Genomic DNA, 144,179 nt, shown 5'->3' on the forward strand with positions numbered 1-144,179 from the left:
ACACACGACGCAGCCCCAATCCTTCTGCTTGATTCCACGGCTCTAGCCTCGAGTGAGCCTCTCTAACACCTCTGATAAGTCCAGCTTAGTGCATGCTAATGTTGTTATCGTTGTTACATCCAATTAGCACTACCTTGGAAATCTACAGAAACATGCTGCCATATGCGCCAACATGACACAGCTTCTTTTGAAAAGGATGTTAGGATGTGTTATGGGATTTTGGAGATGGTAACTAGACATTGAGAGGATAGGACAACACATGCAGAACCGTTTTTAAAAACAGCTTTACCTGTGGTGACGGCAGCAGGAAGGGGTGTTAATTGGAATAATTAGACCAGGGCTTATCAACTAATTTCTTTCAAGGAATAGATTATCTAGGGAATTTCCTACATTGTACACTTTTCAGAACTACACCAAACTAAAAAAAGGAATGCTATTATGTTTTTAGACAGTATTGAAAGAGAAAGTCATGTGGACATACAGCCAAGTATGGTGACCCATACTCAGAATTCATGCTCTGCATATAACCCCATCCAAAGTGCACACACACAACACCACGTGAACACACACTCAGAGCAGTGGGCAGCCATTATGCTGCGGCACCTGGGGAGCAGTTGGGGGTTCGGTGCCTTGCTCAAAGGGCACATCAGTCGTGGTATTGCCGCCCAAGACTCGAACCCACAACCTTAGGGTTTAGGAGTCAAACTCTCTAACCATTAGGCCACAACTTCCCTGAACGAAACTGAACGAACTGACTGAACTGAACTGAACTGAACTGAGGCAGGATGATGAAATCACTGAATTAACAACTGAACTGAAAACCGACTTATAACAAAAAATTGACTGTTAACTATTGTGTTGATTTTTTGTTTTTGGCATTATTGACACTATTTTCCTGTTTAACACTGTAAAGCTGCTTTGAAACAATCTGTATTGCAATATAAATAATGTGACTGACTTTTCAAAACATACCCAAACAAAAACAATCAATCAGTAATAGTCCTTTACTGATTGATTATTAATGATTGATTGTTTTTGTTTGGGTGTGTTTGATTATCGCATTTGCACTGTTCAGTTATGTGTAAAGCTATACATAAAGTCAAGTCACATTTAGGTTATTAGAGCAATATAGATTGTGTTAAAAGCAGTTTTACAGTGTTAAACAGGAAAATAGTGTCAATAATGAAAAAAAAAAAAAAAAAAAAATTTGGCCATGATGGCCATTTGAACTGTGATGCTTTTTTTATGTAACCTTCCTATTTCTGAATACTTGCATAAAAAACTAGTGGGTGACCAATAATGATTTTTTTGCCGACCAAAGCCAATATGATACAGAACAGGGTGGCCAATGGCCAATATGAAGTTGCTATAAATGATATTACACTATTTAATTATAGATAGTAAATAACACATGCAAAACCATTGCTGAAATTAAATGTATTTATTTTACATATTTACTGAATTAGAAATAAATCAATATGAGAAAATAAAAAATAAAATAGAAACAGATAAAAACATCAATAAAACTGAAGTAAACACGTAATCCAACAGTGCACGCAATAAGCTGGCAAGTCAGAAATCATATTTTCAAAAAAAATAAATAGGACGCAGGTAACGCCAAAAATAATTCAATAACTTACTGTATGTAAAAAATAAATTAATTAATTAGTAATACAAAAGCCAAATATCGTGGTCAACCACTAAAATAAATAACATTTAATTTTATAAGATGCATTTAAATATTGTATAACCGAAGAGCAGCAATTCAATAAAAATCAAAGTTTGTAAAACAATACATAAAAAATTGACAGGCTGGATCTGGCCTGTAGACTTCTAGTTGTTGCCCCTAAACTAGACACCACACTATATCTTTCTTACCTTTGGACCAATGATGATGAGGACCACTAGGGGGTTCTGACTGTGCCATTCTGTAAGAGAAAGATCAAATTTAATTGTTTATATATGTTTACATAATTATATTAACATTAAAAAACCAGTCACAATTTCATGCTGCACAATGAATGAGGTTGAACCATGAACTATGATCTATGAAACTATGAAAAAAGTAATACCTGCAAAAGCTTCTAGAAGATACAAAGGATCCTTAACTCGTCTGAGTCCACATACCAGCAGGAAACACACATAGATTTTCCACTTTCTTGGTACACACACACCTAAAACACAAGTCAAAAGTGTCACATTAAGACAGCCTTGGCAAATCTGATTTATTTTTGCTATAAATGCCTTTTAAGTGCAGATTTTACAGTTTTTACCCCATGTTTTACACAGACTTTCTATCTATAAAAATCTATCATAAAAATATAATTTTTAAAACTATGAAAGTCTAAACAGAGTAAACTAACAAAGAATATTAAAAAATTGGATTGCTTATGATTTATATTAAAAAAAATACAATTCCAATCAAGCTATATTGGTATAAAAAAATTGACAGCAAAAATGCTATTTAATTGGGTATATTTAAGATACAAGAAATGACAGTTATGAAATTAACCCTTAGCTGGACAAAGGAGTCCATCAAATTATCCCAAAACTGTCTAAATGTCATTTCCACCACTGAATGCTTGTCAACAGGGTCAAAAGTGCCAATAGGTGAAGAAACACCCGACTGACTTACATGTGCAGAGAGGAGAAACTGCTGATCCTGAATCAGATGTTTAAGTGTTTCTGAGCATTGAAAAGTAATGTGACATAAATCAATGCATACATGCTGTACCTCCAGTCCGTAATGAGGCTAATCCATCAAACAAGGTCATAGAGATGTCAGAGATGCAGTGCGTGCAAAACTGATTGCATGCTCAAAGTAGTACTTTATCAATATGGCATATATAAATAGTAAGTATGCCATAGCATGTAAATACATTATGTATCCATCAGAATACACCTAAGAAAGAACCATTTTTATAAGCCACCATGCATATTTTATTAGTTATAGTTTAATGCAGAACATCTGGATTATAGAATGAACCAATTGGAGACAAGAAAATCACTGAGGATAAGTAGGAAAAACTAAACTGTAATTTTAGCATATTAACTTATTACAATTATTTATTATATTAAAAAAAGAACCCCTGACCTGTATGTAAATGCGATTCCCTACCATTGGGCAATACGATCATAGCACAAGTACTGCTAACATGAAACATTCCCGAATTTGATGGCTTATAGATTGAGACCGAAGAATGATCTGATTAATTAGTCAATTAGTGTGTCACGCAACATTTAAAAATGTTTTCATTTATTAACAGCCCTAAAATAACCCACATAGTGATGATGTTAATCAAAAAAGTCCATGTGACACCGTCCTCTCTGTTTAGACAGTAGCTGGTATCTGTGGGAATGTTCCGTCCAAATCTGTGCTTTACCCCCAGATCATCCCTCAGCTTAAATCCCACCTATTCCAGATTATCCATAAAATATAAAAAAAAAAAAAAAAAAAAAAAAAAAAAAAAAAAAAAAAAAAAAAAAAAAAAAAAAAAAAAAAAACGCTAGTGTATGTATGTTTAACACATGCATGGTCAACTGCATGTCCAATGCAAGTCAGTTCAAGCTTGAACATTGTTAACAAAAAATAGTATCAAATTTTATCATAAAACTGGTCTGCTTCACTTGCCAAAAAGTGTTGCGACTATCAATGCAGCAAGATACTTCAAATTGTGGCAGTGAAAATCCGGTCACACTTAATTTTAAGGTACAGTTCTCACTATTAACTAACCATTAATTATGACTTTTGCCTCAATAAACTCCTAATTACTGATTACTAATCATTAGTAAGGTAGTTGTTAAATTTAGATCTTGGGTAGGATTAAGGACTGTAGGGTAACACTTCAGAATATGGAACACTTATTTACTATTAACTACGACTACAAAGTTTAGGTATTGGGTAGGATTAGGGATGTAGAATCAGGTAGAATTAGGCATTAATATGTGGCTTAATTAGTACTAATAAATGGCTAATATTCTAGTAATATGCATGCTAATAGGTTTGACTTTTCAGGAGGGAGCAAGCACCATCAACACAGATGTAGAATATGGTCATGCAGAATATCGTGCTTTATAAGCACTAATAAACAGCTAATATGCTAGCAATATGCAACATGCAATAAGAAACATTTTTAATTTTTGAAATTTTTTCCCTACACAGTATTAATTGTGTTTTGTACACATGAAATATACATGAAAGTATAGCCCGCTTTTATGCAGCAGCTCCTTGGCATTGAACAGTTTGAAAACCCCTGGTTTATAGCATAACTTTTGGAAACCATATCTTCATAGTCAAAGTGCTTTTATTTTTGTCTGTTTTAGCAGGTAGAAGCCAGATAGCAGTGCCCTACGCCTGAGGACAAGAGTGATAAATGAAATGATCTGTGAACCCTGCACATAAGGGCTACTAGTTTTGCTACAAAACAATCCACACACAAGCTGCTTAAAAGCTGAGCATTGTTGCTTTTAGCAGTAATTGCTCCCTCATCTGGAATCAGTTTTACTTTAGGTTTTATCAATGATGTTAGTTCCAGCAAGGCTAAGGCTTGGTCATATAGGTCAGTATGAGGACAGCCTCCACTCTTAAACATAGAGGGAAAAGGACAGAGAGGTACGTGACGTGAGCGTAAAGCTCCTGGATTAGAGGACTGATCTAAGGGTACATGCTTACAATGGTTTAACTCTCAGACAAGAGCTTTGAGTGAATTTTAACTTGGAATGTGAAAGACAGGGATGGTCTCACCTCATCTACTGCATAGCCTGGATAAGCCACAGACTCACATTAGCCCTGCTGTATATAAAGCTGTTTTTCAAAAAGGGTAGTCAACTTTCACATCCATAGTTTCTCTAGTTTCTCATTTTAATATGAAAAAAAAAAAGTTAAACTTTTTAGATATTTTACCTTCTTCTGTTAATCAGCAAACAGATTGGTTTCAGATTGGTGAACATGATATTGCTAAAGGTTGAGGTTTTGCTGTCTAAAATACATAAACAAAATAAAATACAAAAAAGGGTAAATATTTAATTAAATTATAGCACGATAGTGTTGTCAGGGGATGTGTTGTCGGGTTTTTATTGTTGTCCTGTTAGATTTCTGTTTTTGAATTTAAACTTGAATTGAGGAGGAAAGGGGGAAGCTGAATTGCGATTTGGTTTTGGAACCAGATTTTATTTATTCATTTAATTTTTTTTTATTATTATTTTATCTGAATGGTATAAAAACGTGGTAGAGAGGTTTTTGGTACTTGTGAGAAAAAAAAAAAAAAAAAAAAAAAAAAAAAAAATAGATCAAAACATGATTCAAAAACACGATTACATGATTACACTTGTACAGTTGACGGTTTAAAATGACGGGATTGGAAATGAATGGGAAGCAAATCTTGTCAGGGAAACACACAGATTCAATTTGCAGGTTCAACTCAAATGTATTTAATTCTCAAACACCACTCGGCTGTGGCCGCAATTAGAGGAAGGATGAGGGGAACACACGTCAACACCCCACCTCCAGTAGGCAGAGTAGAAGATGAAGACCGGCACACTTTCCCAGCGTCAGAGCCAAGGCCACGTCAAGGTAGAGAGAGAAGCCCACAGAGTCCAAGCGTCGGTAAACGGTGACACAAACGTCAGAGCAGAGACGATCCCTTGTAGAGGGCGCGCCATGTATTCTGGTAATATCAGGGCAGGCGAACTAGGGAACAGGAGTCTGATGAAACAAGAGGCTGAGCACAGGCAGAAGAGAGACAAACTGAAACCACAAGACTGCACCAGGAGCCTGAGAAAACACGGCAGGACAAGACTAGATGATGGTCACAGAGTGTAGTACTTAAACACCACACACGGATCGGGACACAAGACTACACACGAGGGGAACTTAAAAAGTGGGAGAATTAAGGAATTAACAAAGTCACAGGTGTGGATGGCAGCTGAAGTAGTAATTAAGATAACAATGGGGAGGGAACCACGAAGACAACAAGCACATGGTGAACTGTCAAAACACAACAACAACCTGCTGATCAGACCGAAGTCATGACAAATCTTGTGGAAACATACTTCACCTAAATAAACCTTACAGAAACCTCTTTTTATAACTTCATGAGATTCATGGCTTTGATTTCCAATTAGATTTAGTGTACTACACATTTTGGACAAATATATATTTCATTTAAAAGGTAAAAACAGAATTTTTATGCAGTTTTTTATTTTGCAGTCTATGCTATAATCTCATGTCATCTGAGAGTTCGGATGCACATTTATGTAAGTAACTATGGGATGTGCATGGCACAACCTCACTACTACTGTTATGTTAGAGGAGAGAGGGACATGAGGGACAGATGAGTGAGAAGGATAAACTGGAACCCCTTTTTTGTTTTCACACATCAAGGCCTTATTATGGATCTAAAAGAGCAAGCCATGTCCAGCCTGAACCAGAGCATGTCACTGCACCAGTATTTCAGTGTGAACAGATGATCAAACAGATACAGCTCATACAGGCTCTGCAGCACTGGGGTGTAGTCTAAATGTTTACCTAAAAAAAGTAACTTATAACCACGCTAAAAATAGTTGAGCAGAGAGATTTAGCTTCACTGCCAGAGACTGGTAAGGGATACTTGGTTTGTGTACGGGGGGGGGGTAAGCACCCACCCATGTGGCTGCAGGGAAAATAGGCTTTACTACATCCCAGAAACCCGCTGAACACACAAGAAAATGGAAATATTTATGGGATTACATTTATATAGAAGGCATATTTAATTAGAACTTGTAACAAGACAGATTAAAACCCGCAAAATAAAAAGCTGTCAGACTTACTTAAAATTATATATATAAAACTTAGTTGGCAATCAACAATGTCCATTGGAGGTCGTTAAAATATAATCTTAAATAATAATAATAAATACTGTCTGAATCTTAAATCATAATAATAATAATACTAATAATAATAATATAATAATAAATAATAAGTAATAATACTAATAATAATTAACAATATAGAACAATAATATATACAAATAAATAATATTTACATTGCATTAAAGATTTTAACTTTTAAACTAAGGTTTTAACTTGTTTTGTATTGCCCTCACTAGTTTGTTTGAAATAGCCTATGGTGTAATAAAAATCAATGAATAAATAAATATAAATTATGTTTCATTTTAGTCCCTTAATTAATATGTGGTTAATAAAAAGTCATTTTAACATGGCAAAAATATTCAATGTTTCCCGTTATAATTAATATGTGGCCAATGAAAGCATTATTAAACTTTTATAATTATATTATTTATTTGCACTGTAGAAACATATCTGGTTTCTTACAAGCATTTGGCAGGTGGGGGTCCTTGCATGCTGAGAATTGTGCCCAACTCCTTTCCCACGGTAACTTTACAACTCATTTGAACGTAAGTCCATGGATGCCTTTGGTCGTGGTACTCTAATCTAGTGTTAGAGGATTTGTGCACGAGAGTGGTTTCGGGTCACCGGATTACAGCCATCCTGCAAACGAGAAAGGAGCAGAGGAGAACCATGTCCTCCACTTCACTGTAAACAGCCACCCATCCATATCACTCCTGTCTGATGTTTTTAGACTCGTGAGGGATAGACGGACCAACGGACTGTATATATGGAAGCTCTGTCTATCTCATCTTCTTTTATCACACTTCTGCCGTTCAAGCAGTGGTCTGAACTGTAGACATAGCTTAACAATTTCTAGTCTCTTTGTAGGATCAGTTAAGACTGCTCTGTCAACTTCTCTGATGCACTTGAGAGGGAAATATCACATTACTGCAGGATGAATTACACCTCAAAGGTTTTAAAAAACAAATAACTAGACAATAGTAGTGGGTTTGGCCCTTATTGTTTGATTGCAACAGTAGACAAGTATCTTTTCTATAGTGTTAGATCTAAGAGTTCACATGGAAGAAAAAGAGGAGGATATAAACAAAACAGGCCTGTCAAATGAAGGGTGGGGGAAAACCTAAAGGCAATAAAGGCAAGAGCTGTACATCTCTCCAGAGGGAGGAGAATATTCATCTTCATGTGCCACGGAAACTGATATGGACAAACCGTAAGATGTGTGCACCATGTCTTCCCTATTACTTGTCTTCCTCATCCCTTTACCCAAGAATTCCCCCCCCCCCCCCACACCCATGATTTCTTCTTCTTCTCTTTATTTCCTCTTTTTTTGTTTTGTGCCTGCCCGTTTGATCATAAAGAGCAACTTGAAACATGAATGTAGTGGGTGACTTATATCCCTTAAGGAACACATGAATGTACACTTTAAACATAATATCATTATTTTATTAAGTCTACACTACATCAAAACATCTGTTTTTCAAACTGGAAATATTCACATTTCACAGCCTTTCACATTTAAAATAGTGTAGAATCTGTTAATATGTACATTTGTGAATCCTTGTCTTGCAGGTTTAAATGTTTCCACTCCTGACATGGAGTCAAAAGCACAGTGTGAACATCTCAGTCACGGTACAAAGCAAATGTATTTTAATGAGGTACGAATCAAGGCAGCTATCCGGTTTGTTCGTCTATTGCTAAACAATCCACCATAACATTGTTAGCACTAGCATTGTGGTCAGAGCTTAAACAAGACTTAGAGAAACAAATGAATCATTTCCGATAAAGCTGCTCTTGAACAAATGTGCACTAGCACTATATAAATAAATCTTGAAATAACCTTTGGCCTCACAATTTGGGGTTTCATTCCTGAAAAGAAATGCAGGAACAGGAGAGTCTTCATAATCAAGTAAAAAAGCAAGTACTATCACTGCATTTCAAAAACATAATGTGTGCACACACTGGCTCTAAATGGGGTCATTCCTAAGTTTTGTGTTATGTGTGGTGTTGTTAACAGACCACTGAATTGGGGAAACAGGAACCTGGGAGAACATACAGTAAGGACCATTTTTTATATGACTTAAGACATAAGACATAAGACTCTGTTTGGTTATTATGTGCCATAGATATCTGGGGAAACCCCATTATAGGACCCATGTATGCTTCCTTCTAAACTGGTTTGAAAATGTAATCAGAAACATTTTTTCAAAGCAGAATTGGAGTGCTCAGGTGGAATAAGCTGCAATGTGAACAAGGGCTGTGCATGATCAAATTGGCGTTTTTCTGCAAAATTTTGTTAATTGCGATTACAGGTTTGTAATGTTTAGGCAAACATTTTTTTATGATTATAGATCAATATGACTACAGAAGTATAAAACCATTTATTATGATTTTTCTATTATATTTTAATTAAATAACAAATACTAAACCAAAATAAGAAACATCATTGTAATATTAGCAAAAAGAAAATAAATAAAATGAGTATTTGAAATAATAATATAGTAATAGTTATTATTTACAACTGTAAAATTACATTAACATTCATGGCCATCTTATTCTTCATTTTCATTTTCGTTAAAGAGTCAAACGTTTTATTCTGAACACCAGGAGCCCTTTAGTTTCTCTTTGTTCACAGCCAGCTGGTTTATAAGGCTCTTCTCAGAATTGTACAAAAGTACGAGAAGGCCAAGTATGAATGTTTTAAGAAAAATTCAGATCAGATGCTAAAGATGGACGTTTGTGACAATGAAGGAGAACCCATTTACTGTGAAACGCAAGCTGAGCGCCAAAACACTAGATGATAAACTGCATGCTTGTAATTGGACTACACAGTGCCATGCTTCACTCCAAACAATGCAGCACATATATTTAATTAAATTGCAATTTGAAAATCGTACCGAATCATATCGCAATTTTATTTTTATTTTGATTAATCATAGCCCTAATTAAACTAGTTTATATATATATACACAAGTCAAAAGATGGCCTCAATAAACAAATCAGATTACAACCATTAACCTATGTATAGATTAAATCACTGCTGCAAAAATGTGCTTTTCTGCATAGCATAGAAAAGACAGATGAGTTCAATGACCTGTCAAAGTTACCGCCCATCACAAGGTTTCTCTGAATTTCGTTTTTTTTCACTAACATCACCCTTGGAGCTACACTTACACCTCCAGACAGCTTAAGCAGCCCCCCCCCGAAAAGAATGAAAGAAATAAAACTCTGGCACTCTACACCTCCGAGCAAACTAAATCGTCTCCTGCATCAGAACCTCATTTTCCATGAGCCCCTGCAGGCGTGACCTTCATCCTCATCTCATCTTACCCAGTGCTATGAGGGGGTCTATACAGAACAATCCCAGAGGACCACCCAGATCCTCTCTGTCATGTGAAAACCTGCTCCACCAAAAAACTTTGACATAACTATAGACCTCCAACCTGAGTGTGATACAGAGATGTCATTCTCAGCCATCCCATCATCTACCTCAGTATCCACTCAACGTAGGTAGGGGGTCAGAACACCTGCTTGTTAGATTAAGCGAGCTGCAGAGGCTTGTGTAGAACTGATCTCAGAGCAGTGGGCAGACCAGCCCCGGGGGTCTCCACAAACAAGCATGGGCTTACATACATAGAGATCAATCTTCAATGCAGGCAGCAGCAGGCGCACTGGAGCAGATTACTCCTGTCAAGCCAGCGCATGAGCTCAGGAAAATGGATTAGATATTCTGGACCTTGAATCAGTACTCTGTACATTAGCTTTTTATAGAGTAAGGCATCATGCATGTTCCTAGGAAGGATAGGGGTCGTTTTCATGGTAGTTATGGAACTGATACACAGCCAGCCCCAAAAGTCTTTAGGACAATTTTGGACACGCCACAACACATCATACTTATAAATCGTGACGGGAGTGTCACTGCATTAGATACAAAATAATAAATCATTAGCTACAAAAATAATAAATCAAGTGTCAAGGTGAAAAAGGCGTGAAAAATAAATAAATAAATAAATAAAAAACACAAATAAAGACTTTTTCTTGTTTGACAACCATTTTCTTTTTCTGATATAGTTTGCTTGAAAAGCATGTTTGTTTGGTTGTGCTGTCTTATAAATAAATAAAATGCTATTTGGTTTGATATTTTATTATATAATGTTATACTTCTGTTCAAAGTTTGTGGCAGAAAGGTTTTTTTTTTTTTTTTGTCATTCTATTTGTCATTGATTATTTATTTTGATCAAAATGAAAATGATTAAATAAATAATGAATTCAATAAACAACAGTTAAAATGTACCAATTTATTCCTGAAATAATTATATAAGTGTTAAATAACGAACTAATTAATGAAATGTATTAACAATAATAAAGGAATCAATAATTAAATGTATCCATTTATTTAGTAAAATTCCACGAAAATCTGTTTCAAAAATATTTCACAATATCCTTTCACACACTACTTCTGTGTTTAAAGAATACTCCTTTTTCATAATAAAAATGTGTTTTTCCAAAAAAGCCGTTTTTTTCATAATATGCTGAATTTATGTATGGACGTCTGTTTGATGAATCATGTATTTCCAAACCACAATTGGTTTAAAGTTGGAAGAGCAGGCAGATATGACGAATCGATCTTTGTGTGGTTGGTGACATTACTGATGGAACTCCAAGTTCATAGTTCTCACCATGTACTTATGCACCTGCAAGCATGGCGAACAAGACAATATCTCTCTCATTAAGTCAAAATAATCTTAAATAAAATGTAAGCATATGTGAAGTTATAAACATGCTATGTAAATAAATATGGCCTTTAAAAATGTCTCCTTGGCCCGTTCCCTGTACGGGGCTCTGGAGTTATAGCTGGTCAAAGATAGATCTTTTGGGGGTGGGGGGTTTAAAATCATCCACTGCAAGCTGTCCCAGTGCAGTGCATGGGAACATTTATCTGTATTGATTTATTCTATGGCCTCAGGGGGGTCTCTCCCTCCATTCCTCCGCTCCGGGCTGAGATTGTTGTTTCAAGGGATTTTTTTTAAGTTGCGAAACTTAGTTTCTGCAGTTTCTGAATTTGTTCATTCAACTTAACATTTTAGGTTTTCACTCTCAATTGTTTTGTAAATTGACTGAACTAGAGTATTAGCCCCTCAACTTAAAATGTCTTGAATTCACTGATCTATATTATGACTGCATTGCTCATTGCGTTCTAAACTGCCGTCAGGGAGTGGCCATCTTACTATTCCCTACCAGCTCAGAGCATCATTAACTGACAGCCAAAACACTGACCTAAAATCGCCCCTGATTTATCAGACACACAGGATTAGTTTTTAGGATATGTTGTGTACAGTATGGCAAATAATTGTTACTTCAGATGTTATCTGCAATGTTTATGGTCTTTTCGGACAGGATAAGCAATACTGATGTATTAAACATGGACATATGATCTATAATAGAGAACTGGATTGCTCAATGACATTATAAAAGTGAAGGCTACCATGCTGCCTTATTGGTATTCCCATTCATTCTAATACTTAATTAAACATACAAACATCTATACTCTATATAAACTGAAAATGCTATGTAAAAGCGCCATAGAATTTTGCACGATCTGTAAGAGTCTGAAATAGATTGTTGATCCATCAGGACATAAAAAAATACACGCATATAATAACTTATTCAGAGAAATAACACTGAATACATACCGTAGTCTTAAAGACATACAGCTTTATTTCCTAGATGATGCCTGGTAAGCTTTGAATTTCACAATACAGCATAGAGCAATATTACAACAGAGGCTTGTATATTGTAATATTAATTGCACATCCGAATCAACTTCTGATAGTAATACCAGCCTCTATGTCCATGTCTAATATTTCCTGCAATAATTATTTACATAAAGAAATATATTTTTTTGCCGGCTCAGTTACCTGTGTTGGCAAGTGTCGCGGAGCAGACACACCCACCTAAACGATTTCAATATACGCTTATCCAGTCCGAAAAGACGATGCATATCTGTGAGAATAATTTACAAAATATAATAATCTACAAAACTGTGATTTGACTGTGAAGACAAATTTCTATAAAACCAACAAAGCTTTCTATCTGCTATATGAAACACAAGAAAGTGAATGTGAAACACACACACAACACACACACAGCACACACCCACACACAACACACCCACACACACACACACAAAAAAAAAACTCCAAGTAGAGGAAATTATGGATTAAATTTTTTTAAATCACCAAAAACAGGCTTTAGGTGATATATCATAAGTGCATCAAAACATCTTTGTTATTTTTATTTCTTTCTTTTAAGTTACTCTGTTGCCCCCATCTCAAAATAAAATATGGCATGTTATACATGTAGAGACGCACATTGCACACCCTCTTCACCCCTGAAGGTGCGGAACAGGTTGTCTCTAATCAAGGTTGAGAGCTCCTGGAGCCTGTTTCAAGTGTGTTGAGGGCTAAAGATCACATGTATATTTAATGGGGCGACGTCTGGCTGCTTATCAGAATCAGCAAAGTGTTTTGAGGAGTATGATGATGAATGCATATGTCAAGATATTAATAAAACGTGGTAATCTAATGTTCTTCTACCTGCGTGTCTATCGTATATGTAATGATGTATGACATTAAGTGGAGAGCAGTACTGGTGAAGAGCCTGCGCCGCAACCTGGTGCTGTGTAAAAAGTCACTCGCCAACTGAAATGTGATGCCACTCACATCCCTGGAAAGATATGTAGACGTTTCAACAATTACATAACATATTAGCTTTTCAAAAATTTAAAAGAAGGACCTATCATACAAATGCACGTGGGCCCACAAGACTTGCAGTGTCTAATAAACTCTACCTTGAGGGCTGTATATGCAATAGATCTTCTTGCTCTCATCGATACCTGTCGGAAAAAAATGGTTCAACGAAATAAATGTTAAGGGCCCCTACTGGACATTTGTGACCCTGGACCACAAAACCAGTTCGTTAAGTGTAAAATTTTCGAAATTGAGAATAATACATCATCTGAAAGCTGAATAAATACAGCTTTCCATTTATGTATGGTTTTGTTAGGGTAGGACCATATTTGGCCGATATACAACGTATTTGAAAATTCTGGAAGTGGATCTGAGCGGTGGGCAAAATCTCTAAATATTGAGAAAATCGCCTTTAAAGTTGTCCGCTAAATGAAGTTCTTTAAGCAATGCATATTTACTATTAAAAATGGAAGTTTTGATATATTTTACGGTCAGGAATTTACAAAAACGTATCTTCACAGAACATGATTCCGTTTCACTTAATATCCTAAGGAATTTTTGGCATAAAATAAAATCGATAATTTGACCCATACAATGTACTACACAATATACCCCAGCTACTTAAGTTTTTGTGGTGTCCAGGGTCACATTTGCAGTAACGTGCTAAGATGTGCGTATCCCAAACCTACGGACCAATTAATTTCAATGACTTCTCCACTGGTTTCATGTTTTCATTCATAGAAAAAACTGTTCAGATAATAATAATTCTTATTAGTATTTTTACTAATTTAGATATTAATATATTACTTTAGTGGATGACCCCCTGGAAGCCCTGCAGATGAAAACAGACCTAAATGTCAATCGTTAGAATTTCTCTTTTTATGATAATAGTTATCCATGTTCAAAGTTTATGCCCAAAACATGTCCTTGTCTAATGTAATAATAGAAAAAAATCTGCTGAAAAATTCTCTGGGCAGCACAGCGAATCACATGATTTGCCTAACTCTTAACATCATGCTACCAGCTGAGGGAGAAAAAAGAAAAAAAAAAAACAACGCGTACAGCAGACAGGAAGTGTAATAAAGAATAAAATGTAAATGGCTGGTTGAAAATAAAATGGATAATTTCACACAGACAGAAGGTGAAATTGGGCGCTGGATGTTATCAATCATGGGAGAGAAGGAGACCCCTGTGTGTGTGTGTGTGTGTGTGTGTGTGGGTTTTCATTTGAGGATAAAACATGGAAATAGTTATTTTAATGCTGTGCTATTACAGGACTGAAGGCAGGATATTGCATATGTAGCTGTTAAATTCTTTTTTATTATTTATAGCATCAGCTAGTGCAGTAGTTTGTCTGTTTCTTCGTCTTTCTTTCCTCTTCTCTAACCCTTTAGGAATAAACACTGGCATTTTCTATTATCTCATTTACTCAATAACCTTCACAATTTGCCTATACTGTTAAGTGTATTTAGGTACATTTTCTACTATAATACACTACAGTTCAAAGTTCAATTGTTTTTTTTTTTTTGACTTTCTCTTGCACTCACCAAAGCTGCATTTGAATATATATATTGAATAAATTTTCACAGCATTCTATCTTGTGCAACAAAAAGTCAATACTATCTATTATGATTTCACATAAACTTTTTTACTCCTCTTTACTGCAACTCTGAACAGCAAGTTTCATATATAGTACATGAATGAAAAGGTGCTGACAGCTGCTGAAAGTTTGCTCTGGCATGTCAGCAACAGAAATGTTGTAAGAACCCAGAGCTGTAAACCCTACAGTTTCTTACCAAGAGCACCTCGGCACGTTCTTTCAGTTTATCAGTGAATGCCACAGCAAACCTGAGTGTGAGAAGAGAGAGAGATGAAGAAAGTGAAAGTGACATGTTTGACATATAAAGAAACATGAAAAGTCAGATTTCTGCACTGGTTTGTAAATAGTGAGGTTCACAATCCAGTGACTGCATTCAAACGTTTTCATTTCACCACAATTCCACACTTTCCGAGACATCAAAGCTGCCAGTGGCCATCAAAAATCTGTAATCATAAACAAGTCAAAACGCCAACGCAAATAAAAGCACCGCAATGCAATCACTGAGTAACACTTAAGTCAGTCTGATGAAGAGGAGTGAAGACGAAAAGCTGTAGTGGAAGTTATTTTAAACATTATTTTCAAAACATTTTCATTACAAAGTATATTGTTAACATAAACATTGGTTAAAAGTTACATTTGAAATATACATGTCAGAAAATGCTTTTATTTTAAACGTGACCTTGATGTTTCTAACGTTTCTCAAAACCTTACAGTTTACATCCCAGATTTTCACTGTGGCTCTGGCCTTTTGAAGCTCCATGTATTTGTATTTTGTCGAGAAAAAAGTCATAAAACGTTTTGGACTATGCCTCTGTCCTTGCTGTCAAGCCTCATCCTAAAGCTTCCCTTTATTCAAACTCAAATAAACGCACATACTGTACACACACGCATAAGACATAAGGTCCTCTTTGATTTTCTTTTCTTGGGAGGGTTGTGCTAACAATGAATTTTGAAAATAAAGAAAAAGCCCACACAGTGTTGTTATTTTTCCAATTATTGCAGCTAAACCCCAAGGGTTTCCCTTACGTCCCTCTTCATCATCCCCAGTCCCTCGGTCTCTTTCAGGATTAATTGAAGGTTAGTCATAACGGCAGCAGCAGGGGGTCTTCTCATGGAGATGCGTTTGAAGTGGAAGGGCTCTTATCCACTCTTATGCTCCCTAGCGTGACAATTATTCCCTTAAGACTGTCAAAAGTGTGTGAGTCTGCCTGTACTAATCAAACAGATCACATGAATCTATAACACCTGGCTAATGAATTGAAACCAAAGCTGGCAGGCTTTGGGTACAGATTCAGTCTTTTACAGATGAAAAAGAAGAGAAATGCCACATAATAACCTGATCCTATCAACATTTTTTAGGACAAAAGGCCCATTGGATGGTCCAAAAGAGGAGAGAGAGAAAAAGAGACAATACACTACTACTGATTTCAAAATAAGTTTGGGGTCAGTATATATATTTTTTTTTAAACATAGTACTGTCATAGTTAATAGTTTAATTTATATTTTTTATATTTTTTTAATTAAGGTCTCTTAATCAAAAATACCAGTAAAAATGTAATATTGTGAAATATTATTACAATTTAAAATAACTATTTTCTATTTGAAAAATATTTTAAAACATAATTTATTCCTGTGAAGCAAAGCTGAATTTTCAGCATCATTACTTCAGTCTTCAGTGTCACATGATTCTTCAGAAATCATTCTAATATGCTTATCCAGACCACCTAAAGAATAATTTTAGAAGAAGATCAGATCAACAATATACGTAAGTTTTCAATAAGTCCCTCTTTCCATTTTCATGTTCCATCGTACAATTAAAAATCCTTTTCCTCACCCCTCACACCAAACCTATTACAACTTTCGTGATTTTGTGGAGCACAAACGTTTTTGTGTGAAGAATGTTCTGGAGATTTCAAGCTTACAAAAAGATGCAAAGGCACCATCAAAGCATCATGTAGTCCATATGACTAGTCTTCTGAAGCCATATGAATTTATTATGTGAGAAACAGACAGATTTCATGTTTAATTGCATGGAAAAGAACAAACCAGTACATTCTTTAAAATCTCTTTTATTTTGTGTTCCACATAATAAAGGAAGTCAATACAGGTTTTGATGGGTCATATAATGACAGAATTTTCATTTCTGGTCAAACTATCCATTAATTATGTCTGACTAGAGCAGGGGAGCGGATAAGATGTCCTAGATTTCATCAAAGTAAATTTGACCCTGGCCTTCCGCAGACTTCCTCCATCACAGCTCGCTTGTGCTCATCTTTTACGTCCCTCGTTGACATCCTCCCTCCAAACACCACCCCCAAATGGCCGCTAAGCATCTGCAGAGAAAATGAAAATCCCACAAATACTTAAATCCCTTATTTCACTTATTCACACTCCTCTGAAGTTCAACTTGTAAATCCTTAGAAGTGAGCAAAGTCTTTGATGCATGACAGCGGTGTTTTCGAATCTTGCCACAGGGGAAAGTAGTCATCCACAGAGTGGAACATTTCGGGCAATGACGCAACAAAAAGCCATAACTAGTATCCTGAGGAAGGTTGAGAGAGAATTAGCCTTCAATCTTCAAGACCATTCTGTGTTTAAGAACAATTTATCAGTCAACAGCCAGTTTTTCTAAATTAAAGCCATAAACTGATAGAGGGAGATGACAATATATCATTGAATAAAATATCATATAAAAAATACTGTAAATGTTGGGGGTACCGTGGTACAGTGATGGATTCACATGGAATTCCCTGGTATATACTGTCACTATGGTAATAAAAAAGATTCCCTATTCAAATACAATACAATACTATTCAAATAATACCAGTGGTGCATGGTACAAAGAACACAGTAATACCATGGTACTTTTTTGTAAGTGTGGAATTTCAGTCATGACAAAAATCCTTATTAGCTAAACAGATGCATGTAAATATAATGTATTGTCAATGAGAATTAAACAAATAAACATTTTTAGGGGTGCATTCGAATGTTAAAATGGCTGAAATTGATAAGATCACGAATTATTATTTTATATGTACAGTATATCGTGTGGTTGTTGTGTGTGCGCATATATATATATATATTTATATATATATATTAATATATATATCATATATATATATATATATATATATATATCAAGAAAAGAGTACACTTTGGTGTTTGAAGTATGGCGCATGTGTGTGTGTGTGTTGTTTGTGTGTGTTTGTGGTGTGTGGTGGTGTGTGTGTGGTGTGCACTATATAATCGAAAACGTTAAAGTATGCAGAACTGAACATGAACAATCAAATATCCAATATTAGTCGATACCAAAATATCAAATAAAACACTAATAACTGATATGGTACTCAATATAATGTGCTCCCAAACAAAATACTACTATATAACATTGGTGTAGTGTGCAAGTATCTACTTCTACTTTAATCACCAGTGACAATCCTAAATTGCATAATAGAGATCTGGTGGACAGTACACTAATAAGAGAGATGTGTGTGTACAGTATTTGTGTGTGTGTGTGCAGGCTGGGCTCTGTGGTGCTCCAGCTCAGAATAAAATCAATTGAGATGCTCTCACTAATATGGTGAAACCAACACATACATGTATTTTTGGAGAGGCCGTCCGTGGGACATTTCACCTAAAAGAAGCGTGCCTCCTTTAAAAAGATGATGGCCAGCGCAGCCTCAAACTTTGGCGTCCTCAGAGACGTACATCAGAGCCAGAGCAGAACTCTCGTACACACAGTACACAAGTATGTCCCCCTGCAGCCATGATATGATTCCTGCAACCCAAACCCACACACACGCAGTCTCTAATAAATTGGCTCTGAGCGTTGTTCTTGTAATACACAGGCAGTACAAAAATTCCTGTGTCTGTTATCATGGGACTGTGGATGCAATACCCATGGTACTTTGAATAGACATCATGATATTTTCCCAAGATACCATGCTATAACCCCGGTACAATGTCCCACAAACGTTCAAGTACAGCTCAAATATATTTAAGACGTTTTGTAATGTATAAGTCAATATACTTAAATGTCATTTTTAATTATCTTTCTGAGGAGTAACATAAGCCCATTTCTGAGAGGACATAAAAAGTGAAACAAAAAGCATACTTTCCTAGTTTTTTAGTTAAAAGAATATACTAATCACACTTGAATCAACTTCCTTTTTCGTAAGGGTTCACATCAAATAATGTATTAATAAATTGTGATAATATAATATGTGAGATGTTACAGTCCTTGTTAGGTATTTTATGATTTACTCTGTTAAAAAATAGCCTATTGAAGAGGCCCAAGAGCTACTCCCACAACTATGCCTACAGTGGCCAAGTACTATTTACAACAAAGGGGAAAATGAGTCATATAGAAATAAACCTGTTTTTAACAGACAACAAAGGCAACTGAATAACGGCTCCATGTTGTAATTTATTTTGTACGTTTTAAAAGCCAGCTAGCTAGCTAGTTAGTCTAATTAGCATACGCTGTAAACCTTTCATTTCATTTTTGTGCATACATAATGTGGAAAAATTACTACATCCTTAAACTTATTATTTTCATTTTATGAAGCCTAGATTATAGTTCTAGTCATGGTCTTTTTCAAAAGACATTTAGACCACTTTGTGGTGAATTAAAATCAAGCAGTAGGCTATGTAACTGATATTAAAACAACATTACCAAGCTTAATTTCTTTGAAAGCAAGTAAATTAAATAAGTTGACTCAAGCAAAACATTCAACGGTGTAATTGTTGCCATTTAGATGTTCTAAAAAAAGTATACTACATAAGCCATCACGCTACTAACAGCCGATTCTTTGATCGTATCTCTTATATTGTTTTTTCTGCTCCTCTTAAATAAGTAGTCGCTTAACTGTGATAAGATAGATTGGAGATGTTACACATTTTTTCTGGAGAGCGATCCCCTGGCGGCAAGCATCAGCAATTGTGTGGAAATGGCTATTAGACAGTCTCCTAAAGCTAGCCTCGCTGAAACACTATACTACAGATTGATTGACAAGTCCTACATCCCTCTAACAGGAAATCTCGCTATGCTACTCTTGTTAAAATAAAATAGGCACCAGACACACTGCCATCGACGAGAGTTAACTTGTGGTTTGTTTCTTTGTACTGTTATATGACTCAGCCTTTAGTCTAATCTAGCTATACCTGTAAGATTGTTCTGCTAGGTCACTTTGTGCATACATAAGTGGAAAGAGTTTATGATACTTAAACTTAATTATTACTGGGAGCACATGAAGCCTAGATTATAGGCAGGTGAACTCATGTCTGATCTGAGGTTTTATCACATTTTGGCTGAATTAAGCAGGCTAGCACCTGATATTAAAACCATTACAGAAGCTTAATTTATTTGAAAGAAAATGTAAAATAAATCAGCAGTTAGCACAAACTATCCAATCGGTTCTTGGTTGTAAGATGTTCTAAAAATGCTATTTCCGCAATACTAAACATCACGGCTACACAGATACCTGTGATTTTTTCTCTCTATATTTATTTTCTGCTCCTCTTCTTGAGTCAAGACCTGCTGAACAGAGGTTAGCATGTTCTGTTGGATAGGCCTACGCCCTGGCCGGCAAGCATGAGAATTGTCATGAAATGGCTTAAGAACGGTCCCTATTCAGCGCTGAACACCTACTGAGAGGTTCATTACCCTCCCTAATCTCTAAACCAAATCTCGCTATGCTACTTTGTTAAGTGCAATGCAACCCACACTGCCATCAGACGAGAGTGTAAAGGATGGTTTCTTTCAGCTTATTGGATGACAACCCTTCACCGTATCCCTAGAATGATAAGATTTTTCTTCTAGGTGATTTTAATGCTAGGGTGGGAAGAAATAAATGATTTATGGAGTGGAGTACTGGGTAGACATGGCGTTGGGCAGGTGAACGCAAATGGTCCTGAGGTTGCTAACACTCTGTGCTGAGCATAACCTCACAATTACCAACACACTGTTTCAGCAGAAAGCCAACTATAAAACATCTCGGATGCACCTGCGATCTAAACATTTGCACCTGATTGATTATATTATAACAAGACGTGCTGACATTAGCAGTGTTCTGTTGACCCGGGCCATGAGAGGTGCAGAATGCTGAACAGATCACCGTTTGATTATTACCAAGCTCCATATCAAAGTGTGCCCTCCACATCGTCGCAGGTTAAAAATGTCGATCCAAAAAAGGAAATATGCTCCATCGTTCCTGTAGGTATGCAGACTATTTTGTGTTCTGATAATATTTTTGATCTGGAATGGACCTCCATAGGTTCAATGCTACATAAAGCAGCTGTTGACACTATAGGCTATAAAACCAGAAAACATCAAGATTGTTTTGATGAGAACTCCGATACTATTGTGTCTATGCTGGAAACAATGCACAGAGCACAACACATACCACCAACTGCCCTGCATTCACATCCTTCGGCAGAAATGGCAAGCTGTATGCAGCGAGAGGTTCAAAAATACTTTACGTGGATACAGTGAATCGAGAGCTGCTTTGGGACATTCTAACAAATTTGGTGGTGTGTCCCAAAAAAATTCGGTAACATTTGGTCACAGCTCCACAGTGACAAAAGTAGCACGTGTGACCATAGGTGGTCCAGAAGTCAGAGCCTTTTAGTATACGCACTGAGTAACGGCAAGGATGTTGTGTTTGGCACCCACTGTACTTTTTAACATCTACCTCCTATGTTGTCACAAACGCTCCTGCATGATTAACTTGAAGGCAGCAGTGGGATCACTGTTGACTTTCAGGCTGATGGAAACCTTTTTAATATCCAAAGGCTCCAGGACTCTAGCAAGGTCTCCGCAATGCAGATTCTTGATTTCTAGTATGCCGATGACTGCATGCTTTTGGCACATACACCAGAAGACCTGCAAACTATCCTTGTTGCTGCTGTGAAGACATACAGCAGATTAGGTTTGTCAGTCAATACTGCTAAAACCGAAGTGATATGTCAATGGAAGCTCAGCTCTCCACCCACTATGCCTGTTTTTACAATAGAAAAACAACCACTTACAATAGTACCATCTTTTAAGTATCTGGGCAACATTGTATCAGTGGACTGCAATCTCAATGACGAAATTGAAAATAGGATAAAGCAAGCCTCTGTAGCCTTTGGTAGACTTCAACGCAAGGTCTTTCAAAATAAACACCTTCAATTGTTTACTAAAGTTACCATCTATAAAGCTGTTTGCATTACTACTCTCCTTTACAGCTGTGAAACCCGAGTGGGTTATATATAGTTGGCCACCTAAGGTGTGCGTGGAGCGGTTCCTATAAGGTGTTTGGAGCGAATTTTGGGGATTACATGCTACGACCACGTACCCCATTTTGACGTGCTTGCCCAGGACAAACTGTAAGAGCATGGAAGCCGCAATCACTGGAGCATCAATTACGTTTTGCTTGGGCACGTTTATTGCGGCTACCTCAAGATCGTTTTTAACCACGTCTAATCCTTTATAGTCAGCTCCATCAGGGTTCTGAAAAAGCGATATAAAGACTACTTCTTAAGACACGGCATTAACAGGACTGTGCCCTCCCTATTAATCCCTCATGTTCTGGAAGACTTAGCAGCAAATCACACCACCTGGAGGCAGCTCTGTAATGCATGGTAATAATGCAGCTGGAATTAGAGAGAAATAAAAGGAAACAACAAAAAAAGTAGTTGTAAATAATATCAAACAAAAGTCTTGTAGTTAGTTTCTCGTGAGAGAAAGGAGCTGTGAATGAGGGATGTGCTGACTGATTATCTGAATTGGGATCATGACACAAGCAATTGCCACTGGCACTATGCATCCTTATCGCTACAGATTGTTTGGACAGTTTACTCGAGTTCATGAATTTCATACATGGATTAATGGCTCTGAATGAGGAAAAAAGGCTAAGTGTGTAGAAAGTTTTACGATTCACCTCTTGAGCCTTAAAAATCTGATGCAGCTATATTAAGCCGATTCAGCTCTAGAAGATCCCGTGTGATCTTGTCAGTTTACATAACTCGACCCTCAAACACTTTTTTTACTTTTAATCTTGGATTTTTGAGTTAAAAAGTTCACTACTCATGAGAATAAATTAATGTTGATGACAAACTGTTATTTTGGAATACAACTATATATTTATGTAATGTATATATTTATACATTTTTATTTTATTTTATTTTTTCAGAATACATAATGTTTTCAGAACCAGAAAAAATAATATAGAGATGTCAACACATTCTTTTCTAAGAGGTGTTTATACTGTGTGTGTGTATATATATATTATAATAGTATATATATATATCTATATATATATATTAGATATATATATATAGATATATATAGATAATATATACTGTATATAGTGTTTTAAACAAAAATCACAAATGTGTGAATACAAACAAAATATTTATTATAGATGGTTAATACATACTTCATTATGAATCTTAATTTAAAGTAGTTCACCCAAAAATGAAAATTTGATGTTACTAATCCTCAGGCCATCCAAGATATCAAACATTATTATCTGTAATCCATCATAATCTATAGCCTCAGGCAACAGGGGAATGTCTAATATTGTTTCTGCATAAACCATATTGTGAAAACAGCCTAGTTTTTTAGTTCAGTACAGTAACATGAAAAATAAATTAAATGTTTATTGCAAATTAAATGTTGTAACTGACTGGAAATGTATATCCATTCAACAATACTTTTTTAGTCACACAAACAAATAATTTGTGTTTTTACAGCATTGCATTCTGTCATATTTAAAAAGGAATACATTATCTTACATGGCATAAATTTACCAAGTTACTTAATGTATATTTGTCTATGTTTCTAAACACAAATAAAAAATTATGTGTCCCAATGTAATGAAATTTCATGCAAGCATTTATATATTAATGTAATAAATGTCCGTATTATACAACACACCACACACACACACACACACACACACACACACACACATATATATATATATATATATATATATAGTCAAATAATTAGGCTGTATAAATTTTGTTAATTATTTATTGTTAATTAGTTTAGATTATCAAATCCTATGGTTCATTCTACAGTGAAAATGTTGTGTCATGGCATGAATTATGGATAGTAGAAAATATGAATACCTGAATAAATGAGTTCTTAACATAATAGAAAAAAACCTTAATACTAAGAAGTTGCAACATATGCTTTTAAGCATATGTTTCTAAGAGGTGTATGCCAATATATACTGTAATGTATATAGTATAAACCTTTAACCAAAGCCTGCAAATCACAGAAAGAGTGAATCTATCCATAACAAAACATTGTAATAAATTGTTAATAACAAATAAATGTATTATCAATCTATTTAAATTATATTCACAATGATTCATAATAAATGTTGACAATGCCCAACTGTGACCTAAGAATAGGCCTGTATTTTGTATGTAATGTACAAATATGTGTAAAACATCCAGGGATAAGACACAGATTGAGAAGCCTGATGCATAATAAATGAGTTCTTAATATAATAGAAAAAATACCAGATAATCATCTTTTTCCTCAGTGGTATAATGCCACAAATTAATTAAAACACATCGTAAAAAGGGTGTGAATAACCACTGATCTATATATTCTCTATTATAGGTCAGTGGAATAACTAATAACCTAGGTGTAGTGAATAACAATGTACATGACAGGCAAAGCATCACCCAGGAAGTTTCTGTGCAGAATTGATTGCTTTCAAGACTAGCCAATAGAATAAAAACCCTTCCTTTCACCTCTTTTATTCCAATCAGTAGGGCCTTTGGCTCGCTTGCCATTTTAAACTCTACGCTTTTGTATACAAACCGATTAAACCTGACGCCCCTCACTGGCACTGTGATAAGCCCGCATTCCATATGAGATTCAGATTCTGCTGGAGTGCGCTGTGGGCGCGTCACGTTGACGCTTGTGAGTGAACCGGGTGGCACGCGGCCAGTATGGGACTGGCTGTTTACCCTCGGAGCCCACAGCTAAAGCTGTCATACCGTTAAGACCTTTAGGAACTCTAAGCTAAGTGTTGTTAATACAATGGTATCACGCGGACAGTGGTACACACGTCGCGGGTCTGAAACAGCTAAAATGTGGAGCAGTGCTAAGTGTTTCAAGAACGGTATTGCGTTTATGCATAAACGTTGGTTAGCCTGTTTACTGGTAAAATATAGAAGTGGCGACAGCATTCCGCGGCCTTTCTTATTGTTTTTGACTGATCAGATATACAAATAAGTCGGTTTAATTAAGAATATATGAGGCATTATGCTATTGGCATCGTTGTGGTTTTTTGGTATCACATGCTTTAAATAATGCCAGTGGTTTTGTTGTTGTTTAGGTTGGGAGTTTGGTCAGCGACCACCTCTTCGAGAACGCATATCAGGCCATGGCTGGCAGGGATGTAAACGAGAGCACTCCTCTTTGGACAACTCTGTGGCTTCGACCAGGATCAGCGCAGTGTTTAATGGCAGGAGACTGGCAGTTCTGCTATACTGCTGGCAGGAGTCTATAGAGCGGATGGCCTTCTATGGCATCACCTCGAACCTGTGCTCATCCTCAACAGCAGCCCCTTTATTGGGAGGCAATTCGGCCAGGCCGGCCGTTGACTTCATGGGAGTCACTTATTTGATATCGCCTTTTTGGTGGCTGGCTGATGGATGCGTTTCTTGGCCAAGTTCGCAACCATAAGCTTGAGTTTTTAGTTCTGTACCTGATTGGGATGCTGCTTTTCCCTTGTGTGGCCAACGACAGCACCAGGAAATCCCTGTGTGGAGAAGAGATGGCTATTCCCAATACAGCCGCGCGTGATTGTTTTTCTGAAAAACGGGGACTGTGCTCACTGCCAAATGTGGACTCCTGTAATGAAATCGGCCGCTCCCACTGTAGGCCTGGCGAATCTACAGTGGTCTGCGCTGGTGGGCCATTGGGGTGGGAGCTGTGAAATCAAAACATCACTCCATTCGGGGCAGATCAGGTACTGCAGGAGTTTCAAAATGGGGTCTGGGGCGAAGTGTGGATAGGGAAAGGAGAGTGTTGGAAAAAGTTTAGATAAAAGCAGTGTAAAAATTAAAAATAATAAAAAAAATAAATAAAATGTAAAAAATTAAACTAATTAACTTTTTATGTATAATTTTGAATAAAAATAAATAAATTAAAATCAACTTTAAAAATGTATTGAAATACGACATCTAACAGTACCGTATCACTTTGGTGAGTCAAAAAAAACAAAAAATGGAAAACATACTGTAACTTGGGGAAAAAAATATTGTTTAAATAATATTGTTCTCATATATTTTTTCACAGTCTGGCTACTGGCCGTCTTTATAAATTAAAAAACATATAGCAGCTTCTTTTTAAATTTCTGGGATATTTGTGTGGTCCGTGGCAGCTAAAAAGATTGAAACCCCCTGATGTACTGTAACAGAATTCACTCCAGCTGGAGAGTTGTCTAAACTTTGAGTAGGTTCAAATTTCAGAGAGGACAACCTTGGATTGATTCTCAGAGCAATATTTTATGCTATGTCTCGCTTTTCATGAAACTCTAAATGATATTAAGACCTTTGACATGCTTGCTGGTGTTTGTTCTTTGGAATGATTTAGGTAAACCCCTGGCTGGTCTGTCTGTAGATTCAATGAGGTCACTGCTTTTGTAGTTTAAAGAGTTTATTGTGACTTGATTTTCTTTGGTTTTTTAGGTATGTTTTCCACAGTTTTTTTGTTTTGTTTTAGGAACACAAAAATGGATAGTTTTGAGTAATGTGCTGCTTGCTCTGTCCATTTACATTGGGGCTGGTGTTTTTAAACTTCAAAAAGCATGCAAAAGTACTGTATCATAAAAAGTCATCATACACCATATTCCAAGTCTTTCTGCTGTGCATATTATAGATTTGTGTAGCAAATCTTATTTATAATCTCAATGACGATCTTCCTTGCAAGTGGGGGCTATAAACTGCTGTGACATATTGTCAGGGAGTTGAAATGGAGAATGGATCTATTCGATTTGAAAAATGATCGAAGGAGTGATGTAAAGATAAAAAAATTGATCACAAATACAGGAACATTGCTGTGTCTATCATGAATGCAACCAATGAGAGATATGGTTTATAAGACTCTACAAGTCATATGGACAACTTTTATTCACTTTACAGTCCTATTCCTCATTCACTTTCAAAATAAAATAAAAATAAATTTTCAAGTTTCATTTTACTAACTGGTGTCCTGTATATGTATATATTATATGGGTAATTCGGGGTAATTCAGTTCCCTTGGCAATGGTCATTACTTGTTAGGCTTCCCTAAATCTAGACACTTCTGGGCACTTTCACTTCACTTATTCAATGACAAGGAACATACCACACAATTTCTGAGGTTAACTTTGAGTCTGATTTAGGCCTTGTGGGCTAAGCAAAAGGACTTGTGTCACAAGATCAAAAATCATAAGTTACCAAGGTCTGTTTTTCATTTTGTTTAGAACTAGATTGATATCTGCCAACTTAATATGTTGTATTGTTTAGGAGAATTAAATGCTGAAGAAATTCAGTGATGTAATGTAGATTGATTCACAACAAGCACAACCAAACATTTCTTACAAGGTGCAAAACCAACATAAACGTGAATCCTTTTCATTTCTGGTCATGATTTAGCACTCATTTACCACTTTCACCATGATCTCTCGTGACATGAAAAACTGTACAGCAGCCTCAGCACAGTGGGGGGAATATCCTTGGTATAAGTGAACTGTAAAGGGAAGCATTTTCTAAATGAATAATTAGGAAAACTCCATACTAAGATGAGCAAGCCTCTTCTAAACAGTCGATCCTTTTTAACACGCAAAATGGAAACCGACAACTTAGGAAGTAAAAACTGACATACTGTTCTTTGTTAAGTTTATCTATGATGCTGACAGGCTTTGTTTTCTCCAGTTTCCTTGGGTATTGGGACTGTTTGACTAGTTTTTAAAGAAAATAAACCTGTTGCCCATTTTGCATAACAGTGCCTTTAAATGTGGATGACTCTGGATTAGGCCAATGTTGAGGCCCTGGTTGATTTGCTGCTCTGTCACATGACCGTCCATGTGTTATTTAGATTCAATAAAGAAATAAACTGCAGGATATACCCATCTGGGTATCATTATGCGGCAAAGATATCATTTCAAACATTGAGGAAGTGGGGCACAATGAACCTGATTATTGGCTGACAAGCGCATATATTATGCTTTTCCCAAAATTGGTGGGATCTATCTATCTGATTGGATGACTACAGCTGCATGTTTTTTGAGCTTTTTGAGAGCAGACATCTCTTTAGAAATGTCAGGGTTCTGTCACTTCTGTCTGGTGTCATTCATGGTTTTGTGACGGAGCCCTGACGCTCACGTCATGTCATTGTTTTGGTGTGAGTGCGCGGCTTCGAGACTGCTCGAGCCGTGTGCTCTCGTCTGCGTGTCTTGTTTCATGTTGGAGCGTGGTGTTCGGATCCCGGCACTCATGTCTTGCTGAGTTTCGGTTTCGTGTCGGGGACCGGACACTCGCGTTCCATGTTCTGTCTTGTTGTGGGAGCGTGCGGGCACCAGTGTTTTGTATTGTTGCACGCAGCTTGGTTTCACTGGCTGCGTGTTGCCTAGGTGAACACGCGGCTGATGAGTTTGCTCATTAGCTGCGTGTTTGTGGTCTAGTTCAAGCACATGGCTTGTGATTGGTTTGTTGGCCATGTGCTTGTTTCTTTTGTTTTAGGTAAGCACATGGTTTCTTGTCTTGGTTTCTATGGGGCCAATGGGTCCTGGGCCAATTGTCTCTCTTGTCCCCACCCATCTTGTTAACCTGATTATTGAGGTGTATTTTCCCCACATGTGTCCCACCCCTCGCTACACCAACCCCTCCTTAGTAGCTCCCTATTTATAAGTTCTTCTTTGTGTTTTGCAGTCTGCTTGTTAGCTCGCCGCCAACATTTGTCTGTGTTTCTCATGCCTTGCCTTGCCAGTCTAGTTTTGTCTGTTTCCCCTACGGGGTAGTTTTTGTTTGTCTTATTTTTTATTATTAAAGAGCCCTTCTCTCTGCATCATTGAGTCCTTGCCTCATCCCTCTACCTGAACCCTGACAAGAAAAGCATGGATTTGATTATTAATATTAGGAGAATTTTCAGTCAGTTGTTCCTATGCACTTAAAACTGATAAAATAAGTAAATAAAAATGAATGAATGATCATAAAGTTCACACATATGTGTTTGTGATGTATGTCTTTACAGGTGAAGGATCGAGGAGTCCGAGGAGCCTTGTGGCGGTTCTTTGCTGGTTCTACTGGTGCATTAATCTAGGTGCGATCTTCTTCGCTGGGTGGAGTAGCTTATATTCAGCAGAGCGTTAAGCTTTTTGTAGGCTACATCATCCCTGCCGTCTGCCTCTTCGGGTGTCCCTCATCATCTTTGCCCCTGGGCAGAGCGGTGGCCTCTAACTGTAAACCTGCAGGCGGCAGTGCCTTTAAAGTGACATGTTCGGATCACAGCCCCGCCCCTCTGTGGGCCAGCGACCCAAAAGAACCAAGTCTGCTGAGGTGAGGGCTACATTTACTTTACTGAGTAAGAAAGTCCACATGAAATTGACCACGACCCTGTTTGAACTAAGATGGATTTTTCAGGTGTTGAATTATTCAGAATGTATAAAAAAATTAATCTTATGTCTTACATCTAAATGTGCCTATTAGTCTTTACACAGTCTCTACTGTGTAAAATGGTTTTAGTGTGTGAGATTGTAAATTTATGCAGTTCTTCCGTGGGAACCTCCACTCCAGATTCAGATGACTCTATTAGTCTGTAAAGTTATCTCTCTTTGATCCACCTCTCTAGTCTGTCTCAGATGTGGTGGTGCTGGTCTGACCGCGGTCTCTGTGGTATAAGTTACTGTCAAGTGTCGCACCTCTCTCTAAATCAAAGAACAGGGGCTCTAGCGAAAAATATGTGACGCCATTATTTTTTAAATTCGCCAAACCAGTTCTTTCTCTTTCTTTATCTTTTTTACTTTATTTCTCAAACACAGATGTGCTCAGATAATTCAGTGATGTTTTAATGAATGCTTGTTAAAAATCTTGTTTCCCCCATAAGGCCAAAGCCATCTCTACTGGATGGTGCTAAGGTGACATACGGTGGGCGATTTTCAGAGGAGAAGGTGGAGGAAGTGAAAGCGTTGGTTAAAATACTTCCTGTTTTCCTGTCCCTCATTCAGACTGGACTGTCTATTCAGGTAAGGTTTTGAGTGGGTGTCTCAAGAGCCACGCCTTTCAGATCTGTTGTGTCAGTTATGGTCCTTTAAAAAATAGGGAAATGTACAGGCAATGTATTTTTTAACCTTAATTTGCTGTAGTTGTGACAGAGGATGAATAGAAATTGCATAGGTATTTTTATTAGCTTGAAATCTCAAGGTGTCTCATACAGAAGGAGAGGCATGGTGCTGATGAATGTGTCAAAGTATATGTCAAATACAAGTGATGGATGTTTATAAGCAGAGATTTTTGTCTCTGACATATTAAGGGTTTGTGCCATTTGGAGCCTTTATTGGGATGGGGTTTAAAGCCTTTGAGCAGACAGGTGCATCCTGAAGAACTTTATATGTGCCTTGCTCAAGGTAATGAAAGGACAAGCAATAAAGACTGGGATATCTCTACTACTGAAGCTAGCTATTCCTTCCAACAGCCGGCGTGGGGGCCTGTAACAGCTGAATTTAATGGTCCCTTACACAACAGAAAAACAGAGTGTTATGCGTGTCGAAACCACTCATAAAGCCGCTTTGTCAGATCTTTAAATAACAGTTTGTCAACACTTTCCATGTTTAAATATTTATCAAGGTCTGCCTTCCTCTCATTTCTGCATTTTACAACTGGCTAGCTTTTGAACATGTTCCAGCCATTTTTTCTAACCTTTACTTCCCCCACAGAATGCATTTAGATTATCGGAAGATGCTTTGTCTGATCTAATGGGCATTAAAGCATTTAAATAAGTGTTTTAATTCATAACAGTTTATCAAGATAATAAAGAAACAGCTTTGTATGAAAGTGGATGTAATGGATCTAATGTTTGGGCACATAACAGGAATCAAACCTGACCTTCAACAAATGTATTGAAATGTAATGCCAAGAAAAGGTTAGCAGGAATCTCCCTGCTGATAAGTTTTAAAGTTGGCAGTGGAAATGGTTTGTCAGAAGTTGGGTACAGTAGGTTTGTTTTTATGAGCTGTTATTTTAAATTACTTGCTGAAAGCAAGTCATTTCCATGTTCCGCCATTTGCACAATTATACATATGCAAATGTTTTCAGTCTATTGCTGTATATTCTAAAGAGAAAATGACAGATGTTTTTTTTATGCTTACTGTTGTTTAATGGGTCAAGAATTCATCGCGCTGGTTCTCATTATAGAAAGAGCAAAAATCACAGTTTAATTAAAATGTTTATTTATAGCAATTAAAGTAGCTAAGATTGATTATCAGGGACAAATGTTGCAACTCATACTGTAACACGTGGGTTGCAGGACATTGCTCATAAAACACACTTTCCCATTTTTATCAGCATGTCTGTGACCCATTTTCGTTTTATCCAGCTGTGATTTTCCGAGTTTCTTTCTAAAAAAACTAAAACACTGGTAAATTCTCCCCTAAGGATGCATTGATAATTTCCCTGTGGTGAATGCAGCTTTTATAGTATAATGGGAAATTGCTGTGTGGGTCTGGTTGGGATAAGCATCATTGTGTCGTAGTCCATCGCACGTGAACAAAAAAAAAAGATCTCTTCACTCCACTTAAGGCAAAAAGGTCCAGTCTTTTTGACGTGCCTCTGTCATCCCATATGTTTTTGTCTGCTGAGATAACTTGCCAACTGTTAGAAAGGTTATCTGGCATGTTGTTATTTTATATTTCCTCGGGGACTTAAATTAAGGTTTGCGTTAAACGGACAAACGTCTCTAAACTTAAAAATTAAATGCCTTATGGCTTTCTGCATGGACATAGACATTGTAGAATGTTCCAAGAAGCACCGAACTGCTTTTACTGGCTGAAATATTGCCCACTTTGCTATTTTCTTCACCTCTCCTATTTCAAGTTTTATTCAATAGCAATATTCTTTAAGCAGTGTCTATACAAGTGGAAAAGGATCATAGTAGGCTGGTCAGTGACCGCTGAATGAGATTGTGAGTGCTGCCTCACTATGTTTATGTGTGGCTGTGTCGTCACTTGCAGATGCAGACCACATGATTATCTCCAGAAGTCTCCATCTGAAAATTCCTGGAGCCGTTCCCAAAATCCACAGAACTCCCAACTGGTAAGAGGACAATTATTTCAGAGCCATAATGTCAGATCACTTCCAGATTGGCCTGAAGAAACAATAGAATTGCTTTGTTAATGAAGAGTTCAATTATTAAAGCAGTTGGTACTCCGGTTTTTTGACGTGTGCTCTGGTCACTCTCCTCATCAGTTTTCCTCATAGTCCCATTCTGCCATGCTATTAGAAAGCAAGTTTCACAATGTCACAGATGTTTCCATTAATGATACATGTTCCTATAAATGAACATGTCTTTGTAAAATTGGAATTTTCATTAACTTTTTTTTTCTTAAACCATAAACAGTCCTGATTAAACTGTAAGGTTAACAAGAGACTTTAATTTGAATATTGTTTGTATCAAGAAACCTTCAGGAATATAAATATAAGCTGAACCCTAAAATGCAACAGTGTAAAAAACGATTTAAAATGACTTATATTCTCAGGTTTAATTTGAGAGCAAACAGGATGCCTGTGTGATGCCGAGGTGCGTTGTTGATGTTGTTTTCTGGCTGTAGAGTAGGGCTGTTTAGGTTACTGTCTCTGGAGACTCTGGCACGCATGAGCTAGAGAAATCCTTTGAAAACCCAGAGTATTAACAGTCAAAACCATGACCCTCACTAATCGCAGATTAGCACCTAACGCCTGCTTCTTCATCTGAACTGCTGTTTATTGTGTTTTGTGCAAGTGTGCATGTGTGTGTACATGTATACCGCTTTACTAGGTAAGTGTGTCCAGAACCTTCGCCTTGAATTAAACCCCCTCAAAAAACGGTTTCACAGTGACTAATCCAAAATCACGACTCCCGGGCTGTCTGATCAGCAATGACAATGCTGACATGTTGTTCTATGACCATGGAAATGCATAGACACTAATGTAACTGGACCCATGAGCAACTGTGCGTTTGTGTGTGTACATGCCATTTCATGGCTGTCTGAAAAAGAGTTTTTCAGAAGATTAGATTCAAAGTCCGGGTGGTAAGAACAGAGGAAGTGCGAAACGACAATGGGGAAGTGAAAAAAGACATTATTGGCTGTGTTAATAACCACATTGCTCCAGAGTGTGACTGCAGGGTCATATTGAAGAGACAGTTGTAAAGCTCACTCATGCTCTTTAAATATAAATTTTCCAGAGTACTTTCATAGTGGTTGTGCCATTTTCTGATAACATTTAACAGAGTGAATAAGCTTGTGACCGGTCAGATTTTCAGAATGTGTAGGCCATAACTTTTTCTGTGAAGGAAGAATAACAGTCCAGCATCTTCAAGCTTTTGTGCTTGCCACTAAATTATCAATCAAGGACAAGCATTCCTCTTTCATTCTGGTTTAGAAGGAAGAAAAGTGTGAGTGGATGAAGAAGAGAAGTAAAAGACGTCAGCTTGTGAGAAGGGTCTGGCTGCAGACTTGCACCTGCATTCTCCAGGACTTGCATCTCAGACTTGCACTCTCAGACACTTGTGCTTCCGCTAGCGAACGTCACTTGCAGTCTTTATTTTTTATTTATTTTAGTTCTATTTATTGATAACTTTTTGTTGAATCTCTCAACACCTTTACAACAGTAGCCAGGTGGTGAAGACAAGAAAATAATAAACGAAATTACAGTGTCACTTGCAATCGCTACTTGCACTCTCCGCTACCTGTGGACGTCACTTGCAATCAACACCACATCGTTGCATGTTGCCAATGGAGACAAGATGCTGTGGTGGTGATTAATGATTACAACTAAATAAGTACTATAACGTACAGGGTCCTGCAAGAAAAAGACAAGACGCGGTAAATCCGTGGGCACAGAACAGCAGAATATGAACGCAATGGAAAAAAGTCTTTCGTTAAAATTTATCATCAAGTATAAAAAAAAAAAAAATAATATGGCATAATGTATTAAGATAAATAAAGTACAACAAAAAAACCAAATTCCAAACATAACAAAAATCTAAAGCACAACAAGGCAAAAAAACAGCTATGAACACAATGCGCAAACTTTGTCCTCCAATACAGCAAAACGCTTAATGTGGCCTAATAACAGACTAAGATGATAAAGACCAATTCAGTAGGGCCTAGCTTATATGTCTTGTTGTTGACTCAACGTATATACAGACCAGCAAATATGAACGCGCATTATGAAATGCATTAAGCGATTTTAAAAGGATCAACTCCGTACAGGCAAGCAGACCAGTACAGAACGCAGTGCTGTTAAATTGTACATAAACCATTTTCCTCCTATAGAAAATCATTATAAATAAAACACATAATGTAGCTTAATGGACAAAGACAGTGATATAAACGAGTTGTAGACAGTTTTTTTCCATATGGAAAAATGCTTAACGCGAAACTGTGCGTGTTGCTGTATTCTGGGCTTTGCTTGCCTTTATTCATATTAGTCCATGCATTTTAATATGTAGACATTTTGCGGGTTTCTCGTGATCTAAAGTACTTTATGCACATTTTGCGGTATTTGGAGGATACTATGTACATATTGTCATTATATTAATGAAACTGTAGATTAATTTGATATTTTAATAGCATCTTAATACAGATTAAGCCTATGTTAAGTGTTTATGTTTTTCTACAGGAGGGAGAAAACACTTAACGAAAGAACTTTTGTGCATTGCGTTCATATTCTGACTGTTCTGTGCCCACGGTGATTGCCCGGTCTTGTCTTTTTCTCTGCAGGACCCTGTATGTTATAGTACTGAATTTAGTTTTAATCGTTTAATCACCACCCCACACAGCAGATCTTGTCTCCATTGGCAACGTGCACGATTTGGGTGTCGATTTGCAAGTGACGTCACAGGGTAACGGAGATGTGCAAGTAGCGATTGTAAGTGACTTTGTAATTTATTTTTTATTTTTCTTGTCTTCGCCACCTGGCTACTGTTATAAAATGTTGGGAGATTCAAACAAAAAGTTAAAAAAAATCACACAAAATAAAAAAATAAAGACTGCAATGTGATGTCACTAGCGGAAGCGCAAGTGTCTGAGAGTGCAAGTCTGAGAGTGCAAGTGCAAGTCTGCTCAGCCAGACCCTCTTGCAAACTTGTTGGACAAAGTTTTTCTGTAACTATACAACAACACTTGTTTTTGAAGAAAAGCCGATGAGTGCTGCTTGTCTGTGGTCAAAACCTTGCTCTCACACCACACACACAAATACACATACACATACACATACACATGACATCATACACATAATATTTATTTATTTGAAAGAATAGTTTTATGTTTTACCAAGGCTGCATTTATGTGATCAATAATGCCCACAAACAGAGTCATTATTGTGAAAAATTAATACAATTTGAAATAATTGTTTTATAATTCACTGTTTTGAAATCACTTTTTACATTTGTACTTTTTTTTGTCCCTGTGATGGCAAAGCTCAATTTACCTTTTTTTTTTACACCATTAATGCAGTGGAATTTTTTTCTGGTTTTCTGTGATGAATAGAAACAGCATTTATATAAATAGGAATCTTTTGTAACATATTTATTTCTTTACTGTCACTTTTGATCAATTTAATGCATCAATGCTGAGTAAAAGTATAAAAAAAAAAAACATGGTGACCCTAAACTTTAAAACCATAGTGTAAATACTGTATGTCATCGCTTTAGAATGGTTTTTAGTATGTGGGTTGATTGTTAAAAAAAAACGGTTAGTTCGTTCAAAAACAGTTGCATTCAATCCTTCGCTGGCTGTGCTGATTTAAATCTAACAGTTATTTTGTGTTGTGTCGCAAGTTCAGTGGCGCAGGTAGTGACAATTCTCTATGGCCAATCCGTGATCAGCAGAGCTTACACGTCACGTTGGTGGGTAATGGTACGGCCACTTGGAATCTCAACTGAGGTCATACTAAAAAAAGTACCAGGTACTGTACCCAGTGGAAAACCCCCAAAAGTAAACTGTACCAGCCCGTTACCGTGCCCTACCATGCAGTGTGAAAAAGTGACCAATTGTGTTCTGTGGTGGTTGCTAAGGTGTTGCTAGGTGATTGTTTTGCTGGGACGTGACCCTTAGTTCTGGTCCCGTCTTTGCTGTAATGCCTGTTTCACACACACTTCGTCTGCAGTGTGTATGCAGTCCGTGTGCGTTATGTATGCAGTGCAGAAGCAGCATGGAATCATTGTGCTTTCACACAGGACGCGTTTCCAGTCCATTACTGATCTGTGGCTGTTTAGGCCACAAACACAACATTTATCCATTATTTTGATTTCAAATCATGTAAAAAAAAAAAAAAAAAACTTTTTTTCAACATTGTGTGATCCTCTTTTATCACAGTACAGTTACAATCTTTCATAGACATTAGTTTAAACTCCATAAATATAAACAACATATTATTCATGCATTTGACTTCTTGGTTTGTATAAGTTGTTCAAGCAAGTGGCAACCACATTAAACACAGCATACAGCCTACTTTTATTAGTCTATGTTAAAGCTATAACAAATATTTTAAATTAAAACTCACCACTGATAGAGACAGTCAACTCTCGTGCCTTTTCTTTTGCATTTAAATCTTTATTACAAGCAACCCCACGGGTCTTAAAGAACTTTTGTTTTTCTACCACCACAAGTGCATCTATTATGTTGTCTTATTTATGTAAAAGTGCACTTTTCCTTGTTTTAAATCTAGCCAAAAAGCCACGTTTAATGTGAAACACAGTAGACTTTAATTATATCAATTTATTGTGACATTACTACATTTCGGTGTCAATCCATGTTCATTTTTACAGCGAACAATGCACTGTCACTTTAATTCAGCGTGTGCAGTACAGCAAAAATAGACTTGATGCATAAACGATCGCTGCACTGCTGCAGACGCACCCTGACGGACCACAACTGCATGCAGTGTGAACGCTCTAATCCGTTAAAATGGGTGCGTAAAAAAAATGCAACGCAAACCACTGCAGACGGAGTACGTGTGAAACAGACGTTAGTCTTATAGTGTTTTTCCCTTGCTATTTTAATCATCCACTAGGTGAAATGGAAAACTACATTTTGCTTAGAAACATACTGAGCCCTGAACATGACATGCGGAAAAAAATAGATATTGTGGCCTCTAATTTGTTAAGAATAAGAATTTGTTCCCACAATATTTTATTTAAATCAAGGCCAGGTTTAACTTAAAAGAGGGAACAAATTAATAACTTGTGCAAACAAATTCTTAATTTGTGGCAAACGCAATTACAATTATAAACGCAATTACGCATCTTTTTTCAGCATATGCGTGTACGTGTATTTTCATGCACTCAATTTTACAATGATTATGCTTTATAATATGACACCAGGTAATGAACATGATTTAAACTGTTTCTTCCTGTCAGTTAAAGGTTACAAACGGTTTAAGAGAGAGAGAGAGAGAGAAAAAAAAAAACACACATATAGGTGCAATAGATTTTTGTTCTGAAATATTCTGGGAAAATGGACCAAAAATATTGATGACCATATGAATATATATATTCTCAAATGAAAATAGCAACATTGTTTTATGAAGTATGCGTTCATATGTGCTTCATTTTCGCTGGAGGATGAGGGGTGAACGCAGTGGAATAGATGTGGAACCGATTGCTCCCCCTATGATATTTTTTAAACTGTATTTATCACAAAGAACTACACATATGATATTATAACAGTCTATCGATAAACACACACCTTGCCCTCTGTTTCTCGCTCTGCGCTGCTGCGGTCTGGATTGAAGAACGTGCTGAAAGACAGGGAGGTGCCGATCGAAGTCTGCCGCCGTTTTTTATATGAAATTTAAAGGGGACTGAGGTGATCACGAATTTGTGTACAGTTTGTTATCACAAATTTTAAGGGGGTGGGGGCTGAGTGGTCATTCTAAAATTGGCCTAGCGACGCCCATGTTGATGACTCAAAAAGGTCCTTCCCCAGCTTCCTGATTCAATAGAAATCAAGTCATTTGACATTCTGGGTATAATGGTGTTTCTCTGGAGTGCATGCTCAAGTGTGCAAATCCCCATCTGTCACTTGTTCTCACACTCACAAGGGGTTTCCCCTTCTAAATGAACATGTGCTGCTGTAGATTTGTCTTGGTGGACCGCACAGCCTAAAGGGAATCCAGTGCGAAGTCTTAACACGACCAAACTGTGAGCTCTTAATTAGGAGATATCCATAGAGAAACAGACACTAGAGGTAATGTGGGTGAAAATGACATGATGATAGAATGATGCAAACTGGCAATTTCAAATGGAAAAAAAGTATTTAAAAGTGCACGATGATGAAGGGGAGACAGAGCTCTCTGAGGGGCATGTATAAATTACCAGTGCTTAGCCAAAGAAATGTAAATGTAATGAGGGAGTAAGCTGGAGAATTAAAAGTGTTAAAAGCACCAGTAGATTTGGGACTAACTAAAGCTGTAAAATTAAATTCAAACATGCTGACTGAGACACGCTCTCCACTTAACCGACTAATACTCTGCTGGAGGTGTAAATATGTGTGTGATGCGCCCATGCACACCTGCAGGCATGGATGCATAATAAACCTCTCTTTGAGCTCCGGGCGTCTAGTCCTCTGGTGTTGCATTTTACAGGCGTTATTTGATTAACATCAATTAAAACGTAAAGATTGTGAAATATTGTACAGGGTGCTTGAATTAATTACAACCAATCAGATCAAGACAAGAATGGATTGGGCTGTTTTTTAAACTTTTGCTACATGCATACAGCTGCATCTACCCAAATCTTCTCATTCACATCATCAAACCCTTTCTGTGCAGGAAATGGTGACAGATGGTTTCCTGTAGCAGCCAAAGTGAACTACTGATAATCAGAGTTAAAATTGGTCATTCTTCACTGGTGGATTTGACCACACATATGTGTTGCATCTGCTACGTGCTGTATATACGTACAGCTTTGTAAGTGATCAGACCTAATGTACAAGAAAGAAAAATACCTTTTTTAAGAGTAACTCATTTCTAAAGACCAGAATATCATAGAAACTTGGGTGTGGGCTTTTTTTGACTTGGGCCAGTGAGCAAGAACACTCAGAAATTTTAACAACTTCATAGCAACCCCCTGGCATCACCCAGAACACCACAGCAACAGTGTAAGCTTAAGCTACGTTCCGATCGATAGGGTCCATACACAGTGTTCACTGCTCTATACACCCCTGGGATATCTGTTGAAGTTCACTTAATTTGACAAAATGTTTCATTTGGAACACCCTACAATGTCATCAAACATAGATGACACTTAAGTTGTGTAGATTAGAGGAGTTTGAGCTATGATGGCATAATATACTTCTGTAAATAATGTAAATATGTTCATTTAATATGCATGTGTACAATGCATATAGGTGCATTTAAATGAATATGAATGATTTATATTAATTTAATTATATAAATGTCTTATTTTAAAGCTAAACTTAGTGATAAATCGTCTGATGTTTAATATGGAAATAAACATAATCTAGTTATGTTAGATGTGTAATTTATCTTGTTTGACCATAATCATGATGCATGTTGCATTGTAACTGTTCCGCCTCACACACTTTATACCCACAAATAACCACATACATCTGGGACTAATTCATCTCTGTTTCACTGCCTTTATTTTAATCAAACTTCTTTAAATACTCGGTTGATGTGTAATGACTGCTGGGTAGTTTCCCTCTCCACTTCCTGTGAAGTTATGTATTGATGTTCCCTTATTCCCTGCACTGTTCACAGTGCCCTTCAAACTGAACATGTTCACTCCCTTTGAATTAAAATTTCACATACAATGGCACAATACCCTTTGACACCTTTAGCAACCACATAGCAATGTGCCTAAAACGATTCTGAACACCACTCAGCAACCTCTTGGCAACCACATGAATGACAGCAAGTTTTGCATAGGCAAACCCTACTCATTTTCTTTTTCTTCAGAAAAAAAAAAGAGTGCCTCATTAATGCAAATGCTTTTTTCTTTGTCAAAACAATCCCAGATTCCCAAATCAACAATTATTTCCAAATAGTCCTTTTAGGTTGTGTACTTTTTTTCCATCACACATCAGCAGCGTCTGAGTGGAACAATCTGCCATTGATTATGAATGAACGCCAGGTGTTCTGACTCATGATATTCAATCCCCATGTGATATTAAAGTACTTAACAAGTGATTTAATGATTTTATGGGCTATTCAGAGACCTGTCCCTCTCTCTTACTGGATGAGTTTTTCCAGCCATTGACCAGCACTGGCCACATGAGGGCGCTAAGGTTGCTGGAATGATTCTGTTTCCTGCTATCTCTCTTTCTCAAATGCTCTCCCAGATTTTACATTTAGACTTGTACTTACTTTCTCAACGGAGGATAAATGGAGAAGAATGAAGCACCTGAGTGTTATGAGTGACCTGCACATACCCTTCTTCCTGTTTGTTCATCCTTTAGTGTTTTGTAAACATGAATCATTATGTTCCTCTGTTGTTCCCAGAATACCTTCCGCTTCCCGGCAGCTTGGCTGACCATGTTTGATGCTGTGCTGATCCTCATGTTGATCCCCCTCAAGGATAAAGTGGTGGACCCCATCCTCAAACGCAAAGGCCTGCTGCCCTCCCCTCTGAAGAGAACGCTGTGGGCATGTTCTTTGTCATGTGCTCGGCGTGGCAGCTGGTGAGTCAACAAAGCATACACTAAATGACACATTTTTAGTGTATTATCATATACACACACCAACAAAGATTTCTGTGAACCTATGCTTTTTGTTCTTCAGCTTGAACTCTTGCCATACAAACTGTGTGTGTGTGCGCTGGTTTGTGAGGTGGATGTATCAAGCTTCTTTATACATATTCACAAACTTAGACTCATGTAAGAAAATGTGGGAGTGTTTTTGAGTGTGATAGCAGACATTTGCATACTCATTTTAAATATATGTGTTCATTTTTGTGTCAGAAGGCCCGTCACGGTAGTGAACTTTCATTTCAGATTTCATAAGGTTCTGTTATATGTGACATCCTGTAACACACACATGATACAAAACACTGAGACCTAAATTACACATCATATATATTTTTAACTCTAGGGCTGGGTATAGCCAACCACTTCATGATATGATACACTTCACGATTCAGTACATCGCAGCATCATAAATATGATAATCATGAATGAAACAGACACAAACGTGTAAGGGAGACTCACTTTTCTGAATAAAAGTATTAAAAACAGAAAGAAAAAGGAAACCTTAGTGACTCTAAGGTGAAATTGAAATGGTAGTGTTGGCCGCACAGACAATAAACAGTCCTGCAAAAACATCTGCTTGATTTTGAGTCTGAGCACATTTGTAATATTTCACGGGATCAGATTTTGTTGTGGTTTGTGGTAGTATTTAGGTGGTCTGGTTGGTGCATCTTTTTTTAGTGTTCAATTTCAGTGGTGTGGGAAAAAGTAATTGTCCTTAAGAAGCACCTGGATGATCCTCCAGGACATTTTATGGACAGACAAATCAAAAGTGGAACTTTTTGCTAGACATGTGGCCAGTTACAGTTTATTTGATGTGAACCAAACACTGCATTTTTGATCACAGCATTGTACATGCTCTGGCAAAACATGACAGTAAGGCATCAGTCAGCATAGTCCAGATTGGTGTATGGATCCATTATCATGTGTCAAATCCAAACAGAATCAATGTGGGAAATAAGTTGTCCAAACAAGTAGTCCCTGGTGTAACACATCAAGACTACTCAAGTCACAGATCGAGCTGATAAACACCGTGACATCAAAATGCTGAGCCAATTTTATGAGTTTTGTGAGATATCAATATATACATCCACACACAATTGTGTCAGATTGTGTTTTCTTAGTACTGTTCACCTTATTCTGAGAAATGAGTTCATCTCAGAGAGGTTACGACTTTTCCATTCGTCAGATAAGGTACAGTGACTCCAATATGGCAGAGATTCGATGTAGAATGACTCACCGACACAAACACACACACGCTCATGACACATTCACACAGACCAATGATCTCTCCTCTGAATTCTGTCACTCCTGTCCAACCTTGAGCCGGCTCTATTGAACCCCTGCAGAAGGTGGATCGATATTCCTGCTTGTTCTGACAGTTAATATTCATACAGCCCACTGTCCTGGAAAATACTAACCTGAATCACGCGCTTTTGTAATTTTCATTATTCTCACCCTCCCTTTTAACGCAGAGGATAGAGGAACTTTGACTGTCTTCTCACTTGTTGTTTCTTCGAAGTCCCCCCAAAATTAAAAAACCTAGTGATCTATTGATAGCATTTTTTGGCCATTTACGATAGATATGCTTAGGATTTTGGCCAAAATTAGGCATCTTCATTGCTCAACAATAAGTTTGGCTCAGAGCAAATGTGAAAATGTCAGGCCTGTTGAAATAATTGTCTTTTTTTTCTTGACCATTTTCATGTGTTTTTATGCCTTAGGAACTTATGCACAAGTTGTTTCTCTGATGGATTGTTGTTGCAACTTTATCTGGTTTAAATGGATTAAGAATTTGAATTTTAAGAATGATTTGTTATAATAAGTTAAAGTGTGATAAGTTAACAAAAAATCACGCTACAGCATTGTTTTTTCAGTGTATGATTTTTGTAGAATGGAAAAAAGAAAAAAAGGTTTATGAAAAAAGTGAAATTAAGTGTTTCAAAGGTCATGGGAATGCCATAGAAAATTCTCCATTTAGTATATTTTTCCCCCTATTTATTCTCAGTTCTGAAGTTTTTCTTTGACTAAAAACTATTCTTTAAATAATTTAAAAAAATATATTTTTATAAAATAATGGAAATGTATTAGTCAGATAGTGCAGGGTCTCTTAATTTGCTTGTTTTTTTCCTTTTCTTAAAAAAATAATCTAATGTTTAATAGAAAGTATTTCATTCTGCTACACACCAAATAACATTTTGTTTTTGTAGTGCCTTGAAAATATTGGCTGCACAAAGCTGCATTATCGTCCCGACTGAGCCAACAGAAAAAAAGAAAAAAAAAAATCCTTAAGGATGAGCCCTGATTTAAGATGGTAGCATAATCTTGCTAACTACAATTTTGAGATGGCCTTCACATCAGAAGTGCAAATAAAGCTCTTTGAGTGGGTGGCTCACTATATTTTTAGGCACAGCAATCTCTCCAAAACTTCAGCACTTTCCTTCCAAGTGTTTTTGGCTCACTTGTATATCTGTCTGAAGTTCTGTACACAGTTTATGCCTCTCTACTAAGACAACACTTTAAGATTGTGTCCACACATACACGAAAGTTCGAGTCACACATTGAGAGAGTCGTGGAGTGCCTGTTCAGAGGTTGTAGAAGAAGACACCGTTGACAGGTCGGCAGTAACTCATTGTTCAGTTTGACTGTGCCCAGCACTCCAGTCAGTCCCCAGTCCAATTCCAGCTCTGCCCCAGTGGATTTAAACCGAGCTTAGTCAGCCTGACAGTGTGCGCTGCGTCCAGACGTTGACATATTTCAGACTAAATCGCTTTTTGAGTGAGATGAGTTTTGGGAGATGCGCTCTGGAGTGTGGGGAAAGTATGAATATTTTTCTCTCCCACCCTCTGCTGTCTTTGACTCTCTCTGACTCTTTTAAACCGCTGTCAAACTCTGCACGGTGAGGGAGAGAGCAGTTTAGACATTTTTAAATTCCTCATCTGTCTCAGCTGCCATCAAACTGAATAAATGTGGGTTCGTAGTCATCATGAGGGATTCTTTAAACTGTAAACACAAAGTTCAGAAAAACTCAAAACAGTCAAAATAATGAGAGATTGACGTCAAGTGCTTTGCTGCATGATTGCAGTTTTCAGGTGTTTACTTCACTTGATTTGCTCCCACTTTAATATACTGGTACCTGTTAACCAAAATGACTGATGTCTGATATGTTCTAGTTTTGTGTAGCCACTCTTTTGAGTGGTGTAGTGCACATTGTAGATATAAATAAAGAGACTACGTGATCTGTAAAACTATTTTTTTTTTTCATTTTATTAAACTTACACAGTCAGTTGTGTACAACATGATCAGTGTGAGGTTGTGCATGTAAACGTGTTCAAAATTTCAATGTGACAAACTTTCCCCAAATCTACCTTCTAGGACTTTCTCAGAAGCACTCATTCTAACGGCCTGAGATCTTGTAAACACAACATTTCCTGTTTTACTGATAAAAACCTGTGCAGCCTGAAGCACTTCTGGAAATGAGTAAAGCCAATCAATCAGATTGTAGGCTGCAGTTTTGAGAAAAGCTCTTGCCGATTTTGTGTGCACTAGACAGCATACCAACATACGGTTCAAGGACTGTCTGGTTCAAACTAATAGCAACCAAACAACTGTACCGATACCTGAAGAGGTGGTCTCTGTCCACTTCCAAATGAACTCTGGTATGGCTGAATGGATAAACCAATGAATGGTTGACCTTAAGTACACATGTGGTTTGTTTACAGTTTCTGGTTCACTTACAAAAAGGGCAGTGTGAAAGCGAACCACACACACACACAAAAAAAAAAAATCCTTTGTATTTAATCCAGACCAAAGCAAGTGAACTAGCATCAGGCTTCATTAAAAATCTTCATTTGTGTTTTGAAGATGAACGAAAAGAATTTTCATTTTTGAGTGAACTAACCACTTAAGTTAATATAAAATGTCAATGAGAGCATAAAACCATTGACATTCAAGCAGAATGTAATAATAAGCTAATTTCAGAATGTGATTTTAAGGACAATTTTGGGTCACCACTCCATGTCCAATTTCAAAACTGGGTCCCGATGCAAAAACAGCTGAGAACCACTGTTTTAAAAATGACTGAACATGCAGGAAGTCTAGTATTCAGTGCACAATACAGATGTTATCTAATAATAACCGTTGCTTTGATGTAGCCAAGAGCGAGGGGAAACTTGTTGGCACACTCTTGCGGAATCAGTATGTGCAAACCACGTTCATATCACACTCTTTGTGTGCATTGTGTGTGTGTATGTGTATTGTAGAGATCAAACTAATGAGAACCTTTGGGACTCATGCTCTCCTTCTTGAGAGAGAAAGTGCATCTCATCCTTTGTACTCCCACTCAATGACACAGACTGACTCATTAATAAACTGCTACATGAAATAAGCACGGTTTAAGGATGCTTGCTATGTGTGAATGGATTCTGCAAAAGTGTGTATGTGTGTTAGGGAGAACTATTAGACATGGTGTGTGTATATTCAGATGCATGTAGGGGTGATTGTGCGTGTGTGTGACATAATGGGTCCCACTAATGGGACTTATTATATAGATGAGAAATCTTGGGAAATAAGTCTTTTAGTGCCCCTCATTAATACCCAACATATAGTGATCACACAGTTCTTTCTTTTCTGTGCCCCTTCGCTCTTTCTTTCTTTTTCTTTCTTTCTAAGCCTTGCTCGGTTTCACTTTTCAGAGTACATCAAGATACTCACACACACAAATGTCACCTGCGGGCACACACAACATAAAGGTAAATTGCAGGCATTTATGCAAAGAGTCAAGGATGTGTATGAAATGAATTATCAACAAATAATGATAAATAATTGCATATTTTCTTGAATCTCTTGAAGACTTTGTGACTCATCGCTCTGAATGAAACCTCAGGAGCAGGAATGACAAAGAGAAAGTATCTCTTCAAAGATATTTATTTTGTTTGTAATGTAACATACAATTATGCTCATAGATTGAGAGAGCATATATTTTTTTTGCAAAAAATAATTTGAAATGTGGACTCCAGCACACCTTTCACTTTTTAGCCTTTCCCTTTATTATTATTATTTTAATTATATATATTTTTTCTTATTCTCTGGATACTTTTCAATCTGGTGTGAATCTTTTTGTAATAATGTGGACTGTAGATGGTGAAATCTACACTCCATGACTTTGCAGAAAGATGTAATATTGTTTTAAATTATATGTTTTTGAGGAACTTTTTGCAGATTCGATCACCCATTTTCAAGTATATTGCACTACTATGTATAAATAGCATCTACAGTAACACTGTTTACACATAGTGCAAAGAAAATACTGCTCTTTCCACTTTCTCAGTGTAAATGGCATCTATCTATCCAATGCTATTGCACAGATTGTGCTTTATATTAGTGTTGTCAAAGTACTGGTATTGATACCAAGTCAATACTTATTTAAAGGAATAGTTCACCCAAAAATTAAAATTCAATCATTATTTACTCACACTTGTGAGTTCACAAGACTCTATTAGCGCTGCAGTTCCGACAGGAAAAGCACATTTTATGATACCACTTATTGTGTGTGTGTTTTGTATTTTTATTAATATTATAAAAGTGCTGCAAGGGGCATGTAAAGTTATGAGCAGATATGTATGTTCAATTCAATTCAATTATGTATGTAATAGGATATTCGGGTGTAATCTAATAGGATATTCAATAAGATAAAATAAAATAGGGTTTTTTAATTTTTTAGGAATAGATTGGATTGTCAAAATTGATTATTATTGTCTTTTCTGTTATTTTCTTTTAATGGTTTTGCACAGATGTGTGTGTGTATGTTGTGTATGTGCTTACACACAAGGCTTCTGCCTTTTAACTCGAGTGTATTGAATCACTTTAAATCCGAGTCTACCCAGTAGCTGAACCCAGCAGGGCTTAGGTAGGTTTTAAAATACCACTGCCAGAACCTCCTCACAACATTACACAACATTTTCCAAACAGATGGGTGCTTGGCAGTGGCATAGCTCTGAAGCCAACCCTACCCGCAGGCACAGATGATGCCCACACACCTGGACACACTTGTTGTCCTGCACTCAGGAAGCAGCCATTTCCACGGCAAGCTGCTCCGACACCAAAGCTGCAAACACACACACCAGCCACACACCAGACGATGGCTTGGGGCAGTTCCACTTCTGTTCAATTTTCCCCAGATATAAAGTCAAGTTTTTTTTGTTTTTTTTTTATTCTGGGCTTGGAAGTGCAGAAGTGAGGTCTGTAATCTGCAGCGGGTCACACTTTTAGCCAAAGAGTGTTTTATTTCAGGCTTCATTTGTATTCCAATCTAAATCTGACACACCACAGCCACAGACCAGAGCAGATCGCTTCTGGTGTTTGGGCGAGTGGTGGTGGGGGGGGGAATGAAAGATGAGGGGAAAAAAAAAAGTTACCGTTTTGTTAACTGAAGCACTTCTGTAGATGCTCTGCATCACACACTGCTGTTTTAAGCATATAAAATACAAGGTCATACCCCTTCAAAATGAGAATATGTGCATGTCAGTGTGATGGAGGGATCCCACGAGGAGTTATCTGAATGGCACCTGCAACATGGTTATTATTGGATCAAGCTTTTAGATAGCCTAGGCTGACAATCTCTGCTCCACTCTGATTACCTGCTAAACCCAGCCTGGTATAATTTTGTGTGTGTGAGCATGTTTTATGTGTGGGGCATAAGCTGTTTGACCTCACACTTAATCCATTAATGGACTCTTCATACTTTTTTCATTCACTGTTACATGCACTTTCTCTCCAAACATCCACACATGTATTTGATATCTAACACTCTGACACACTGGGCCAGAAACACACACACACACACACACACACACACACACACATGCTCAAAACCTTGTTTTTCACTGCCCGCTGCCAATATTTAGAAAGCACATGCTCATAAGTTGATTTTTTAAAATTTTTTTATGTATTTATTTATTTTATATACTGTATTTAACATTACTGTTCAATAGTTTAGGGTTGGGAAGTTTTTACACTCACCAACGCTGTATTTATTTTATCAGAAATACAGTAAAAATTGTGAAATATTATTACTTGTTGTGTTATAAAATATTATTTATTCCTGTGATTGCAAAGCTAAATTTTCAGCAGCCTTTACTCCAGTCAATGTTGTGCTTCTTTATATTTTTGTGGAAATCGTGATAATTTGTGATAAGAATAGAATAAGATGAATAGAAAGTTCAGAAGAACAGCATTTATTTGTGATAGAAATCTTCATTAGTTTGTAACATTATAAATGTCTTTAATGTTACTTCTGATCAGTTTTAATGCATCATTTCTGAATATAAATAAATAAATAAATTCTTAGTGACCACAAATTTAGTAGTAGTCGCTTGTATGTGTATATACTACCTATACATTATCCTGACCTGTTCTAGGTTACCTTTCTTTGTTCTTTAATGCACCATTAAATGTGCACCAGCTTACAAGTGATGTTACAATCTGTACATTTGTAAAGTGGAATTTTATTTTTAAAATGATCAATGTAATATAATACAATTTATTGATAGCACATGATGTGCACAAAATTGGTTTTTTTCAAAACTATTTGAAAATATGCATCATCCATTGATGTATCAGTAGATTTTAGAATAAAGCAAGGAAAAAAACTAACACTTCTGTTAATTTACCAAGAAGACAAAAATACTTAAATATGGAGCAATTAATCTCCCCGTAATCTTTTATATATGTAGGCTAAAATCCATTGAAAAAATAAAATACACAGAGGTCCTGAAATTCTTCACTGCTGTCTTTGAAGATGCCACAAAGTTCTTGTTACATTTCTCTTTTTCTAAAAAGTTATCAGTGCGATTATGAACAGTTATGATTGATGTATTTATTAATAATTTTATTCTGTTACTCTCTTTCTTGCGGCTCACAGGTATTTTGGAGACGAAGAGGCTGGACATTGTCCGCACACAAGGTCCCATCCCGCAGTCACTCAGTGGAGTTATATACTATGCAGCCGATCTACCTATATGGTGGCAAGTGCCTCAGTACGTCCTCATCGGTGTCAGCGAAATCTTTGCTAGTATTGCAGGTAGGTGGTGCTTTGCAAAACACTGCTGAACACACATGCAAAGCTCTCAACTTCACAAACAGAGCATATGAAGCGACTATGTTCTGAATTTTTGTAGCATTTTTTTGTAATTAATAGTTTTTTTTTTATAATAATAGTTTCTTGCACCAAAAGTATTGCACTGAATTTATTGAATAACATGTTTGCTTCTGTACCTTTAAGATGCTTTATGTAAATGACCATGTTATGACCAACCAACCTATTCACATTTGATCCAGAAATCTGAATATGATTAGTTGTTTATATGTACAATAGACATGGACCGTCAAACCCTTAATGTGTTCATGGTTGTGGTGTCAGTATGATTTCTGAATGCCTCATTTTTTGCAGCAACATGTCAGCATAATTCACTGGTGTATTAAAATCAAGTTTTTCTATGAAATGGCCTTTTAACATTTAGTAGTTCATGAGGTGATACTGAGCCTGGAAAGCCATATGAGAGGCAATGATCATGATGAGAAACACCTACAGCAATTTTGTGCTAATATTTTGATGGTAGAATTTAGCTTCTCATCAGCTAAGATCGATGTAATGTATAACTCATCTAGATGAGGAAACGTACAGCATTGTTTTAACATGAGTGTTTTTTGTGTCCTTCCAGCTCTCGGTCTCGTCTGTGTACTGTAGAGTTTTTTTTCCGTAGGATCATTCATCTGTTCTAATGACCATGCTAATCAATGCGTGTCCTTTTAAAAACTGCAGTAAACTCCTCTCTGCCTTGCCTTTGTGTAGTAGCTCTTGTCTGAGCCGTTGCTGAAATAGCTTGCTAAGGAATCCATGGCTGTATCAATCAGGACCGATCGATCTGGGCTTGGTGATACATTATTGCAGTTGCGCAGTTAAGACGACCAGGGAAAACATTTCGCTCCTGCTGGAATACACTAAGAAAATATCAAGAAAGTCTCAAGCAAGTGGGCATGAGATTAATGAGAAAATAGATGAAAGGAAACTAAATCCCTACCCTTACACAGCATTTGTAAGAAAAAACTGTGGTGGACCTCCTATTACCACCTACACTGCTGAGATCTACATTAATTACACCAATTTCTGGCATGATCTTAAATGAATCTGATTTCACTTAATAAATCTTGTTTCTTAATGATTCCATCAAGAATTAGGTTTTGTACTTTTGGGGAAGGACCACATAATTATATGAATTCTTATATGTAGTTCATTAGTCTTGTTCCAAAAACTCATGCCATTTGCAGTAGCATTTACACTGATTTTACACTGATCTCAAACCTTTGAAATGTAGTTATGCAAGGTTTTTTTTTTTTTTTTTTATTTAGTTAGTTGTTTATGACTTTGTGGTTCAGTGAGTGTGTCAGATGTTCATTCTGTAATATTCAGTGAGTGGCTGAGTGATCCATTTAAGGCTGATGAGTTTAAGATTCATTTGTGAGTCATTTTGAGTGATTTTGTTTCAAAAGAAAACAGTTCAGAAGAGTCATCAATTAGTGAATCAAGCTACACTGGCCGCACTGTATTTTGCTGTTGTTGTTAAAGTTATGGATAGAGGTTGTCGAATTCCAGCTCAGTTCCCTTATTCTGGTTGTTTTCTAGAGGTTTACAGGTTACAGTTATGGATGGCAGTTGTCTTTATTTGTGTTTTGCTGTATCAGTCAGGTTATGTGCACAACTGTCTGTCCTTCATACACATTTTCACACAGGTTAGCATGTTCGTTACTCCTCAAACACACAGCTCTGTTCATTTCGACCCTTCAGCTTCTCTTCCAAGGTCATGTTCAAATATGCTTGTTTTCCTCTTAGACGCACACCACACTGGTAATTTCACACCCGTTTCACGCACAGGAGTAAACTCAAAGGCCTGCACGTCCCCCCTTTTAGCCTTTATGAACCAACAAGACTAATAAGTAGCATTTGGCAAAGGCAGGGAAAAAAAACTCTCCCTTCTTGTTGAACTGTAGAGAGCACAGTACTGATTAGTGGATTTCTTCTCTACCCCCTTAGAAGAGGGGTTGTTCAAATCAGATCTTCGCCCATGGCTTATGCTCTTCAAATAACGGCATGTTTTAGTCAGGACAACCCTGCAAGTACTTTCAAGGTCTTTGATAGAAGACTATGAGAGAGGAGGTTGTCTGTATGGCTGCATTCACAGCGGTCTTTTTCAGTCCTGTTTTTTATGATCTATTAATTTGTTAATTAGTCTTTTAAAATATCAAAAAATAAATTAAAGGGGTCATGAACTGAGAAATGACATATAAAAGATCATTGTAAAAACAAAATACCTGATAACTACATGCTATGAAAAGTTCAACAAGTTAAAAGAGAAATTTGACAATTACAAAATAATCAAGTAAAAGCTACTCAAAAAATAAGCTTTTTAAAGATTAAAAAAACATTAAGGGATTCTGCTTTGGCCTAATCTCAGCACAAAAAAGAATTCCAAAGGTTGTGTGCAATTGAAGAAAACGCCCTATCACCCATTTTTAAACAAGCGGAACAATTAAAAGGCCAGCTTTTGAGAATCGGAGATCATACACTGGTGTGTAGAGAGCTAAAAGCTCAGAGAGATAATGGGGAGACAAACCATGCAAAGCCTTGTAAGTAAGCATGGGAATTTTAAAATCGACACGAAATCTGACAGGTAGCCAATGTATGGACTCCAAGACAGGAGTGATGTGATCCCTTGTCCTGTTTCCAGACAGGATTCGAGCGGCTGAATTTTTAACCACCTGTAATTTTTTTAGGGTAGCTTTTGAAACCCCGGCCACCAAAGCATTGCAATAATCAATGCAAGAAAATACAAAGATGTTGATTAACATTTCAGCCATGACAATGATGGCAAAGGACGCAATTTGGCAATATTTCTAAGATGAAAAATTATGTCTTGACAATGTTCTAAACATGGGGAACATTTTTTTTACATTTTGTTTTTGAAATTCCAGTTATAGAGCCATCTACACTTAAAGTAGCTAAAGTACCAGCCTTACAGTACGTAGCTGGTGGGGGTGAACCACTGAGCATTACCTCCATCTTATCACTGTTTATACACAGAAAATTTCTAGACATCCACTTTTTAATCTCAGAAAACACATTGAGAAAGAAAAGACACAGCCACATTAATATCAGGTTTTGAATGTATATAAACCTGAGTGTTATCTGTTGTGAAAGTGAAAGTTTAGACCAAGTGATCTTAAAAGTTGACCAAATGTATAAATTTATATGCTGAAAAGTAAAGGGCCCAAAATTGATCCTTGAGAAACACGAGATTGCACCACATCGATATCAGACCTGCAACCACCCATAGCAACAAACTGCTTTCGATCTGAAAGATAAGACACAAACCAGTTTAGTGCAGTCCCAGAAATATCAAAGACAAACTCTAAATGAGTAAGAAAGATTGAATGATCAACAGTGTCGAAAAGCGGCACTAAGATCAAGAAGAATCAAAATAAAATTAAAAAAACGCGCAGAATCAGTTAACAAATCATTAGTGACCTTAACTAATGTTGTTTCAGTACTGTGGAGTTTACGGAAACCCGATTTGAAGGGACTCAAAAAGATTGTTTGCGATAAGATTTGGAAGGCAATTGAGTAGCAACAATTCACTCTAAAATTTGACAAGAAAGGGGAGATTGGAAATGGGACAAATTATTAGGATTGTCAAAGTTCATTTATTTATTTATTTTTTTTATTAATTAATTAATTTATTTATTTTTGGTACAGAGGTCACAGCTGCAATTGTAAAATGCTGCTGGCACAGCACCAGTACACAGAGAATCATTTATGATTCAGGACATAAATTAGCAAAGCATGATTGAAAACAGCCCAGTTGGTACAGGATCAACTATGGAAGCTTTCATTTTTGAAACCTCATTGCAAAGAGGATGAAAATCCAGTGTGGAAAAGTTTGAGAGAGGAGTAACAGAAATTCAGAAATGGTTTTAAAGGAAAAAACAGAAGAAGGAAAAGTAGAGATACATTTACAGTACAAGTGTGATTAATCTTGGAACTGAAGAAATCAAGAAACTTATTACAGAGGCGAATTGAATCAAAAACATTTAATAAAACTATTACATTTGAGTAGTTTGCTGATAGAATGCAACAGTTGTCTAGGGTTATTCTGATTGTTGTCAATGGTTTGTGCAAAATAAGCAGCCCTAGCCAATACAATTTGAGTCTTATATTCAAGTAAGTGGTCTTTCCAGGCCTGGTGATGGACAGTCAAGCCAGATGTCCATCACCTACACTCCATTGTACAACACAATGCCTTCATTGCATGCAGATAATCATTATACCAGGGAGAAGAACGTCTGAAAGAAACAGATCATGATTTTAAAGGAGCAAATAAGGCCAGGCCAGATGAGAGAACAGAATTTAACATGAGATCTTTGTCCTCCAGTGCATCAAATGGAGAAAAAAACAACTTAAAGAAGACCAATAAATTCAGAGAAATCAGAGGGTTCGATCAATAGATCTCCATTTGTGATAGTTAATAATTCGAGAAGAAGTAGTTGTAACACAGTTCATATGTCAGGAAGAAGGAGGCGGGAACCGGCAAACGTTTAAACACAATTAAATAATAAAATAAACACACAAAACTGAAAATACAAACACAAACAGAACCACAACAAAATAAGGCCTGGTTCTCTCGCATCCAACACTGTTGTGACTCCTTTTTATCCTTCCGGAGCACTTCCGTGGGACTCAAGACTGGTGAGTGGCTCAGGTGTCGTGCATTAGCATTTACTCCACCAGCCTCGCTCCATTCCCACGACTCTCGGCCCCGCCCCTCTCGTCACAGAAGTGTTTATGTCAAACAGTTCCATATTAAAAAAGAAAGCCAGATGATCAGACAGCCCTAAGTCAGAGGTCGAAAACTAAGACACAAATGAGCCATTTAGGATCACTAAGTCAAGAGTGTGACCTTTATTATGTGTAGTACAGTCCCACAAGTTGGTTCAATTCAAAGCACTCAAATAAAGATAAAAATTTTAGAATTTTTTATGTCCATATGAATGTTAAAGTCCCCCAAAAAGTTATCTCAAATTTGAGGCACAACAAGTACAATATATCTGCAAATTAAGATAAAAAGTCTTAATTTATCTTAGGAGGCCTGTAGACTGTAGCTATGTCAGTGGAAAAGGAGGCAGACACAAATGTTTAGGTGGTCATCATACACCACAATAATACCCCACCTCTACCAGAGGATCGCGGGAGATCAAATAAACCACATACAGCAGGAGTAAGTTCATTAAAGAGTAGACCATCAGACTCTTTGTGCCAGGTTTCCGTTAAACACACAAGGTCCAATTTTCCTTCTATGATAATGTCAGATTATATCACAACCTTGTTGTTGACATTTCAGTAGATTTCAATAGACGAGAAGGAGCAGATGAAACAGAAGCAACCTCCTCATGCTCCTCATGTTACGTTTTTAAAATTAACCCTCATAGGCCTACACAGCAGCCCTCGAGATCTGCACAGAAATGTAGGATAAACAACAGTTTTAGATGACAAATACAAAAAAAACTGCGCCTTCATGAGCAATGTATATTAAAGCGCTTAGATCTCAATATTCCAACATGACTGCAGCGAGCATATGTGTCATTCGCCAGATGAAAGTTTCCCTTAAAGGGCAGGGTAGGTGATTTGGTTATGCTGGTTGAAAGTCTCTTCACATTCTGATAGCAATCACTAAGCTAAGTGGTCTAAATTTATTTATAATTATTTATATCATCTGTGGAAGGCATAGGACCATAAAATGTTTGTCCAACCAAAATGTTTGGTCCAAACATTACGATAGGCTGTCATGCCTGCCTGTCAAAATATGTATTTGCATACCTCTGTGCACCCTGTTCGCGCAGACAGGATACATCATCAATGCATTCCAGTGAGAATGAAAGGCGCTATTACTATAATATTATGTGCTTTGTACTGTGATGTTTTCTCACCGGTGAATGAGCCAATGAGGTAATCTGACTGCGTTGTATCAGTGCTCCACCAACGGCGTTTCTCATTGTGTTTTGCTGGTCTGCCTGAGCGCGTTCATGTGTTTTGGAGGAGGCGTGGCTTTGCATAGTGATTAGCGGGGTGGTGGTGGGGGGGGGTGGGGTATGGGTGATCTTGCTTTCAAAGCTAGCTTGCTATCACTAGCCTTTCCGAAATTGCACAACAGGTCCTTAGTGGATTTGCGAAATAAAAAACAGACAATACAATATGGTCTAAAATTTCACATAATATTAACTTCTTGTTTATTAAACTATTGTATAAAATCAATATCACATTTGAATTCGTGCAGATATATTATAAACAGCACTCTTACTCGTGTGATATGCTAAACTATATAATATATAGTTTGTCATATATAAACCCATACACATTATTTTCTTACAGATTAAAATGTTTATTTGAAGCGTCAGTTTTTGCAGTATGATTAGTCAAAATTACTTTTATTAGGTGTTGGATCTAAACAAACCTTAACACACAAACAAAATGTTTATTTGAAGCGTCAGATTTTGCATTATGATTAGTCAAACACAAACACACAAAAAAATCCAGTAAGAGTGAGAAAAGCCATAAATGCATGTGTTACCAAAAAATTTGATGAAAAGATTGATAAACGTTGTGCTAGGTTTAAGTCTAGATTTTTCATTTATGTTTTTAACAGGACACACCGCAGCAGAGTGAGTTAATGTTACTAACCTTTGTGGATGCGTTCTAAGACTTGACTGTCATTCTGGTCTGTAGACAGCAGTTTATGGTGTGTGGAGTATGTTCAACGAGAGTGATGAAAGGCTGTAAAGGACTGGTTGTGTGGAAAGCCCTTATATGGAGATGGTTTGGGAGTGTTTTTATGCAAATGACTAACTCACACGGCCACTCATTTCGAATACTCCCAAATTCATTAACGTTAGGACGAGATTAAGAACAAAGTCATGTGTGTGTTTGTGAATTAGACAGTAGGTTTTCTTGAGAAGTTCAAATGAGTGAATATATACAAATAATTAATGCAATTATAAGTGAATGCGATTCATTGTCTAATTAATGTTTTCAAAAATCCCTGAAAATGTCAATATATTTTTTCGATACTGCACACCCTTTGCTTATAGTTTTATTTTTTAGATTTTTTAATACATGCCTGTTTTGTACTTATACTCCCATAGGACACCTGTCCCTTTGAGACTCTTGTTCTTAGAAACATACATCTCATGTTCATGTATATGATTCTTAATCAAAAAACAATCCTGGCACACAAAGTTAAATGGCAGCATTCTACTGTCTTTTTTGTTAACACGACAGCCCCATTCCAGGAGAAAACAAGAAATACGAAACAACTTTTGTTTTCCCTTTCTCTTTCTTCTACTTTCTTATGGGGATAGTGACTGTCCCTAACAGTTAACATCTTCATTTTCATTTTTATCTGCGGACGCAGAAAAAATTGAAAGAAAAGAGGCACAGCGCTGGTGGAATAATATGTGTCCACATTGGACGTACCAGCCTCTGATTGAATTTCTAGCAGAATGGGGAGATGGGGAAGGCTAAGTGTAATCTTCCGCTCCTCCATCACGTCTCCAGGGGTTCAAGTATTGTGGAAAGCTATAAGACGCTATCTGCACAGGCGCTTTTAAACCTGAAGAGAGCCATCAAGCTATGAGAATCAAATACGAGAGGCAGCACGGCACTTCCTGATCACAGACAGCTGTGAAAATGATAGAGAAATTGGGAGAGGTGCGAAGACTGCATCAAAAATATTAAGATTAAATCCGCTGAATAGCATGTCACTGCTGAAATGAAGATTAATTTTTGCCTTTCTCATTTTCTTGAATAATCCTTTTACATCTGAACATGATTGGGAAGATGGCCATGGCCAGATATTGTTTGACGCAGTGCAAATCATTCTACGAACATCCATCACGTAGTACAGTTTACTTGTGCATATGATTTTTCATGTCAATTTTGGGAATGTTTTCTTGAAAGAAAAATTTCATCTTCTCTGAGATGGACGCTAGCATGCTAATTCACATGTTTGTCCAGAAGATCAGCTGCAGGACATTTATTCGCCAGTTACAAAACAAAATATCTTGGCACTAGATTTTTTGGGGAGAAAAAACTCCTCAACTCCTTCTGGCAACCAGACTGAGATTCAATGTGACTGCAACAGCAGCTAAACACACAGGTTTGTCTCTGATAAACTTCATGTCTGTGCGGCGATGTGCTGACACACTTTCGTAGTCAGCTCTCTCCATCTCACCCCAGGTCTCCAGTGTCCCAGCCCTCCCATGAAATGCAAATGCCTCCTGATAGCACGGAGGACCCTTAAAATAAAGCCTCACCACTCCATCCCTACCCCTGGGGAACCTCCAGGAAATTGGATGACAAGAAATGTGACAAATGTCTCTGGAAAGTTCCCTCCTCTGGCCCTATTCTGTTTGAATAAATCCTTTTTAATGGACTCTGCTGCCAGCTCACTTTGTCGTGGGTTGTTGGATGACAGCGGAAGCGGAGTTGATTTTGAATTTTCACACTTTTGTAGACACACACTTGCACACACACGCTACCTGCGAGAGATGTGTGTGGAATCTAGCTGAGGGGACAGACCTAAAACCTGATTCTTTTTTTTTCTCCACTGGGAATTTTAATTATATATCGTTCTCTCAGAAACATGTTAAAGGCTAATGTTTTTTCAGAGAAAGAAAAATCGCCCACTGCCTGACTCTGCGAAGGGGAAAAATTAAAGTAGAACATTTAAAGGAATTTTTTTTTCTTTTTCTTTTTTTTTTTTTTTTTTATAATTAAGCTCTGAAGTTAGAAAAGGTCAAGTTTTATATTTTATTTTTCTTCATGCTTGATATAGTGGGAATGTTTGTGTCATTAGACTCTTGTTGTCATGCTCACGACATTGAGACACCTTTCCTTTTTTCCTCTCTTTAACCCTTATGTTGTCTCTACAAGCCAAGTCTTTTTGCATTAGGGTTCATTGACAGTTTGCTCCAGTGGTGTTTGTTACTAATAGAGGGTCAATGCATTAGTCATTAGAGTCATGTAAAAAGTACCTTTTAGATTCAGATTTCTATATTTATGTACAACATGTAACCAAATAATGTAAATCCAGTGGTTTTTAGAAAAAAGAGCTCATGACATTTTCTCAGTCTTCACTGATTTTGAACAGTTGCTGTTGTTTTAATAGTGTTTCTTGAGCCTAGGGCTTCTCAAGCATCTGATCGTTGTCGTCTAAGGATGCAGACACAGTCTCTATGACACAAACAGCACTTAGAAAAGGTCAGCCATGCCTGCAGACAGCTATAAACACTGTAATAGAGCAGTCGCTTTCCTTCAGCTCTCTATTTCACTGCTCTTTTTCTGTCCTCCCCTCCTGCCTCCACATCTCCTAATGTGCGTTTGTTTCAGAGGAGTGTGAGCGTGGGATTGTGGGACGGGATTAGATGATCTCTTTTACTCTGTTTGGTGGAGTCCCCTCCTCTTTCTTTTTAGCTGTTTACTCTTTCCACTGTGCTATCTCTCTCTCTCTCTCCTATCTCTCTCTCTCTATCCATCCATCTTATCAGAGAAAGATTCATGGCCTAACCAGGCTCAGTAAACGAATCTGACAGTTGTGCCCACAAGCCATAATTTTAAAAAATGACAAGTTTGAGGCGCCATGAAATTATCAGTGTCAGCCAGCAGGCAGCCACCACTCAGGGTTAAAAAGAGATTTGATCTTTTCTTTCTCTTCTTCTGCGTCCTTTCTACATCCACTATTTTTTTCTGAACTACTTTCAACTTTTCTTCCCTCCACTCAGCATCCTCCTTATAGTGCTTTTTATTCCTCTTTCTCTCTCCCTGTCTCTTTCAGTAAATATTTAGAGATGTGTGATGATTTTGGCAGATGAGTAGGTGTTTCTGAGTCACTCTGCTGCCAGACCTTTAGCGTACTACGGATGTATGGACACATACGCGCACATTCACCTCCAGACATGTTTATAGCAATTTAATTCCTGTTTTTGTCTAATGTCTTCTGAAGAGGTTTTCTTGTTTGCTTTATAGGGATGTTAACAATGTATGGAGAACTAGGAATGCCACTTAAAAATGATCATAGATCAGTTTATTCATTCAAATGTATGTAAATAAGTCACAAACTGACAAATACATATACATGTGAATTTAAATTTAATTTAAATTTTAATGTTAAATTAAAATTGTAATGTTAAATGTAGAAATATTTTAATGTTAAATGTAGAAATATAATACATTAACTCATTTTGAAAAATTAACCTTTTTATTTTTATTTTAAAAATGCTTTAAAAAAATAACCTTGTTTACAGATTACTTTTCTTTTTATGTTTAAATGTTGCATTTAAAGTGATTCATCAAGTTTCTTCATTTTAACTACATTTTTAAATAAATTCATTTATTTGTCAGTGTAGTTTTTTTTTTTTTAATTAGTGCATTTATAATTAATTTCTCATTTTTATTTTAAAGTGGTGATCCCGGTCCACCAAAACACAGGCTGAATTTGCTAAACATGCACATATGTTGCATATCAGGCTCTGTATGCTTACATTTATCGCTGCAACATGTTTATTTAAGTCATTGACTTTTTTTGCAAACACTTCTCCTTTCTATGCAAAAGAGGCTCATTATAGATCATGTTTTATTCATAAAAGTCAGAGCTTTTCCAATTCATTCGTAGTATCTCCCTGTGTCTTTGTCTGCGAGCACATGCTGTTACAAATAAAACTGCTCATGCATTTTTTTAACCATAATCTTTTCCACAAGACTGTATTTTTGTGTATGTGTAGCATAGAATCCCTTGGATGCTTTTGAGGTTCTGATCATGCATTCGATGCAAACTTCAGACTTTCATCACTGATTTCTGCATCATCTTGTGTTTGTAGGTCTGGAGTTTGCCTACTCCGCAGCTCCTCGCTCCATGCAGAGCGCTATAATGGGCCTGTTTTTCTTCTTCTCCGGCATCGGCTCCTTTGTGGGGATCGGGACTACTTGCTATCGTCCTCTCTCAAAAGCCATCGGGCTGGATGTCCTCACATAAAGACTTCGGTAAGACTTGTGTGTGAGAGAGGGGTTAGGAGGTAGAACAAGATACGTGAATAGCACTGCACAGCATGTCTGAGATGAAAACAGATGTAGCTCACCTTTTTTTAAGCAGTGTGTCTGTTTGAATGAGTGTGTGCATGAATATAAATGCAAGTGTGTGTGGGTCAGGATTTGACTGCATTTAGGGGGACCAAATGTCCCCATAATGAACGTAAAACCTAAAATTAAATGCACTGTGGGGACTTGTGAGAAAAAGGGCTTGATAAGCATACTTGATTATGACTTAATGAAAATGTAACGTGCAAAAAGGTTTGTGTAAGGGTCAGAAAGGATAAAAAAATATATATTTAGCTCAGTATAAACAATAAAAGTCATATTCGCCAACAGCTTTGGGTCTCTAAGATACACAACTTTGATTTCATCGTCATTTATAAAACCAATGGTGTTAAAAAATATCCTGAAAATCAATGAATTGTATGTCCCATCTTGATGAATGAAATCGATGATGAAAGATGGTCCCTGATCAGCATTCTGTTTAAATGTGATGTATTGTAATTATGCCAAAGGAGAGGTCGTACCTTTCCGTTTCTCTGGTCGTGTCAGAGATGAAGTGACGAGGTGAGCACATGTGCTTGATGGATGATGTGTTTTATGTGTGCGTGTGCACGTACGGCGGCTTTAGTGTATTCATCTCTAACTAAAACCCAGGGAGTAGATTGCCCATTCGGCCACTGTTTATGTCTGAGTGTGTATCCTGCCCAATAAACTGTCATATTTTGTTAGTCAAAAATGTTTTAAATGTCCCTAGTCTAACTGTTCATCAGTTGTCAATACATGCTGTTATTTTGTAGAAAAAAATATTTTCCCGTTTTTTCATCAAAGTGTAATAACTCTATAGTACCTCCGTAAAGGCAAAAAAAAAAGAAATATCAACCAATAATATCACCTTTGTAATATCACCACCATAATATCGCCTATATTTCACCCCCACCCACTTTTCAGGATCCAATCAAAATCCAGATGAAGTAAATCAAGTTCTGTCCTACATTTTCTGCTGAATAGTGTTTTGCTTATAAATGTGCCACATTCTGTTACACGTGTTGGCAGGTTCATGTTGTCTGGAGTAGAGTAAAAACTTTTGAAGTGTCAGGAGAAAGAAAGCGGGTATCTGAGTGCCAGGTCTCATATTATGAATGAACAAGCTAATTAATGGTCATGTCATGCTTGCACCAAAATCGGTGTGTAAATCTGTTGCATCGGGGATGATGAATAGCACAAAGGAGACAGTAGATGGATGTGATTGCCATTGCAATAACAGCTCAATGGTCCAGATGGACTCCCAACCATTCTGTGTATCTGAGGCAAATGAACAAGTTATGCACAAACTAATTCAGCACCCATTAATACAGCACACTAAGACAGGTGTGAGGCATTTCTGCTAATGGCAGCAGTGAGAGTACATGTACTTTAAATCTGTCCCTCTCTGCTTTGTTTGTTTGGCAAGCATCAAATATTAGAGTGGGTCTTAATATGAATTATATGACACATTGCTTTGACTCTGAAGGAACAGTCAGACTCAAACCTGCATATGAGCATCACATGCTTTAATATGAATTATGTAGCACATTGCAGTTCTTTTTTTTTTTCTTTTTCATTATGCCATTTTTAGTGATGAAGAGACTAGAGAGAGGACAGGAAATTATGATGACAAGTGGAAAGAACAGAATCGGAGATGTGATGCAGCCAGACTTAAACCTGCCAAGTCCATATGAGCACACACATGCTGTAATATGATTGTTTTTTTTTTTTGACAAATTGCTATTCTTTATTTTCCTTTTTGCCACTTTGAAGACCATGACACACCAAACCAGTGGTCGGCCAAATCGGTCCATCATTGATCATCTATCAGCTGAGTTTTTGCAGTGCGTTCCCACAGCGATGGTGGCTTTTTGGCTGATTGAGCATGTTGAATCAGCTTTGGGCAGTTGCTAAGAGAGATCACTCTGATTGGTGTTGTTCAGCTTGGAGAGCTCCGTTGTACAAAATAAAAAATAAAATGATGTTTTCTGAAGCAAGCAAAACCGATAAAGTCAAGAAGGCTCACACCAAATGCTCTATGAACTTTTATATCTTCATCTTATCTGCATATTGGAATGTTCAGGTATTTTCATAACAAAACTAGTGGTCGACTGATATGGATTTTTTAATATCTGCTGCTAATATCTTATAGAGCAGGGTGGCTGATGGATGATTTATAAAGCCAATATATATGATATGACAACATTTAATTTACATGTATTAAAGCAAACAGGCATGACTACTGATGGAAAACTAAATTAAAATTTTATTGTACATAATAATTACTAAATTATATAATTAAAAAAAAAGGATTGAAAAATATAACGCTAAATAATAATGCTACAAATAATATGATGTTCACGCATTAATAGAACACAGCATATAGACTAAAGATTTTGGTAATAAGAAGGTATAATTCGTATCGATTATAAAACAAGGATTGCTCTTGTATGTCCACACAGCTGACAGCATGGTACCTGGTGTGCTCGCAGTTTAAGTTTTTGTTCGAGAAGTACAGGAACGCTTGTCTTCTCGTGCAAGCTTACTTTGCACGTCCCGCTTTGTGATTTAATCTCATGCTGCACAAAACTGGAATGCACTGCTTATCGCAGGGCTGCATGCCTGCCCTTGTTGTTGCTTCTGGACACTGGTTGTCTGGCGCAGAGATGAGGACTGTTTGGAAGTCATGCTATCTGAGTACACTATGTTGAATTTCTTGGCGTAAAACAGAGAACTTTAGGAAAACTGTCATCAGTTCACAGTCTTTTCATAAATGTCGATTAATGTACTACCGTGGTAGGGAACGGGTGTACATTGTAGTTGCATTACCAACTAATATTTTGAAAATACAAATATTTTCATGAATTTGAAAGTTTATGTCAGAATGGCTTTACGAGCGATTTACACAAACATTTGTTCTGCTCGTGTTTCATGAATGAGGCCAAATTACATGCAAATTTTTAAATCATAACATGCAAATTTAAATAGTTCCCAGTGCTGATCTCAGGCAAAATATCTCTTGCTTACTAATCATTTTGGTTGCTAATCACGACTGTTTAGGTGCAGTCTAGGAGCCCTGGACTTGTAAACTTTACTGATTGTGTTCATGTAGACGCATTAAACTATGTGAAAGAATAACACTTCAGATAGATTTGTCTCAATTGTTCTTTGATATCAGTTTGGTGTTGTCCCGGTATTTAGTGATAGTAGAAAGAACAGAAGGAAATTATGAGGGAAGTGAAGAAACAGAATCGGAATATGGTACAGCTGGACTCACTGCCTGTGTTCACTTCAGGCCTGAAATTGGCCCCTGACATGCATAAACGGTACAGTCATGTCTAGATGATCCCACGCTACCCCTCCCCATTCTGGTAGCGAGGCAATGAACAGGTTGATCACAAACTATTTCCGCACTGCCATTAATACAGCACACGTAAGACAGTTGGTGAGGCAGTTCTCTAATTGCAGCAGTGAGAGTACATGTACTTAACTCTGTCCGCTCTCTGCTTTTGGTTTGTTTGGCAAGCATCAGATATTAGAGGTGGTGTCCTTAATTATGAATTATATGACCAATTGCTTTTTTCCCCCTGCACTTTAGGTTAGAGATGGCGCAAGTGAAATGACAATTTAATAACAGAATTGGACCTGAGAGGAACAGTATGCTCACCTTTGCATATGAGCATCCATGCTTTAAGTGATTATGTAGCACATTGCAGGCTTTTTTTTTTCTTTTTTCATTATGCCATTTTTAGTGATGAAGAGACTAGAGAGAGGTACATGAAATTATGAGGACAAGTGGAAAGAACAGAATCGGGATGTGTTGGCACCAACTTAAACCTGCCAATTCCATATACATATGAGGCACAACATGCTGTAATTATATTTTTTATTTTTTTTGACAATTGCTATTCTTTAATTTCCTTGGCCACTTGAAGACCTGACACAACCAAACCAGTGTCGGCCACAAAGTCGTGTGCATCATCTGCATCATCTATCGCTGAGTTGTTTGCAGTGCGTTTCACAGCGATGTGCGCTTTTTGGCTGATTGAGCCTGTTGAATCAGCTTTGGGCAGTTGCTAAGAGGCACTTCGGATTGGGTGTTCAGCTTGGAATTCGTTTGTACAAAATAAAATAAAAATATGAAAGCTAAGCAAAACCTATAAAGTCAAGAAGCTCACAACCCAATGCTCTATTGAATTTATAATCTTCATCTTGCTCTGCATATTGTAATGTTCAGGCGTATTTCATAAAACTAGTGGTCCGCCTGATATGGATTTTGTTATATCTGTCTAGCTAATATCCTTATAGAGCAGTGGCCTGAATGGTATATAAAGCCGACTATAATATGTAGTATGACAACATTAATTTCATGATAGTTAAAGCACACGAGGCATGACTAACGCTGAAACTACATTAACATTTATTTTAATAATATTAACTACATTATATAATTAAAAAAAAGGATTGAAAAATATAACGCTAAATAATAATGCTACAAATAAGAGGATGTTCACGCATTAAATAGAACAGCATAGAAACAAAGATTTTTGTAATACGAAGTTATATTAGTATCGACTATAAACGAGGAATTCTTATTGTTAATTTCCCACCGCTGGACGCTTTAGCCTGTTGTAGTTTGTTCACGTTGTTCAAGTAGCTCACTGGGCTTGTCTGCACTTTTACTTGTGCACGTCTGTCATTTTTGCTCTCTCGCATGCTGCCGCAATTGGAATCTGCTTTTATCATGTGTGCGCATCATCACTGGTTTCTGGCAGAGTGAGACTGTTTTGGAAGTCATTTTCTTTTTTTATTTTCACTAAAACTTTGGATGTGTAAAAAAAAAATATTGCTCTGTTTATTATGTCAGAGGTGTAACAAAGAGTGTGATGGCAACCCAAGCAGGATAAAGTCAATGGCCTCATTCATGAAACTTGCATGAAATATATGATAAATTATGAGTAATTTGCGCGTTAACCAGACCTTCCTGAAAACTCTTCCTCCGCTATTCCCAACAGCGCATAAATGTCCGCTTGCGTTTAGGAAAATGTGTTTGTTAATGATTGCAATCATTCATAACTGTCGCCCTCCGGCATGCTCCATTATGATCACATTAGGCCATCATCCCCACCTATAACTTAGAGCTACGCAATTTTTTGTGTCCAGGCACACAGTGGTCTCTGTTGGCTACGTTTCTCAGGTTTGGCCCCATACCTATTGCCTCCCTGGCCAACTAAGCCTCGCCGGCCATTCTGGCTTACCCCTTCCACTCCCTAACGTGTTTCCCCAGCACTGAGTTTTCGCCCGGTGCCCCCCCCATTTCAGCCGCTCTTCTTCACCCGAGCCGAAGCTGGTGGTGCCTTGAACACACGTTTGGTGGCCCCGAGTTTTTTCCCGCTGCTATTCCTTCGGGGCCTCTGCTTCTTGCGTCTCCACTGCAGCACTGTCTTAGCCTACTAGTCTCTCCTTTATTCCCTGGGCTCCTAAATAGATCCCCCCGCCGTCCCAGTCATCTTGCCTTCTTCATTGTTGTCGGCCCGCCGTTGTCTCCGTAGGCTGGTGGGTTGCACTTTGTCCCACCCGTCCTCTAGTTGCAGCTGGTACAAATAGTGGATCCCCATGGCGGGTGTGTGTGTGTCCCGTGTATCAACTCAAAAGTAAATCTTGCACCTACATCAAGAAAACATTCCAAAAAAAGAGTCTAGGGCAAATGAACCTATCTATTTAATTTGAGTCAATTTTAATTTGCATTCTTACATGGCCGTTCATCAAAATTCAGTGGCAGCAGTTTGGCCAACCCAGAACACAACGTTTGAACGTCCCCATTTACCGACGTTGTAGGGATCGGGTGTACAATTTCTTCGCTACCAAACTACTATTTTGGAACCTTCCAACATTTGGCATGGCCTTTTAAAGTTTACGTCAGAGCGGCTTATGAACAGTTTACACACAACATTTGTGTCTGCTCGTGTTCCTCCCTGAATGCGGGCCTTACAATTCACAGTTTTTAAATCCTAACATGTAAATTTGTATAGGTTGCCCGTGGCGCTCTCAGCCAACTGTCTCTCGCTAATTAACTTCACTTTGGATTGCCAATGCCGACGGTTTCGGTGGCAGTCTGGCAGCCCTGACTCTTGTAATGCTTTACCGCTGGTTCCACGATGAACCTGTTTTGTCCCAAACGACTGTGAAGCAACAGCTTACGTCTGTTTTTCGGTCTGCAGTTGTTCTTGATATTCCGTATTGGTGTGTCCCCGGCCTTTAGTGATAGTAGAAACGCACAGGAAAGGTTATAGGCAGAGTCAGAAGAAACAGAATCGTCAATATGATGCAGCTGGACTCGCACCTGTCAAATGTTCACATTGAGCAAAACAGGTCCTAACCGCAATACTTGTATATGACACTGATATTCTTTCTTCTCTCTTTTTGCCACTTAACAGTATAATTGATGGTAGAGAAAGGACTAGAAGTGAGGGTAAAGAAAATGAAGTGTGTCCAGGATTAGGAGATTGATGTGAGTCAGATTCAACTTGCAAATTCCTTAATACTTAGCTCTCTCAGGCATTCACGCCCAGCCCGTCTCGCCTCCAAGTGAACGATACAGAAAGGCCATGGTGACGGACGGCAGCACCATCAGACACTCGTGAATATCTGAATTTCGATGCCCAGGATGACTTTTGTGTATGAACAACAGGAAGGATCGGTCTGGGTTTCGATGTTGTGTGTTTCTTTTTTTTTTTGGCCAGCCAACATAATGTATATTCTTTATCTCTGCTGGTTACTCCATTACTGTTCTCTCGCTCCGTGTTCCTGTGGTGTTGTGACTCGCCGAACCGAAGTGAGGAGAGAGATATATGTAGGCGCTGAGAAGAGACTTCAACGTGAATGTACACACAGACGCTATACAAGCCTGTGGCGTGCCTGCGGCAGGCATAGACAGCGTCCAACTTTTATGGGATCAGACACCCAGGTATAAGCACTAGCGGCAGGGCTGATACCCAGCATTCAGCTCTGTAACACACTCTCTAGCACTTTCTTTTCACAAATTTGAGCGTCCTCCCAGTATACCATTTAGCAGACCAAACCCTACCTCTCAGGATGCATTTGAGGGTGAGTTTGACACTCACTCTCTTACTGGTTAAAATCAGCACTTGACAATAATCTTGTAACACTGGAGCAGGTCAGCCCTCAGGGGCTATCGGCTACCGCTCACACAACGTCACGGGGTCACTTATCGTGCTGATCACCCAGAGAGCTTCCCCGGTCCCCAACAGGCTAGCAGGTGGATAATCCCGCAACTTGCCGTACATCCATGTTAATCCTGTGCTGCTTTTGGAATGCTAAAGGCAAATGGATCAGAACACTCTACCACTTGTGTTTATCAAATAGTTTATTTTTTTTGGATATTTTTTAGTGTCTAGTTTACTTTACATACCATGCTGCCACAGTTCTAGCTGTTAGAAAGTTTGCAATGATAAAACCCTCTCAGATATGCATTTTTTCATGCATCACAACTTGTACTGTTTTCTTTTTGTTTTTTTCGAGTGTTCTCATGCCATGAGTACTGCTTTGTATAAAATGTCAAGTTAAAAAAACTTTTTAAAAAAACATGTCCGGAATGTCCCTGCATTTCTGTCCAATGCGGTGTTCTTCTTCTGCGCGTCTTATGTAATTACCTTTAGAAACCTACTCTGGTCAAGTGAACTTAAAAACCGATTATTAACCGGTTAACCAACACAATTATTTTTAAATTAGAATTGAATATAATTATAAAGGATAAGTTTAATTTTTATTTAATCATAAATAACGAAAATGAATGAAAAAACGGAGTTTCGCTTCATTTTTTTGTGCTGCACGAAGGAAACCAGCAGACAGAAAGTGGCATCCTATTTTTCTTTCTTTAGGCTTATTTTGATGCACAAAGATTAGATTTTATTGTGAATATACACAAATAAAGGCAAACCGTTTAGAATTTTGATTTATCTTTATGACTAAAGGAATCGTTGCTTCCACGGTAAGAAGGAACAAAATCAAGTGATTGCCTGGCGCCGCATGCGCACACACAGTTAAGGCTTGCTACCTTGACAGTGCAGCCTGTTCATTCATTCCCTATATATACAAATAAGTCAGTAAAACATATGGAGAAAAAACATAACACATGCCTCAGTTCAAAAACATGTAGTGAAATCTGGTGCCGTAAAGTGTTTATTAACGTACTGTGTGATGTTATGCCAACACATTTTGTTTTTAGTGGATATTGAAAACCCAGTGAAGTGGCTACCTACTAATATAATTTGGCATTCAAAATTACATTGCAAATATGGACCCATTTGATTTTGTGTCGAATTGAGAAGAACCCAAAATGGTTCAAGTTTCGTTTAGCCTAATGAATTGTTTTGGGCTTATCGTTTTAAATTGCTGTAACTTGTCTTCAAGGCCTATTTTATTTTTTTAAAATACTGTTAATTGAAAGGATTTGTTGTGGAGTGTGGTGAAAATAGCCTAGCTATGTTTACAGTGTTTATTATAATGTTTGTAAACAGTTCGCGTCGGCATTAGACCTATTTCTGAATGAAATTATACACTGCTAATTCTTACCTGACTGACTATGTTTTTTTTTCTCTAAACAACAATTTGTAACAGTGTATGTTACCCCTGCAGCAAACTTTTTTAAATATTTTGATGGAATTCCTGCAAATAAATAAAGAAAAGGACTTTTTAAACCTTTTAAACCTTAATTCCTAACAGTTGGTTAACTGTTAACCTGTTAAAAATTACCACCCTAAAAAAAAGCTTTTGAAGAACTGTAGTTTGAAGAATGGGGAGCGTGGGGGGTGGGGGCTATGAAAAATCGGTACAAGCAACTGTTTGGTTACAACATTCATCAAAATGTCTTCTTTTGTGGCATCAGAAGAAAGAAATGTATACAGGTTTGGATCAACCTGAAGGTGAGTAATTGATGACAAAATTTTATTTTGGTATTTTGTATGTTTCACAGATGTATGCGATTAATCTCATCCGAATCTGCCAAGTCTGTTTTTTACACAAAACCACTGTAAAAAAAAAATCCAAATTTTTTCTGCAAACCTAATGGTCCTCTGAGAAATCTAATCCCATCTGAATTGAAATGTCCATGTTATTTCTGATATTCTTTTATCACGGGCTTCTCCTCATGTGTTTTTTTTTGTATCAATATTTAAACAATTAATATATAAAATAACTATATTCTTACACATTACATTTTTTTTTTTTTTTTTTTTTTTATAATACTAATCTACAAACTTGTATAAACGGTTAAAAGATTAAAAGACATACTATGTGTCATACATGTTGTATGTAACCACAGCACATGACCTTCTGTAACCCCCACATCTAGAAAAACAACTGTGTAATAAACCAAGGTCCTGTCCGAATCAATACAAAAGTCACGCCGTTCAGATGATAGGACTTGTAACTGAAAATCATCTCGTCCAGATAGGGCTCTAGTGGTGATCTTTAAGAACACAATGACAACAGAAGTGCTGTCGACTGTGATTTTTGCTCCGTGTGAGTGGAAAAGTTACTGCTGGTGCAAGATGTGTGTGTAGATTTGCCCTTTACAACAAACTTTTCTAACAAACCTTTTGCTCTATTTCACAGAAGTTTTATTACTTTTTCACCAGAGTATGATGTAGGCTTTGATAAATATTTTCAGAGACATTTTCCCCTCATCCTTTATTTTATCTGCTGGACTGCAGGTGTCACCAGGCACGGCTTTGCCTCACAGTATTGGTAAAATGTATTCTTTTAAATCACTTCTCTGGACTCCCAGGGAGCTCCTTCATGTTTCTTTTTTCCCCACGAGTGTGAAACTTGACATGTGAGTCTGTCTGATCTCAGGTCAGCTTAAAAACATGCAAAACCCGAGGCCCAGCAGACATGACCCTCTCTGCGATGGTCTAGAATCTGTATCTGCCGACTGTACAGAAATGTCAATGTTTTAATCGAGGCCACGAGTCTCAGGAAAGGAGAGAGTGTGTTCACTGAATATGACAAAAGGAAAGAAAGGTGTCTTTCAAAGGAGTGCAGGGGACAAAGAATATGAGGGAGAACAAGAAGATAATAGTGAAACATGTTGGTGTCAGCTTTATTCTGTACCTGGCCTCAAGTCATTTAGAAAGGCCTTAAGACTATACAAACTACCATTCAAAGGTTTTGGATTATAATGGTACTAGTATTATTTTATTTATTTTTTATGTGCATTGAAAGGAAGTCTCTGTTTGCTCACCAAGTCTACATTTATAGTTTGAAAATATAGTAGAAAACACAGTATGGTGAATATTATTAAAGCGTTTTAAGATTAACTGTTTGTAATTTAATATATTTCTAAATGTAATTATATTCCGGTGAAGGAAAAGCTGAATTTTCAGCAGCCATTACGCCAGTGACAATCTTCAGTGTCACATGATCCCTGCATAAATCATGCTAAATTTGCTAATGTATATATAATCATTGTGGAAAACAGTTTCATATTTTAATAAAACGGTTTTATAATTGTGCTGTTTAATAGTTTTGTGAAAACTGTGATGCATGTACAAATACATGTATATCACCTTTTTTGAAAAAGTATTATCATGTACAGTAAATAACACTTTTTTGTGCATATTTATTAATGTAGATACTTCTCTAAATACATATAAATCTAATTTGATATAACAAATTTATATAATATTTATGTTTACAGTTTGGACGACAAAGCCGTTTTGTTTTTGGTTTTCAGTAGGAGGTACCATGTAATTCATGGTTTTGACACTGTTGCTTACAGAATCCCCCCAGGACAAGAGAGTCATAAATATGAACCAATCTCTACGTTTGCAGACCCTGGACAAATGGCATGGACTCTGTGTGCTGACTCGTGTAATCTCCTGTAGGAAAGCCGTCGAGGCATCATGACAAGTAACACTGAAATATTTGTTGTTGGATTGGCACCACAGACATGAGCCAAGAGGGAAGAGCTGTTGTGATGTGAGCATCATGCTTATTTGTTAGGGCACATTTCTGTGTATCGAAAGCAAAGATGTTTGCTCTGACCTCTCCCTGCATAACTTCATCTGGTCAAAGAGACATATCTATCAAAAAAAATGGCTGCTGAAAATTCAGCTTTGCCATCACAGGGATAAATGAGATTTTAAAATATATTTAAAAAAAACATAAATTAAGAATAATATACATATCAACAAATTACTTTTCATCCCAGCCCAGCACAGCAAAATAATAAAATCAAATGACAAAATTACTCTTATTATTAAGAGATATCAAATCAAAAAAAAAATAATCAAAATATACATATTTTCAAAGTATTGCATTATAGATGCATTATAGCTTGACCTGCAACAGGGTTTGCATTAAAAAAGCCAATCAATTTAAACTAAAAATGTATAGTAAATTTTAAGTATCTTGTTATCTTTTTCTTCTCCTGTCTCTCTTTCTATGATTCCGCTTAAATCAATCAAGCTGCCCTTTTTCAATCTCCACATTTCTCTCTTAGTCTGCCAAACATTTATTAGGCCAGTTAATGTCTTTTATGGGCAGCTCTTGTTTTGTCTTTTGTGGACATAATTGGAAACTCTGCAAGTGTTTGGCAGCCTGTTGTGTCTCTAATGAGGAATGTGTGGCCAGCAAAAGCATTGAGAAATAAATTAAGACAAACCACAACAAAGCTATAGCACTTCCATCACTGTGCAAAAAATGGCGAACTTTATAGACTTGTGAATATGTTTGCTGTTTGCACTAATATAGGAGTTATAATCTGTGTTGTATTTCCTCCTTACAAGAGTGTTTCTGTCCACACCACAGAGGATGTGGTATGCATTTAAGGGATAAGTGTTACCTAAAAAACTTACCATAATTTACTCATACTTGGGGTCTCGGTTTCATTAACATTTGATGGAAAAAATGCAGCATGAACATTCTGCTTTACATCCTCCTTTTTGTTTTCCTTAAAGTTCCCCTATTATGCCATTTTTTAAAGTGCACTAATATGTTTTATGAGTCTTCCTAAAAAGGTTTACATACATGCAAGGTCAAAAAAACGTGAGTTTTCTCAGGAAATAGATTTAATTTACCTCATATCTAAATGTATCATAAATAACTCGTGCGAAGCAGTTCAAAGAATCAATCTCTCTAAACCAACCACTCCTTTCCGGGAGATGAGCCCTCACAGCTGTGATTGGTCGCGATGGCGCAGTCCTTTGGTGATTGGTCCAGAGCCGTAGAGAAGATCTCTCTACAGCTCTGATTGGTCTACCGTGTACAGCGCGTGTCAGAAACGAAACGCTAATTGCCTTGACAGAATGACAGCCCTGGAGATTTGTCAATACATAGAAAAGATAGTATGGATTGTGCGCTTACCAACTCGAGCTGGGTTCTGATGAGTGAAACGGTTTTTAAAGTGTTGATTGGAGCAAGAGACTGATTCACAAGCACTACTAGGAGCAGGACATTTCTCAGTGGTAAGTTCAAAGTGTTGACAGTTTTGTGGTTAATTAATGAGCATGTGATCAAGCAAATTTTCTCTCACAGTGTAGGAAACAGCATCTTCTCGAAATGATGTTTACCACATAGAAACTTTACTGTGTTTGTGGGCAGGCAAGTTGGTGACCTAAAACGTGGGCGGACATTATGCAAATGTGTTACTTCGTGACGTAGGAGCCGTAACAGAATACCAGATTGAAATTACCTGATGACTCGTTTTTTTGACAGATAATAACAGTTATTGATTGGGCACTGTCGGCGCACAACTTTGCAGATAGTTTATGCATGAAAGTTAATACGTCGAAGAACGCATATAGGGCAGTATAAAGTTGAGAATAACATGAGGTAGAGTAAATGATGGCAGTGTTCATTTTTTGGGTGATCGGTCCTTTTTAAATACTATAAGAGTTAAAATCACTTAAAGTTGCTAAAAACTAGAAAGTTTAAAATCACAATTTCTAGTGACCTCTTTCTTTTCTTTGCCTCCTGTCTCTCTGCCCCTTGCCTGAGCGTTAATTAAACCAATGATCTGTCCCCTCAGTCCTGCTGTATAGCAATGTGTTTGGAGAGTTGTATTGATCAGCACGACACACTTCCTCCTCAAAGCTTATGGGTTCCCTGCTGAGCACATTGTTTTACTTGTGCAGTATGTATTATTCAGCACGAGTGAGGAATCAAGGCAGACACTCCCTGAACTAACTCTCAGGTCAAGTGCGGTGCGTGTCTGTCTGTGTGTGCTGGCCAATCTCTGCTGGACAATAGAAAGTAATAGTGTTTTTTGTGGAAGAGCGCTTTCATTGTTTAAAATAAAAAAACACAGATTGAGCGATGGGTTTGAATGAAATGGATGGTTAAACTATAGATTAATGCTGATGTGTGTAATTTTGAGTTAGGTTCATTTCTGTGAAAAGGTGTCAATATATATGCCACTCTATCGAAACATTGCACTTTTTGCCCGACCAACCCATACCTAATAACAGCTCAACAAATGGTATGACTTTGGGGCAGAGCTATCTTTGTTAAACCTTACAGAGTGCAAAAAGTCCAGTTCCAGAAGTAAAAAGAACCCATTCATTTTTTCTCCATAGGGGAACTGTTAAAAGACAGACCTGGAAACTATGATGTTGGCAATCATGTTATTAGCTTATGTTGAGGCCATCAGACCACATTATTTTACCTTATTTCTTAGCTCTGTTTCCACCAGTGACAAGATTTTTTTTTTTGTTATTTATGACATAACACTTCCCTGTCATTGATTGAGTTATTCCAGAAATCCATGTTTGCACTGTTATCTTCTGAAAAAGTACAGAATGTGTATCCAAGAACAAGCGAACAAAAAGATAAAAATACATAAACCAGAAGGGGTGAATTGAAGTTGTTTATGCACAAGTAAGCTAAGTTTATCACCAAACATTTAACAGCATATAATCTAAACTTAAGCTTTAAGCTAGTTTTAAAGAGAGGATATATATATATTTTTTTTTATTTTTTTATTTTTTTTGCTTTTGATTCATTCTGGGTGTCATGAAAAATGTGTGAATATGATGCTAATGGTGGATACAAAGAAATCTCCTGCTATCAGGGAATCTCAACAAGCAAATCATGGCAATATAATTCTTTAGCACCTGGCCACTTACGCTGCACTCTGAATGACGTAAAAGTCATTTATTTTTGATTTTCAAATGATTTATTTATGATTTTCAAATATTTTTTTGCTTTGAATGCAAGTTGCTTAATGGAGCTGCCACATTCTCGTAGTGTTAGCCAGTTTCATTCCCGTACATCCCCCTTTATTCTTCAATCTTTAATTCTCCTGCTTTTCTAATTAGCCCAGATAAGCCCTCACATATGACAGGTATACCCTTTTGAAGCACACAAGATAAATACAGATATTTGTTAAATGAACACAAAAAGCATCATGCATGTAATGCGGGACTACATGCCAAGAAAAGGTTAATAAAATCATTAAATGATGGACTGCAGAGGGCCTGCAGCAAGACGAATACAGTTGCCGACCCTTGTAGAGTGAGACTGCCAGGTGTCTGCTGTTTCTTTTTGTGTAGCTGCCATATTAGACCTGAATGTGCAATGTAACGTGAAATGAGAGCATGTGGACTCTAACGATGGAGAGTGAATGATACAACTCCCTATGGGGGGCTACAGTATGGTGGATGGAAAATTCATGAATACCAGTCAAAAGTTACCTCCTCTCAAACTATTGTTATTAAATAAGTCATTAACTTTAAAGGATTACATGTATGGGGTTAATGTAATAATGTATCCAAAAAAATATTGATTTGATTGATTGAATATAGAGTGAATTATACAGATTTTATTTTGGATTTCCCTGACTTTTTCTCATAGAGCAGGATGTGTGAGAATGAATTTTATGAAAAACTGACAGGATGAGTTTGATCATTGTTTAACTCTTTTTTTTTTTTTTTTTTCTTAGTGAAAGATATACTTTTTGTATCATACTGATTTCTCTGAGCCTTTTAGTGCTTACTGCTTTTCCTGCTTGAGATTCGCAACAGTAACATGCATGTTGGGCGCTCCAGTAATGTTTATTTTTCCATTACTGCCCAAAACGCAGCCAAATCTGCGACAGCTGCCACTTTCCTGAGGGAAGCGTAACCAATCTTTCCAGAGCGTGTCGTCGTGATATATCTCCCCCACTCTGTCCTTTGACTGAGTATTCTTTATGGCCTTGCCTTTCTGGGAGGCGACCAGCACCTCCACATCCTGCCAAGTGCTGCTGTTAAATCATGTCATCTCCCAGAAGCATAGGAGAAAAAGCCACGTCACACGCCAACGCACAACACCATGGATGGGGAAAACAAACTCTAAACAATAGCACACCATATTTTATTTCTACTCTTCTTATTTCCATGAGTTGCAGTAGCCTGTGGCATGAATGGGGACCGTTTGAGGGTATTGATTGTTGGTTTGCTGTTAGTTGTACTCTGGCATGTGGGTATTTTAAATGCAGCACTTTTCGCAGACAAGGGCATTTGTTTCTCCTTGCTAGAGGGCAGCAAGATCCCGAGCTCTATTGCTCTCTCAGTCAAACTGTCCACCTGCTTGTAACACTTGTTGTCATTGGGGAGCGACTGCTGTTACAGAGTATATTATAGCAGCAGAGAAACTGATCAGGAGGTTCCTGTAGCCATAACACGGTTTGCCACTTTTATTGGATGGAGACAGTGAAGAAGAGAAAGGAAATGATTGGGGATTGAGACAGGAATGGGATAGGGTCTGCTTGGATTCAAATCTGTGACTCAACATTAGCAGTAACTGCAAGGCCATGGCTCTGTGCTAACTGATGCTTTCAAACAAAACTTGGTCCCTATTCATTCATATTCAAAATCTTTGAAAAGCTGGAAGGACACTCTGTGGCAAAGGTGCCAGACCATGCTCCTGTAACATGGTTTGTAGATACGAGAAGACGGAGGTGGAAACCAGCTCAACTTAACCCTCTGGGGTCTGAGGGGGGTTTTGGGTCCTGAAGAAGTTTTGAAATGCCCTAACATTTGTGCGTTTTTTCAGTTTCTTAAAAAAATATAAATGAAAATCAGGTTTATGTGTGGTAAGAGAATGTAAACTTTAATTTCCAAATGAAAACTAAAACAAAACAAGTGCGCAAACCATAAAACGTCCCAAGCTTAGCCCTTTCTCTCCCTCCATTTTTGTCACTCCTGCTAACATTCTTCCATAGCTCCTTCATAGAACTCAAGATCGTTGTGGCATGCATGTGAAGTTTGATCAGGGTTGGAGCTTAACTCTGCAGGAAAGTGGCCTTCCAGAAGCAGAATATGACACCCCTACTTTTCAGTTCCACAGTACTCAAAAATTTGCTTTGATTTCAAGGATGAGATTTCCGTGAGCATCTGAAATCTTTCAGCCCTCGTCCTATACATAATGTTTAATTAAATGTTGACAGGAATGCATTGCATCTCCATACTGTAATGAATCAGTGCTTTCATATCTTCAACTGTCTCATCTGGCAGGAGATAAGAACGGCTTGAGATGTGTTCTTTTAGGCTGTGGATAATTATATTGCATAGAATTGCTCATGATGTTCCTCAAAGGTTCAGCTGTGGGTCAGCAGATCTTTTTCATCTTTCTTTCCTCCAATGAGTTGCTGCAAAAAGTTGCTATATCTTTTTCTTCATCTAATGACATCTTCAAACTGAAGTAGAATCCTCTCTAAAGTGTAATACCTTGTTCTAATCAGTGACCCTATTTCAGCAAGATGTGGACTTGTGAATACATCTATTTAAATGCTAATGCATTCATGCAGATACACGTTTGTAGACGTTGTGATAGGTAATGCTAAGAAGCACTACAGGGCCCTCCTTTAGCCGGTCTGAAACACTCACGAGAGTCGACAGTCCCTTCCCTGAACTACTTATTAAGAGTTTCTCTTTGATGGTCCTCAACCCTGGAGGTTTGACCACCTCTTCTAAACAGATCAGAAGTGTTAAGCAGCTTTTTCCTCGGCCCGTAGAGAGAGAGCGTTAGAGAGGCTCAGACTTAAGGTTCATAATACAGGACACATTTCTGAGCCAATTCTGTGTGTTTGTGTACTGAATTTAATGTAAGTAGAGGGTTGAATTTAATACTACATACAGTCATCATGCAGGACTATAATGGCCCTGAGCAGTCAGAGGCTTAAACAACAGGAGAGTTAGTTCAGCCCGAGGGCTCAGAGTCTGTAATGCCAGCAGAATCAGAGCGAGTGTGCTTCACTTAAGCTCCCAAGATGGTGAATTATAGGCTCTTCCTTCATCCTGTGAAGATGCAGCTTTTTGTTTATGATTCCTCTGTAAGTATTGATGTAAACCCTCTATCTCCTGGCAAGCATTATATAGAGATGGGAAATGAAGGAGAGATTGGATGGAGACGGAATGCTTGTTTAGGTTTCACTTGAATAAACCGGAGTCAGATGGACTTGCAGGTTGCAATGGATGCTTACAAGCAGTGCGGACAGACATGCTATCAGTTAAAGCTCCTTGCCGCTGTAGGGTAGTATGAAGGCAGCAGATTGCCTGTTCGCTCTGTTGCCTTCGGGGATCAAACAAGCTCAAACATATGCTTTTTGCTTTCTTTTGACATATGAATGCAGCATGTACACACAGATGTTCAGTTTCTCTTCGTCTACCTGTACACACGCCTTAAGAATTAAGCAGAATCTCTCCACTGATCAAAGGAAGGATGTTAAGAAGTATAAGTTAAAGAAAAATAATATGTATTACCATGCTTTTTTTCCCAGGAAAAGTGTAGTAACTGGAATAATAACTGATTAAAATGAACAGAAGGTCCAAAGTAAAGGATATATTTGTTTACACATTGCACATCATAATTATAGGAAAAAATATATGTAAAATTTCACCTTGGCTTGTTTTTGTTGTTTGGTTTGTTATTTTTAAATCAAATGCAAAAAATGTGAGACCTGCTCCTGAAGAAATGATACTCAAATCTGTTTCAACCAGTATACTGAGGTTGCGTGATCTTTGTGATCCAAATCATGTGTGAGGTTGTTATCCACTACTGAAATTGGGGTTTCGTGAAATTCACTTTTTTTCTTTCTCACTTTTTTTTCCTCTCTCTGTAGGTAACATCAACGAGTGCACACTGAATTACTACTTCTTCCTCTTGGCCGCCATTCAGGGAGTCACACTCCTCGTCTTCCTCATTGTGTCTGTGAAGTATGACAAGCAGAAGCCCAGAGCAGTGAGCCACAGGGCGTCTCTGACCAACTCATGACCCCCATCATCCTCACCAGCCTTACACAGCCGTACGTTCACCTTCATTTATTTGCCAAATATTAAACCTCGTAGTATTTCAAAAATGAGGTTTTAAAATAATTGAAACCCTGTTTACTGGAACTGGCCATTCTCTTGCCATTTTAAACAAACAAGACAATTTACAATAGAAAAAAAAAAAATAATAAGCTAAAAAAAAAAAAAAATCATGTGAAATGGTTGGAAATGAGGTTTGTCCACTCCATCAGTGAACTGGATTATATAATGCTTGTTTATTATAGTTTATACTTTGGGCAAAACTTGTTCAAAAATTGGGATTTTTGTTGTTTTGACTATGTCAAGATTTATAAATTTACTTGCTCATAAATTGAAGGTTTTTAAATGGTTTACTATGGGTTGTACAACTGATTGGTTTAAATTGAATATTTATTAAACCTTTTATTTTTGTAGTTTATGCTCAACAGGGTAAGACAATACTCCTGTTCAGATTTATTTAAAATTGTGTCTTTGGGCATGTTTTTATGGTACATTTTAAACAATTTTAACAAGACTTTTTAAACTTTTTTTCCCCTTCTCCTTTAGTTCAGGCACCGTTTGCACTATATTGTGCTTCTTTGGTCACTTTATTTTAAATTTGAAATAGATACTAATTGGCTCTATTTTTTTATGCTGTTGATGCTAATTGGCTGATGTCTAAAAGGGCAAATATGGTTGGCTGCTCATTTCAGATGGTAGTCAATAAATTGCCCATACAGTATTTTCTAAACATCAGTGAAGTAGTTGATAAAAACCTCAGTGCAAAACACTTGAACAAGATTTTTTTTTTTTTTTTTTTTTTTTTATTATTACATTTAACAGTTTGATTAAATGTGTAACTTTGGTACTAAACCTGTGGCATTACAAGTGTTTCTCACTTTTAGATATTTTATAAGGCATTAGATTTCTGCTAGCTTGTTTTTAATGATTTTGATTTTGAAGTGGTAAGGCCAAGCAGTCCATTGCTCTTTATAGTGGTTAATTTAAGAGTGTATCTCCTGAGAAATGATGAATTTGCACAAGAAGTGCTGATATCATGAAGCACACACACAGCTCAGCTGACGTCTTTACAGCAGGAATATCTGAATATAAATAGTGTTTCCTTTGGAAACACCTGCGTCTTGTTTGTAATGATTCATGACCTTTCTAGATTTGTTTAAGGATTGTAGATGAACTATAAACATCAAGCTCATATTTTCATCTGAATGAGGTAGTGAATGTAGTGAAATTACATTAACACTAATCTCTAGTGAAAAATAGCATGTTTATAATTGAGTGTACAGAATCATGAATTTTACATGCAGGCTAATGATACATCCTATAAAAATATATACCTCAGCTTCATAATGTCATCATGCTGTAGAAGGGCGTCTCGCTTGATGTAATTTTCATGCAAATTGTGCGACGACAACCCTTTTTGCTGCTGTATTTGCCAACTAATAAATTAAGTCTGCTGTCTTTGCTTTGACCACAAGCTTAACAAAACAGTAACAACACTCCCGTTATGCTTCTGTGCTGGTTCTTTTTATGTGTTTTCATACACAGGTAGTTCCTGTGGTTTGTTTTGCACTTTTTCAGCAGTTACACCTTGTGCCTTCAATGCCAGAGTTGCTCAACATGAGCAGTTTGAATATGATCAAAAACGGTGAAATATTAAAAGACACATAGTCTGAGGAAAGGGCATCATTCATTTTAGCATGGCACATTCAAATGCTGATTTAAAGTTTTTTAAATAAGTTAAATAATTTTGTTTTCCTCAAAGAGTCTGTTGTCATAAAATGCAACATTTTTAAAAATGCATCTTGAGTTTGTGCAGTGAAAACAAACATTGTGAATTTTTTTCATGCTTTTTTTTTTGCATTTAAAATGAAATGGTTTCTTATTTTTGTTGTTGTTCAATAAAATACATTTGACCTCTAGTGTTTGTGTCTGAGAGCAGTTTCAATACGAGTCTCCCATTTATTACAGCTCTCACATATTCCTAGTTCATATACAAACCTTGTGATCTCACACATTCAATTGCATTTGTCTGATTTCATCAGATGAGCATGAAATCAGAACATCGTCGCTCTTCAGCCAAGCATATCTAGACTGACGAGTGGTTTCCTAGGAGTGTGACCGTCAGCGAACTGTTTGAACTCACAGCTCTTTTTCTTCCTCTCTCTCTGAGTCAGACTGTTGACACAGCCTACATAATTCTACCACCTCCACATTTTTTTACAGTGCTGCGCTCTATTTAAAAAAGCAGAAGAGCGTAAGGTGTAAGCACAGTGTATGAATTATGGATGGTTTATGTGAGTCTGTTATCCTGTCTAAGGTCGGTGTTCCCAAATGACTCTTGTAAGAGAGGCTGATAGGCTGTCTCATTAAAAAAGGTTTGGATTTGTCAAACATAAGCCCTAATTTGATATTTGCAAATATCGCTTCATACTGCATTCAAATTGGCAAATGTCTTATTTTAACTATACCTTCTAATTCTAACTACCCATAGCCTATTTATTCAGCTTTTAGCTTTGAAGATTAAATTTAATGTACACAAGTTTCTTATTTATTTGTGACGTAATATGAAATGCAAATAAATCAGGTTTCAATATTGTGTGTAGTATATAGGACAGAATCAGGATTCTCTAATTAATCCTAAATCGGTTCTTATGCTTTAATTTATGGAAAAGATGATTACCATATTAATAAAATAACTATAATCCAGCGGTTGGCAGCAAACTAGCTAGCCCCTATACAGAGTGACAGTGTAATTCTGACTAAATCTGCAACCCTGTTACTTATTCTGGCATATTTATATCAGAGATGTTCTCATTATGGGGAGATGCCAACCTCCGTGCTTCTTTACTGCTGGAGAAAGTGTAACAGTCAACTTCATGTATGCCTTGATAACCAGTCACATTATAGCCTAGACGTCATTTAATTGCTGTCAGAGTTGTAAGATACTTATATGTTACTTATATAAAACAGCAATTTTTTTTCCCAGTATGAAATATGTCAATCCGGCACAGGCGTAATTTGCGGGTACATGTCCCCAGCACTATCTGAAAACCATTGAAAAATATTGCATGTGAAAATCTTATAACGCAAAGTAAAAGCATCTCCAATCCGTCTTCAGACATAATTAATTCATTCATGTAACACAAAATGCAATTTGAGCGGTGAGTGGGGTGTGGACTTTAACTTTAATGCCTCTGGTTGGCTATTGTATTCATGAAATCAACAAGCAGTGAATGGTTACATTACTTAAGTCAAAACGTTGGAAATTGAAACTTTTGATGCTCTCCGGAGCACAAACGCTGCTCGTTTGTCAATTCTGTTTCACCAATATATTACTATTAGCCTACAGCTTCAGCTGAAGATGCTTACCTCTGACACCTCTGTAAAAGCAGGCCTGATTGCTTGGATGTGAAAATTCTTAAATTGAGTTATACTGCAGAAATCAGAATCTGAGCGCAAAGAATGTATTCTTATCTTAAAAATGACTGATGTGCTTTTGATTCAGAAGATGGCTAGGAAACATACATACACTGTCGGATCCGTTCGACATACTGTAACGTACATACTGTGTCTTGCGGCTACTGTAGGCTACTGTGCATTCTGCATTTATTCCATTTCCATTCCAAGAGCAGTGTGGCACTCATAATAGCATGTTAGTCTGAATGTCACCACAGCTTTGATTACATGTGTCTCGTGCCCACAGTAAGCTATTTAAGGAACAACAAAACTCTTTCTGGTGTGATAATGCTTAAATAGAGCCTTTAACCTAGGAATTCCTTTATTTAAGTTTGTGCACTGCTAGAAAATATAAAAAAGTCAGTGCTGCTACAAAATAGTATGTACTGTACTTAAGTTTGACCTCCTTAATTTGACAAAAAAAGTAAAGGTTAATTATCTTCTTTTTTTTTCATTACTGATATATTGTTAAAAAAAGGTACAAAAATGTGTAATGGTCAGTTTCAAGCCCCATTTCAGTTTTGAAAGTAACCATATTTCAAAGACAGTATAATTATGCAATTCCATATAATGCACTTAAGTGAGAAATATACTATGTTCAACATTCTGCATTTTTTTTTAAATTTAAGGTATAATACATTATCATTATTCATTTAATTTAATATAAAGTACATTATACTGTAATGAGTACTCTTTTAAGTATGCTAAAGTGTACTTTTTTTACAAGCATGATTGCACATTTAAACTGGTGATCACTGATTATATATTTGAATACTTGCACCACATTTAAAAGTATATGAATTTATATTCCACATCTTACTAAAATAAGTTTGTTTGGTTTAAATGATAAAATAATAGCTACTGTAGACTGTTTAAAATAAGTTACTGTAGGAACTTCAGGAGAACTTGCTTTATATCCACTAAAATTCTCATTAATACCCATTAATTACCTATTAGGCTTGCTTTTTTTCTTGCTAAATAAATAAGAAATTGTAAAGAATGTTGGTAATCAGACAGTTTGGTGACCACTGACTTGTTGACTTTCATTGTTTAAAAAAAATAAATAAAAAATACACTAAAGACAACACTAAGCATGTATCTTCCTATGTTCCACAGAAGCAAGTCATTCAGGTTTGGAACTACTGTACACAGGGGTGAGTAAATGGCAGAATGTTCATTTTTGGGTGAACTATAACATAAATATAACTTATAGTTATACGTTTCTAAATAATACAATTAAATATAAATTTTTATATATAATTTGTATGATGAAAATGTTTGCCACCTTTTATGAACAGGGTATAAAATAGGGCTTAAAACTTTTACAAACTTTACAGGAGGTCCTAAACCTCACAAACAGTTGATTACATATTTTATCAAAATACATCATGTACCATCAGTGGATTAAAATGTTTTATGCTGCCAGATGGCGTAGTTACAGCCTCTGCCAGCAGGGACTAACTGAACCATTCTAACCAGCCAGACCTTGACCCTTTACATGTGACTGATGAACATATTCGGCCTGCACCTAGTGAGAGGCAGACAGATGCACATGTCATGCCTGCGAAAAAAAGGGCAGTTTATAAATGAAGAACAGGATTTTATGTTATAAGTCATGCTGAAATGAAACGCTCCCCCCTGCTGATGATGCTAGAAAATGAGAAGACGTGATTATTAAAGATGTGTTAATTACAGCCAGAGATCCATCAGTTATTCTCCCTCTCTGTGCCGCAGATTATTCCTCCCCTAGTCAGCTCAGCTTGAAGTGCCCTTCACAGATCACAGACTCCACCTCCATTCACCATACCCCTGCGCAACACGCTCCTCATATCCATCTCGCCGCTGATAGAGACACATTCAAATTTAATGGCAGGGAGACTGAACAAAAACAGAGAGAAAAACATTTAATTTATCAAAATACTAGAAAACAAAACTGTCTGTGTGCATGTCAGAAAAAGACGAAGGCACGATCATGTCAGACAGGATACGGAAAAAGAGAAGGGCCTCGGGCAATGAGAGAGGATGTGATTGATATGATGCTTCTGATAAAAGAGTGAAGCGGAACAGCAGAGGAGGAGAAACGCGGATTAGAAATGTTGTACACACTTCATTCAATACGGTTGTTTTCATTAGGCTTAGAGCAGGACATCAATAATCCAACACTTACAGCAGCAACTGTAATTGTGTAGACATGGTGCTACTGGTGCGTATTCAATACATTTAGAAAACAAAAGCAGAGTAACTCATAAATAATTGCAATAGAGCTGTGTGCATGAGTGGGAGAGTTGTTATTAAAAAGAGGTTCTGGTAAAGTTACGTAGTTGTCTTATTTAGGACTCTGATGACTGAGCAACTAGCGGGTGTGTTAGTTGCACCAAATTTTTTATTTTTTTATTTTTTGAGTGAACTATCCTTTTAATGCCACATCAAATCTGTATGCCTTTCTTTTATCTATGGAACCCAAAGGCAGATGTTTGGCTGGATGTTCATGCTGCTCCATACATTGAATGAGGACGCCGTCACTAAAATAACCAAAAAAAACAACAACAAAAAAAGATGATTTAAGTAGGCCATATGGCTTGTGTGCTGTATTTCCAGGTCTTCTGAAACTGTATGATAGCTTTGAGTGAGAAACACACTGAAGTCATTAGCACTGCATCATTCATGTTCACCTATATTAAGACACCTACATTCATGAAGACATGTCACGCCAAGTTTGACAGCATTACTTGTTAACTGTCTCAAAACTGTCACTCACACAAAGCTATGTTATGGCTTTTACTACACTGAGGAAAAAAAATAAAAAATCAGAAAATTTTTACTCAGGAATTGCTAGAAAATTACACAAATAATCACAAAGAAAAAGCAAGTAACACATTGAATAAAATGGACTTTTTTAAATAGAAAGACTAAAATAATAATAGTCTAATATTCTTTAATTTACTTAATAACTTAAATAATTAATGTACTTTGAGGGTTTTTTGTTGTTGTTGTTGTTTATTTTTTGTAAGTTTGATAGTGTCTGTCCCCATTCCATTCCTGTGCAGCATGAACATTCATTCAAACAGACAGTCTAATGCTGGGATCTCCAACCCTGCTCCTGGAGAACTACCATCCTGCAGACCTCACTTCCAGCCTGCTCCAACACACCTGCCTGTAATTCAAGTAGCTTATTTAGCTGCTTCAGATGTGTTTGATTGCGGTTGGAGCTGAAGTCTGCAGGATGGTAGCTCTCCAGGAGCAGGGTTAGAGACTCCTGGTCTAATGGGTTTGAAACAACATGAATGTGAGAAAATAATGAATTGTCATTTACTAAAGGAACAATCCAGTACCATTATCTTGACACCTTCACTTAAACCTCTTTTAAAGATTACACTTCCACACCAGCATTAGTCATGTTATGGTAAATTTTTAGATGTTTAACTTGATTAAAGTAAATCAGTTCATTTTAAATCAAGACAATTATCCATTATTCATGATCTATTCCTTATTACAAGCCTCTGGGCAACTATTTCTGGCATGCCAGACCAGCTCCTCTGTACTCGAACAAGGAAATATTGAAATCTCAAAAAACTGCTTGCCAAACTCGCATTCAGATAATATATTTAATATCAACAAATCAATCTGACATGAACTCGTGTATCATAATTGTTTCCTGTGCTCACATAGCATAAAAAAGCATATATTTCAGGTTGGTAAATCCAACACGTATGTGCAGTCCTAAGTGCTTGTCTCAGGACGAGTGAACCATCCTACTTGGAATATACACAGGTTTGATGGTTAATTGCAGCATTGAGTGCCAGTTAAATATTCTTGAGTAATGACCGCTAAACTGTACATTTGATTGTTTTCAATGGCAACATACCGGTGCTAATTTTATGTCTCTTTTAGGACTCTGCACTCTGGAACTTGGGTGTTATTTTTAATGTGTTATAGGGATGAGATAACCTCAAAAATACGTTAAGATCAAATCAATATTTTCTGGTCATACAAACAAGTACTGTATATGGGTGTGAAATACTGATTTTGAGTTGAAATTGTTTGTTTAGTAGGATGTAATTAGCAGCATAATATCCATTCAGCTGGTCATAAGGCCCTTAATCACCCTGTCTGGATTTATTTTCTGATGGTGACTGTACATCATCCCTTACATAATCTGTCCTATAACGAACTGGAACCATTTTCATTTTTCATTTAGGTTTTTATTTTTTATTTATATTTTATATATTCTGGTATTTTATTAAAATATACAATTTGGATGAAGTAAATAAAATGGGACAGAATTTGCTCTTGGTTTGTCTTAGTTAAACTCAAAATGAGTCAATAACTCTTTTTTTAATCTTTTCTTTAATTGGTTACAAGTGCAGGATCTCTTCTTTCCCGTCTGGCTCTCAGAGGTCTGACGCTGTTAATGATTTTCACTGAAGACTGATAGTTTCCCATTAATAAAACTGAGAAGGAAATACCATTGAGCACTTGCAAGAGGTATCTATTGTTGGTTAATTAGACAATAATTGGCATTTGTGTAGTGAAAGGTTACAGTATTTCGGTTTGAAGGATTGCAGTGAAAATGTCACATTAACATGTAGTACAACCATTATAGAATTCATTTGGCCTTTTTCAAGCAAGACTGTTATCACATGCTGCAAAAATATTGGCATCTTCAGACTGCCCTTCTTTCCCAATGTTTGAGCTATTGTTGTGAATTAGTCTGGAATTGATTGCCTTAATGTTTTGGAATTTATAATTGATTTAATTTCTTTTCCATGATCAAAAATGACTGGAGCCGAGCTTCCTTTAGTACTTTAATAAGGTTCCTATATCAGTTGAAACAGCTTGTTTCTGATGCTTCAAGCAACAAAAGGTTATAACTGAGATTTGGGAAATAAAATATAATTTAAACAGAGCCTTGAGGAACTGTGTAATTGATTTAGTTAGGCAGTTCTGGGCCGAATAACATGTTTACTGCTCAGGCTGAGGAAAAGGTTTTGTGACATTCTTTACCAAGAAAAAACGACTGAAACACAAATGTCAAACTTGGTGACTCAAGGTCTCTTGGTGAATAATCTAAATATATCCAGAATCTAGCAAGCAATACTGTGGCCAGAAATGAAACTCGTAGGGCATCAAAATCCAAACCATTATATGTGCACTTTATTTACAATGATTCATGAATATTACAATCTTTAATCTACATGTCACCATCTGCATACAGTCCTGTAGCCTCATAAATGAGTGCAGAGCATTGGCAAGCCTGGAAAAACTACAAAAGGTGCTAAAATAAAATTATTTAAAAATAAATGAAGAGAATAGAGAACATAATATAAATGAACATACAAAAATGATTTGATTCATCTTGTTAAAATGTCATATTTTGTCTGCTGTTTGCATTGTCCTACCACTGGCATGTCAAACCAAAAGAACGCTAGACGTCCTTTGTTATGTAATGGCTGATGTTTTGTGTTCAGTAAGGTTTATGTAGCAGTTGTTCCCTGGCTCGTACTCGTCTCTATTACAAAGGCAAAAGGGTGAGTTCAGTTCGCACACATTGATTCGACTACGCCACTTTATTTAAAGCACTGTCGTTTAGCCGCTCCATGTAGTTTCGTAGTTCCTTGGAGTCACCAAGCTCAACATCCTGACATACCCACTTAATGTCATTGTCAGGACCTACTCCCAGATTTTCCTTAGCCGGACTAACGCTTTCCACTGGGATGGTGGTGAATGTGGTAAACTTCACACGTTTCCTTTTGGTCGTTGGTGAATCACCTTTGCTGTCTTTCCCGGTGCAGACGGTAGTGGTTTCGGCTCCTCGGTGCACCTGGCCTTGAACGTTCTTCTGCAAAGAACCGCCGTTGAGAAGGTGGCTTCCTTCTTCTAACCCTCCTAAGCTGGAGTCCATAATGGTGATGTGCTCATCGGTCTGCGGAGACAAACTTACATGGCTCTCCAGAAATTCGGCGTCATTTCCCAACCACACCCAGTCATGGGCGTGGTTCAAGCTCTCCTGGCCCTCAATCGACATCTCCTTGTGCCGGTACTTGAGAGTATATGAGATGCAATTGATGAGGAAAACCAGAATAGCCAAACAGAAGACGCCTAACAAAGCGTACATCCCAATTTCAAGGTCGGTAAGTCCATGAGGTATTTGAAGGTCGTCCTCATCCACGTTATGTCCTCGGGGAAGGTCCACTTGAGCGGGGAAGTCTGAGAAGTCAATGGGAATGCCGGGCAACTGGCTCCCATCATCTGAGAGCTTATCTCCACCTGGTCTTCTGATGATTGCCGTTTTGGTTGTGGTGGTGATTCTTCTCATGATACTGTCCTCCATGTCTGAGATGGAGCTTCCATAGTAGTGGTTGTCCATTCCTGTCCTATCCGGGAGAGATGGGTTCTGTCTGCGGTCTCCTGGTCTGTTGTTCATGTCATCTCCATCCTGGCCGAAGTCGCCGGGTCTCAAGGCGCTTTCGCTACGACCAAACTTCACACGGATGTTGCAGTTTCCAGCTGCCAGGATGCTCCGACGCTTAAATTTCTGACACACTTCAGATACCGTCATTTCCACATGCACCAGCAGACCTTGACCCTCAGCATGGGCAGAAATGACCGGCCACCGGCCTGCAGCATCTTGCCGTACGGACACCACATCCTCATCCAGAGAAGTAGCAGTCAAAACAAAATGCTCTGGGTTGTACAGGTCCAGAGGAGCCATGGAGCCATCACTGAACTGCAGCCATGCACTGATCAGCGCCTCCTACAGACGGCAAAGAGAAAAACAAAAGATACGTTTGACTGTATCAGCAATAAATGCATGATATTTATACCATATCAGCTATTGCAGGGGTGTCAAATCCTGCTTCTGGAAGGCCACTGTCCTACAGAGTTCAGCTCCAGCCTAAACTGAACACATCTGAACCAGCTAATCAAGGTTTGTTTAGGATCACTAAAAACTTTCAGAACGGTATGTTGGGAGTTGGAGCTAAAACGTTAGACAACCTTGAGCTCGATATTTAATTGTGCATGATGATTTGCTATTTTGTAACATTTACATTACTTTGCTATCATCTAATGCTCACCTAAAGTTAATCTTTTTTTAAAAAAAATATTTAAATGCTGTCTTTAGCAGATCTTAAAATTAATATCTATTTTTCATACTGTACATAATACGGTTTCCTAAATTCACTTGTAGCACTTAAAATGACTGATTTTAGTGTTTATTGTTATTTTTAACAAAATAGTAGAATTTTCTCATCAACATATCTCATTCAGTACAAAGGCAGCACTAGTGAGCATCAATTTTCAAGATCTGTCTACAGTATTTTTAGCCATCATAGGCTCATAATGCAAAAGCCGCCTGAAATTAATATTCTGCCTCATAAAAGCCTTATTATGACCAAATTTGAGTCAGAATCTTTACAAGGAACTGTAACAGATTTCATCAAATTTTTAAGCATAATCTTTCAAAAAAAGCAAAAAAATATCACAATAGTGTCATATATTTAACCTCTTTTTGCATTTTCACTCTGGTCCAGCTGAGGCACATGCACCTTCTATAGAGTAAAGAAACATTACTAAAAAAAAAAAAGTAATTATTATTATTATTATTATTATTTTTTTAAATCTACCATCCAGATTGGTCCGTCTTCTGAAATCAAAGGCATACTAAATATCTGCTAAAGAAAACATCTGTCATGAGATTTTTTTTTCATCCAGAACCCCATGTGGTGACACATGAAATATTTCTAGCATAAAGTCATTAAAAAATAAAATATAAGGAACAAAATCACAACGTGTCTTCATGTTTTTGCCACAAGTGCCATTCTGCAAGACGGAGATACATCTTGTTATGAATAACAAGTCTATTAAATCATTTTTCAAATAAAAACTATGCAAAATAGTTTCATGACCATTAATAAATGTGTATGCATAGTGGATTTTATCAATTCTAAAAGTTACGTACTAATGGTGTTTGAGTGGCTACTCATCAGGTCTATGTAGTGTGCCGATGTAGGCAGTAAACAATGAGTTAGCTCCCTCATTGAGGTGGAGCCCATGTGTCACTGTGTTTTTCTTTACTAATATACTGTTTTTAACAGTATATTAGCAATCCTTTAATGTAGGCCATGAGATCAGAGTCTCTGCTCTACTTGGTGGGTCAGAAGGAGTCAGATTAAAAGATATGAGGAGATAACACAGTGCTACTACAGATATGGGGCTGCATATGGATTTGGAACACACAAGCATCTTAAGCTCTTCACTTACCAAGACATCAGTGCTCGCTGTCCACAAATAATATGCTACAAATCCTTCTACGGGGGAGGGGAAACTCCCAAAGCACTCTAATCATGCACTGAGACAGCAAATGAGGGAGGTCATGATGATATCTGTAATACTTTAAAAGCATTCTATGAGCTCCAGAGGGATTTTGCAGTGTGTTTATATATTCTGCATTTGCAATGTGTTTTAAATAGTTGATTTTTTTTATGTTGTTTTTTTGTTGATTTATGTAAATTGCTTCATGCTTCTGATGGCTAGCATTATTGGAAGATGGACTTATGTGGTATTTATTAGTGCAAAGATCTATGTCAATGCTTTAATCGTGGGTTTATCACTGGAGATTCCAATGCTGATATTTGCTGTTTCAAAACTTGCTCACATATTTTTTTTTTTTTAAATGTGCTGTCTGCAACTTATATTCCAAAATGACTTGCATAATGCAATTAACAGCAAATATGCTCATATGGACACATTTGGATTTGAGAGAGGTATTTGAGCATTTACCACATGCCCGTTGTTTCCATTTTTTTAATTTTTTTATTTTTTTACTAAATTAGTTTAGGCTTGGCATTTACAATAAATGTTGCTTATTATGAATGGCACTATAATTTATGTATAATTTAGCCAGAAACCTAAGGTGCTTAATATGAGGAACACTATTTGTGTGATGCACTACTATTTGTAGCAGAGTCGCTGCCTGTGTAGAGTATTCCAAATCAGTCATTTGTGAGGCTCCATTTCAGCTATGGACATTTTAAACACATTTTACATGGTGCACACCATCTGTGAGTTCCCAGTTCATTTGCAATAGGAGACACGTGGCAGACCACAGATCAGGGACGATGCTGCACACCATGAAAGATAACCGTTACATTTTGTTGCTCACATGTGGAAAGGTTGCTGTGCACATGAGAGATGGGAGGTTCACAAGAAAAGCTTATGGACTAATGCATACAGTGTAAAATATAATTTAGGATGCTGTCTTTACAGGAATTAGGCAGGTTTTGAAACAGTTTTAGTGGTAATTGTGCATAAAGATGAGGAAGAATATTATTTTCTTTGTTTGAAATGTGCTTAAAATTCATATTTCCATGAAAACATCTCTGGTACTTAATATGTATTGTCATATTAAGTTCCACAAGAATAAACAGACTATTAAAGCCTCTGACACATGTATGTCTTGCTTAATTGAAAAGATTGTGTTAACAGCATTGCACTGCTGCTAAACTGAAATGTGTGTCATATTGATTAAGACTGTCAACTAGAAGATAATTATACCGAGTCCAGGTACGGATGCACTGCACACTCACCACCTCCACCGAGTCCATTAATAAAGCCATAATTAAGCGTGGCAGATGTAACCATGGGCAACCATAGTTACTTTCATCCCTGGGTTATACATCACACTTGTGCAACAAATGACCAGTGTAGAAAAACACTCCTTAATAGGCTGTTATAGAAAGAGGGAATTGCGGTGGGTTTTAGATTTGTTGTTATATAATGGCTTACTATTAGTGAATGCAAGTGGAGCATTTTCGTGAAAGTATTTTCCAGAGAAACGCACACCAAATGGTTTTCCATGAGAGTAAAGCTGACTGAATCTTAATATGAAAACATATTGTTAATAATTATATTCTGATTAATTAATGACAATTTGTGATTAATTCACATAAGCTAGTGTGTTTCAGTGTTTACTTCCTGAATAATAACTTATTCAGACAGTATTTAACATCTATATTAAGTGCAAAATAATTGAAATCTGAAAATCTGAATCTACAGTATATTAATTATCTAAAATGGTTAGATCACAAAGAAAATAAGAATAGCTATTTGTTCCTCAACTAATGATTTATCAGATTACATGCTTGTGTCCATGTGAAAAACTTTAACAAAGGTCTGATTTTAATAAGTATTTTCATAAGGTCGATTTACATATTCATGTAAATAAAAATGCTTTTCACACTTTTCTAAACTACACGAGAAGAGCAGAAAACAACCCAATTTTATACAGTATAAACACTTTTTTGTATAATTTTGTTGCGTTAACAGGAAATTCTATATACAGATACAAAAATTTATGCATTTTAAAATGAGTTATAAAATATTTTACATTAAACAAAAGCTCCTGTCCTGGCCATCATTTCACTCTGGTTCATCTCGTTACATGTTATTTTTATATGAGTGTTCAATTAAAAGGGCTCAGCTCTAGCTTCGTTGTCAACAATAATTGGGTCTTCAGCATAAATCACAGACATTTTTCTATAATTTGTTGGCTTTCTATTTGAATATTTCCTTTTAAAAATTCATATTTGTGTGGCAGTAAACAGAACACTGAATCTGAGAACATATTTAACTCTTGCATTGCAAATGCTTCTAGTTCATGCTGTACTTGTAGCTTCAATAATGATAGATTTAAAGGGGTCATATGATGCTGCAAAAAAGAACATTATTTTGTGTATTTGGTGTAATGAAATGTGTTTATGCGGTTTAAGGATAAAAACACATTATTTTCCACATGCTGTACATTATTATTCCTCTTCTATGCCCCACCTTCTGAAATGCATCAATTTTCACAAGGCTCATCTCTCTGAAAAGCGAGGTGTGCTGTGATTGGCCAGCTATCCAGCCTATTGTGATTGGCCGAATGGCTCAAGCGTGTGACGTAAATGTTACGCCTCTTAACATATTGTGATGCCTTGTCCGGCTGGAGCAATGAGACATAAACATAAAACCCATTATAAACAAAAAAAAAACATGACTTCTAGTCGTGTCTTCTTTTGGAAGGCAAAAACAAAGCAGTTTCGACTTCACAGTGAAACACACAGCGTCTATACTACATGGAGGCGGTGGCAACAACAATACCACAACGAGAAAAAAAGGTACGCCTTCTTCCTTTGCATGAACACCTGCGCGGCGTTATGCAAATCTTCCCACATACTGACGTAGAGATGTAAGGGCGTTTCAGGGAGGTGTGGACGAGTGTTTAACTTTTATAAAGAATATCTCTTTGGATTTGGGACTTTAGTCTTTGCAACTTCACAGATCTTCTTTATTCACAAGGAGCTTGTAACACTCCAAAGAGAAAGGAAAATTTAAAAATTGCATCATATGACCCCTTTAAAAAGTATAACACTAGCAAGTCGTCATTGGTTGTTCAGGAAAAAGGTGAATATTCTGGTTTTGTGTTGTGAAATTACCTGTTTAGGATTGCTGAGCACTTCCTGTGTGGTTGCCGTGGCGCTGATGGCTCGGTTACTTCCTGTGCTGAGCTGCAGGCTGAGTGAGAGCCCACTGACCAACTGCAGGCCCAGTTCAGTGATGGTCACTCGATCATCCACAACCCTCACCGTCTTCTCTGCCAGGATGGAGTCTGACAATGGGGACAGAACCTAGAGCAGAGCATACACACAAAAGCACATTATTAAATACAAACATCATAGGCAATCTGGGCTGGTGGAGACAGCGCTGCCCACAGGGATTACCTTCAATTACAGGGAGAAATATCAAAAACACAGAGCTGTAAACCTAGTGATTGATGCAATAAAAAGGTGTTACAGACAGTCTCCTGCCTGCCCACACTTTCACTGAAGACAAGCACATATTAGATATCTGGTCTCAAAGCAGACAGATAAAGCAAAATAAATCCAGATGACTAACACCTCCTCAGACACATGTACGCTGCAATATCAGCCCACTTTACTGAAGAAAAGTGGGCTGCGGAAAAGGTAGCGTCTTAGTATTGGTTGTGTTCAGCCTTGCAGAAAGGGTACACTGGGAGAACCATGATAAAGTGATGGTACTTGATATACAATGAGTCGATGACAAAGAAGAGTGAGAAGAAGAATCTACTGTAGCTTAAAACACAAGAGAAGTTGTTAGAAATGTACTCTTTCATGTTGGATTCATGAGGTTTTGAAAACTTGTAATTAAAAGTTTAAATTTAAAGGAATAGTTCACCCCAAAAAGTTCACCCTTTTTTTTCTGCAAATTTTCTCACCCTCTGGTCATCTATGATGTAGATGAGTTTGTTTCTTCATTGGAACAGATTTGAAGAAATTTAGCATTACATCTGTTGCTCACCAATGAATAATCTGCAGTGAATGGGTGCCAGAATTATTGTTTAAACAGCTGATAAAAGCATCACAAACAACAAGTAATTCAATTTCACTTCAATTAACATCTTGAAAACTGAAAAGCTGCGTGTTTGTAATAAACAAGTCGATAAAGAATTTTTTTAACTTCAAAGTGTTGCTTTGAAATCTGAATCAGGAAAGAAATATGCACAGAAAAAAACAGTAAAAAAAAAAAAAAAAACAGTTCTAAACAAATATGTTGGTGGATTTTGATGTGAAAGGACAACAGGGAATGGACTTTTACACTGGAGGAAGAGATATTATGGATTATAGAACCATATTTTGGCCGGCAACTGTATATCTTTTACAAATATGAATTTTAAGAGTCTTGCTCCTCTCTGATATAATTTCCTATTTTGTTTTTCTCCATGCATTTTGGTCAAATCACATGAATTTTAATTGGCAGACAAACAGTTTTCAAATATTGAAACTATACATACCTGAATGCTGGTCATGCCTGTGTCCTTGCCCTCCAAAACCCGTCCCTCTCTTAGCCTGGCGATCCGTGGATCCTCTACTTTCAGGAAGTCCCAGACTAACTCTGTAATGTCCACCTGCCAATCACTGCCCAGCATGTGGGCCACCTGACCTCGCGTCTCTGAGGATTCAGCCACAAAGTGTGTGAGCACACGCACCATGGCCCTCTGGTACTGTAGAGTACATGTCTTTCCTCTCCGCTCTTCATCATCGTCATCTTCACTGTCCCGCGTTGACCTGGGAATGGAAAGGACACATTTTTGAATCTGCACCCAGAATCTTCAGCATTTTTATAAACCAATCATGCTTTTGTTAAACTCTTCAAAGGTTTCATGAAATATTTTTTGTTTGTTGACACTCCTAAATTAAGCTTCATTAGGCTGATGCACCTAATCAAGGGGAGCCAATTAATCATATCAGTTTTATTCAATACTCTGCGACTGAGTGACATTTAAGCAAAAGCTGGAAATACAATGAAGCATTTGCTTTCATTCAGGACTGATCATCTAGGTTTGATGTTGGATCAAGGTCAAGGAATTCACAAAGAACACATTCATATTTGAAGAGAGTTATAGCATGAAAATATCCTCCACTCACATGCAGAACAACGTCATTATTATTTCTCTCCCTTATCACACACACACACACACACACACACACACACACACACACACACACACACACACACACACACACACACACACACGCACACAATGCATATTTTTTAAATATATAACACGTTTTAGTGGTTTTGTTCATTACAATCAAGAAATACAACAGTAATACTTCTAATGTATGACTGCCAGGTAATCAATTCATGCTCTCTTCAGGCATATAGTAACAGAGTACAAAATACTTACAATAATTACTGTATCTAAGTACAATTTTGCAATATTTCTACTTTACTTGATTATAAATGTCTGTTGAACGTTTACTTTTTGAAGAGAAAATTAAACGGATACATTTCTTCACACCCATACTGCATGTGACTGCAGTAACCTAAATGCTAAACAAGATGTTGTTTATTGTTAGTTCAAGATTCCCAATTAACTAATGTTAACAAACCCTATTGTAAAGTCTTTACGAAAAAAAGTATGCTTGTGCTATTCTTATATATTATATTTATTATATCTAATAAATAGCACTTGGTTTGATATTTTATTATGCTTGTAAATGTGCGGCTACATTTTCAACAAAAAATTGTTTTTGTTAATTATATAATATTTTATATTATATTATATTTTTTATATTTTTTAAACCTATGTTAATTATATATATATATATATATTATATATATATATATATATATATATATATATATATATTATATATATATATTTTGTTTAGTAATTGTGCTGTTTTCCATTTATATAATTTTTGTAATATGTCTATATCATTTTTATAAAGATTTACTTTTTTAGTTAATTTAGTTAACATTTTTGTACTTCAACTTAAATGAAATGAGAAACTAGCTCGAATTAAATAAGTTTAAGTTTTATTTCAGTTAATGTTCATTTTATTTCAAGCAATGGCATTTTTATGGTTTTAGTTAACGATAATACCCCTGATGTGCCAAACAATGATAAATTTGATTGCACTTTAAGGCAGTGACATTCAAAAACTGCTATAATTATGACCTTATGGTCCAAATACTTTTTTGGGACATGTGTTTTATTTATTTTTATTTAATAAATAAAAGCAAGTCGTGGCCTAATGGTTAGAGAGTTTGACGCCTAACCCTAAGGTTGTGGGTTCAAGTCTCAGGCCGGCAATATCATGACTGAGGTGCCCTTGGGCAACTGCTCCCCGGGCGCCGGAGCATAAATGGCTGGCCACCGCTCTGGGTGTGTGTTCACGGTGTGTGTGTGTTCATTGCTGTGTGTCTGGACTTTGGGTGGGTTAAATGCAAAGCACGAATTCTGAGTATGGGTCACCATACTTGGCTGTATGTCACATCACTTATCACTTATTTGATTTTTTCTCAAGCTCCAGGTAGTCAATATTCGTTGGCTAGTAGCAAAAACAAGAGCAAGAACATCAACAAAATGATCTGAACACTTTTCTGCTTTTTCCCCCTTGTAAGAGAAAATGAGTGCAACCTTATTACGATTTGGAAATCCATCCACATACTTTCAAAAGAGCCACTGTTTAAGAAACAAACAAAAAAGGCTTCATGGGAAGGGAAGATGTATAGTAACAAGTGACATTTTGTGATTTAGCCATCAGTTGTTCTGAGTGAGATCACAGTGTCAGAGCTCGGATATCTGCCTACACAGGAGGTCTGAAGATGATTCAATAAACAATATTTTCCAGAGAGCAGACAGACGTCCCTTAAGGGGGGCACCACGTATCCCACTCACACAGTCTCATTCCTTGACAGGAATAGTCATTCCCAGCGTTCGGACTTTATCATGCCTGCCTGGTGCTGAGAGAACACTGTTAACACCAGGCTGTAAAGTGCAGGCCAGTCTGCCACTCTACACACTACAGACTTGGCACGAGCATAAAAACACTCTCTCGGGTCAGTTTCTCTCTCTCGCACTGCATGGACCAACTGGCAGAGGACGAAGAGCCTTGTGATTCTCTCTCACATAAACACATAGCAGTAAACAAATGGATCATCAGTGCCCACTAGCACCAAACCATAATGCTGTTACATCAGCAAGGTCATGCCTGTTATGCCACGATAAATATAAATGAGAATGTGTGGAGAGGGAAATCAGTGGTGAATGCAAAACACACACGCTCCTCTGCCATATTTTGAGGTGATGAGCCAAAATTGACATTTTTACTCCTCTCTTACATGAAAAATGTCTCCGGGTCAAGTAAAACAAACGTAAGGTGACATTGCCATTTTTAACATGCTCGTTCATCCTTGCTAAACATGTTCACATTGTGATAATCACAGGAAAGATGAATGTACTTTGGCATGTGCTGTGTAGACTGGATTGCAGTGGTGAGAGCCAACTCTAGCATTGGCTAATGAGCGTCTGGGCTGCCTGACACATGTTCATAAACTGCTGACAGAGGCCCTTGACTTTCTGTAGCACTATGTGAGCATGGCTAGTTGAGGCAGGCTAATTAGTCGTGATGTGCTGACGATGAAGTCCTTCATTTAACAGCATGCGTTTTAGAGGGTACATGTGGAGATCGAGTCATTTGGGTAAGATTCAACAAATGTCCTGATACCTCAAAACAATCTTGCTAACAAGAACACAATTACTGTAGATCTAACAGGGCCCCTAAAACCAGGTGGAGTTTAAGGGTGAACACAATAGTTTGTAGGTTTGCCATTGATATCAATAAGGTATACGAGTATAGGGTATATCGGAGGCTATAGGGTAATATAATGGATGACGGGATAGATAGATAGTGATATATAGATCAGGGAAAGCAGGACAGACCAGACGATGCGTGATTTGAACAGTACTAGGTGGCGCTTGCGTTATAAAAAGGAGTTTGACTTAGTCTCTCATCGCTGGTAAGAAATACCCAACTGCATTGATATAAATATTTTGTAATTAACATACTGATTAATGGGGTCCATTACAATTTTTTTTCTTTCTTTTTTTTTACATGCAAAATGATTCAGCCAAAATTGATAAAAGTTTAAAGAAATTGTATTTACTATTGACTTAATGGGGAACCTTTTACAATTTAAACAGAACTTTCTCAAACACTCCAATAATAGAATTGAATGATTCGAAAGTAGCCAGCGCCATTTGACACTGAGTGAAATGTTTGCATCCAACCCTGGTTAAAGCCAATATTACTGTTTGTTCTTGTATTTTGATCCAAAGACATGCAGGGCATGATGAGCAGAAGAGACTTCTTTCAAAAACAGTAAAATAATCAGTAATGTGTCCAACTTTTGGGTCGGTACTGATTATCTAAAACCTGTTGGCGAAAATCTGCATGGGGAATCTTTGCCTTACACGGGAATACCACTTCATTGATTCGACTGAAATTGTTGCAATTTACTGCAACAATGATACCCACACATTGTTTAAATTGTGACTTAATGGGACATTTTACAAGATTTAAACACTTTCGCAAAGTCCCAGTTAGTTCATTACATTAGCCAGCCATTGAGAGGGCACTGTTTCCAACCTGTTATACCTAACTGTCAATCATGGGCCCAATTATATTCATAATAAAAAATCTGTTAAAGTTTTACCCCAATGTTTCAAAAAATTGTCATTTTTAAGATCACCCATTTGTATTATTGTTTTTAAATCTATTTTGACAGAACCTGTGACACCAAGGAGCGTGTGGGTGCTGCAGAAGTAAATAGTGTAATGAATACTACAACATGAGTGAGTGGGTTCTTAAGGTGTCACCACAGCAGTGTGCATTATTGCCACAAGACTGCAACATTAAGAGGAACTTTGGGGCTCTGTCAATGAATCAGAATATGATTGCATCAGGTGGCCATCTTGTTAGATGTTCTCTGAGATTTGAGGCTGTCTGGAGGACGGCAATCGAGCCCCCTCATTACAGTCCACTAGAGCCACACTGACAGACAACCCCCCCTACCAGCGAAGACTCAGACCTATGAGATCCTGCTGCTGTAGAGCTTTGTCACTTGTCTCATTTAAGTCCAACTTAACCTAGTGTTGTCCAAAAATCGTCATTATATACTGATTACATTGTCCTTAATTTCAACAGAGATTTCAAATCAGTGCATGACATACAGTAGATTGCAAACACACAATACTGAAGGTACCAGCAAAAAAATGATCTAGATTTTTACATTTCCTTCAGAAAGTTAATCATTTGTAATAGTAACAACATTTTGGGTTGGAGAATAATAAAGAACAGTAATAATAACTATGTTTGCCAATGAAAATAATCAACTATAGCACAATAAATCTAAATAAAAACCAAAATGAAAAATACTATTTATATTCAAAACTTGTAATACATAGAATTATTCGATTTTATAGTATATTGTGAGTTTCTTCTGGGATTTTTAGCAAGTTTAGTTGGTGATTGGTCAATTAAACATATAGCCCCACCCCAAACGCACACCATTGGTTGAGCTGTTACAGTGTCAGAATGGTCAGGAGGCTCAAAACAAACAAAACTATACAAACAACTATATCAAACATATAGCACCACAGAGATACGGTGTTATGGTATGGTAACACTGGTGAAAATTCAGCAAAATTTTGTAGGAAAAAAAAAAGTCCATTGTCTATTGTCAGTGTAGTGTAGCAAAGTATGAGGCACCATTTACACACAAGTCACTTTCAAACCAAGCAAATTTCTGCTGGTCAGTGACCCATTTGAACCTGTTGTGAAATCTGTGATATTATATTAAAATGACTGGATTTCATCTTTACCACTGTAAAACATACACATTTCAACTTTAACAGTGCTTGACTTTTAATATGAAGGTTGTTTATGTAGAGTTAGATGCACAAACACTTATTCTAAATGTAATGTTAGAAACCCACACATAAACAGAAATGCATAACAAGCAGGTTGATGTAAAAACAAAGAAGTATGAAGCAATTAGCATTCGATATTCATTGTGTGTGTGTGTATATATATATATATATATATATAATATATATATATATATATATATATAGAGAGAGAGAGAGAGAGAGAGAGAGAGAGAGAGAGAGAGAGAGGCACCTCATTAGCAATAAACAGCTTTACACTGTGTAAATAAATCACAAAACGATCTATAATGAAAACATGGACTTAATCTAACAAACCAGTATACCATGAGTTACTTTGGTAGTAGTACAGTGTGTGCAAACCATGAGGCAGTGTACACAAATAGTGATGTCATAAGGGGCCACCACACTGGGTCAAAGGCCCCTGTTACCTGCTTTGGGGGTCTTGCACTGCAAAAATTCATTTAAATAAGAGATTTTGCAGAACTAAACAGATAATACCACATCACTGTAACCACACTCTTCCTCCCAGAACTGTCAGTCTGCTGATCTAATTACCCTGTTGAAAAAAAAAAAAAACAGCATATGCTGTTTAGGTATGTTTTGAAGTATGGCAGCCGGTTTGAGCTGGTTTAAGCTGGTTCTTAATTGGTCATGAGCTGGTCCTAAGCAACTAGCTCCTGCTCAGGACCATCTTAAATCATCTCAAACCAGCTGCCTTGCTTTTAAAACATACCTAACCAATTTTTTCAACAGGGTATTTTGCCAACAATTTTTTTTTTAAGTCAAGCCAACAGTATGCATGTCAGGTACTTCACTTATGGTGTTGAAAAGTTGAGCAGAGAAGTTTGGGAAGGAATGCCACTGCACAATGTATGGGTCTCCCGTCTGGCTTTGCTCAACCTCTCAATGAATCTGTATTGTTAATGTCTCAAGAGCTTCCCTCAAACTCCTGGAGTCTGGATTCACAATCCACAAAGCTACATGTACACACAGAGCAACCCACTGGGAACATGAAGTTTCACCTATGAAGAGCTTCATATTTTATATTCTCTATTCTCAGCTTCTCATACACATTGTGAATCATTGTGCCACATGGGACATATGGAAATGGAGACATAGAGAAAACTGTCTCCACACAGGAAATCATATATATTGACTTTATTCTATTTTGAATTCACAAGCCCAAGTGGTTCCTTGTGGGTTATAAGGAAAGAGATGAAATGTATCCCTATACTTCAGGTTTGAATGACAATAAAAAATTGCATCCAAGAGCATTTGCAATAGGTTTAAAATGATCAAGTCCCTGTAATGTGGCTGTTTCATAACTCAAGGATTTCGTACTTTTACAGATTCGCAGACTTTTAACCAATGCAGGAATTCTCTTAAAAACAATGAAAACTTCAATTAATAACAATAACAACCCTAATTGCTTTACATAATGCGTATTTATAATTAGAAATGTCAAAGGTTTGTGACCTTTGTGTGAATTAAATCATTATGAATGCTAAATATGAACTTTTGATCTATAAGCATTATATAATGATTGGAAATGAAATAAATGTAAGCTGTAGTGTTATTAATTCTTAATGGAGCTCAACAGTGTCCACTCTGGAATTCACATTCATTTTCCCCATAAGAAAGTTTTCTAGAAAAAGGTCCAAGTGCAACAAACCAACCAGATGTGAGATGTATCACAACATTATTTGATTCTAAGCCAAGGATGAGGCCTATTACATCCTTTGTATCACGTCCTTTGTCCTATCACAGATTACTGTGCTGCCCGACATAGAGTTTGTTTAATGGTTTCACTAAGCTGCTGGTAAGATCTGTTTCTCTGTGATTGCGTGGGGCTTCTCACATTCCTCCACTTCACCACTCACAGTACGAATCGATATGAGGATTTAAGTGCATTTTCACTTTAAAGTTTTAACTTTTTTTTTTTTTTAATCCTGTAAAATACTCAGGATTTACACAGAAAATTGTTGTTATTTGTCTTCATATATCTGATTATTTTGAAGGTTTCATGTGGTCGCTAGGGATAGAGATCTCCTTCTCTGTGCTATATTCACATTTTTTAAAACAATCATTGCAGCATTTTCTTAATTTTTCCCCCGATAAGTTTCTAACTGCAGGATTCCCAGCCTCTGTGTTTATAGAGCTGTCAATATTTATAAGCTGATCACAGAGACAGATGCAACCACAGATGCTATACAAAGTTTTTGCTTTTTCCCAACCAAAAATATAGAATAAATGAACTACATTTAGTTATTTATTTAAATACATTTTTAGGGCTGCCAAAGTTAACATTTTACCAAACCATTCAGTTTGACACTGGTAAACTGATAAAACATTTAATTCCATTTTTGGATAGTTCCTGCAAAAATGATAATTGTGCCAACATTTACTCACACTCATGTTGTTCTGGATCCACAAGGCATTCATTCATTTCCAAAACTCCAAAGAAGACCTTTTTAATGAAAACTGTGATATTTCTGTCCCACATTTGAAAGTCCATTCCAACAAAACTTTGACACTACAAAAATCGAAGTTTCAAAGTGCTTGTGTGATGAACAGGAACCATTAGGGTTTGTCCTCACAAATTCAAGCAAGTTCATCATAAAACACGATCCCTCCTCTTCAGAAGCCTTACACTAAACCACTCAATTCATATGGATTACTTTATGATGAACTTTTTGAAGCATTAAAATTTTGGTGGAATAGACTTTCGATGGAGGGACAGAAATCTCTCTGGTGTCTTTACAAATGTCTTCCATTTTTGTTTGGAAGATAAATGAAATCTTATGGATTTGAAGGGTGAGAAAATCATAGCAGAATTTTAAATTTTGGGTGAACTATTCCTTTAATGCATTTATACAATTTGAAAATATAACTGCTTAATTCTGTTCTGTTTGATAACTGAAGACCGGTCAATACAGGATGAACCTTTAAAGACGTAGGTGTCACTACTCAATGCACAAACACACACACACACACACACACACACACACACACACACACACACACACACACACACACACACACACACACACACACTGGCGACAGACCACCTCATGTAGATTCACAGGGCCTGGTTGAATCCTGGCCATAACAGATTGCAGACTGTGGGCTGGGATGTGTAGAACTCTGTGAGTGACAGGTGTTTGAATTCTGCTGAGTTTTCACTGAGCGAGCAGATTCAGTGTGGATCAACCGATCACTCAATATTTGCAGAATCCTACACAAGGTTCGTACCTCTGAGCGTTACTGTTTACGGGAATCCTCCAGCCTTTTATCTGACTGAGTTCCGTATCTGAAACTTCGATATGCAGAGGCAGTTTGGGAATCCAGACCTTGACCTCCAGCTGGGCCCTCAGGTAACCGTACGTGAAGTTCAGCAGCATTCGGACCCGTCCTCTCATCTCTTTGCCATTCACGTAGACATAATCACACCTGTCTGATACCTGAGAGCAGAAAATGAAAAAAATACGGATTGATCTTTTCAAGACACATTAGTGAACTTCACATTACTAAAATCAATACAATGCTTTTGAGCAAAAGACAAGGTACAGTATATCTGAAATGGATTGGCAGTGAAGTCTGACAATATTGGAAAATATTTTATTTTGAAGAGTCAGCCTTGACTCTCTGTCATAAGATATAAGTATCTGGTATCTGGTATAAGTATCTTCTTGAGTTATAGTTTAAATAAAAAGTCAGACCACAACATCCACCTACACAGATTTAGGTCATGATTAAATTTCCCAGGTCTTAACATTTTCTGGGGGGTATTTTTTATCTTGGCTTCCACAGTCCCTCAGTTGTTCTCATCTCTTTTAGTTGTTCTATTGGTTTCTACCTTTGAATGAAAAGATAAAAGCAGTACTGGCTCTATCCCATTTAACAGAGCACTACAGATGCCCAAGATGAAAACAGAACTTGTTATCTTAAGGTAAAAGACTGAAGGCATTACTGCATGTGTGTGTGGGGGGGTTTTGTTATAGTATGTAAACTAGATCATGAGCAGGTGATAAGAAGAGAAAAGTTTTTTTTTAAATATTTATGGGACAACACCATAAATCTACCTTGTCTAGAGCTGTCACCGTAATACTTATGAGTTCAACACCTCACTGTCTTTCCACTGACTACATCCACAACCGTGATCAAAGACCATAAGGGCAGAATTATGAGGAATGATCCTAATCTTATCTTGAGTGACGTAATAGTCGCATGAATTCTGATATGACCCAAATGTGAAGTGGCCCAAATCAGAATAGTAAAGATCAGATTCCACGTGGTTTGTGCTGTTCACACTTCAAGGAAAAATAAAAAGTCACATAAGAGCAAATAATGGATTTGGGCCACATTTTGCTGCAGTGTGAATGTAGCATTGATGTCTTTATGAAAATCTAAAAACATAAATATTTACACTACACTACCATTCAGAAGTTACTCACCAAGCCTACCTTAATTTGATTAAAAATACAATAAAAACGGTAATATTGTAAAATATTATTTTTATTCAGTATAACTCATCTATTGTAATATATTTTAAAATGTAATTTATTCCTGTGATGCAAAGCTAAATTTTCAACAGCCATTACATCAGTCACATGATCCTTCGGAAATAATTCTAACATGCTGATTTGCTGCTCAATAAACATTTATTTTTATGATTAATGTTGAAATGAGAAAATATTTTTGTTTAATTCTTTTTGTTTCAGGTTCTTTAATGAAAACAAAATTCAAAATAACAGCATTAATCGACATAGAAATCTTTTGAAACATTATACATGTCTGTACTGCACTTTTGATCAATTTATATGTCCTTGCTCAATAAAAGTCTGCATTTCTATCAATAAATAAATAAATAAATCTGACTGCCCCTGTCGTGACAGAAAAACAAATGTTTGCGTGTTAGTGTAAGTGTGCATGAGTTGGCAGCAAACAGCTAAGCCGGGGCCCACAAGTCACCTTTCTTTTCCAGATGGCTGCTGGAGAAATGGGCAGCACTTTAGTTAATAATGATGAGTAAATACAACAGCCTATTGCACGACACACACTCACAGAGAAGACAGAAGGGCGGCCTCATCCTCTTGACGAGGAGTTATGAGGCCACATTCCAAAACCATTCGTTTCATAAACGCTGGCAAAATTACTTGGCTCAGTGTTTCCTTCTGATGCAGACCTCAAATCACTATGACTGGCTCGGTCAGACTTTGATTCCTCTAACCAAGATCTGACAGGGATGGAAACTACTGAAGCAACACACACCATCAAAGTGTGGCCAGCAGCAGAAAGATAAAAGCATGCAAGAGCACACATACTCAAACACACATGCACACACTGATTTTGCAACATATGGCTGCAAACCCAAATTTTGTGCACCCGTTCTAATTAATTGAGCTCATAGGCTCTTTTTTATTTGTAAAAACATTTATGTTCCTATTTTTCTCATAAGGAATATTAAGTCTCAGTCTGTCAGGGTTTCAGAACTGCACAATCATTTCATGATCCCTGAAGAGCAATTAGAAGATCCAGATCTCGGCAATCTATGTTAAAATGCTCCATGTTTACAGTACACTGACTTTTTAAAAAGCATAAGAGGCACACATCCAATGATATTCCCATGTTAGAAATATATATATATATATATATATATATATATATATATATATATTTATATATAAAATTGTACAAAAAATTGTGACACTCAAGATGAAACATCATTTGGAGCCTTAAATAAATTTTTCTTTTTTAGCCATATATAGTGCACTTTTAGAAGAAAAGGTTCTATATAGAACCATAAAAGGGGTTCCAACCATGGGATCATTATTTGGATTCTTTTTTGTTATATTTTAATTAGATTGTAAGACTTAAACACCTCATATAGCTATTTTATCACTTAAACTGAAATAACAATAAGCATAACACATCAAGGTGTTGTGTGATCACTTAAGACACTTTTATTAGCATTTACAATGACAAGCAATATATAACACAGCAATTCACAGTGCAACAGTTACAGGGATTAACATAAATCCATTTTTCTTTATCTATTCACACTTTTCATTATTTTTACCTCTCTAGAATAGCACTTTCCCTTTTAGAAATATTGTTTTTCAACCCATCCAATATGTCAGTCACAAATATATGTTGATTGCTAGAATCCACAAAACAACAACAAAAAAACAAACAAACAATTGAATGTTAATTTGCACAAATAAAAACAAAAAAAAGAATTAAACATATAATAAATACTAATAAATACATAAGTAAAATCAGAATGTGAGAAGTTTGTCATCAAATAGTATATTAATGACAGTCTTATTTTGCATCTCACCACCAGGTCATTACCCTTTACCTTAAATAAATGCCAAGTATTTACTCCGCACTCTCCTATAAACCAAGTAGTCTAACTTTTTTTTTACAGTAAATTGATATGTTTCTGAAAAGGGAGCTAAATGACTATAATAGTATTGTTTTTAAATTCATAAAATGACTATAATAGTATTGTTTTTAAATTCATAAGTACAAGCATTAAATGTACATTTTACATTCAGATAAGCATAAACAAAAACAAAGGGCACATGACAATTCAGCATTGGGAAGGGCTAAATAGTGCTGAATGAAATTAACCGAGTGATGGCTTTTGTATGCTCCATAGTATTGAATAAAAAGTAGACAACACACAGATACTTCTGGCATCTCTGTGTTATTGGTTACGAGTAGGCTTGACATCCTAAGATGGGGATACAAGTCAGAGAAACATTTATTAGACCTATGGAGAGTACAGTACAACAGGAAAAATAAAGGAATCTCTCACAATTAAATCAAATCTTAAAAATTACTTGAATTAGAGAGGAGTGTGGTGTTTTAATCTGAATGTAGATAACCAAACAAGCAATGCTGCACTCCATAGTCAAAGCCTGCAGTGACAGTGCAAAATATTTATTTATTTATCAGTCAATCATAAGAACCTGCATGATAAAATGTGGAAAGTAGAAGAAATAAGACATCAGTAATTTAAGTTTCCCAAAGTTGGTACTGTGAGGAAAAAGAAATTGTGTACCTTTTGTGTTGTGTTGTAGCAAGTTGGTTATGTTTCCTCTGACTTCCAATTTTCAGCACTCTGATAAGGAGGTGGTAAAACTTTAAAAGTGCTCTCTGACAGAGGAACATCTACAACAACCAAATACAGTTTTTAGAATAATATACAATTACTTCAGTAAAACGAATAATTTACTATAACTGCAAACACCAAATACACATCTCAATCAGCTTCTCTCATTGTTCTTCTTGGGTTGAATTCATGTTTATAACGGCTGTCTGACGGTGATTTGACCGAAACTTTGACTGAAATGCGGCGCTTTGCAGACGGGACAAAATTGATCAGCGCATAGATACACGTTCAAGTTGTTTGCCATTTATGTCAAAGATCATTGTATGCATCTGTTTGGAGGAATGAGTTATAAGAGCCATTTAGAATCTAAATGAAACACTGAAACTTCAAACGGTATGAGCATGGTGCTCGTCAATAAAAGAGCTGTATGGCATCTTACATGACATGATAACTAACCTGCAGTCATGTTAGTTTGCTGATTAAATAGCAGACTATAGCGTGTAGGCCTACCTATTAATAAATGGATCAAACTTTACACAGATTGCTTTACACTGCTAGTACACTTCTACCTGATCAGTTTGTTGGTATAAATTAATAGGTTGATTCAGTAATAGTAGACTTAAATAAACCAGATAATTTAGATGTTAGGCCTTTTTTTTCAGTGTACAGGAACACGTGACAATTATTTTCTATTAAACTTGAGAGTGCAGACGTACATTTTAAGTTTATTCTCACAAATATAATTTAATATAATATTTTTAAATAGCCTAATGTGTAAAAATCTACATAAAACATGGTTTAGCCCAAAGAACCCTTTTGTGCCAAAAAAGGTTCTTTCTCCTTATATAGAATCTTTTTGGCATAAAGCATTCTTTGGAGTTGAGTAAAGAACCCTAGGGTTCTATAAAGAACCCCAAAGAACCTTTTTTCTAAGAGTGTGCTGACTGCATTCATCAATCTTCTAACTCTGTTACCCAAGTTGTACAGTGATTTTAATTAGTTTAATGCTACAAAATCAGACAAATATTTGATATTATATATATATATTTTATTTTTTTTTATTTTTCTTTTAATTACCAATTTTTTTTTTAGTTTCAGGCCTGTTTTTTTAGCCTCTATTCATGGAAAGTGGCTGTTCTTGAATAATGTCATTATGCAGGAAGTACTAAAAAATGCAAGAGTCCTGGCTTTGGCTGAACACTACACACACTCTCAAGAGCTGAGTGAGAGATCTAATCCAGCATCAGAACATCATGGTGTGTTGCTTTCTACACTTAAGGGTTGTTAGAGCTGTGAGGGTTTGTTTCATGCTTGTCTGATTGATAGAGTTGTCTGCTGTCAGAGTTTCCTATTGCTCTGGTTCCAAAGCTTTATCTCTGTTACTTCAACAAAGTCTGAGAGTGAAGATGCTTAGACAGTCTTCATAGGGCGGCCAAAGTTAAACTGTTGACGTGATGAATTAATAGATTTAACACTGTTATATATTTAACACAGCTAGCAACAGTGACCCCAAAAACTATTTGGACACTTCAGTGAATTTATAATAATATGTCACAATTCAGCCTTGCTGAGCATATGAGACTGTATGTTTCATTGCAACCGTTTACTAAAACGTAACCTTTAAGTAAATTCTAGCAAGTTCACTGCAATTGCTTTGATTAATACTGCACATTTCAAGTATTCCTACATCACTAACTCTTTCCAATGCTGTACGGCTCAAATCTACTGTTACGGACACACACAGGCACACAAACACAAAACACACAGGGCATCATCATTAATCACTGCCATAGACTGGGGAATCTCCCACCACAATGTTACAGCCATGACTATTCAGTCTGGAAAATTAACTACCCGTCAGACACTTCCAATCAAGCAGCCATCTGAGGAACGAGAAGGCCGGACCATAAACAGGCGGCTCATACATGTGTTTGACTGAGCAGGTCTGACAGCACAATTAACCGGGTCTTAAACTACAACTGTGTGGGTCCTCAGCGAAGGAGCGAGTTATTTATAATCAAAGGTGAAATACATCCACGAAAAGTACATTCAACTTTTACTTCCTACTGTTTATATTAAACACTTCATCTGCTACACTGGACATGGCTGGACTACTAATATAGCTCCACATTGACTGTCCATGTCACTCCTATTGGGAAAACCTGTAATCTAAACTCACCTTTTTATGCAGTCATCAGTTTTACCTGACTGGCTCCCAATAGTGCTTTACATCAAACTCACTGGCTCTACTGAAAGATTCCCAGATAACACTCCCCTGTGCACTCCATTCTATACAGCATCATGGTATGTGGCCCAAGAATCATTGATTCCTAATACACACACACACAAACCCACTCAAATACACACATACTGTTTTCACACAATGGTTTGGTCAATAAATTTCAGTTTTTATTGCAGATCCTTTGCAGACTTCCAGGTTTATATATATATATATATATATATATATATATATATATATATATACATATATATATATATATATATATATATATTTGAAGCACAAATGAAACATTTTATGTAACTGATTTCAGTAAACCTCAGTAAAATTAGACATATCAAAGTAACTCAAATGAACCTAATGTATTTAGCAATAGCACATATTAGCATGCTAAATGCAACTTTCTTGCATCAAATATACAGGTATGCAACATACATCACAAGAAAAAAAAACTATCAAAAAGCAACATCGGTCCACCCTTCCTTGAGCACAGCCTCCAGTTTTCACCACATTAACTCCCCAAACTCCAACATAACAGAAACTTCTAAAATCCAACATAATGGAACATTAAACATTAAGAGCAAAAAAAAGTATCTCCCTTTTCTCATCTTGCTCAAAAACACCTCAAATAATACATCATTTTAAGATTTACTCCTCATGCAGCGCATGCTGGGAACTTGAAATCCCATGCCCAGGTTCAGTTAATGCCAAAAACTATTCACATAGTCCCAACACAATTAAAATGAGTAAACTTCCATTTCACACATTTAAGCGGATTGCATGTGACAAAAACTTTATGAATTAAAAGTGTTGCATTAGCTCATCTAATAAAGTGAATTAAACAAGCAGAAAAATAGTTCACAAAGAACAAATATTAGAAAAAAATATATTAATATTATGCCAAATATATACAAAATCAGTTCAAAGGTTTGAGGTCTGTAAGAATAAATACTTGTATTCAGGTATGCATTAAATTGATCAAAAGTGACAGTGAGACTTATATTGTTACTAAAAATTACCAATAAACACTGTTCTTTCTTAAAAACTGAAAGAAAATGTACCATGTCTCCACAAAATACTAAGTAGCACAATTGTTTTCAGCATTGTTAAAAATAAGAAGCTATTTTAAATTGTAATAATATTTAAGAATATTACTGATTTTACTGTAATTTTGATCAAATAAATGCAGCTTTGCTGAGCATAAGAGACTCTTTTCAAAAATATTTTATAAAATCTCACAAACTCCAAACCCCAAAATACAGTATTTTTCTGAATTTCATACAACCAAGTAAAGAGGATCCAAAGTTAACTCTTACCAATCAACAAATGTGATGGATATTTAGAAAAGGTAAATAAAATAGCTTTACTGCCAGTTGACTTTTTATGAAGCGTCACGGTAAATGGTTTATTTTATTTTATTTTTATTTATTTTTTGCATCGAAAAACTTTGGTCTGTTTTTAAGACACTTTTCACTTTTTATGCACTTTCTTCACCTTGTAGATGTTAAATTAAAGTAATTTTTGCCTTGGTTTAATTGTTTGTCTTACAGTGTGTGGACAATTTTGGTATTTTGATCTATTTATTTTTTAAATAAGCAATATCACATCAATTACATTAAGGAAAAAAAGTAAAAAAAAAACAAAACAAAAAAAAAAAGTAAAAGTATAAAGTAAAAAATATTAAGGCTATTAGGAAGAAAAATGGCAGAAAAAAAAAAACTAAAAACAAGCAACTGCTCTGAAGACATCGTGTTTTGGATATGTATGAAGTGCTCTTCTTCATACATGTACAAATGTCAAGTGCACTTAGAGGAATCTCAAAACTGAAATATGATGAGTGAGAATTACATACTTTAATCAAGGTCAACTATCAAACACTCGTATATGCTCTTGAAGTTCTTAGAAGTTGGAAATTGTTCCAGCTGTTTTTGACAAGATTGAAAGAACTTCAGGCGCTTTGATTTAAAGTTGATGTCAGAATAACCTTACTTGCCAGCGTTCTCACTGTTTGTGACAAAATCAGAAGACATGTTGTATTTACAGGCTGCACTTCAGACATATTGAGTTGTGTGCTAGTAACAGACACAGACTGCTACTCAAGCAGGTTACATCAGTAAAACAGATCAAACAAAGCCAACATCAAGTCTGGAAACATGTAGAATCTGTGACCTCATGTCAGCAAACAACTGCTTCGCAATTTATTTATTTAAATAAAGCTCTCTTGTAAGTATTTTAGAATGCACAAATGCAGGGCCATTTCTAGCCATTTTTGACGCCCTAGGCAAAATTCCTATTGGCGCCCCCCATCCAACTCAAAATAACATAAAACTGATTATGTTTAAGTATTAACGCAAATATAATATGTTATATCTTAAGTGAACAATTGGGAAACTGTTTGGATGTGTAACATTATATTGGATCCATGCATTATACTATATTAATACAGGCTGTCTGTCGCATTAATGTTAATCACACGATAAAAAAAAAGAAGGAATCACTCACTGCCCCTGACTGAACTGCGTTTGTAGCTTTAATAATCCGTTTATTTGTAATGAACACACTTAAGTGATTTTTACATTTTTTTTTTTTCTTACTTGAATGCTTATGTTTAGATGTAAAATGAAAAAGTTTTACACTATATTACACTATTCACTTTTTTCTTTGTTAGCCTATATTTGTTCTTTTTTTGCATCAGTTAACAATAAAGATACAATAAAAAATAGCTAATATTAATCTAGTAATGCTTATTAAGAAAAGAAGTGGGGGGAAAGATGTAATGTTGCTAGGTGATTTTGCTTTGGACTCTTCAGAAAAAAAAAAGTTTTTCTCTAAATTTACTTTGTTGACTCCATTGACTTCAAACAGGTGTAGCTCAGTAATTTGTCATCCAATTCCAACAAATTATACATCATTTTGAAGGTATTTTAATGTAAAAATCAAATCAAATCATTTTTTTTTGAAAATGTGCTCATTGTGACACATTTTGCTAGCCTGATCAGTGGCATAAAAGTAATCAGAATGCAGCTATTTACAGTATTTCTGTTTCTCATGTTACACGTGAACTTCCCCTTTAAATAACATGACTATCTGCCCTCTATGTGTATGACGTCACTCCCTTTAAGCACTTTTAGAAGTGAATGAATTGATTCAGCATTTTGACACTTCCATAAGGATGCGTTAAATTCGACAATGCAGTTTAATAAAAGATGTATTGATCTTGTGACTTACAGAATTTTACTTTACCAACATTTTTTTAATTGGCTGTTAAAATTTTATATGGGAATATTACATGACACTGATCCTTTAACAATGCATTTGTGCAAAAACCCATACCTTTTGGAACAATTTCGCAACATGATTTCTCGACTGCCACAAATACTGTCTAAACAAAATACTGATTTTGTGCATTTTTTACTGTACCATTATTTTAAATTGGCCTTTGAACTTAGCTGTATTGCATGGCAAAAAAAAAACACGTTACCTTGCCAAACCACTGACAGATCCCATTGATCTAATGGAGTTTTGAGCGCTCCAAATGCAAACTTTGCATGCAACAATTGACAGTGATCTAAAGCAATGTGCATACAGGCATCATCAGATTGACAGTACTCTAGCGAGTCCAGACCAATGATGTTGGGGGATCCAGTGGGACAGCAATCATATTTCAGGGTGGCTGTTCCACTCTTAAGCACAACCCTGATAAATATAGTGCCAGTGTGTACACTCATTGGTGCCCCTCCAGCTGGTGGCGCCCTAGGTGACCGTCTAGTTCGCCTATGCCTAGAAACAGTACTGCACAATGCATAACTAGTGTGCTTTCACCAATTGTAGCACTGCTAAATCATTAATAAAGATAAAAATGCTAATGTTTTCTATTTAGCATGTAAGAACATGATATAATGCAGCACAGTATAGCTATTCAGCATTTTGGCACTGTCGCTTGAGCTAAAGAGATTGTGTTATTTAGTCTATTATGCATTACATTTATTTTCTTTTACTATCTATTGTTGTGGCTACAGGCAGGCTGATGGGTTTCTGTATTAAATTAACTGGGAGAAAATGATACAAACAGTACATAATGATCCAATATCCAAATTGGTGGTCATGATATAGGAAGAAAATTGCTTCCACCCCTTCACTCTCTGGAGAAACAAAAATAATTTCCAATCTTTCACCCTTCTTATAATAAAGCATCAGTCTCTGAGGAAATAGAAAATTCATATCAAAATGGTTATCTTTCTATCCCAATACAGTGATTGTGATCCAAGCAGATCGTTTAGTGTGTACGCCATACGTTATTTAGCTACAATGCCACACTTGTATATTACATTAATCCCAAATAGTTAAAATGATTTGTCATTCTGCTCAAGTTTCATAGAGATATTTTCACATAGCCAGCTAAGGTTTGATTGAGAAACTGCAATACTTTATTATATGCTATATTTCCATAGCATGTTATTATTCTAAAAGTACTGTAAGTGAACTACTGAAATAATTTGTTTAAATTAGTATTCTGGGCTGAAGGTGATTGTGTGTAGCCTTTCATATCAGACGAAAAATCTCCACAATAGCAAAATATTTTGACAAAAAAAAAAAAAAAAAAACATTGTTACATTTACAGTTTTTAGGTATTATGGGATAGCAAGCTGGTGCCAACCAATTTTTTATTTATTTATTTTTTTTTTTTACTGTGGAATTTTTAAAGAGCAGGTGATGAATCATGTTTTGCAGTGCACTATTCTAGTCAGGCCACATAAAGGAGATCTGTGAAGCTGCAGTATGTAATTTCTGTACCTCAAGCATCACTAAATAATGACTGGTTTTACAAACACTCCCCTGTCTTTGGTTAAGTTAACAGTTCAAAGTTAAGTTTTAAAGTGGAGGGACACTCTGACTGCAGGCTAAATATGTGCTTCATGAGGTGACATCTAAATGACCTGGTAATATTAGCTGGTTATTTAATGAGCAAATCAGCCTGACTAAATTGGATTAAACCAACGGAAGTCATTTTAAGAATCATATCAGGTAGAAATAGCTCCTTAAGGTAATAACTGCATATTCCATTTTCATGGCATCCAAAGTATATTTGCACATCTTCAACTACAGTATGAACTGGGATAAGCTAAAACTTTTACTCATGAGTCATGAATATGAATGAAATGTTAGGCCAAACACTGGATTATTGCAGTCTATGTAAACATATACAACGTTTCGATCATATTTCAGGGTGGCTGTTCCACTCTTTAGCACAACCCTGATAAATATATCAGCTGGTGGCGCCCTAGGTGACCGTCTAGTTCACCTATGCCTAGTTCGCCTAGGTCACCTAGGGCGCCACCAGCTGGAGTGGCACCAATGAGTGTACACACTGGCACTATATTTATCAGGGTTGTGCTAAAGAGTGGAACAGCCACCCTGAAATATGATCGAAACGTTATGTTTACATAGACTGCAATAATCCAGTGTTTGGCCTAACATTTCATTCATATTCATGACTCATGAGTAAAAGATTTAGCTTATGTCAGTCTATGTAAACATAACGTTTCGATCATTTGCATGTGACCAAAGCCTTTAATGCTTTTAAGAGAGAGTTTTAGCTGAAGCACAGCTGTGTTTTTAACTGTGAAGAAATACACTGAAATTAGCAATTAAAAACATTCTTACGAATGTCGTCGGCATTAAATCACTCCCACAGTGGAAGCTGATTGCGTATAAGTCTTTTGGGTCATTTAAAATGAGAGAATTTCATGTCTAAACAACCTCAACTTAGGCCTGTCAAACACAAAATTACCATCTCTAGAAAAAAATCGTCTTGTTTAGAAACAAGCTTCAGCAGATTTCGTCTCAGGCGTAATCAAACATATGATAATTATATACGCTATGATTGAATCTGAGCTCATATGTGACCGAGCTCCAGCTGGAGGCATTTGATAGAAACCCAAAAAGACAAGAATTATAGAAAATTATAGATACACAACGGTCAGTGGAACTCTTGTGAATAAGAAGTGTGCCTAATTGTATTCAATGTGCACTTGCAGTGTACTTCAAATCTTGTGAATGTGCCGTAAGAATGAGAGTCCAAACTGCTGATAAAAACATCACAATAATCCACACGACTCCAGTCTAGTCTGCACTACTCCAGTCCATCAATTATTGTCTTGTGAAGTGAAAAGCTGTGTGTTTTGTAATAAACAAATCCATCAATAATGTTTTACTTCCAGGTTAAAATATGAGTCCTTTATCCATAATATTGCTTTCTCTAGTGAAAAAAGTCTTGTCTGAATCACAAGACAATGGTTTAAAGTTAAATATGATGGATTTGTTTCTTACAAATATGCAGCTTTTTGATTTACAGGACAATAATTGATGGACTTGAGTGGTGTGGAGTAAGTGTGAATTATTGTAATGTTTATATCAGCTGTATGGACTCTCATTCTGACGGCACCCATTCACTGCAGAGGATCCACAGGTGAGCAAGATTCTCCAAATCTGTTCCAATAAAGAAACAAACTCATCTACAAATTGAGTAAATTGTCAGCAAATGTCCAAATTTGCGTGAACTATTCCTGAGTGTCCAAAAACATTACTTTCAGTTCACACTTACTGTATATGATGTCTGTAATAAGTACTCTTTTTGCTAATGTATACTCCTTATTCACAAGGGACAACACATGACACTTGCCAGCTTGTTGTAACATGCTGATATAGAAATAGAGAAATGGATCTCTATTAAACAAGTGTCAGAGCGAGAACAGACAGGTGGAGGAGGACGGATGACTGAGGACTGTCACTGAGATGCATTTTCTTTGAGATTTTCCAACAGATCCATTCACGTTCAGATTGATTCTTGAAGCATTTTTTTTTTTTACAATTCTAATAAGTATCCCGACATGATGAACAATTATCACCTCCATTAATCATTGGAAAAACCTCATTAGAAATGAATGAAATTTATTGTCAGCTTCATTTGAATACTATCATATTGATTAAAAGTCAACATGACACAACATGCTTTGGTTTTTTCATGTGAGTGAATCATTACGATTGAAGAGGACTGACAGTCAGAGGACTGACCTTAACCACGTCTTCATCAGTGGACTGGCACTGCACAGCGTCTGACACGTCTGTAACCGTCCCGTCTGTGCCCACCGTCACCACCTTCACCGGCCACACGCCACCGTCTTCCCGTTTCAGCACTGCGGTGTTCAGGATCTCTGTTTCCTGCAAGCACAGACACAAGAAACATCTGAAATTTCTGACTGACTTCATCTATCTATCATTTGTTCGTTTGTTTGTTTGTTCGTTCGTTGGTTCATTCATTCATTCAGACCATCCTTCATTTATTTTTTCAGTCCTTCCCACATTTGTTCATTCATCAATCATTATTTTCTTCTTCTCCTTCAGTCCTTTTTAACTTTATTTTTAACTTTATTCCTCCTTCCTTCCATCCTACTTTCTACAGTACATCCCCCAGTGAAGATGACATGAAGTGAGAGAGGGGCTACAAAATTACTTTACAAAAGAAGCAGAAGAGAAGACGTCTAAGAGCAGAGGATGAAGGGGGTGGGGTAGAGGGGTAATGTTTGGGGAGCGGGTTCATTAGAAGAGAAACAGCCCGAGTCCTTAACCTTTCAGCCACGGAGACACACTGTTTCAGACAACCACATAATTGAGCCCATTACAGTCAGCATGAGAAACTCAGCCCCCATTGTGCCATCCCTGAGAGACAGGCAGACGTGGGTAATGTAGTCAATTTACCTCATTAGCAGATCACTTTCAATTAAACAATCTGCTTGCCCTCAATGTCCAACAGCGGCAGTGCGGTTACTGCAATCAGACGGTATTCATTCACTGTAAGCGCTGTCTTTCCATCCTCATTTCTTTCTCTTTAATTGGCTCTTTTATAAGAAAGCAAGAGATGACATAACCTAATCTCAATTAATGTGTAATGACACGCTCAGCTTATCACCATCTCACCAACTCTCTGCCTTATTATTCCCATTACCACAAGCAGCACTTTCTGGATCTCTATCCTGTCTCTGATAGTTCTCTCTTTACGTATTTTATGTGGAAAGGGAATAAAAGAAAATGAATTTGTCCTGACAGCTATGCTTTTTTCCCCATATAATATTTTTTTAAGCTGGTCTGCTCTTTACAGGCTTGATTCTTGTCATTTCTGTAATGCTATTACTGGAAGACTCTTTTTCGGTTTAATTCCTGGATCATGTCTGTGTATATGCCGCTGAAGAGACTGTAGTGATGCTTTGATCCATTATCTCAACTCGGTTTGAGCCAAACAGGGAGGTCACACTTCTCATGCATCCCTCTAAGAATGGGCTTATAAATGTTTGAGATGTTTTTGTGTGCTGAATAATTTAAGGACAATGAAAGAAAGGAGTGAAATCTGTGAAGGCATTTTACTTGAGACAGAATTTGTCTCAAAGTAAATAAATGCTTATTTGTGGACACAAATGGAAAACTCAAGCAGTATCCTTGGCTAAAAGAAAACTTTTTGCATTTTAAAATAAAGAATTATTTATTTTATTTATTAAACAATTTTCTTTTTGAGGGCATCCCAAAAGGAGGTTTTGTCATATTTAGCTAACTTTGGATGACATTTTTTTCAGCAAATCTGTCCTCAAAGTAAGGCTAAGTAAGTTTAGATACACAGAGATCAGTGAGGGCCTGATGGTTCATTCTAAGGTACTCCCAAAAGTAACCCTCAGAAAACCCTTTTGACATTATTAGATTTAAAGAAAAACATGATTTGTTTGATTTAAGAGCATTTCAGCTAGGGAGGATAACTTCAAATGTTCTCATTTTATTTGCTTTGCTATATTTTTGAGGACATTTTTAAAAGGTTGGCCCTCGTAAGTAGAGCTAAACATGTAGACACAAAAATGGGCTTTCTGATTCTGATCAGACCAATTTCAAGTCTTGTATTACTCCAAAGTCTCTTTCTTTTTGCATAATATATTAAAATAAAATAAATAATATATTAAAAACTAAATAAATTATATCCAAATAATATTTCATTTACATTTTCAAAAAAATAAAAAAAAGTGATGTGACATACAGCCAAGTATGGTGACCCATATTCAGAATTTGTGCTCTGCATTTAACCCATCCAACCCAACCACACACACACACACACCCGGGGCAGTGGACATTTATGGTGCGGTGCCCGGGGACCAGTTGGGGGTTCAGTGCCTTGCTCAAGGGCACCTCAGTCATGGTATTGCCGGCCCAAGACTCGAACCAACAACCTTAGGGTTAGGAGTCAAACTCTCTAACCATTAGGCCACAACTTCATGCATTAAGCAAGAAAACACAGAAAATGCTGATAATGCTGAAAAATCAGTGTGTCAGTGTTTGCATTCATGTTTGTTTCATATGTCCAAAAACAAATAAATAATAATAATAATAATAATAAAAATAATAATAATAATAATAATAATAATAATAACAGAAGTAATGTAACCATCAAGCAAAACCTTCAATGCAAAAACACATATACCTTCTTATATATATATATATACATATACATATACATACATATATACACACATGTACAGTGTATATATACTATTATTCAACAAGGATGTACTAATTGTTTGTTTTATATGTCCAAAAACAAATAATAATAATATAAAAAATAAATAATAATAATAATAATAATAATAATAATAACTAATAACAGAAGTAATGTAACCATCAAGCAAAACCTTCAATGCAAAAACACATATACCTTCTTATATATATATATATACATATACATATACATATACATATACATATACTATATACATATAACATGATATATATACACATACATATACATACATATACATATATACACACATATACATATACAGTGTATATATACTATTATTCAACAAGGATGTACTAATTTGACCAAAAGTGATGGTTAGGATATTTACATTATTACAAAATATTTATATTTCAACTGTTTTCAACATTGATAATAATTAGAAATGTTTCTTAAGCAGAAAATCAGCATATTAGAAAAAAAATTATATATTTTTTTCATCAAATATATTAGTATCATGTGACACAGAAACCCCCCCCCCCCCCCAAACAAAAAAGGCCTATAGTGTGTTCATTTCACTTAAGCCTAAGATATGAAGACTTTGAGGGAATCCCTGACTCATACATCACTAAACGCTTCATCTGCAGCCCCTTTCTCCCTTTTTGCTCTCTGCCCCGAATGCCCCCAAGCCTCCGTCTACTGTCCTGCTAAGATCATTGCTGCAGACCTTGAGAGAGAGCTAGAGCAAGTGTACGTGCCTATGTGCGTGTGGATCGTCGTCTGTGTGCTTGGGGTTAGGAGACTCACAGCAGGATAAATGTGAGCAGCAGGACATTAGCTGCTAGCAAGAAAGAGATCACTGCATGCTGGTAATAAGCCACAGTGGGACATCAGTAGAGAGGGGAGAGGGCTGAGATGGCCACCGCAATTGGATACAGACACAGACGCGGCCATTATCAAAGTTGTGTGCTGGACTGTTTATGAGCCTGTCCCCTGATGGGTTTTAATGGGCGAGATAGAAAGCCTGCTGCAGGGCAAGCCCAGGAGCTAATGGAGGAATTTATGAAACAAGCTCACTCTCAAGGACATGACTGTCAAATGCTGAGTTCTGCCTCTTATGGCTGCTTTTGTTCATTTTATGGACCTTGACTAGACAAAGAGGCTTTTCTGGCCTGCTGCCTAGACACCAGAAAGGTCAATGTCAATGACCTGAGACTACACTGGACTACACTACTTAAAGTACTTTGGCATACTTTTTATTTTGCAAACTAGTTTGCAGACTAGTTTCCCTCCTTCCTTGTCACATTAAGGACATTCAGACAGATGGTTCAAAAGTGCCTTTAATTTAAACATCAATAGAAAAATATGGCGTAACAATCAGTAACAATCATTATGCAAATCTTCCCACATCGTGACATAGACATGTGGGGGGGTGTTTAAACAAGGTGTTTCGGGGGGCGTGGACAAATCTTAACTTTTATAAAGAATACTGTATCTCTTTGGGTTTGAGACTTTAGTCTTTGCAACTTTAGGGATCTTATCTTTTCATGAACAGCTTGTAACACTCCAAAGAGAAAGGAAAACTTGAAATCGCATCATACTTTTATGCAAGGATGCATTGATCAAAAGTAACAGTAAAAAATTTACAAAAGAGTTATTTATAATCTCTATCATTTTTATTATTGTTATTATTATTATTATTTTTAACTTTCTTTTCTATTCATTAAAGAATCCTGAAAAATGTATCAATCTTAACATTTGAAAATAAATGTTTCCTTTTAAGCACCATGCCATTTGCTAATTTAGTTATCTCAACTTAGGACTATAGGTTTAATCATGGCCTACCACATCTACAAGAAGTGCTTGAAATTTCTTCATTATATCAAAGACTCTTTTCTTTCTCTTCTTTGTTTTAATCTGCACAACTCAGGCAATCTTTTACTCGATTCTCTTTGGAAAGCCCAATTCTGTCTTCATTGAGACAAATTTGTGATTAAAATTCTGCAGCACCATTAAACTGTAAACAGTAATATAAAACAGAATAACAGTGAAAACTGAGGATCTTTCCTAGCGAGCAGCACCAGAAGACACGCAGAGAAAGGTAAGAATCAAAGCCACTGCATTATAAATCTCTGGAGATATCTTGAGCCAAAGTACCCAGCAAGACTGTGGTCCCAATAGCTGTACCGCTGTTTGCTCATTCATGAGTGCCTGTCAACACTGGGATTCAACCCATTAAGCCATCAAACGTAAATCTTTTTGCTATATTCTGTGTATACACACAGCTGAAAATATAACCTGCCACTGAAACGCAGTGGAAATGTAGTCGACAGGTCACAGAGATTCTTGAAATGTAGCATAAAAGCCCAATAAAATGTTCCAACACCCTCTGCAAACTCGCAAGTAAGAAACAGCAGGGCCAATTTCAACTAGATTGGGCAAGTTGCTTTGCGCAGACCTTACAGTTAATTGACTAAAATGCTTTTGAACAGGCTGCATCATGCTGCCAATATCTTTTAAAGATTTCCTCAATAGTGTCTCATTACCACAAATCTGCTCGCTCAATTACTTGAGGGGCACTGGGAAGCACCAAACATGTAAATATGCTGAAATCCGTTTTCAAGGTCCCAGTAAAGTCTCAGGGCGAAACAAACCCAGCAGACTAATAAGCCATGAACTGAAAACTTTGACTGTACAAAAGATCAAAGACCTATCAATAATACAACGGAGATTAATGAAATCTCAGAAAAATGGCTTCGACTTTGAATTCAAAATTTGGAGTTCCTTTCAGACGGTTTAAATTGGGCCATGCGCAAATGTGAAGAGATGAAAAAAAGGAAGAAAATTACATCTTTGCCACAGAGACGTGTCTTTCAGCCTCCAACCCACCAAAGCTATTCATTTAGTCCCAACTGTTCAGGTAAAAGCCATCAAAAAAAAAAAAAAAAAAAAAAAAAATGATGCGTGCAGTAATCTCTGCTTTTGAGATGTACCAGTATAATAGTCCAAGTGCTGGAATATTATCATTCCATGGCAAATTTGCCAGTCAAAGCACCTGATGTCTAGTGCCTGATTCATTTGCTCTAGTGGAGTGGATGTTCACTGTACTGTAGCTGGAAAACTTTGTGATTTTTCAATAAAACTTGCCCCAAATGGCTAACTTTATGGGGACTTGTGCTCTTGTAGTCTACCCTCGTACGTGTCTGTGAATTATATGAGAGAAAAATACATCCATTTCATCATTTAACAGTTTAAAAAAAGGGGGGTGGAGGGTGGGGTTTGGGGAGGGGTTCCATGATGAATGGACCTCTGAGAGCAATATGTGATGTGTGCAACCCTTATAGACAAGTTTGTTTTGTAAATCTGCACTGTTCTGCAAGACTGAACACACATTATTATACACCTTTCAGAATTGAACTGAAAGTGCCTTTTACATTCCTGAATTTGGAATGAATTTGAATGTAAGTAGCAAATAGCTAAATGCTAAACTGTATTATAATAACTTTCGATATACACTTTTTGGGATAATTCATTGGGATATACAATCAATTGTTTTTCATAATAAGTGTTTTGAATAATGTCTATTGTTCACTATCTTTCTGTTTGTCAAGCTACACCACTGTTCAAAAGTTTGGGGTTGGAAAGATTTAAAAATAAAAATTCTTATGCTTTCCAAAGATTCATTTATTTGATCAGAAATACAGTAAAAACAGCAATATTGTGAAATAGTATTACAATTTAAATTCAGTTTTATTTTGTGTTACATATTTTAAAATGTAATCTGCAATGCAAAGCTGAATATTCAGCTACATTTATCCAGTATTAATTTAGTTCTAATATGCTGATTTGATGCTCAAGAAACATTTCTTATTATTATCAATGATGAAGACACTTGTGCTGCTCAATATTTTTGTGCATGTATTACATCACTTTTTTTCAGGATTCTTTGATGAACAGGAAGTTAAAAAGTTAAAAGAACTGCATTTATTTGAAAAATAAAACGTTTGTAATGTTATATCTTTACTGTTACTTTTGATTAATTTAAGGCATCCTTGGTGAAGTATTATTTTTTAAAAAACATAATGACCCCAATCTTTTGAATGGTACTGTATATCATAATACTAATATAATATTTTTCTAACATTTTGATGTTTGTCCAATTCACTGTATTAAATAAGCTAATACATCAATTTAAATTCATAAAAAATTCACACATTTCAAAATTTCACAATTATTTTCATTGTGCACAATCCAGTGAAGTTTATGTTGTCATCTTAAAATAAAATAAAACAACAAACAAACAAACAAACAAACCAATGTTTTTGTCCAACTCTGGTTTACTAGATTACTTATAGATGATGACAATTTCACTTATTCAGGCCATTTATAATATGTTTTTACATAAACAGCAAACTGCTATAATTTTTCTAAAAGCGGTGCTGTACTGTATATATTTTAAAACTTAAAAAAAAAATAAACTACCAGATCCCTATGACTTTCATAAACAAAAATAACGAAGAGATTTGAGTCAGAGCTGAAATTCTCAAATTGACCCACTGCCTGAATGTCACTGTGTTGACTTCCTCTGAACAGTGACTGCATTTGCTAGACTGGTTTCCCTGCCAACTGAATGTGTTGAAATTCAGGAGAGCATTGTCAACGTCTCCCTGTCCTCCTCCTTTTCTCCATCGGAGTATAAGTAAGATTTATGGTGTCAGCCCCTGTAATCTGACCGGCATGAAAAACAGATGCTCTATCTTACTTTTCATCTCTCTTTGCTACCCTCTATTTGACCATCCTAACTTCATTCCTGGTCACTTAATGGCTATCTTTGCTCTGTTATGACATATAAAACCTGCTCTATAATGAAATACGAGGGCATGAAATATAACATAATTACAGAAATGTGGTGTATTAAAAAGCGATCTAACGTGACGATCTTAATTCACCACAAAGCAGAGGGATTACTCGTACTGCAGCACAGAATTAGCTCTGTCTCACTCTCCTGTTTCTTTGTTCAAAGGAATAATTGAATTATTGGGGCCAATTTTTGTGGCGTGCTCCTTTCATGCTCTGCAGTGTTCTCAGAGCATTGTTGCATGCAGTTCTTTTTATAGCTATCCTCTTCGTAACTGGCTTTAATTTACAGTCAGTTCTGTATGTGCTCAGGAACATGGGAAGAAACACATCCTTGTTATTTCTTCAGTGTTAGCCTGGAGCTACACATAAACATTCCCACATAATTCACTTGTCCAATGCACTCATGTTCAGTTTGTTGATTTGAGATGAATGCTGGAGAGTCTGTATGTGTTTGAGGGGGCTGGGAAGGCTTATTTTATCATAAGCCTATTATCAAATACTACAGCTAGAAGCACCATGCCCATTCAGATGAGAGCTATGGATTTTGTGAGTCATGGATCTGAACAAATTTAGTGAAATGTAGCATTACATCACTTGCTCACCAACGGATCCTCTGCAGTGAATGGGTGCCGTCAGAATGCGAGTCCAAACAGCCGACAAAAAACAACACAGTAATCCACATGACTACACCAATAAATAAATTCATCATTAAAGAATTTTAACTTTAAACTGTCGGATCTGGCCAAAATCAAGTCCATAATCTATAACATTTCCTCCAGTAAAAATTCCATCCCCTGTTGTCCTCACACATCAAAATCAAAAAACTGTTTTGGACTGGTTTAGTTTGTAAACAGTGCTTGATTTGTGCATATTTCTCTCCTGATTCAGACAAGAGTACTATTTAATTTTATTTTTATTTTTTTACCAGGGATAGCAATTTTATGGATAGAGGACTTGTATTTCAGCCAGAAACAATGGCTGGAAGTTAAAAATGTCTTTATGATAAATGTGTTCAAACACGCAGCTTTTTGCTTCATAAGACATTCATTAATGGACTGGAGTCTTGTGGATTATTGTGATGTTTTTATCAGCTGTTTGTACTCTCTTTCTGACTGCATTTTTATTTATTTTTAAAAAATTGTCATTTTTGGGTGAACCATTCCTTTAAGTTGGTTTGCCCACTTGAAATGCACCATTGTCATTAACGTCTCTTCTTCAAAACTTTAAGCCAAGCAATATATAAAAGCAAAAAATCACAAGTCCTCTTATAGTTTGAACTATGATAAAAGAGCATGGTCAAGGTGGCATGCTGAACCTTACTGACTTCTTCATTTGAGAGCAATAAAAAAAGAGGCTGGAGAATCATTAAGTGTACCCAAAAAGAAAAAAAAAAAAGAAAAAAAACCAGCCGTAAATGCCCTTCAAGCTGAGACACTGTGCTAACAAGCAGGTTGAGAGAGCCAGTGACATGTGCCCTCATCTGGTCTGCTTTACTCCCAGCGGGAGGGAGATCCCAAGAACCAGTGAACAAGCTGAGCATTGGATTGGTGACATTCTCCTCCTGCTCATTGGATTTGTCTTTAATTGGGTCCTTCTGGTTAAGTGAAAAAGATGGGGGGAAAAAAATTCTGATATCACAATGTAATAGAGATACAGAAAGAGGTGGAGCTGGTAAATTAACTGATTCATGTGACATAATGTAGAAGTCTTTGTTTCTCACAGTTAATTCTGATCTTATTCATTTTTCCCTACTAACACGTTTGACAAGTCAGATTTCCTGTTCCTCATGGTTTAGCATTCATATTCATACTTATTTAAACTAGTAAGTCCATTTCATCACACCCCCCCACTTCCAAAAAAAAAAACAAAAAACAAAAAAACTTTTGCACAATCCTAATCAAGTCTAATTAAGTCTAATTTTTATAATGCTTTTGTGATAATTAAGCACATTTACCTTAATTCTTATTACCATCCAGCCTTTTTATTTATTTATTTATTTATTTATTTATTTATAATTTTCAGTATCTCAATGTTACTTAACATAAAACTCTCATTACAGTAATAAAGTAAAATTATCTGTTATTAACATGATAAGAAGCCTATAGACTGTTATTAACATGATAAGAAGCCTAAAGTATATATAGGCTTCCTTTATGCAAAATGTATATATATATATATATATATTTTATATATATATAGGTCGTTTTCCGTTGTAAACGAATAATTTTTCGTTTAAATAACGAAGTTCGTTTTTCCTCGTTATAACGACTTATACTGTAAATGTCAACAAAGTTTTAAAAATATAACATATGATTGTCTCAAAAACAAAAGGCTTCCTTTATATAGAACCTGAAAATGTGGGGTTTATTTAATATATAGATTTAGTGCACAAATTAAACTGACATTTTACATTCATAAATGTTAAATGCTTTTTGAAACTCAATATGGCATTGTGTATTTACAGTTCCTGCTAGACGTGCACCATTATATAACGCAAAAAGAAATACATTATCAAACAGACATTGACATTCTTGTTTGCACCAATCATTATATATTTTAATGCATTAGCTCACTCAATTTAAATTTAATTTTAATCAATGATAAAAGGCATGTTCGTTTATCTACAGATATTATCCATGTGCTTCTTTCCTTATTACTAATTTAGCAAGAAAAACTGTGATGTAATGTAAATCCATAGTAATTAATGTTGTAATGGTTTTTTTCCACAGAATGTACACATGAACGCTCTATTCAAAAAGAACTTATCACACCTTGATAATCTGCCACTATATTTAGAATTTTATTTCACTATAAAGGGAAAATTTTGATTAATCCAAGCAGCTCAACATTGGTGTTGCCATTTAAACATGTTACAAAAAAACGTTTGCAGCAAAAAATCAACAGTGAATCAGCCTTTATTCATACAGTAAAGTGTTTCTGGTAATCCCTTCCTCGTTATAGGATAACGAGTAAAAGAGGAAAAATTAAAGTCGTTATAACGAGGAGGGAGGGGGTTTTCGACACACATAAGAAGCGCCTGCCATGGCGGTCCATCAGATGCTAGTCACACACGTATAAAAAATTTAGATGCAAAAAACGACCTCACTATCTTATTATAGGGGTTCAGAGGTGTGCTGTTGTCTCAGGAGATCTATCACTGCTGTACACTGATAATCTCCAGCAGTGTGAGTTTGTGTGTGAAAGAGATCAATGATTAGAAAGAACCACTGAATGTGTGTATGTACATGCACATGCCAAAACATTAAATCAGCCAGGAATTTGTTGTAAATTTCCAATGAAGACATGTCTCATTTGTCACACACTATCAGATTGACCTACAGAGGTGTGTCCTCCTCATCTCAGTTGAACAAAATGATTACACACCCACTGAATGTGTGTGATGTGTTTAAAGTCAGTTTACCAGAGAGTCAAAGTCAGCCTTGTGTTCTTTAATGAAGACATTTCATGCAAATTACCTCACAGGAACTATTACAATGTACAAAGTCAGCAATTTTCTCTCCGCAATTTAATAGACCTTACATGGCTTTGTTTGGGCATCTAATGAACAAAGAAGACTGAAACTAACTACCTATTTGTTCCGTTTTTTTTTTTTTTTCTGAGTTTGCATATCAAGCTCACTTGGGTCTCATATGCACGACAATCCTGGGAAAAAAACAACTTCAAATTCATCAACATCATCATTACTCCTGGAGTCAGATTTCTGCATTTTTGAGTGATACTTTTATTTATGTATTTGAGCTCAAGGGAAAGGTGCTAATAGTGTGGGCATGTGCAGGAAGGACAGAAATGTGCATGTGACCAAAATTTTTACAATTTACAGCATCTTTACACAGTTTACATAGTTACTTTTTAAGATAATTTATGGGTTTCTTCAACTTTTGACAACTTTAAGACTTCATTAAAACACACATTTCATACTTTCACAAGTTCAGTCAATTTTTCTACAAATAATGTCCAAAAATGTGTTCATATACAACACAGGAGATGGAAAAAAATGCTGTTAGACTATTCACAAGTGAAATTTGCCTTGATTTTTCTTTGCTGTCTCTACACATCACTAACACTGTTGTCTTCTTGATAAAAATAAAAAGTTTATTAGAGAGAAAACTGTGCAGTGTTGTAAATGTGATGCAACAACTAAATGGCAGATATAATTCACATTTTTAAATAAAATATAGAAATCAATACTAAAAGGCTATTCTCACACTTTTGCTTAACCAGTTCATGTTCTTATTTTTAATTTCCAGATTTTATGATTGAAATTACAATTTATATGTTTCCAAGTTATAATCAACGAGACCTTAACATAACAAAATTTAAATCTAACTGTTTATATATGTATATATATATAAATATATATATATATACAGTATATATAAATATATATATACAAACAATATATATATATGTACAGAGAGAAAGAGAGAGACAGGCTAAAACCTCACGACTGTAAGTTTAAAGTTTTTCTTCAAAAATATGCAAACTTGCCTGTGTGTACTCTAGATTTAAATGAGCTTCTAATGACCAGCAATATCGTTTGGTGTAAGAATGCTTCAGCTTTATGTATGTCAGCTGTGCACAGTCATCAGAAGCTTGTATACATGTTTATTTGACAGCTTATGTGGCGTGTCCTTGTTGCACCCTATAAGCCATGGCAGCAGCTTATTACCTGTATAAAAGCACTCTTGCAATCCTTACTGCCAACATTAACTCAGCAAAGCACACACGTTAATTGGATTTGACTGCTATGAGACAAGCTGCATATAATTTGAGCTTTAATTCTATGTACGAAGAAAAGAGTGGATGCACAAAAACCCTGGTTGAATTTCATTTGGAAACTGCAGTGTTTTTCAGCTCACTCTATAAACTGATGTTGTCCTCAGATGACCAACAAGGCCCATCTGACTGATTTAATTGGTGAAATATCAACAGTATGTTTCAGGGCCAGTCCTGTGTATTAAACTGAGCAGAAGCCATTTAAAAACGCACTACGAGTACACAAAAGTGCTTGTGGTTTCAAAGATTGACTAGCTGTTTTTTGCTGATGGATTTTTCACCCTGCAAAGAAAGTTTGGTCATCATTTACCTTATTTTGTTCCAAACCTGTTTGACTTTCTTCTGTACAACACAAAGATATTCTGAAGAATGTGCTGGTTCTTTTTTCCATGCAATTAAACTGAATGGGGAAAGTTTTCAAGCCTCAAAACAGACACAAAAACAACATAATGTTAGTATAAGTTGCTAAAGATAATAGCCATCTTCACTGTTAACTTTTGAGGATCATAGTACAGATCTGTTTATGCATTTGATATAAAAGATTGATTCAAAGACAAATCAGACAATGGTACTTCTCTCATTACTTAGAAATGGGCCAAATATGAAGATTGTCAGTGAATAATGACTTTAATTTCATTAAAATCATCATGTTTTTGTTAAATAAAGCTATTGTAAGCTGGCATAACATTTATAAGATGCACAACTCATATGGACAGCTTTATGTTCTTTTATGGTGATTTGTTCACACCTATTCAATGCAGATAATCTATTGGAGTGCAAGTGATGTAAAACTAAATTTCTCCAAATCTGTTCTGATGAAGAAACAAACTCATCTACATCTTGGATGGCCTGAGGGTGAGTACATTTTCAGCAAAATGTCATTTTTAGGTGAACTATTGCTTTAAGAAATTCAGTTTTTGAAAGTCATACGGGTTTGAAACAACATAAGGCTGAGTAAATAATGACAGAATTACATTTTCGGGTGAACTATCCCTTTAAAGTGTGGCACATTTTGTGCCATTGTGCTTAGTGTAACAGTAGAAAGGGAGAAAGTGAGAGACGGAAATAGAGACAATAAGATGAAGATAAGACTTTGAATAGTTTTGGTACCCGGTCGGTGGAGTTGAGGGAGACGAGCTTCTGAATAAAACATGGCAGTCGGTAGCAGGACTATATTTTAACTTTATAGGACAAATCCCCAGCTGCTCTCATGAATACCACACCTGCAATCCACCCAGATCAATGGGTCAGATGGGAGGGCCTGGCAACCCTGGTGAATTTAAACGAGGCGACTTTTTGCAGTTACCAAGAGCCAAGCAGTCAAGGTCAGACTCAGGGAGCCAACGGGGCAGACAGGGCTGTGTGTGTGTGAGAGAGGGAATGTCAGACCTCTGTTTCTCTGTTGGATGAATGGGGGATGTCTAGATAGTTCCTAATGATTAGAAATCTCAGTTAGTGCTAATACATCATTTCCCACAGCTCTGGTGTTTGATTAGCATGTTACACGAATAGGATTGTTTATATAAATCACATATCAGGGCCTTGTTTTCACATAATGCAACATCTACAATTAGGTTAATTGAACATTTCATATCTATCAAAGTTACAAAGAGACACTAAATCACTTCCTCCAGGGGGGGAAAATCCTCATGGAAAATCCAAAGGATAACTATGAGATAAAGTTTAAAATAATAAATTAAGTCACACTGTGAGATATAAAGTCACAAGACATAAGGTTGCACCGTTTGATATTGTTACAATATGTGAGATTGTTAAATCACAATATAAGATATCAAGTTGCAATTATGGGGTTGTAATCATCAATCAATCTAAAACACAAGCCCTTGATTCCATTTGATTGCAGCCTTCAGTCTGTAAATCCAAGCTTGAATTATTTGGAAGTATTTCAAGTAAATAAATTATGTTAGAACAAAAATATCTAATTCTAATTCTGTAAACAATAATATTAAAGGTTAAAATTAACAACAGAGGCCAACAATTATTACATTCAATTGCTATTTATTTTTTAGATATAATAACAAACACTCAAATAAATAAGTGCATGAGTGTTGTATACAAACATTTATATTGCCTGCCATGATCTCATTGCAATGTAGTTTTAATACAAACTTTCTATTGATATAATTATATTTATACTATAATTATGAGCCAATCCTAGACTTCCGGGGGCCCTAAATGGTTGTTTTCATAACTGCTGGCCAAAATCAAAAATTAAGCTAAAATTTAATAATCTTTGAGAGCAAGGGGGCCCCCGGTGTTTCGGGGGCCCTATGCAACATATGTACTTTGCATATAGGTTGGATCACCTCCATTTCTACTCCTATATATAGTTAAAATATAAACATTTAAATGGTGAAACAGCTGTCATAAAAACTTGTTTTCATGAAAGGTTTATACATTAAATAATACATCACCAACAGATAAAAATATAATGAATTTATAATATAGTACACATATTTATACGAAATATGATTTTCAAAAGAAAGACCTGGTGTTATATTAGACAGCAACTTATCTTTCGAAAATCATATTTCATATGTTACAAAAACAGCCTTCTTCCACCTCAGAAACATAGCTATACTGTGGAACATCTTATCTTTTTCTGACGCAGAAAGCTAGTTCATGCATTCATGACCTCTTGAGTAGATCACTGTAATGCACTTCTAGCTGGTTGTCCTGCATCTTCAATAAATAAGTTACAGTTAGTCCAAAATGCAGTTGCTAGAGATCTTACCAGTTCAAAAAATAAATAAAAAAAATAAAACATTTTTGATCATATTACCACAAGTTTATAATCTCTACACTGGTTACCTATTAAGTTCTGTATTGATATCAAAATATTGGCTACTGACCTATAAGGCACTAAATGGTTTAGCTCCTGTATACTCAACTGATCTTCTTGTGCTCTATAATCCATCATACTCTTTAAGGTCACAAAATTCTGGACTTTTAGAAGTACCTATATCTAAGTCCACTAAAGGAGGGAGTTCATTTTCCCATCTGGCTCTTAAAGTCTGGAATAGTCTTCTTGATAATGTCCGGGGGTAAGACACACTCTCTCTGTATAAATCTAGAATAATAGATACATCTCTCCAGCCAAGCATTCGCATAATGAATCTCAATCTCACCCTTGTTCCCATTTAGATCAGACAAAAGTCACAAACATATTTTTTGCTTGAAATGTTATGAACAGCAGTTACACTAATTCTTTTCTATCTGCTTTTCTGTTCCTACCCCGGGATGCCCATCTGGAGGTAACTAGAGATTACACCTGCTCCAGCTCCAGCTCCAGCTTGGATACAGGCTCACATGTGAAGAGATGATGCTGACCCCGGCGAGGACCCCCAGATGATGCAAACTTAAATCGATATGCACAACTGCCAAAATTTCTCTATATTGTAATCATTATGATCATACTTGTAATAATCGCTTTAATGAGCTTCTGCCTTGAAATTAATTCATTTTAGCTAACTGTACGATTGTACAGTATGACCTTGAACTGTTAATTTGTGAAATGAATTTTACTTGGACACTTGATAACAGATCACTCTAAATTGTAATGTAGACAAATGCATTTTCCATAAAGCTCCTTTGAAACAATGGTGTATTGTGAAAAGTTAAAATTTGAATTTAATTTATGAAAATGCTCCTCTCCTGCTCCTCTCTAGAACTAACTAATAAATGATGGACACTGAATGAATTTCCTAAAGTAAATATAGCATTATGTGATGTTGTACAAGTTGTTTTATCTATGCCCTTCCACAGTTGAAACATGGTCAACCATTTTCTCTGAAAAAAAAAAAATAATAATAATAGCAACATTATAAACTGCCTGACCATCTTAACTGCTTAAGGGCTGGTATGTCATGTTTTTTTTTTTTTTTTTTTAGGCTTCATGTAGGTTTTGGGTTAATACACTGAAAAGAAGAAGATCATGTTGAATACAGAAACTTTTGGGGAAGCATCCACACTGTTATGTGTAAGACATCAAGAACAGCTCTCCTCTCTTGTATCTTGGCCATCTCCACAGGATCAATCTCAGGTCATGATCTCAGCGTTGGCTTGTGTATTCAGGTCATGGCCTTTCAAACATTTCAGCATCATTTTCCTGCCTCCCTGGTTTGTTTTCCCCATATTATTTTATATTGAATGCAACAAAGACATACAGGTGCATCTCAATATATTAGAATATCGTGGAAAGTTCATTTATTTCAGTAATCCAACTCAAATTGTGAAACTTGTGTATAAAATAAATTAAATGCAAACAGACTGAAGTAGTTAAAGTCTTTGGTTCTTTTTATTGTGATGATTTTGGCTCACATTTAACAAAAACCCACCAAATCTCAACAAATTAGAATACTAGACCAATAAAAAAATAAAAAATAAAACATTTTTAGTGAACTGTTGGCCTTCTGGAACTTTTGGAAAGTATGTTTATTGACTGAACATTTGTACTCAATAAATCAGGCTTGGTAGGGGCTGCTTTTTTCTTGCGTAAACGGGTGTAAGTATTGCCTCAATTCACACCGTGGCATGGAGGTGAACTCAGTTTGTGGGCAAATCCTGCTGGAATATGAAGTCAGCATCTTCAAAAAAGGGGACTGGTCAGCAGAAGGAAACAGCATGAATTGCTCTAAAATTTCCCTTCAAACCAACTTTCTGTTTGTAGTGACTTTGGTTTCTTGTTTGTGATCTTTTTCTTCCACACTTTTTCCTTCCACTCAACTTTCTGTTAACATGCTTGGATACAGCACTCTGTGAACAGCCAGCTTCTTTGGCAATGAATGCTTGTGGCTTACCCTCCTTGTGAAGGGTGTCAATGATTGTCTTCTGGACAACTGTCAGATCAGCAGTCTTCCCCATGATTGTGTAGCCTAGTGACCAAACTGAGAGAACCATTTTGAAGGTTCAGGAAACCTTTGCAGGTGTTTTGAGTTGATAAACTGATTGGCATGTCACCATATTCTAATTTGTTGAGAGATAGTGAATTGGTGGGTTTTTTTGTTAAATGTGAGCCAAAATCATCACAATTAAAAGAATCAAAGACTGCTTCAGGTCTGTGTGCTCTGAATTTATTTAATACATGAGTTTCACAATTTGAGTCGAATAACTGAAATAAATGAAATTTTCCACAACATTCTAATTTATTGAGATGTACCTGTATGTTAATACTTTCCCCTTTAAACCCACTCCTCCATTCTGCTCTTCATCCCGCTACATAAAAGATTCGGTTTTCTTCCTTTCAAGTTTTCGGATACAAATGGCCCATTGTAGTCTAGAACCAGCAATTTATACTTCACATTAAATAAGCAGTGATCTCATCCTTTCCTGAATGAATTATAGATTAACTGATTAAATTATGGATTAAACGGACGGATAACAAGGTGGTTGAGAAACCGACGGCTTTCACAAGTTAACACAGTGTTGAAAAAATATGTGCCAGGAGGAAGACAGCTTCTGAGCAGGCTCTGTGAGTTTAAACAGACAGATCGAAGCCGGGCCTGTCACCTAAGGCAGGGCTGCCTCCGATGGGACCTAACCTCCCTGCCTCTGCCATCTGATCCACGCCACTGCTCCTTTTTCCCTTTCGGCTCTCAGCTCTGTTTAAATCTATACTGTTGCAGCTCAACCAAGCTCATCCTGCAAGAACCTGAACCCCCACACACACTCACACTGGACATACAAGATTTGGTGGTAAACACTCAATAACAGAGGGCTCAGTGGGCAGCAACAACAAATCATATATTCTCTCAGTAGATCTCCTGGTCTACAAAACAGGAGCTTTTTCAATATTTCTTTTTTCGAATTGCAAATGATTTTATAAAACTGAAAATTTAGAAAATGTCTGCTACAGGAGTATACAACTAACTATATTATGACCACTGCTGCTCATTGGAAACATGAGAGATCCATAAATCATAAACATCATTTTTATGATTTAATTTTATGTTTTTCATTGTTTTAAACTGATTTTTTTCTTAATTTATTGCATTGCTAGAACTCATTAACAAAATGACTTTTTATTCTATTTTATATTTTAATTTATTTTTATAGTCTATAAAAGTAGGGATGGGAAATCATATTCTCAAGTAAAAATGTAAAACAAATATATTTTTTTAAATACTTTAAAGCTAGTTTAAACAGCTTTGTGCTTTTGGATATTGTTCAATCAATTTACTGTTGATATTTGTTTAAAATGTGAATAGTACTGTTTTTTGTTTGTTTGCTTGTTTTTGTTTGTTTGTTTTATAGAAATTAATATGGTTATTTGACAAAGGTGCACTAAATTGATCAAAAGTGAAAGGGGGGGTGACAGTAAAGATATTTCTTCTATTAAATATATACTTCTTTGAACTTTCATATGAAATATATTTAAATAGAAAACCAGTTATTTTAAATTACAAAAACGCAGACTTTATACATTTATATTCATTCATACATTTCAGAAACATTGCACTTGTCCACAGTTAAAACTTCTTTAAAAATTTGAAGACAAAGACATGATTGTATTTATTGTATAAACTCTATTTAGTGAAACATCAACTGAGTTCACTGAAAAAAAAAACCGTCACTAAATAAATATGCCTTCTCAGTTGTGTTCTGATGTCCCAGCCACTAAACAGATCTGAAATTGCATCTGAAATCTCACTCAGTATCAGCGATGTTAGTATTCTGCGTGTGTCTTGGTCTAGCATTCAGAGAGGTGCAACAGCGGAACAGGAGCTCTGCGGCGGGATCACATTAGAAGGGGACCAGTGAGCTGTGTGGGCTGGAATAATTGCTGTCATTCTCTTTTCATCCTTTCACATATTCTGCCACAATTTGTCCACACACACACACACACACACACACACACACACACACACACACACACACACACACACACACATGCTGTAACATTGTCTCTTGTTGCCTCTGGCGTGGCTGTCAGCTCCTTTTCTTTCAGTCCATCACTCGAGATACTGGCGAAAGCACCGTGAACACAAATAAATGCATGAATAAATAATCAAACAACACAATGAGAACTAAACAAGAGGGCAGATTTAGATGCTATGCCAGCGGATTCACTGAGGCCTTTCTCTGTCTCTGTCTCTCACTCTTTGACGGAGGGGAAAATCATTTCCTGTCTGGATTATTGGTGTGCTTTTATATGAAGGAAATAGGATATGATATTAGACAACATGAATTGTGTTGTGATCAAAGGATGAAATGGCTAAACTGCAGCTCTATTAAGCTTGAAGGAGTTTTGAATCAATGTGCATCGTAACATCAATTTGCTTAAGATTTCTGAAGTACTCACAGAAAATAATGGAGCACCTGATGCACAAGAGTGTTTTTGACTGACTTACACAGACAAACACTGATGAGTAAGTGACAATGTTCTCTCTTATTTAAAATTGAAAACGTAGAAGGAAAAATCTCATTTAAGATCTCTGTGAATTGAATTATACTGAGCAGAAAAAAATGTGTGTGAATAGGATATTATTCATCAGCGCTCGAGAGCCCTGTTCATTAACATTACCTGCGTTATGGCACATATGAACTCCATGGCTGCTCCAATTAACTACTGCACTTTATCATGCTAATTCAACTAGAGAGCAAGTGATCGAGAGGGAAGAAAGAGAGGAGGAGAGAGAGACTAATGGATTAGGCACTAGGGATTCATATTTCAGAGCTGTCATTGTGGAGAGAATGTGTGTCACAGCATGCTAAGGAATGTAATATGATACACTCCGCATAGTCTAAATCAAAGCTACGGGAAGAAGATACGGAGAAGCCTACGGGAGGAAGAAGGAGAGCAGGAGGAGAGTAGAGAAGGAGAGGAGGAGAGGAGAGGAGAGAGAAAGGAGAGGAAAGGAAGGAGAGGAAAGGAAAGGAAAGGAAAGGAAAGGAAAAGGAAAGGAAAGGAAAGGAATCCGCAAAACACAAAACACAACACAAATACATAAACTAAGAATAAAGATTATACAAAACAAATGTTTCTGTGTTTCGAAGTTGCTTCCGCGATGCACAATATTCCATCTTCGCACCACAACTGTGAACTCAAAACCCAAACCACACCACAAAACTGGTGCTTTTCAATGCCAAACCACATGCTATGCTTTCCAGAGAACATCCAATGCAAACTACAAACTTTATATGATTCCTAGCACAGCTGTTCTAAAAAAGCAACAAACAGATTCTGTTTTTTTGCATTCTAGTGTCTGAATATGCAGTAGGGGTGGAAGGGGGTGTTTGTGTGATTGCACTAAGCTGGAAACACATGTTATCTTTACTGGATATTAATGTGCAGCTGGCAGAACTGAACGTTGAGCCAAGAGAAAAATGACTTTCATGAGAGTGGACCATCCCATCAGGGGCAGGAACTTCTCTGTGAAAGGCCATTTAACCACAGAGTTAGAAACAGAAAGAGTGGTGAACAGTCACAGCTTTTTAGTTGACATACTAGTGGGTGTTTTTGTGTGTTCAACTTTATTCCTGCAGCTCAAAATGTGCCAAAAGTGTACAATGGCATCAGTAGTTTTGTCTGCAAACTACTGCTAAACAGTACAGATGTCCAGAGAAGACCAAAACTTGAAAGCCCAGTGCCCAATGCACACATGTGACTGTGTGATTTAGTTAACCAATGAAATCGGCTGCGGGGTGCCGTTAACTTCGAGTCCAATCAACATCAATCTCTGCTCCATTAAAATCAACGGTACATGTTTCTGCCATAGATTCTCAATAAAACACAACTTCAGTGGGACTCTATAGACCCTGTGTCTATGATATCCTATGCACAGTTGCATGTAGATTAAAGCTGATTAAGTTGATTGATGAACAATGTGTTTGTGGTGGATTATATTTTACACTTTTATATTACAATACTGAAACAAATATCGCACCGGTACTATAATGCTATATAGAGTAATGTTTAAAAGTCTGGATGCATTAATAATGTTTGTTTTAAGAAGGTTCTTTTGCTTTGGTGCATCAATATGAAATGTCAATTTCAGATTTCACAACATTCCTTTTGCAAATACTGTAATAAGCCAGTTTTATTACAGGAGTCCTACAAAAGGCAGTATGATCCACACAGAGATCTGATCTTACTATCATCTAGACAGAGACTGCATGAAGAGACAGAAAGTATTGATACTAAAGTCAAAATCCATAGAATAACTGGCAACTTCTTCAACAACCTTAAAACTACTTTTAAAAAGTACACCAAGGAAAAAGCCTTTTTAAAGGCAAATGGTGATCACACCAAATGCAGTTTATTGATATATAAAATGATACATGCATTATTTTTTTTAAATAAATGCCCTCTTTAAGAACCTAAAACCTTTCAAAGTACTGTACATAAACACTACCGTTCAAAAGTTTCAGGTCAGTAAGATTTTATGTATGTGTATTGATTTAATGAACTAACTAACATAAAGAATACTATTATCCATAAATTTACAAATTTCAAACAAAAAAACATAATGTTAGATGATAATAATCAGCATATTAGAATTACATCAAAATTGATAATAATCAGCATATTAGAATGATTTCTGAAGGATCACGTGACACTGAAGACTGGAGTTATGATGCTGAAACTTCAGCTTTGCCATTACATGAATAAATTGTATTTTAAAATATATTAAAATAGATGAACGTTTGGTTCAATTTATATATATTTCAGAATATTACGTTTTTTACTGTATTATTTTAATCAAATAAATTTAGTCTTGGTAAAGTTAAGAGACAGCTGTCTTAAAGAGTATCCCAAAGTCTACATATATGATTTAGTTATTTATTTATGCATTTTTTTCCCCAATGCATAATCTTAAATCAGTTACAAATGTGGGTGGGTTATTAGAAAGACAGATCTAGTTGGATTAATTTCCATGTCATGTTTCTTCATCAGTGGAGTGTGTTATATTGTCCTCTTTCACTTTCCTTGTCTCTGATGCAGTGGTAATGATGAATGCACTGGACTAATCAATGCTAAAATCACTGCAGGAATGTGTGTGTGTGTGTGTGTGTGTGTGTGTGTGTGTGTGTGTGTGTGTGTGTGTACACCAAGTCAGCTCAAAGAACAACCTCCTGCTGTGCTGACAAATCTGATCTATCTTCACATGACCCACATAACGCATCATATTACACACACACTGGACGGGAAACACACACACATAGGGGTGGAAATATCTTTCATCTTCAACTTCCTTCACTCATATGGCTCAGCTGATTTTTCTCTCTTTTTCATCCCTCATTCCATTCCTCTCCTCAGAGTCATTTCTGCCACGAGGTATTGAGTTAGAAGACAAATTCAGTCTCTGTAAGGCAGCCGGTGTAAACACCTGAGAGCCTTTCCACCACTCTCACAGTATGTTTTTCAAAAGTTGAAATTTTTTTTTCTCATAAACCTTCAGCTCTCTTCATCTGTCCCTTGATTCTCTCTCTCTCTCTCTCTCTCTCTCTCTCTTTCTCGATCTCTCTCTCTCCAGAGGTCTGTCCCAGAGGTCTGTGTGCGCAGTTGAGCTACAGAGCTTTAGAGAAGCTATTAAACGTCCTTTTGTTCAAATTGATTAACAGAAAGGACACCATTAATTGAAAAATATGCACCAAATTAAATAAAGAGAGTGAGAGAAGAACGATACAGGCCAAGAAAGCTAATAATCCATAAATATGGACAGACGGCACCGCAGCTATGAATCATTTCCGATTATTTATGGTCAAAATCTGTGACTTGCGCAGAGGTCACTTGTAGATAACTGTGTTTAAAAGGATTATTTCTACCCCTCATAACCCTATTAGCTCCAAATCACGGCTCAAAGACAATGTGGCCTGTTAGCCTAATTAAAACTAATTACTGATGAAAGCTTGATGTAAAGCAAAGCTGGGGCAACACTCTTGTCAACACAGCCTTGAGCTCTCTCTCTCTCTCTCTCTCTCTCTCTCTCTCACTCTCTCTCTCTCTATCTCTCTCTCTCGGTGGAGGCCATCTGTTGGAGGTGATTAATCGAGATTACAGTGACCCTCGGTGCGGGACTCACTTGAGCCATGGCGGTATCGTGCTGACTCGCTGCGCCGGGCTCTTCACGCTCCGCTTAATTCATGTCATCGGGCTCCAAAGATCAGCTCCTACAGGGGGGCTCGTAACCTCCTTCAGGAAGCGCGTCTGAGGAAAGGTCGGTAGCAGTACATCACCGCTCCATATCTGACATCCAACCGCCGGAGCGCTTGGCTCAGGGGGAAATTCCCACACTGGCCCATGAGTGGATTAGCATTTTAACCGAGGTGACTCTCTCAGTACAATGGCTTCTGGATCCCATGTTTTCACCTGGAGCTGTTTGAAATGAATTACTGCTACCGGCGGACAGATTTCTGATGATGTGTATCCAGGACTTTAATGATTAAATGATTCACTGGAGTGATGAAGAGGTTTATTCTTATTACACAATCACTCAGAAAGTACAGGCCCTTCTATGTCAAGACACTGGCCCACGTCAGAGGACAGCTTACATGGGCAGTGATTTTGCAGGTGGGACATGAGAATTTTCATGTATAAAGTATTTGTTTTTACCTAGCTTCACTGAGAATTCCCAATAGATTACGCAATAATAAGAATGAATAAATACATTAAAAATTAATATCATACTAATATCATTATATACGGTTTTGGTCTTGCCACCCACCAGCTCACTCAGCCCACTTAAACAGGCACATCGTTTCTACTGCTTCCTTACCATCTCTGCTGAAAAACTTTTTTCTTAGAACGCAATCTCCAGATGATCTCGCAAAGACCATCATCATTATCATCATCATCATCAGCCAGACTATATTGACTGACCTCAACATCACTAAACGGTTAGATTTGACAACACTAATGCCAGTTAGATCAGCTAGGAACCTGGGAGGAGTGTTAGACAGTGAATTCACTACCCAAAACAGACACCCTTTTAAGAAAAGTGAGAAAAGTCAAATCTGGATTATCAAATGAAGAAATATCTGTGAACATAATGTTTAGTAGTATATTGACAGTTGATAGCTAAAGCAGTGTTCAGGTGGAAAAGCAGCCCTGTCTGAGCAGTGATGCAGCTGTCTGAATTCCTCTTTAAAGTGCTGATTAATGAAATGAATGCCAATAGACCAGCATTTATCAAAGAATTGAATACCTATGAAAGGACGTGGAGTGGAGTTTAATTAGATGTTTGCCTGGGAGACAGAGGTAACGGCTGGAAGTCATCCAGCTACAACACCTTTTTAACTTAAATGTTCAGCTTTGCTTTGAATTAGATAATGAGTATATACATTAGGTATATATGTGCTTTTGACACCACATCGAAGAGCATCAAAACAACATTTATTATTTGAATTTCATGATTAAATTAGAGTAGTCCAGACTTTGTTTTCTAGCAAAAGTAACACAACACAAAGCTTACTTGCAATTTCTGGATAGCAGATGGTCTACATGTAATGTTTAGTGAAGTTTTGCTCACGCATCAATAGAAAACAGCACAGATCTTTGAAGATTGTTTAATATGAAAGAATTGATAATGTCAACCCAGGCCTAATTAGGACTGTTAACTAATTTAATACACATATTAACACTTAACACAATGTTATTTAATATTCTATGATATGTAACTTTCCCACCTTCAGAACTAATGTTTATCAGCCATTAATATCTGTAAAAAAAAAAATTAAAAGTAACTTTTAATCAATTTAATGTTTTCTTGCTGAATAAATGCATTCATTTCTTTAAAAAATCTTATTTTTTTTTACAGTTATATAAAATTATAATTTATTATGTCAAGATTAGCACAAATTAACAAATTATACAACTTAACTAGTGCAAGTTAAGTTGTTAAGTCTGTAATGAATAATTTTCCTCCATTGAGAGCAATTTTGTCTTCTACAATAATCTGGGGGCTTTTATGAGCAATTACTGATATTACATTTACATTTACATTTAGTCATTTAGCAGATGCTTTTATTTGCTGATATATGCAAATAATGTGATTAAATAATAAGCATATTATGTAATTAATATAATATTAAAATATTCTGAATAACATCTGTAACTGAACAATCCTAGTAGCCTATTTACATATAAAACGTTACTGTGAAGACCTCAGCTCAACTCGATTTAGCACATGAAAAACCAGCAAACAGAGAACAGGGGCCTCTTTAGCATCCAAAACACAAAAATTGAGAGACATCCTTCTGCCTGGTCATGCATGACTCCCTGAGCTCCTCCACTTGAGACCTCGCCTGGAGCTAAGCGATAGCCAAACCACTCACTCTGTCCTAAAGAGTCTGGAGCAAGAGCCTCATCCTCGCCCAAACTCTCCCGTTAGACCTCAAATACCACAACCACGTGCCAGACAATTACAGAGTGAACCAACAAGCAGCAAGTGGCACAGGACCCTTGTAAAGCAGAGCCAAAAGCTCCGCCAAATGATTAGTGAGGGGACAGTGAAGTGTGACAGCAAGCACTACAGCATTGAATCCCAGCTGGTGAAGACTTTTAAAAGTCCCTCAGATGGCCAAACAAGGTCTCAGACGAGAGGGCACAGGAGGAGATTAATTAATACACCATTACAGGTGTTGTATTTCACTAATACCTCATCAAAAATGCAAATATGTTGAAGCATCATATGTTGGATTACCAATGAGGTGTTGATTACTTAGATGATGTTAAATTATTATGCAACCGTATGGAAAACTATTGGAGACAGAGAACATATCGGAGAGAATTCATAAAGAATCAAGTAACTGCAGCAAATTGATTCCGTTATTGCATGGGCAATTGGACAAAAAGCATTATTGATTTCAGAAATGTAAGAAGTATTTGTCAAGAGAGATGGAAATTTATCTAATGGCTTTAGGCAAATGTAAACATTTTAACATATTACAGCACTCTTAACTTTTAAGTCAGAGTTTCTGTGACGTGTCTTATTGATATACATTTATTATATTGCAACACTCATTAACAGGACCGTTGATGTTTGTTTAGATCCCAGCTGAAGACTGCATATTCACATTGATTTTCCCTTATGATTAATAATTATTGCACAAGAATTAGCAAAAAATGAGGTAATGATTGACTGTGTATTCATTTGTACACACACACACACACACACACACACACACACACACACACACACACACACGATCTACAAAATCATTTAAAATGACTCATTTAAAATAACATTCTTTGAAAATTGACTATTTCAAGCCAATTCGATTCAAGCATAAATACAATAAAAAAAAAAGAAATCTCAGTAGCACATATCTGAAGAAACAGCAGAGCAAACTCTGAATACTCTTCCGCACTGTCAAGGCTGCATGGTGTTCTTAATCATAGAAAAATAATAAAGTATCACATCAATAAGCACATTTCCTTCCTGTAAGCTTTCCTTAAAACTATTTCCGTCTGCACTGATTGTTCTGATTAACAATGATTATAAGAGATTAATGTTACACTTGTTTGAATCACAAGGTTTATTAGGTTTTGGCAAGTTCTTAAATGTGAACTAAAAAGATAGATGTGATTTAAGAGCCTTAGTTCCTGTAAATGAATTTTAATTACGGTTAATTTAGATTTAAAACTAAATGCATTTAATCAACCAACATAAAAAATTAGACCACCTAAAAAAACATGCAATTACAGTATATTATTAAAGTTTAATTTTCTGATTAATCAAAGCGCCAGTCAAAAAATCGTATTAATTTACCACATGATAAGTGTTCACATTTATTTTTATTTGATAAAAAAAACTCAGGTTTCTCTCGCCAAAGTTAAAATTAATGAATACTACACTCACAGGAAAAAAGCTTATATGATCACCAAATGACCACCAGCAGCATACAGTATGTGACGATATGTGTCATTTTCACATTCTACATTAAAATACCTTCTTGTTGGAATTGGACAAAAATTATCACTTTGAATGCGATAGAGTCAGCAAAGTCAATTTTGAGAAAAATCTCGAGTTAAAGTTTTCTGAAGTGTCTAAAGTCAACAGAGCAACATGCTTTTCTTAATAATAACAACTATATTATTTTATCACAATATAGCTGTTTTTTATTTTATCTTTGTTATTAAAAATATGATACAAAGATGCAAATAAACTAGTTTGATAAAGAGTAGTGAATGATTCCGTCTTTTATTTTAATGTTTG

General features: G+C 36.5%; 1 protein-coding gene and 2 pseudogenes across 1 annotated transcript; 1 reads left to right on the forward strand and 2 right to left on the reverse strand.

The window, feature by feature from the left end:
* Positions 1-1,075: 1,075 nt before the first annotated feature.
* Positions 1,076-17,489, reverse strand: LOC122144304 (annotated as a pseudogene).
* An 8,097-nt stretch (positions 17,490-25,586) lies between these two features.
* LOC122134547 lies at positions 25,587-80,411 on the forward strand (annotated as a pseudogene).
* Positions 80,412-87,397: 6,986 nt separating this feature from the next.
* On the reverse strand, positions 87,398-116,979 carry LOC109068069 (transmembrane protein 132C-like). The gene is made up of 5 exons (XM_042755099.1): positions 116,868-116,979; positions 103,687-103,895; positions 94,987-95,260; positions 93,611-93,802; positions 87,398-88,890 (listed from the first exon to the last, which is right to left on the reverse strand). Exons 2-5 carry the CDS (start codon positions 103,851-103,853, stop codon positions 87,694-87,696), a joined length of 1,830 nt encoding a protein of 609 aa, XP_042611033.1. The 5' UTR covers positions 103,854-103,895; positions 116,868-116,979; the 3' UTR covers positions 87,398-87,693.
* Positions 116,980-144,179: the final 27,200 nt, after the last annotated feature.

This window comes from Cyprinus carpio, unplaced genomic scaffold (genome assembly GCF_018340385.1).
Source record: "Cyprinus carpio isolate SPL01 unplaced genomic scaffold, ASM1834038v1 S000006637, whole genome shotgun sequence".
Lineage (NCBI taxonomy): Eukaryota > Metazoa > Chordata > Actinopteri > Cypriniformes > Cyprinidae > Cyprinus > Cyprinus carpio.

What these genes read in the sequence shown, in the direction of transcription:
- LOC109068069 (XM_042755099.1), bottom strand. Translation starts at nt 103,853, where the DNA reads ATGAGAGGACGGGTCCGAATGCTGCTGAACTTCACGTACGGTTACCTG. An exon ending in GTAAACAGTAACGCTCAGAG is followed by an intron (nt 95,261 to 103,686) that starts GTACGAACCTTG and finishes TTCCATTCCCAG; the next exon opens with GTCAACGCGGGACAGTGAAG. An exon ending in CAGGCATGACCAGCATTCAG is followed by an intron (nt 93,803 to 94,986) that starts GTATGTATAGTT and finishes GCTCTGCTCTAG; the next exon opens with GTTCTGTCCCCATTGTCAGA.